At 43.0% G+C, this 144,179-nt stretch overlaps 1 protein-coding gene and 1 pseudogene across 1 annotated transcript; one reads left to right on the forward strand and one right to left on the reverse strand.

Moving 5' to 3' along the window:
* Positions 1 to 14,299: 14,299 nt before the first annotated feature.
* VHA-A (vacuolar ATP synthase subunit A) lies at positions 14,300 to 64,149 on the forward strand. Its single transcript, XM_086507210.1, has 21 exons — positions 14,300 to 14,446; positions 14,529 to 14,625; positions 15,237 to 15,363; positions 15,448 to 15,503; positions 15,583 to 15,639; positions 15,745 to 15,856; positions 15,933 to 15,970; positions 16,051 to 16,152; positions 16,269 to 16,325; positions 54,036 to 54,107; positions 54,199 to 54,300; positions 54,394 to 54,456; positions 54,655 to 54,787; positions 54,997 to 55,103; positions 56,511 to 56,705; positions 57,094 to 57,180; positions 57,263 to 57,367; positions 57,939 to 58,036; positions 58,121 to 58,199; positions 58,285 to 58,373; positions 63,759 to 64,149. The coding sequence occupies exons 2-21, from the start codon at positions 14,548 to 14,550 to the stop codon at positions 63,871 to 63,873; spliced, it is 1,872 nt and encodes a 623-aa protein (XP_086363336.1). The 5' UTR covers positions 14,300 to 14,446; positions 14,529 to 14,547; the 3' UTR covers positions 63,874 to 64,149.
* Positions 64,150 to 119,841: 55,692 nt separating this feature from the next.
* LOC147418137 (uncharacterized) lies at positions 119,842 to 121,349 on the reverse strand (annotated as a pseudogene).
* Between the last annotated feature and the right edge of the window lie 22,830 nt (positions 121,350 to 144,179).

Consider the following 144,179-nt stretch of genomic DNA (forward strand, 5'->3'; position numbering starts at 1 on the left):
TAAATCAGAGAGTTACAATGTAGTAGATATGATATCCAGTCCGATCTAGGCTAGTGTTTAGACCAAGCCAGAGATAGGATGTGGTAGATCAAATCCCGTTGATACCAAGTATATATATATATATATATATATATATAGAGAGAGAGAGAGAGAGAGAGATTCTTTTTTTAAAGCATTGATTGTTTTATCTTTTCCTAGAGAGGACACACACACCTTACTTTCTTCGTCCTTGGGCTTGCATCAAGTGCAAGAGACTTGAACCTTTCAATCTTGAGGACACTATTCAAGCTTACACACACACACACACACACACACAAAGAGAGAGAGAGAGAGAGAGAGAGAGAGAGAGAGAGAGAGAGACTCTTACTCATCATCATGAGACAATGGGACTATGAAATAATTAACTTTGGTGTGATTCCTGATTTCATATAGGCAAGTGAGTATGCTCCAACCCTCATGTGACTCAGTGGTATGCCAACGAGTACCCTGCGCTAGAGTAAGTACATAATCACTTACACAAATAACAACAACACGCAAAAGCCCTAATCATTTCTTCTCTTCCATGCTTGAAGGAGGGTTGCATCCAAAGAGATAATCAATCTTGGATTTGTGTAATCAATAATTTCCATTTCAATTAAGGCATGCAACTATTGGTATCGTGACTATATAAACAACTCATAAGACTCCAAAATTGTAGAGATTTTGAACTTAAAAGAGTGTTGACTTGTGCCAATGATATTGCCTTTTGTGGAGGCTCGTGAATGAATGTGAAGAAGTGCAACAACAACAACAACAATGACATTTGAAGATGACGCCATTAAATAGATTTGCAATGTATGATAAGTAATCCTTGTATAAACTTAGCTATGAGCACCTTAATGCTTTGATACCATGTAAAAAATAGTAATTACAACCAGGATCTTGCAATAAAAAAGAGTAGAGAGACAATGCAAATTGAAAAAAAAAAAGTAAAAATTACAATAAAGTAAAATATGATGACATTGTCCGTCCCTCTGCTATCAAGATAGAGCTTAGATGGTAATATAAACAAGTCATGCTGATAGGGCAATACAAGGAGCTAGGGCTCGATCTCCACAAATTTGGATGCTAGCCTAGGCTCATGTCAACGGCATGTACGTGTAGTGCTACATATGGGCATATGCATAGGCTTGCAATACGTAGGTGTATGCACGTGCGTAGTTTACGACGAATTGATTGCTGAGCATACACCGCATTTTGAAGCCATGGCCTATTGACAACCACCCATATTAGTAAAGGGCATGCTCATGTGGCCAATACCTAAGGGAATATTCCAAGGATCTTTGAAAAATTTCCTCGATTTCCCCTTAGAATCTTCAACCACAGCCGAGCTTGTGGTCTTGAATTAGCTCCTGATCATCCTCGTCACAACAAATGACCTCATTGATATTCAAGCTAGATTACCACCAAAGACATGTGCAGAAATATTTTCTCCTCATATTGGGTCTTTAGAAATCTGCAAAATATGACAAAGACGGGCACCATTGAGAAATGTATACTACCACTGTGATTATACAATGAAGGTGGTGTACAAGTGTCGTCATCGAACTTTACAAATTGCAAGATTTGTTATTAATGATTGAATATGGTTCATAGTTAGTTAGATTGATCGGTTCCTTGAACACTTACTGAGAGACGTTAAAATAAAATCCCTAGATACTCTCAAGATTCCCTCTCCCTCTTTTCTTTTTTGCCTTTGCCTACGTGCTGCCTTTCCCTCCTGCAATAAAACATAAAAAATGATCCCCCCCAAAAACCCCCCCCCCCCCCCCCCCCCCTCCCCCACCCCACCCCAAAATGTCTCTAACAATAAAAGCCTTAGGTGCTATACCAACAACATTATGAATTATCCCAAGAAAAGAAAAAAAACATATAAAGAGGATTGGATATATTTGGTGACAACGGACTACTAATCATAATTTTACTAAAGACATAAAATATTTGAGAGAGAGAGAGAGAGAGAGAGAGAGAGAGATTTCAAAATTTAGGGAACGACCGACAAGTGGGATATGCATGAGAGTGGTTTACAAGAAATGTTTGTACATTTGATGACAAAACCTAATGCATTGAACCAAAACCTAATAAGAGAAGAGGGGGGGGGGGTTTTGTTTGTTTATCACACAAAAGATGAGATATATGGTACTCCAAACAATCGAGATTTTGGAACATGGATGTAAAAGTGAGATAAGTGGCACTATATGCCATAAATTAGTGGAGAAAAAGAAAAAAATGGATGGGGAGAGAGAGAGAGATTTTTTTAAAAAAGGCATTGATTGCTTTATCTTAGCCTATAGAGGACACACACCCACACTCACACACACTTCCTCCTCAGGCTTGCATCAATTGCGAGAGACTCAACGATGCTTGAACACTATCCAAGCTTGTACACACACAACACAAAGAAACACATATAGACACACACACAGAGAGCGTTGGCTTTTAGTTATGACTTCGGACCTTGGTAATTTTGCAAGTGATACAAAGCGTTCAAACCTCTGTGTGTGTGTGTGTGAGTGAGTGAGAGAGAGAGAGAGAAGAAGAAGAGAAGAGAGGAGAATTTTTAACGTCGTGGGAAACTATCCCAAGAGATCTCAAAGATCTATCCGACGAGAGTTTGAACTCAAGACTTGTTATTCGTGTGTGTGTGTGTGTGTGTGTGTGAGAGAGAGAGAGAGAGAGAGAGAGAGAGAGTCTTATCATCTTGGAGACTTGGGACTATGCAATCATCTATACTAATAGATAATGGGGGAGGGGATTCCCCCCCCCCCCCCGGCGACATGTGGCAACGTTTCCTTCAACCGGTGAGCTTTGATGGCGTGTGCCCTGCAATTTGGCCGTTGAGAGTGTGTGTGTGTGTGAGAGAGAGAGAGAGACTGCGTCAAGAGGCGGCCTAACACATGTCAGCACCTCAACCTGCTGCGACTGTGCCCTGCAACTCCCGTACCTCAGAGAGAGAGACAGAGAGCGTGCCTTACGGCCCCGGTTGAAGTGCGTCTTGAGAGAGAGAGAGAGAGAGAGAGAGAGAGAGAGAGAGAGCCTTTATGCCTAATTATTGGGTGAGAGAACCGGCTTCTTTACTTCGCACGAGGGTCGCTTCAAGGCGTGAGTCCTGTGTGTTACGTGTGTGTGTGTGTGTGTGTGTGTGAGAGAGAGAGAGAGAGAGAGAGAGAGAGAGAAAACTCCTGAGAGTCGAACCACGTCCCTTCAAGACTTCTTAGTTCAAGGAGAGAGAGAGAGAGAGAGAGAGAGAGAGAGGGTGAGGGCGGCGAAAATAGTGCAGTGTCTCCACACACACACACGCGCGCAGAGGTCCGCAACAGCTCGCTAATGTGCTACAGAAGCTCTCTCTCTCTCTCTCTCTCTCTCTCCCCGGGTCTGCCAACGCTGCAGAATACCCAAAATACCCCTCTAATTTCAATTGCAAACATTCCAGAAATGCCCTATAAATTTTCCATAATTCCCTCTCTCTTCTCTCTCACTCTCCCGCTGCTGATTGTTAGCAATACAAGATGCTAAAAGTAGAATTTGAGTTGATTATGTAGGCTTTTGGAGATGAATTGCTTCATTATTTTAGACTTAATTTCCTTTTTAGACCCTGTTGGACAAGGCAACGAATGTGACGCGCACGCGTGTACACACACACATCGAAGGCGGTTGACCAAAGGAGCGAAGCAGCAGTGAAGCTTTGCCGGCGTCGTTTGGGTTAATGAAGCAACATCGAAGCCATGCTTTTGCCAATAATTACAGTGGGACTCCCGTCGCCGCCTCCCTTGGACACGTGGCAGAAGCAGCTCGATCTGACAAGTATGCAATGTCGCCCGATAGCGGATAGAGACTGCACAGTTATCGAAGAGACTTAAGAGAGAGAAAGAGAATGGCTATATAATGGGGGAAGGGATTCTGGCTCCCTCCCCCGGACATGTGGCGATAACTGCTTGCTCAGCCCCCCTCCCGGTAGTGTGTTCCTTGGACTGGTCACGCTGTGTGTGTGTGTGTGTGTGTGTGTGTGTGTGTGTGTGTGTGTGTGTGAGAGAGAGAGAGAGAGAGAGAGAGAGAGAGAGAGAGAGGAGACCGCGCAAGAGAGAGGCGGGTTGTTATACCGGAAGGAGAAAAGGTAAACAATTTCCAAGGTGGGTGTGATTCCGTGTGAAGATGGCTATGGCGCCGTACAATCCTCACATGCAGGGCTGTCATCCACTCACTCTCCATTTTCGTAAAGTTCAATGTAGCAACCTTTTACTGCAGGAAGTGGGAGAGAATTTACCAACAAATTGGCATGAAACATGGCTGACGGGTCTGACCGACATGGGACCTACCAATGGCAACTGCCTCGCAACTCGCAACTTGCATGTAATACGGAGAGAAGAGTGATCATAGTAGACCTCCCGCCTTGATATTTGCGCACGTAGTGACATTGCTACTGCTTGGCGCTGGTGCTGTGTTGTTGATGTATGCATGGAGTCTAGAGGTCTACGTTCAAATTTGAAGGTATGGGTGGACCAGACTCGCAGTTATGTATTTTTTCCATTTTTGCGGAACTACGTTTCGATTTTGACCAACCAGTGCCACTGTTGTTGGCATCAACCACCATTGACAACGGGGAAAAACCATTTTTCCAAACATACAGATTCCCTTTCTTTGAATATGCCAAGAGATATTTTTTAAGAATTAGGGTATTTTTTCAAGATTTTATGCTATTTTTCTCTATTTCACTCAGGCCCCCTCCCGGAAGTGTGTTCCCTGGACTGTTCACACTGTGTGTGTGTGTGTGTGTGTGTGTGTGTGTGTGTGTGTGTGAGAGAGAGAGAGAGAGAGAGAGAGAGAGAGAGGGGACTACGCAAGAGAGACGGGCTGTTACCCGAAGGAGAAAAGGTAAACGATTTCCAAGGTGGGTGTGATTCCGTGTGAAGATGGCTATGGTGCCGTACAATCCTCGCATGCAGGGCTGTCATCCACTCACTCTCCCTTTTCGTAAAGTTCAGTGTAGCAACCTTTTACTGCAGGAAGTGGGAGAGAATTTACCAACAAATTGGCATGAAACATGGCTGACGGGTCTGACTGACATGGGACCTACCAATGGCAACTGCCTCACAACTTGCAACTTGCATGTAATACGGAGAGAAGAGTGATCATAGTAGACCTCCCGCCTTGATATTTGCGCACGTAGTGACATTGCTACTGCTTGGCGCTGGTGCTGTGTTGTTGATGTATGCATGGAGTCTAGAGGTCTACATTCAAATTGGAAGGTATGGGTGGAGTCTCTTGCCGATAATTACAGTGGGACTCCCACCACCTCCTCCCCCGGACACGTGGCGAAAGCAGCTCGATCTGGCAAGTGTGCCCTGGCGCCACCGAAGGCGGTTGACCAGAGGAGAGAAGCAGCAGTGAAGCTTTGCTGGCGCAGTTTGGGTTAATGTAGCAGAATCGAAGCCATGCTTTTGCCAATTGGTCAGGATAGATGGGTTTTGACACACACTAGCAAAGAGTAGGCGAACAAGAGAGAAAGGCATCAAGCACCTCTCTCTCTCTCTCTCTAAATGTAGGGCTTATGTAGATAGTGTTGGCATGCCTAAGCAGCACCAGAGGTGGTGCCGATGTCGAAAGCCTTACCATTGCACTATAGCAAAGATGATGCACATAGCATCGCTATAGCCCCAATGACACGAGCGGTTGCATGCACAAAAAAAGAGAGAAAGAGACGTGTCGCGGGAGAGGGAGGGAGAGAGAGAGAGAGAGAGAGAGAGAGAGAGAGAGAGGTCACCAAAGGCAATAAATTTTTTAAAAAGGTGCAAAGATGGGTGAGCCAAATGCAAAGAACCATGGCGTGTCGGATATGTTCTAAAAGAAAACTATACAAGTGTTTGTGGAAGCATGGGTCTCCTAGAAAAATGGAGGTGATAAATATTAGTGCACTAATAAGCAACAAAGGAAGAGTTGATTGTGTTGTATGTGTATGTGTGTGTGTTCTTGGAGAGAGAGAGAGAGAGAGAGAGAGAGAGAGGGGTCATTGGAAGACTTGAAGTCCTTTTGGGCATCTCTCTTGACGTCTTTTTTGAGCAAGAGCATTTGATTGTTCATAGACGCTATTCTTAAAGTACACTTACTATTAAAAAATTTCTATTGTTGAGAAGCATCACCTCTGCTGTGAGCTCACAATCCTAGCGAGGTAGGCTTCGCTTTGGATCTTTTCTACCACTCATGAGTATTACCACTAGAGGCGGTTCCACCATCGAAGGCGACGCCGTTGTACACGTGGTGGGTCCCCCTCCTCCCTCCTCCCTTTACACGTGGTGCGTTCTCTTTGATCCGGCCTATGTACACTATAGCTTAGGCTACACAGAGACACACCGTGCGAATTGAGAAAATGTGTGTGTGTGTGTGTGTGTGTGTGTGAGAGAGAGAGAGAGAGAGAGAGAGAGAGAGAGAGAGAGAGACGTTGACTGTACAACCGAGAGCTCAGACCCAGCTGAGTTAGAGGGAGAAAGAGACAGAGCCCTTGACGACCTCAGACGGAGCCCTTGGCAACCTAGCACAGGCCCGAGAGAGAGAGAGGGAGCAAGACTCCTCTCTTTGTGCCAACAACAAATAGCCAGTGCCTACGAATGCTAAGAGAGAGAGAGAGAGAGAGAGAGAGAGAGAGAGAGAGAGAGAGAGAGTGGGTCGAGCTCGATCGAATAATTTCTGGCATGCTCCTGCCCATGCACATCACACCCAATAAAGTCAGCTAAGCAGCATTACAGTAGTATAAACTTTGGCTAATGTCTGTATACCGGCCTTCTGTGTGCTGAAAGAGCCTGTCGGACGGAGCTGGAGAAGACCTGCCGACGGAGAGAGAGAGAGAGAGAGAGAGAGAGAGAGAGAGAGAGAGAGAGAGAGAGAGAGAGAGAGAGAGAGAGAGAGAGAGAGAGAGAGCCTTAATTTTTGCCAGTGACCAGTGGTCAGGAAAAATGTGTCTAGGCTTAATGTGTCTAATTTTTAAAAATTTCCTCCTGGTAAATTCAAGAATTGAACTTTGTATGTTTTAAAAAAAAAGATTTTTTTCCCAACACTGCCAACGACTGTCTAGCACAAATGGTGTGTGTGTGTGATGGAGACGATTAGGCGTAGGGGGTGGGACAATCGCACCGAAGGTGTGGCCGTTGCAAAGAGGAAGTGCGACAGAGAGTGAGCAATTCTGTTAATGCTTCAAATTGGAGAGAAATGAAATGATATATAGGGGCATTTTGCACTTGTATACTCTACTCAAACCCCATGTGCCGCTTGTAAAAGGTAACCTGCCCGCCCTCACACACACACACACACAAAGAGAGAGAGAGAGAGCCTTTTCGCCGACGACCAGAGTTGAGAAAAATGTGTCTCGGCTTAATATTGTGTCGTTTTCAATATAAAAAATGCCGTTTGAGAGCAAGGAGAAAAGGAGAAATTCCGCTCCAAAATAGAGAAAATTAATGCAAAATCCCACAAAAATAACCTAATTTTTGAAATTTTCCTCTTGGTAAATTCAAGGAAATTTTGTATGTTTTAAAAAATGATTTTTTTCGAACAGTGCCGGCGACTTTCCAGGCACAAATGTTGTGTGTTTGTGTGATGGAGACGGGTAGGCGTAGGGGGCAGGACAATCGCGTCGAAGGTGTGGCCGCCGCAAAGAGGAAGCGCGACAGAGAGCGAGCGATTCTGTAGGGGGTAGGCGTAGGGGGCAGGACAATCGCGCCGAAGGTGTGGCCGCCACAAAGAGGAAGCGCGACAGAGAGCAAGCGATTCTGTTAATGCTTCAAATTGCAGAGAAATGAAATGATATATTAGGGGCATTTCACACGTTTATAATGTACTGAAACCCCATGCGCTGCTTGCAGTAGGTCACCTAGCGACGGGAGAGAGAGAGAGAGAGAGAGAGAGAGAGAGAGAGAGAGAGAGAGAGAGAGAGAGAGAGAGAGAGAGAGAGAGAGAGAGAGCCTTTTCGCCGACGACCAGTGTTCAAGAAAAATGTGTCTCGGCTTAACATCGTGTAGTTTTCAATATCAAAAATGCCGTTTGAGAGCAAGGAGGAAAGGAGAAATTCCACTCCAAAATAGAGAAAATAATGCAAAATCCCAAAAAGTAACCTAATTTTTAAAATTTTCCTCTTGGAAAATTCAAGTAAAGGAATATTGTATGTTTTAAAAAATGATTTTTTTCGAACGTTACCGACGACTGTGAGGTGACCTTTTGATGTGTGTGTGTGATGGAGATGGTTAAGCGTAGGGGTCGGGAAAATTGTGTTGAAGGTGTGGCCGCAGCAGAGAGGAAGCGAGACAGAGAGCCTATCAGAGCTGCTGGAGAAGACGATGAGGCCCACATTGGCATCGCACATAACCGAGAGTTCACGTACCTTTTTCACCAGCCCCACATGAGAGAGAGAGAGAGAGAGAGAGAGAGAGAGAGAGAGAGAGAGAGAGAGAGAGAGAGAGAGAGAGAGAGAGAGAGAGAGAGAGAGAGAGAGAGATGAAACAAAATGAAGTAAAATGTTATATTCGTGCCTCCAAAAGGCCATTATGATCCGCAGAGAGAGAGAGAGAGAGAGAGAGAGAGAGAGAGAGAGAGAGAGAGAGAGAGAGAGAGAGAGAGAGAGAGAGAGAAATGAAATGAAATGTTATATTAACGTCTTCAAAAGGCCATAATGACCTATGAGACCCGAAAGTTACAAAGTGGTGGATCTGATACAAAGTCAGAGTAACAAAATAACCTAACAACAATACAAAACAAAGATATATACTATGGGGTCCTAAGTTGATCGATGTGAACCAAGCAAAAGACTAAGCAAAAAATGGGCGGCTTGTTGGGATAGCTGAATCACAAGAGATCTAGCATCGGTCGTTGGCGAATCTCATCAATTTCCTCCATGGTTAGTAGTTTGACCGGGCGTCGTGCATGCCTGGCCAGCATGCTCCGAATTTTCTGTCGTAGCCTTCGTCGATGCTGTGTAGTTCTTCGCAGGTGGGCGCCTGGATTTCCCCAGTTCAATCGCTCGGTCAATCAGTGTGCCTCTGGTGTGAGACGAGGGGGAGCTCTGCTGTGGGAGTGGCTCTTGCGGCTGTCTCGTGTCTGCTCTGAAGAAGTCTGTGATCCGTCTTTGAGACTGGTTAGCCTCGCCATTCATCAGGCTATCTCTGTGTCTGCGCAGCTCGAGCAAGAACAAACCGAGACATCTCTGATCTTCGTATCCCATGACTCTTGAGAGTGGTCCAAAACCTTCTCTGAACAAGCAATGGAAGCGGCCTCGTATCTCGTAGTAGACAGGGCAACGACATGTATAGTGTAGCTATGTCTCAGGCTCCATGTTACACAAGGGGCATGTCCTGTCCTCTGCTGGTACTCCGCTGTATCTCCCAGTCTCAATCCGCAACTGGTGAGAAGATGTGCGTAACTGGCCAATAGCACATCGTATCCCATGAGACAAGTGGGTATCCATGTATCTGGGTCTCGCCACAAAACCATCTTCCCTAAGCTGGAGAAGGTGGTCTTTGTAAAAAGCCATCTTCGTGACCAATTCCTGTGCTGGCTGTATCCATGTCCTTCTAGTGTCTAGCTGGGTCAGGTCTTGGCGTATGAGCTTGGTGATCTTTGACTGTGTAAGGGTGAGAGATGGTGCATCCAATGAGGAATGGAATGGTGGCAGCCGCTCTATGCTGAAACCATGATGTCATCTCCCCATACCATCATGTTGTATCTCCTTGTATGGCTAACTGTCAAGAGGATTAAAGTGCTATGCGAGCATATCTGTCTCTAGGAAGTGCCCATGTGCGGTTTATGAAGGAGACTGATCTGGTGAGCGCCTCCACCACAAGTGGGGGGGCCGCTAGCTCTGCTCGGATAATGGCCCGTGGTACTGATGCCTTGGCTCTAATGAGCCGCGAGATCATACAGACGAGAGGTTTCTCCATGTTCCCCCATCCGTCTAAGCGACCCGTCCTCCCGTGGTGATCCAGTGAAGGTCCCCATATCTCGGTTCCATAGAGCAATGCTGAAGACCCCAAGGTGTCAAAGAGCCAGAGCTTTGTCCGGGGCTCCTGAAACTGAACCTGCGAACACATCCTCTCCAATCTACCCAATGTTGCGCGGGCTCTAGTAAGTCTGGTTTCTGCTGCTCTTCTGAGTGAGAATGTAGGTCCGCTAAAAACCACTCCAAGGTAAGTGTAAGCGTCTGTGTACTCCACAGTCTCCTGGCCGTATGTGAGTGTAGGTGATGACCTCCTGATCCACTGTGGGGTGGTATTAAACACCATAACCTTGGTTTTACCCAGGTTGACAGACAAACCACTTTCGTGGGCAAACGTATGCAGAGCATCCAATTGACGTTGCATTCCCTCTGGGGATTCGGAGATCACATACATACCGAAAAGAGTGGGAGAGAGCGGGCAGCCCTGCTTCACCCCAATAGTGGAGTGAACCGGTGTAGAAAGTCCCTCCGGGGTGCGTACATGCCCTACTACTGATCTGTACAATGCCATGATCCCCCAAATGAGTTCTATGGGTACTCCCATTTCCTGTAATCTGCGCATCAGTCTAGCTCTGGGTACCGTGTCGAACGCTTTGCGGAAGTCCACAAAGCTACAATAGATCCGTCTCCCATGAGATCTGCCTTCCTCGATGATGGCCCTGAGTGTTAGGATATGGTCAAGAGTAGAGAAGCCTCTCCTGAATCCTGCCTGCCCAGTTGCATGTATTCCTTCCCTCTCTGCCCATCTACTCAGCTGTTGCTCAAGAATGGATGCATACAATCGTGCCAGTGTGTGCCCAATCATAATAGTGCGATAATTCTCAGGCTCCATGGGGTCTCCTGATTTGAAGATAGGTACGATTGTAGATAGGTTCCAAGTGGCCGGTAGGCCCTCACACATGGCACGGTTAAACATAAATGCTAGAAGCTCTGCTAGTAGGTCTTTGGCATGCATGAAATGCTCAGCTACTAGGCCCTCATGATCATATGCTCTCCCAGTCTTCATCCTGTCAATGGCTTTCTTCACCATCTCAATAGTGAAAAAGACACATGTATGTGGGCATGGGTCGGGGGGGTTGGGGAGGGGCGGCTGTCCAGGTACTGTGTACAAAGATGATGCGTACTGACCCCAGGTCTCTGTGGAGGAAATAACAGGGGGGGGGGGGGGACTGCTCATGAAAGAGCCGCCACGCCTCACGCGAGTCTTGACTCAAGAATAGCTGATATAGATCCGGCTCGAGTCTAGCCAAAAAAGCCCTCTTCTTTTGCCGCACCAGGCGTCGGAAGTCCATCTGTGACTGTCTGTGAGTGACGTCCCCCAACAACACCTCCCTCTGAAGTCTGGCTCTAGTCTGGCGGCACTCCTCATCGTACCAGCTGTTCTGAGGCATGCTCCCAAATCGGCGGCTCTGCTCAGGCTGGGTGTGTGGGTATGCTTCACCTGCTACCTCATGTAATGTCTGTGTCAGTATAGTAGCTAGCTCCTCCAGAGGTCGCCCCGTGTCCTCAGTGCATAGGCGTCTGTAGATTCCGTCCATTTATACAGAGTCCGTCTCCCTTGTGAATGTGTAGCGAGTAGGGGCTGCTACTCGTGGCCTGTGTGTTGCACTGAAATGGAAGGAGATGGTCATTGACACTAGAGCATGATCCACCGCCACCCCGACCGGTCTGGGCCCAACAGTGAGATCCTCGATACTAGAGATGAGATTCGGTTGTGCCATGACATAGTCCACCGTGCTAGCTCCATGTCTGTGTAGGAAGCATGTAAAGCCTCCCGCAGAGCAGGAAATCTCTGTAGGCCGTTCAAGATGGCCAATCCATGTGCAGTGCCCATGTCTATCAGGTGTCACCCATACTCAGTATATTCCATATCGTGTGATAGTCTGGAAAGGCCCGTCTCTGCCACCTCTATCTCTCTTAGCATCTCCTCTGAAGTATCATAAAACACTGCCTGGTGATGGACAGTCCTAGCATTGAAGTCCCCGAGGATGATAATGTCACCGCCCCTAGAGAACTCCCATATGTCATCATTCAAAATAGAGAAAGGGGACTGTCCTCTGGGTGGTGCATAAACTGATGTACTCGGGGGAAAGTAACAAATAACTAGATAGAGGTATCTGCCTGTCTCTGCTTTCAGTCTCACCCACATGTACCTAGCTGCTCGTCCCTGCGGGCTATATGTATCAGTGGCTGCAGATCCTCTCTAAATAACACGGCCACTCCTCCCGAGCCTCGCCCTCTGTGCTCTGAGCGTGTCTCCTGTCTGTAGGCTGTCTCCCACCTATATCCACTGATGTGAGGCATGGATTGCTCAGGGGCCTGGTGTGTCTCAGAGTAAAAGATGATGTCTCTTCCAGTAAAGCTATCCTCAAAAGCACCCACATCAAGACGCATAGATCCATTGCAGTTCCAGGCAGCTACTTTGAGTGTGGTCCCATAAGTCTCGCACCGTCATGTGGAGCGTCGCTCAAGTATTACCACTTTTCCGTCTCGGTAAAAAGCGATCTTGCCTTTTCCCCTTGCTGCTCTAATCTCCGGCATTACTTCCTGCATATGAGCGATCTGCGAGAGGGTGAGATCGTCCCCAAGAAAGATGCCAATCTCTTTAAGAGTTGGTCTTTTCTTCAAGAATGACTTCTTTGCTTCCATGGAGGGAAAACGGAGGATGAGTGCTCTTTCTTTTGAGGTTTCTCCATTGCCTCCATTTTTCTTTATGTTGCCCACTCTCCATGCCCTTGTGTGTGTCGGCTCATGAATCCCCATCAAGGTTGTGAGTTCTTTTACTTCTTTGTCCACATTGCCTTTGTCTTTAAGACTGCAAATTCTCACATGTAAAGCACGCACCCTTCTCCTCTGCTCCTCCTCTAGTGTCTGGTTAATGATGTTGTTGGGTGTGGACGTGGGCGTTATCTCCTTGTCTTTTCCTTTCTTGGCCACCTTGATCCATTTCTCGGCTTCGTCCGCCTTCTGTTGGGTTTTGGTAAGAACATCCACCCAAGAAGTCGTCATTTCTTTGTGATGTTCTTCTCCCTCTTTGATGGCCCGTACTTGTTCCTTGATCGTGTTGATTTCTTCAATTGCTGAGGGTTGCAGTTCGCCCTCTTCCAGCGTGTTTCTTGATCGGGCTTCGGCGAGTTCTTTTTTGAGTGACGTGATCTCTTCCTCTTGGGTCGTTACTCGGTCTTCCAACGTGCTTATCTTGCTCTCTTGGATCAGCACACGTCCGTCGAGAATGTTTATTGTGCCCCAGAGATTGCGGTTCATCTTGGTGATGGTCTTCGTCATTTCCTCTTTGCATTTTCGAATGGCATCCTCTAGGGGGTCGGCTTTTTCGTTCGTCTTTCTCATGTTTGATCGCCGTCCGCAAGGGGGTTAGATGCGCGTGTGCACCCACCCTAGCAGCGGGCGCGGCACTGGATGTACATGTGCACCCACACTGGCGGCGATCGCGACGAGTGGTGGAGCGCGAGGCGGTGTGGTCAGGTGCTCTCAATATGTTCAGAGAGAGAGAGAGAGAGAGAGAGAGAGAGAGAGAGAGAGAGAGAGAGAGAGAGAGAGAGAGAGAGAGAGAGAGAGAGAGAGAGAGAGAGAGAGAGAGAGAGAGAGAGAGAGAGAGAGGGGGGGGGGGGGGGGGAGGGGGGGCGAAAGTTTGAAAAATTTAAAAAAAAGGGGGGGGGGGGGAGTGGGCGATAGACTATAGACAATAAATAAAAACTTAAAAGGCTGAAAGTTAACCCACGATAGACAAAGGGGGGGGGGGGGGGGGGTGCGCGCGATAGACAGGGGGATTAACCCGCGATAGACAAAAAGGGGGGGGGGGGGGGGGAGGGGGGGGTGGGTGGGCGCGCGATAGACAGGAGGGGGGGGGGTGTGTGGGGGGGGAGAGGGGGGCGATAGACAAAAAGGGGGGGGTGGGCGCGCGATAGGCAGCAGGGGAGCGTGCGAGAGAGAGAGAGAGAGAGAGAGAGAGAGAGAGAGAGAGAGAGAGAGAGAGAGAGAGAGAGAGAGAGAGAGAGAGAGGGTGCGGGGGCAGCAGGGAGCGAGAGAGAGAGAAGGGGGGGGGGACGGGAGCGGCAGGGGCGGAGAGAGAGAGAGAGAGAGAGAGAGAGAGAGAGAGAGAGAGAGAGAGAGAGAGAGAGAGAATACTTTTCTTGATTTGCTGTATGAAATTTGCGACGAGCAAGGGGCTTGAGGTTAAGAGGGGCCATGCCGCCGCCGAAGGCGGCGCCGTTTTACTAGTGTGAATTGACGCTTACAACCAGTTCAAGCCTCAAGCAATTGTGGAAAGGAGGGACACGTGGCCCATGGATATTCATATCATAATGCCAGGAAAATTTGCATCCTGGCAACTAATAATATTAATAAGAGCAGTTCACTGCAACTCTCTCTAAACGAGAGCTGCGCGTCTCTGTTACAAGCTCTGCGGGCTTGGTGGGTCTTCTTCTTCAGGTTTTATTGATTTGGGTTTAACCCTAATTTGCAGATCTTGATCCCGCCTATTTGAACTCATCAGATCATCCTCACTTGTCACCATGCCTGGTATTTCTGGCGATGGCTTAACTACGTTTGAAGACTTCGAACACGAAAGCGAATATGGCTATGTCCGCAAGGTACTCACAGCTACCACACACTTATGCGACTTATCTTGTTTTGCAATTAGGTCAAATCTTATTCGTTTCGGCAGGTGCGATCTTTTCTGCAAAGATCGGAAGCTAGATCAAATGTATCGTTGCAATGTGTTTTACCTCACTGTGCTAAAAAATTGACAACAATCATGCTGGGCTTCTTCTCCTACTCATTCGATGTAGATGAAAATTAAACATCGTCTTCAACTATTCTTTGCGATCATCGATACATGGCTACTACATTAGCACGAGTGAGGTCTCCATCAACAGAGAAACAAAGAAAGGAAGGCAAAGAGAGTCAATCTTCTATATGCTTTAGCTGGAGACACTGCCCCAAAGTCAAACAAATTGACACATTTGGCTTGAGCATCGTTTCAAGCTAATGCATCTAGAAGATTGACTCTCCTTTCTTTGTTTCTTTGTTTTCATTTGTAAGACTTGGGTATAGTAGTTTCTCCAACCTGGATTATCCAGAATTGGGGGCTTGTCTTTCTTGACTGCAGAGGAATGGAAAATTGTGGAAGTTCTTTTTTTAGAGGCATGCAAGTATCGCGTCTAAGTGTTTGTAAAACATATATCTTGTGAAACTGTTGTAGGTTTCAGGACCTGTTGTGGTTGCTGATTGTATGGGAGGTGCAGCCATGTACGAACTTGTAAGAGTAGGACATGATAAGTTGATCGGAGAAATCATCAGGCTTGAAGGAGATTCTGCTACTATACAAGGTAGATTGATAAGTTCTTCATTAAGAAAAGCCCAGCCGTTGAAAGGGGTTGTAGTCATTTTAATCTCCATAATCTTTCTGCCAGTTTATGAAGAGACAGCTGGTTTGATGGTCAATGATCCTGTGCTGCGCACACACAAGGTGCAATTTCCTGTTAGTGGTTTTTTCTACTCTCATTTCCTATGTCACTGGTTGTCTTATATGGTGGATTTGATTGCAGCCACTCTCAGTGGAGCTTGGACCTGGAATCCTTGGAAATATTTTTGATGGAATTCAGGTTTCAGCTTCAAAGCTCTTTCTCTTGTTTAGTATTGAGAGAGGGCAAGCACATAATAATCTCATCATATGCATCATGAGATGTAACTTTCTAACGTTGTTTCAGCGTCCTTTAAAAGCAATAGCTATAAAATCAGGTGGTGTCTACATACCTCGTGGAGTGGCAGTTCCTGCCCTTGACAAGGATGCTTTATGGGAGTTTGAACCTAAACGAATAAGTATGTTTCTAGAAACTCTAATCTGAGGACATGCTTTATAGTATTGTGTAATAGCTTTCATGTTCTTATATATTAGGTATTGGGGATGCTGTTACCGGAGGAGACATGTATGCAGTAAGTTCATGAAATTTTCTTAGTTTGTGTCCCGTGCTCTGTGGAGTTTGTGCTTATGTAAACCCTTTGTTTTGTTACAGACCGTTTTTGAGAATAGTCTTATGACTCATCACATTTCTGTACCACCTGGGGCAATGGGAAAGGTCACCTATGTTGCGCCAGCAGGCCAATACTCAATCCAGGTGCTCATGCATGATTAAGCTTTGAAGTTTTTCCTCCTGCATTCAAATATTTCAACTCTATGCTTATGTTTTCCAATCTTCAGTATGCTGAGACTGATCTCTGATTTCTTCTGCAGGACACGGTTCTTGAGCTGGAGTTTCAAGGCATTAAGAAGTCAATTACAATGCTTCAGGTGCCTTGTACAATCTTACTGCAATATGATCAAAGAGGCCCAGTTTTTTTGTTTATCTTTATTTGTTGGCTGATGCTCAAGACCTGTGGTTAAAGTTTTTTAGCTCAGTTTTGGTTTAACCGGAAATCAGTTTGCGACTTTGATTTATAAAAGTGCAAGAATTGGTCAATTTCTTCCTCAGTGCAGTCTATTGACACCATGTGATGAATGAAGATTGTTTCTTCAAATAACAAATGGCATCGAATGCCCATGTTGTGGGTGGGCGAACGGGTAGGGTGTAATCGCTTCCGGCGAGGAACCGGACGGAAACATAGAGATAACTACAAACTTCACACTTTTAACACTTCAAGTACTTAAATATCTGAGAGCAAGACGACACGACTCGGTGGAGTTCTAAACCTAGACGCATTGGCCCCAAAGACTTGCGCTTTTTTCGATATTTCTTTATTATTGCTTCAAGATGGTACAACTCGTGATGGGTTCAGCTCTTCAAGGTCTGCATCCTGATGCCGCAAAGAGTGGCCCATGGGGCACTTATATAGAGTACAATGGATGCTAAAAGCAGAGCCCCAAAAGCATCAGGTCTAAAAGCATCTTTTCTCAAAAGCATCTACTCCCTAAAAGCCGGCGTCAAATCTGTCTTGAAACAATGCCGAATAATGCAGAAATCCGTATAGCTGCCATGTGGCACTTGTCAGTGCAAAACGTAGAAAATTCATGTAGTTCTGCCACGTGACACTGCCAGTGCAAATCTCCGGTGTTTGTACATCCAGCAACGCCAACAGAATTTATGCAAGGCTTTATTTTTTTAGGCCCCTTTGGTAGAACTTAGTGAGTTGGGTTTGCTTTTGTTTCTCCTTCTAGAGTCTAGGCTCTTCGGCCGGAATATGCTGAAACCGGCATGTTCAATCCAAAAAGGGCGGTAGACTTTACTTCAAACCTTGATTTAGCTTTCACCCATTATTAGTCGTCTATTTTACCTGTACTTTCAAGACACAACAAAGGGGAGAGGGATACAGGCTGCTAGATTGCACCTGTATGAGTAGACGGACACCAGATTGGCCCCTAACTTAGGCGCCCCTTTCGGTATTTCTTTATTCTTTAAAAGAGGGAATAAATGCTGTGGATCCCTACAAGCTGCCCCGCACAAACTTGGGCTGAATTTCAACTGTTCCGGCCTGATTTCGGCAGCATAACTGTACTAGGACCCTTCACAGTCAGTATTCCCACGCATTGACTGACTTTCCCGACGCATACGGGCACTTTGCAAAACCTGGCGAGAATCTGCAGCACGCTGAATTCTCTGTTTTCAGCCCTGAAAATGCGCCAGATCACCTGTACAGCGGTCCCCTTGCGTCCCCGAACCTCCTGGGGGTATTAGGGTCCGTTTAGGGCCAAAACCCTAAACCTGCAAAAATACACAGTAGGCTGTAATTCACTGTTTCGGGCTCCGTTTCGCGTGCCGGTCGCATCCTTAGCAAGTCCTCGAGCTCCCGCACCTGTAGGGCTACTTGCCCTTTGAACCGAACGAGATTTCTGGCGTGAAACCTCTCCGAATTCACCTGTGCCTGCGGGGGGGATTAGCCGCTAGCTAATCAAGTATCTGTGCAAGAGGCTCTTGCCTCGGCAATCGCGCATGAACCCACACAACTGTACATTGGTCAAATGAAAAGCCCACTAGAGGGGCATAACATACTGCCAAAGGGGAGAGAGAGGGTAGTGCATAGCGTGCAGGGCATCACTCCTGGCACCGCACTGTGCATAAGAGGGAAAGCAAGCACTCCATAGCTCTTAACCTGTGACAAAAGCTGCAAGTGAGCCTCTCCCAGCTTAAAATTCAGCGCCACTTCTTGTTGCATGAGGCAAGTGCACCAGAAGGTGCCACTTGGCACATTTATAAGCATTTTCCCGTTTCGGGGTTGCCGTCTAAAAATATCCCAACCGGTTGCCCAGTTGACTTCACGGCAGAGTAAGAAAATGTTCCCCTTGTCATTTCGGAGGTAATGACGCCAACACATTTTCAAGTCCCAAAATAGCAGTTCCCTAAATTTTAGGAGATGCTGCCATTGTATCTTTCTAGGTCATCCGACCCTCTTTGTACACTGCGGCCACATCCCGAACTGAAATGTAGCCTTTGTAGCAAAGGATTCCACTTTGGCTAGTCAATGACTCCACTTGGCTAACCATAGTCTTTGTCCAACCTTAGTGCTCTCTTGCCCTCAGGCCTGGACTCCCTCTGAACAGTTCCACACTAGCTATGCAATGCAGGGCAGTTAGATTTCCCGAGGGGTGTTTCCAAAAAGTGAAAGTAAATAGATAATAAGAAAGAAATCAACAAAAAGGATAGATAGTAGTCACACGCTGGTGACATACCCCCCTCTTGAAATCTCAAACGTCCTCGTTTGCATCTATGTCGTTCATGCTCCTAGTCAACACTGATGTATTTAACACCTGTCGACACATGTACGACACATACATGCTCATTGTCAACCCTGGTGTATTCAACACCTCGTCGACTCATGTATTGCTTGCGTGTGAACCCTGTCCCAATGACATAGTGGTAGCTTCTCACTCTGCCATTGCTTTGAGTCACTAACTTTCCAATGACAAAATGGTAGCTGCACATTTTGCCACTGTCTTATAGTACACGTTGGATCCCGTAACACTTTCGAGCATACCCAAACCGACAGTTTAAGAATGCAGTTACACATGTACTCTTTAATAGAAGCAATCACTGTATCCTTGACAAACTGACAAGAAATACTCACTTCTATAGCACTAACCAAACTTTTGGACATTCCATAAGAGCAATTGCCAAACTGACAATCTGTACAGCTCTAACATTCATGTAACAGGTATTTGATTTGAGCTCACTTTAAATACCATGTACATCATTTGTTTCAGAAGCCATTGTCACACTGACAATCCATGTAGCTTTGAAACTTAAGGGGTCAAGGTAGGTTGCAAATCGAAGGCTTCCAGGTAAAGTGATAACACAGTTGGTGACTCTGCAAGTTCACCTTCTTCCATCCACTTAGCATCCATTGGTGGATAGTTTCTGAACTTTACCAAGTAACGCTTAGCAACCTTGCCTTTCACTTTTCTTTCTTTGTGTGCCAAAATCTGTTCCGGGACCAAGCTCTCGTCAAGTTCCTCGACTTCCGGCTGATCTTCAGCTGGCATATCTTCTGGCACATCACCCACATAGGGTCTGAGAAGACTCACATGAAACGCATTGTGAATCTTCCAACTGTCAGGCAATTTCACCCTATATGCAACATCACTGATTATGTCGCACACTTGAAAAGGCCCATAGTAACGCATGCTGAGCTTTGGAAACAGTCTTTCCTTGCCCTTCATCTTCTTTAACCTTGCCTTTTCAAAGAGTAAAAGCACCCAATCACCAAGTGAATATACCACTTCACGACGGTGACGATCAGCTGCTTTCTTTTGCTTTGCCTGAGTCCTTTCAAAGGCCACTTTGACCTTCTTGTACATTTCATCCATGTCCTGAACATACTTATCTGCTTCAAATATCTTGTCCTTTGTATGCAGTATGGGAGGAACTTTCTTGCCACCTTCAACTATCTCAAAAGGTGCCTTGCCAGTTGATGAATGCACTGTATTATTGTATGCATACTCCACCAATGGCAAATACTGCTCCCACTTTCCTTTATGCTCTGACACATAGCACTTCAACAGATCTAGGACAGTAGAATTTGCCTCTTCTGACTGCCCATCTGTTTGAGGATGAAATGACGAAGAGAATTTGAGCGTGGTGCCCATATTCTCAAACAAGCCTCTCCAGAACAAACTTGTCATGCGTGGATCACGGTCGCTAACAATCGACTGTGGCATGCCATGATACTTGAAAATATTGCTCATAAACAAGCGTGCCATCTGATCTGGCTTTATCTTCTTCCTGACAGGAATAAAATGGGCCTGTTTGCTGAATCTGCAAATAATGGTCCACATACCATCGTTTCCTGTCTGCGTTCTCGGAAGATCAAAGATAAAATCCATAGCAATACTTTCCCATGGTTTATCTGGAATAGGTAGTGGTTGCAATAACCCTGGTGCCTTTTGCCTGACAAACTTGATCTTTTGGCATATTAGGCATTCTCGCACAAAGGCATCCACATCCCTTCTCAATGTAGGCCAATAGAAGAATGTCTCAACCGCTTTAACTGTAGCATCGATACCACGATGCCCTGCATACGGTGGGACATGACTCTCTTCCATGACTTTGCGTCGCAATGGCTTTGTGACACACAATCTGCCATGCATCATCATGAACCCATCTTTGAGAAGATAGTGTTCATGACGTTGTCCATCCATTAGTTGCTCGAAGACCCTTGCAAAATCTTCATCATTTGCATACTGTTCTCTCATATCATCAAGTTCATGATGATAAGGAATTGACACAGCTGAAATTTGTGGCTTCCTTGACAAGGCATTAGCCACAACGTTCTTCTTGCCTTCCACATGCACAATCTGAAAATGAAACATGGACAAAATATTTGCCCATCGCATATGCTTCTCAGATAACTTTGTCTGTGTCAAGAAGTATCGCAAGGTCTGATGGTCCGTTTGGACAACAAAGTCTGCACCTAGCAGGTAGTGTTTCCAACTTAAGAGCGCATGAATCACAGCCAGTAACTCTTTCTCATAGACCTGCATGGTCATCTCTGGCCCTTGCAAAATTCTGCTCTCATAGGCTACTACCCTGCCATCTTGCATTAGCACTGCACCAATGCTACTACCGCAGGCGTCACACTGGACCACAAATGACTTCCTAAGATCTGGCAACACAATGACTGGATCCGAAGTCATCTTTTCCTTTAAGAGATTAAAAGCTGAAATCTCTTTCTGTGTCCATCTAAAGGTGACTGCTTTCTTTTGAAGAGCATGTAAAGGTGAAGCAATCTCAGCGAAATTTCGGATAAACCTTCTGTAATAGGAGCATAGTCCCAAAAAGCTTCGGACATCATGCACCGTCTTCAAATTTGGCCATGACTTGATCGCTTCAACTTTTGCAGGATCCATTCTGACACCATCCTTTGAGACAATGTGTCCCAGAAAGTGATTCTCTTCCAGAAAAAACTCACTTTTCTTTGCATTGATGAGCAACCTATGACTGCGTAGCTCTTTGAACACAATGGCCAAGTGATGCCTATGCTCCTCTTCATTCTTTGAGTAGACTATCATGTCATCAAAGAATGTACCAACAAACTGCTGGTGTGGACGGAAAATTCTGTCCATCATCCTATTGAACGTAGCAGGAGCATTTGTGAGACCAAAGGGCATCACTAAAAATTCGTAAAGGCCAAACGTCGTTCTAAAAGCAGTCTTGTGCACATCCTCTGATCTAATGCGGATCTGATGGTACCCACTCTTTAGATCTATCCTGCTAAACATAGCTGCTCCTTCTAATTTGTCCATAATATCATCAATTCTAGGTATAGGGAACCTATTCTTGATGGCATTCTTGTTGAGTGCACGGTAGTCGATGCACATACGCCATGAGCCATCCTTTTTCTGCACCAACAACACTGGAGAACAGAATGGAGATGAACTCGGCTGAATCAGCCCCTTTTCTAACAGCTCCTGTACTTGGCCCATTATCTCTTTCTGCTGAGCCGCACTAACCCTGTACGGAGGCTTATTTGGTGGGCTACTGCCTGGCACCAAATCTATCGCATGGTCCTCGGGTCTCTCTGGCGGTAATTGAGACGGTAATGAATCGGAAAAACAGTCACTATACTGTTGTAAAAACATTGACCTTTCTTTATCTAGCACAGATAAATTTGATTCATCACAATCTGACACTTCACGCGGAAAAACCAAGTACGCAGAAAGATGCTTTTTCATTACAGAAGTAATAGCAGAAGCTGATACAATAGGAATAGACTCCCCTTTAAGCTTTACATTCAGAATGTGAGTCTTTCCCCTGCTCTGTACAGTGATCTTTTTGTTGTAGGCATCCATGATTCCCTGTACACGAAACAACCAAGGAATACCTAACAACACATCACATCCGTCCAGTGGCATGATGTAAAATTCTTCAGCATCTACATAGGACTGGATATGTAGACGCAACTTTCCAATGATGGGTGTCACAGCCTCTGTATGGCCAGGATATGCCAAACCTGCCTCTGCTGTATACCCCATCTCTTCAGGCCTGATTCCCAACTTTGAAGCCAATTCTGGGGAAATGAAGTTGGCTTTGGCACCTGGATCAAAGAAGATAAGCACTGTTTGATCCCTGACCTTTCCCCATGCTCTGCAAAGCTCACTTGCATCTGAATTTGGCTTATCGCCCACCATATCTGGCACTAGACCAGCCATGGGCTTCTTTCCTTTCCTGTCCTCCTTGTCTTCAGAATGAGCTGGCCTTTTCTTTGTAGGACAGTTGTAAGCAATGTGGCCAGGCTGCTCACATATAAAGCATTTGTTTTCTGTCCTCAGGACCTTCTTTTGCTCTTCTGACTTGCGAGGAGAACGTCTTTTCCATTTCTTTGCTAGTCCTTTTTCTGATTCAGCCGTAGCTTTGTCTTTCCCTGCGTTGGCCGACTCCTGAGTCCCTTTAGGAGCCTCATTGGGAACGTGCTTCTTGGCTGAATTTTTCTTGCCTGATTCTGCCTTGACGCCAGTGTTAAATTCACAATCTTCTCCCTTTAGCAAACCATTACCAGTGTTTGCTACCTCGATGAGCTGCGTCAAAGTAGTGACTTTTGTCTTCGTGCAGTACTTTCTCAATCCTTTAGGTAGGCCACAACAATATTTTTCAATCTGTTCTGTCAATGGCACAAACCTATAGGAAGTCACTGGAAGTAGAGCTTTCCAAAACTTCCGATTGTAATCATCCAGATTTCTGCAAGTAGCAGCATTAAGCTGGTGCCATTCTGTCATGACATCTGCTTCAAAGTCATCAGATAACCATGCTGCTGCAAAAATCTGCTTGAAGTAAATCCATGTGGACGGAGCTTGCCCTTGAAGCAATAAAGTTGTCCACCATTGTCCCGCATTCCCTGTCAAGATAGTGGCTGCCTTGCGGACCTTTGAAGCCTTTGTAAAGTTTCCCCCTGCATAGGCCTTGTCAAACTGCTGGAGGAATGAGAGAGCCTTCTTCCTGTCATCAAATCCTGTAAAGGTCGTGAAAGACACACCTTTGCCACCTTCTTTGTACGGAGTTGGCCTCTCCAGCGGCGTTAAATTGTCATATGGAAGTGACTGAAACATGGGAACACTATTAGGGTTCATCTGTGTTCCTTGGCCGCTATTAACTTGACCTGAAAATGCCATATTTGGCTACTGATTTGTAATTCCAGCCATACCAAAATTTGCTTGTGGCATCCCAAATTGGCCCTGTGTGCTCTGAAACCCTGGTTGCATATCCATGACACTGTACATGGGGTTAGGCATCATCGTTTGAGCACCCCTGAACACTGTTGCTGGCGTGTAAAACTGATTTCCATGTGCATGACCAGCCATGCTCTGGAATACGGATCCACCTCCAAAATAGCCAGGGTGTACTGAAGGTGGTGGGAAGACTTGTTGCATAGCCTGTAGGTTGCTTCCCTGCCCATTAGAACCAGCTATAGGCTGCTGAAAGGTGGCGGGCTGAACTGGTACAGCTTGAAATACTGACATCTCAGCCACCTGTTCTTGCACCTTAGGCATAGGTTGTGGAGACTGCATGTTCTCCGTCAAGTGTACAGGTGTTTCCATTGACTGTGCGGTATGAATCACCTGTGCTCGAGCCTTAACAGGCTTTTGAATATGATCCAGTGACCCAACTTGCTGAGACGGAACAGGAGGTTGCAGAAAGGCTAAAAACCTCGGATTCTGCATTAGTTGTGTGGACATAGCCACAGCAGTAGCCAACTGGGTCTTGAATATATCATCATCTGTCTGTGGTGGTCTTGAGGACTCACCCACTTCATGTGTCTGCTGACCCTGTGAAGAGGAAACCTCTTCAGTCACATCATCTGGTCTGTCAGCCATAATTGCAATTCCCTGTGTCTGGTCTATGATCCCCTGTGTCTTCAAGCCCAAAACTGACCAAGGCTCACTTTTTTCCAGGCTCACTTTTATGGAAAAAAGTGATTTAATCCCGTCGATGGAACCATGAAACCGGCCTGTTCAATCCAAAAAGGGCGGTAGACTTTACTTCAAACCTTGATTTAGCTTTCACCCATTATTAGTCGTCTATTTTACCTGTACTTTCAAGACACAACAAAGGGGAGAGGGATACAGGCTGCTAGATTGCACCTGTATGAGTAGACGGACACCAGATTGGCCCCTAACTTAGGCGCCCCTTTCGGTATTTCTTTATTCTTTAAAAGAGGGAATAAATGCTGTGGATCCCTACAAGCTGCCCCGCACAAACTTGGCTGAATTTCAACTGTTCCGGCCTGATTTCGGCAGCATAACTGTACTAGGACCCTTCACAGTCAGTATTCCCACGCATTGACTGACTTTCCCGACGCATACGGGCACTTTGCAAAACCTGGCGAGAATCTGCAGCACGCTGAATTCTCTGTTTTCAGCCCTGAAAATGCGCCAGATCACCTGTACAGCGGTCCCCTTGCGTCCCCGAACCTCCTGGGGGTATTAGGGTCCGTTTCGGGCCAAAACCCTAAACCTGCAAAAATACACAGTAGGCTGTAATTCACTGTTTCGGGCTCCGTTTCGCATGCCGGTCGCATCCTTAGCAAGTCCTCGAGCTCCCGCACCTGTAGGGCTACTTGCCCTTTGAATCGGACGAGATTTCTGGTGTGAAACCTCTCCGAATTCACCTGTACCTGCGGGGGGGATTAGCCGCTAGCTAATCCAGTACCTGTGCAAGAGGCTCTTGCCTCGGCAATCGCGCATGAACCCACACAACTGTACATTGGTCAAATGAAAAGCCCACTAGAGGGGCATAACATACTGCCAAAGGGGAGAGAGAGGGCAGTGCGTAGCGTGCAGGGCATCACTCCTGGCACCGCACTGTGCATAAGAGGGAAAGCAAGCACTCCATAGCTCTTAACCTGTGACAAAAGCTGCAAATGAGCCTCTCCCAGCTTAAAATTCAGCGCCACTTCTTGTTGCATGAGGCAAGTGCACCAGAAGGTGCCACTTGGCACATTTATAAGCATTTTCCCGTTTCGGGGTTGCCGTCTAAAAATATCCCAACCGGTTGCCCAGTTGACTTCACGGCAGAGTAAGAAAATGTTCCCCTTGTCATTTCGGAGGTAATGACGCCAACACATTTTCAAGTCCCAAAATAGCAGTTCCCTAAATTTTAGGAGATGCTGCCATTGTATCTTTCTAGGTCATCCGACCCTCTTTGTACACTGCGGCCACATCCCGAACTGAAATGTAGCCTTTGTAGCAAAGGATTCCACTTTGGCTAGTCAATGACTCCACTTGGCTAACCATAGTCTTTGTCCAACCTTAGTGCTCTCTTGCCCTCAGGCCTGGACTCCCTCTGAACAGTTCCACACTAGCTATGCAATGCAGGGCAGTTAGATTTCCCGAGGGGTGTTTCCAAAAAGTGAAAGTAAATAGATAATAAGAAAGAAATCAACAAAAAGGATAGATAGTAGTCACACGCTGGTGACATATGCAGAACACAATCAAGTTAGCCCAAGACCCGGAAGTCACACAGTTGTCCTAGCACCATGCAGATAACTTCAGATGCAAATACCACATTGAGAATTCTGCCTTTGACCAAGAGAATTGCATGGACCACCTTCCTAGGGAGAGTGAATATGGATGGTCCAAACAAATGCATTAGACCGATGCGTCTATGACCTTGACGTAGAAATCCTAACCCTAAAACTTGTCATATACCGCCTTCTAAAAATCAAAGCAATTGTCCTCGATTGCACGGAACACTAAAGAGAGAACTTTTTAATTTATTAGACAATTATGCGCACTAGTGTAATGAATCATGATGACTTGTATGCATGAAAAATAATCTTTGAACTTGACAAGAACATCATACTTTCAAAAATATGGACGGTATGTCGTGGGTGTATTGTCACAAGACGTGCACCACGTGCCAATAGAAAAGAACAGATTGAACAGACTTTTAGCACTTCAATAACAATTGAATTGAAAGAGAGAGAGATGACACGCGACACAGAGTGGCGGAATTCCACCCCAGAGAGTATTGGCCCCAAACCTTGGTGTCCCTTTCGGTATTTCTTTATATTGCATCCACACAGTACAAGCCGGTACTCTAGACTCTGCACCTTCTCTAAGAAGCATGCCAAAGAATGAGCCCATAGCCTCATATTGAAAGGCCCCAGGCCCCAAAAGCAGTTTCACATGAAAAGCCTTCAAACTCAAAAGCTTATGGTCCAAATGTAAGGTGCAGCGGAAGTGAATGTAGAACTTTGCTCAAGATGAGTGCTCCGAATTGTGCTCAAGGTTCCTTTTACTTATGGAAGGGAGAGCCTTCCGTTCCTTTAGTGAGAGAGTGCAATGGACACAAACAAAGTGGTAAACACTGTGAATGAAGGTGCTTAGACTGAGAGAGAGAGAGAGAAAAGAGAATACGACACTAGAGATGTCAAATCCTCCTCCGAAGGCCCCACTCTCTATGGTGAGAGCGGTCTACTTATGATTGCACAAATCTCTACAATGCTTGGACTTGCCGACGATGTCGTCGACGACGAGATGGGCTGAAATCTGAACATGCTAATGGTTGAAATTTGCAAATCTTTATCTGCTGAATTCTGACTCTATGTTGGTGACGATGTCGATGACGATGCGACGACGACGCGCTGAATTCTGAAATCTTCGTTTTCCGGGCTGAATCTGCAAACTCGGCGATATCTGACCGTGCGGCGAGTATCTGCTGCGGAAAGGTGAGATCTGCGAGGTACGGGGGTTCTGCTGCGGAAACTGACTGCTGAAAACTGAAAACGCTGAGTCTAGGGCTGATTCCGTCGCGAAGATTTGCAAAAACGTTGAGGTTGATCTGCAAACCAAAAACGCTAGGGCTATTCTGCTGTTGCTGGGGAATCTGCTATCGCTAGGGCTGATCTGCTATGTCTTGTGGTCGCCGAGACTGATTTGCCATGGAGAATCGCAAAGGTTGAATTAGGATGCAAAAACACCAAGGCTGAATTGGGTTTCCCTTGCAAAAAACGCTAGGTCAACTGCTTGGGGGGTCTTGCTGAGAAGGTGCCTGTTGAACCGAAGCTCCTACTGCCTCTTCTACCAGAAAGTGCTAGCGCTAGGTTTCTATATATACAAACTTAGCAAAATTGCCCTATCTAGTTTCCAACAAAAGTCACTTAAAAATAATAAGTGAAAAATGTCAAAAAGAGGGAAAATACGTCTATGCACTTTAAAAATGCTCTTGATGTGTTCTGATGGAAATCTGATGATCATGTTGTGTGCAACCAGAGGATATGCATCTACTTTAAGTGTCATGGAGGCTTGAGAGTCGGTCTTCTTGAGTTTCCTATAGGAAATCACTAAGGAGATTTTGGAAAGTCTTGGAAGATCTTGGAAGAAAGTTTTGGAAGACTCTAGAACACGGCATCATCGCTTACATCATCATTGATGTCATCGCTTGTGTTATTGTCTGCATCATCGTTGATGTCATTGTCTATGTCATCATCTACATCATCGCCTGTGTCATTGCCTACATCATCACTAGAAAAATCTAGAAGAATCTAGAAGGATCTAGAAGATTCTAGAAGGTTCTAAAAGTATCAAGGAGATTCTAGAAGTTTCTAGAAGCATGTAGAAGATTTCGGAAGAATCTAGAAGTTTCTGGAAAGCTCTAGAAAGTTGAAGAAGGATCTAGAGGAACTAGAAGGATCAAGAAGTTTCTAGAAGCTTGGAGAAGATTCCGGAAGAATCTAGAAGTTTTTGGAAAGCTCTAGGAAGTTGAAGAAGGATCCAGAAGGTTCTAGAAGAACTAGAAGGATCAAGAAGGTTCTAGAAGATTCTAACCTCCTCAAGAAGAACCTAGAAAGTCCTAATCTCCTCAAATAACCTCCTCAAGCACTAGGATAAATAGGGGTCTTGGGCCACAAGCCCCTCAGTCTTGCCAACACCAGTTGTGAGGCTCCTATGGGGAAATCCCTCTTCTAGTTCTTATGTTCAAGTCTAGTCCTTGCAATCAAGCCTTGTGTTGTACTCAAGTCATGTATCTAGCTCTCTCAATAAAGTATCAAGTCTTATAATCAATATTAAGCTTATCATCAAGTCCACGTTCTTGTACATTGTGAGCGCCTCCTCTTGCTCTCTTCTAGCTCTATACGCGCTCATAACACTAAGTGTGGACATGCACAGTATGCGAACAGACTCACAAAAGTGCCAGATCACTTCCTAATCTAGACTGACTTGACTGAACTGAATCCTGGTCATGCTGTAGCTTGTCCATGGACACATAGGGTTGGATGTGTCACGTGACATCCCCTCCTTTTCAAAGTGAGGTACTGGTATCGAACTGTATGGCATGGAGGGAGATCCCCAATACATTCGGAATCCTAGAAAGGACTCTTCGCTTGCCCACTCTGATGTGGGTCGTGCGATACTTGAACTTCATAAAGGTCTGCAAAGCTTGCTTCTTTGGGCTGCGCCGAAAGCGACACCAAGTCATCGGTGGCTCCTTCAATGCTTCAACTTCGTCTTTAGTCCTGCGTCTACCTTCTTCAAGAATCTCCATGGCTGAAAATTCTTGAAACCACTTCCAACACAAAAACATGAATATACCCATTCCATGTAAAGTGACTGGAAAAAATATGGTCTTCTCTAAAGACTGTGCATGCAATGTAGATGAACAAATAGACGGAGTGCCAACCCGTTCACCACACACACGCAAACAATGAGATCGAATCTTGTGTCTCTGATCTAAATCAATCAACTGTGGTAAATCACAATGGACATGCCCATGCTTGATGCTCAATCTTTCTTGTGCTCTTTCGGAAACTGTGTCATACCAAGGAAGAGACATGGAATGTGACTTCCTTGAATGCATACTTTTCAGCTTTTCATGAGAAATCCGCATACATCCGTGCTCATTGATCAGTGAATCATGCTCAACGTACAATATGGCATGCCTAGGAAAAGGGATCACATAAGGACGTTGACTAACATACAGGAAACGATCACTAATGATGTCACGTGACACATCCCAACCCTATGTGTCCGTGGACAAGCTACACCATAGCAGGGTTTCCGTCAAGTCCAGTCAAGTTAGATTAGAAGTGATCTGGCACTTTTGTGAGTCTATTCGTAGACCGTGCATGCCCAGTCACTGAGTGTAGATGCATATCCTCTGGTTGCACACTGCATAAGCATAAGCATTTCCATCAGATTCCATCAGAGTCAGTTTGGGGATTTTTCAGATGACTTTATCCCATTTTTCCCTATTTTTAACATTTTTCGCTTATTTATTAAGTGACTTTTGTTGGGTACTCTGTAGGGCAAATTGGGTAAGTTAATATATAAGCAAACCCAAGTTAGCACAAATTGGCAGATGAGCAAAGACACAACAGGCTTCCCCAAGCAATAGGCGTTAACCCTCTCTCAGCAAGACCCTCTCCAACCCTTGGCGAGGCCACTCCCTCCCATCAGCCATCGCCATAGTACTCCCCTTCCATTGGCGTTTTCTAGCCCAGCCATCGCCACCCCATGTCCCTCATGCCTGGCGTTTTCACCATTCATTGGCAGCAGCAGTAGGATCTCACCAACGCTAGCATTCAGTTGCAGATCTGCAGCGATTTCAGCATTTACAAACGCAAGGAAACCCTCAGTAAGATCAGCGTTTTCATCATCAGTTGCAGCAGACTATCCGCAGCCGGTAAGGGTTAATTAACACTTGCAAAAACAGTCATTTTCAGCAAGAAGGTCTCTGCTGTCCCAACGTTTTTCAGCAAGAAACTTCTATCCAAAAATGCAGCCAAAGAGCAGAATTCAGCAGCGTTTTTGATCCTCATATCAGCCCAGCAAAGACTGTAAATTTCAGCCATGGAACCAGCTCGAAACAGTCATTTCCAGCCACCAAGAAGATCCCAGATTTCAGCCTAAGTCGCCGCCGTCATCATCGTCGTCGTCATCGGCATAGTCCCATTGCATCAGTCCATTGCATTCGCATTGCACACCTTTGTGCAATCAAAGTAGACCACTCTCGCCGACGAGTGTCGTATCTCTTCTCTCTCCTTCTCTCAGTCTCATTTACTTGCACGCACAAGATCCACTCACTTTGTTCGTGATCACAGCACTCTCTATAAGACGGAAAGCTCTCTCTTTCCCTAAGAGCTAAAAGGAACCTTGAGCAGTAAAGATCACTAATCTTGAGAAAATACAACATTCATTCTGCTGCACCTTACATTGGTATCAGAGCTTTGGAAGTGTTCTGCATTACTCAAGGAAAGAACCACAAGAATTTTTTTGCTTGTTGCGATCGCACGAACCCAAGTTTACTTGGGCGTGGCGATTCCTAATCATGTTTTGTTGAAGAGTGACAGGAATCCCAAGAAAGAAGGGCTTGTCAAGCCTCCCCTTGTGTCTCTTTTCACTCATTGAGAGCGGACCGTGCACTTAGTGGCCGGCCAATTGACGTGAGGTGGAAAAAAGCAACCTTGGTGTGAGCGCAAGGCCGCCAAGGGGTGCGCCTGCAGAAAAGGGTAGAACTCGGGTGAAGAGAAGATCCTTCTCCAACGCGATTTGCAAGCAAAAGAAAACCTCAAGAACCTCAAGAACCAAGTTCCTCGTGAACTTAAGAACCAAAGATCCTAGTGCATGGTCGTCACCCGAAGCAGCATGGATACTTCGCATTCAGGTGATGAGCATGAGAGAGGCGACGAAGGATTCTCCCCACCAGGAGATTTTTCCAACCCTCCCCCTTCGCCATCTACGCCACGAGTTGTCCTCACTCCTATGGAGATGATGGTCAAGTCGATGTTGGACATAATGGCACAACAACAAGAAACGAATCGAGTTGCATTGGCACAACTCGCAAGCAAAGCAGAAGCACAAGAAGCCAAGGACCGCGAGCGCGATGAAAGAAACGCTTCACTTGCCGCAAAACAAGAAGAAAATCGCCTTGCTTAGGAACGTGAGCGCATTGCTCTTGCCGCAAAACAAGAAGAAAATCGCCTTGCTTAGGAACGTGAGCGCATTGCTCGTGCCGCAAAACAAGAAGAAAATCGGCTTGCTTTCGAACGCGAGCGCGATGAACGAGAAGCTCAAAGGGAGATTCGCCATCAAGAATTTCTTTCCCACATGCTAGCCTCAAAGACCGAACCACCCAAAGATCGTGGGAGTTCCTCTAGTGGTGCAAGCCACGATGCGGATTCTAACAACCTCGTCACCGAAAAGTTGACTTTCAGTAAGTATGATGGTAAGATGGATGCTATGGTGATTCATTCTTGGTTGCATCAATTTAATGCTTATTTTGCCACAACTAAGAAAACAGGAAATAGCAAAGTTTTGACGGCAGCTATGTACCTTGTCGGTGATGCCATAAATTGGTACTATGCATGGCAAGAGGCACAGCTAGCCGCGCACCTAAAGGCAGCTGACAATTTCACGCCCCTCTCTTTTAGTTGGGTTGATTTCCAAGACAAGCTCAAGGCGCGGTTTATGCAACCTCAGTACTCGCATGATTGAAAGAGGATTGGCGTAATCTCAAGCAACATGGTATGCTAGTCATGTCTTTTTCTAACCGTGTTTTGCAGCTAGGCACTCAATTACGCAAGTCGGATGATGAGCGCAAAGAGGCTTTTCTCTTTGGGTTAGACGAATACATCAAGTTTGATGTTGAAGTCTTTGACCTCGCAGATCTCAACAAGGCGGTAGCAATTGCTCTCGCCCAAGAGATGAAGCACAACAAGGGAAAGCCTAAGGAGAACAAGTCTTCTCAAGGGGCATCTCAAAATTCTCAGACCACATAGAATGGTAAGAATGGTAATTCTTATAGCCCTTCTTCCTCTAATTCCTTGGAAAAGAACTCTAACAATGAATCTAAGGGTAAAGCTAAAACACTTGCAAAACCTAAGCTAACCCCTTATGAAAACGCTTCTCAAGGAATTATAGGAGGATACATCACGGTAGAAGAACAAGTGATTTATGCTAAAGAAGGTAGATGTTTTAAATGTCATGTCAAGGGTCACATTAAGAAGGCTTGTCCTAAGACAGTCCCACCTAAAGAACCAAAGGCACCCACAACTACCACAAACTCTGTCACAACGCAACCTGCATCTTCTCATGACTCTGACACACACATTGATGAATCTCTCATGAAGTGTTATGGTAATGTTAAAGAACAACGTTTTATCATATTGTTTGATCTAGGCAGTATGCATGATGTGATTAGTCCCCCTCTTGTTGAGAGAGCCCGCCTAGAGGTTAGTCAGAAATCTCCTATCGAGGTTTCTGGCTTCGCTTCTGGGATGGACCCTCTCATCACGAAGGAGTGCCTTGATGTGATGTTTACCGTTCAACAAGCTTCTTTTCGTAGAAATTTCTTGTGTCTCCTCTCTCAGGATGTGATATGATTTTAGGCATGAAATGGTTTCGTGAATTGAACCCTCTCGTTGATTGGGAGGCTTTCACTCTCACTTTGTATGCCAAAACAGATTCCCCCTTCATCATTCGTGCTGAGGAGGGCTTGCATTCTTTGCCTCTCATCTCGCATGTGCAGGTAAAGCGTGAACTACGACGAGGTGCACAAGTGGCATTTATCTATGCTGCCCCAGTTTCCCAGAGCATTCAAGCTCCAAGCCTCCAGGTAAGTATTCGGAGTTGTTTACGAAATGTAAACATCTCTTTTTGCAGGATGATCTTCCACCTCGTCTTCCACCAGAGTGGTCGGAGGACCAGCGCATCGAGCTTATGGAGGGAGCGCAGCCGGTCAGTAAGGCTCCCTACCGTTTGAACAAGTCACAGGAGGAAGAGTTAGAGCGACAACTCACGGAGTTGGTGGCTAGAGGATTCATACGTCTCAGTGTAAGTCCTTTTGCTGTCCCTATTTTGTTCGTTCGCAAGAAGGATGGTTCGTCTTGTTTGTGTGTTGATTATAGGGCATTAAACAAGATGACCGTCAAGAACAAGTTTCTGATGCCTCGCATTGAGTATATCCTGGATAGGCTCAATGGGGTAAAGGTTTTCAGCAAAGTCGATCTCAAAAGTGGATACCATCAGGTACGAGTATTCAAAGGCGACATTTTCAAGACTGCCTTTCGCACCGAGCGAGGGCAATGGGAGTATATTGTTATGCTGTGGGAACGTTCAATCGTCTCATGGTAGGTTGTTTCGGTGATATGGTAGGTGTATGTGTGTTCATCTTTTAGATGTGAGTTCATCTTTTTAGATGATATTCTCATTTTTTTTGCATTGTGGGAACAACATGAAAGAGATGTTGAAAGGGTACTAACTCGTTTGGATGAGTGTCAGTTGTACATAGCGGCTAAGAAGTCTGAATTTTTTCTTACGGAAGTCACTTATTTGGGTTATATCATTTCTGCAGAAGGCGTCAAGCTAGACCCCGCGAAGGTGGAACATGTTCGTAATTGGGATTTGCCCAAAACTGCATATGATGTGCGCTCTTTTCTTGGTTTATGTCAAGCATATAGTTCGCACATAGAGAATTTTGCACGCATTGTTGCACCTATGACTGATGTTTTGAAAGGAGTAAAGACTCGCCGTCAGCGCGTAGACTTGCTTGAGGCAGCTATTATTGAGGCTTTCGCAGCTCTCAAGGTTGCGGTGACAGAAGCACCGTGTCTTATCCTTGCCTCTTGGGATGATCCCTTTGACATATGGACGGATGCGAGCAATGTCGCCATAGGCGCTGTGCTCCAGCAGCATGGTCGCCCAGCAGCTTTCCTTAGCCGGAAGCTCAATAGTGCGGAAAAGAATTATTCAGTTTATGATAAAGAACTTTTGTCTGTCATTCACTCTCTTAAGCATTGGAAGCATTTTTTGTATGGTAGAGAGTTTACAGTGCGCACAGATCATCAAGCCCTCAAGTGACTCTAGTCTATGCCTAGTGCACATTGGAGTGATCGCCAAGCGCGGTGGTTACAATTTTTTGAGCAATTTGGAGGTTTGATTGAGTATGTGCCTGGAAAAGCTAACCCTGTTGCAGATGCGTTGAGTCGCAAAGGACAGATTTTGGCTCTCGAGTCAAGAACCACATTTTTTATACAGGGTGAGTCTTTTGACAGCATGAAGAATCAGTATGCAGATTCGGAGTTTGGTAAGTATTGGTTGCAGGCTCTTGCTTTCCAAGGGCCCAACAACTATCTCATTTGTGATGGATTGTTATTTTTTCGTCATCGTCTATGTGTGTTGTCCTCTCTCAGGCCAGCCATATTGCATGATGTACATGACTCTCTCATGGGTGGGCACAAGGGTATGAATACCACATTGAAAAAGATTGAACGATTTTTCTATTGGCTTAAAATGCGAAAAGATGTGTTTAGTTATGTCACACATTGCACTATATGTCAAAAAGTAAAAGCTTCTCGGGGTAAACAGCAAGGTCTTTTGCTTCCGCTGCCCATTCGCGAGGGACCTCTTCATGATATCTCTATGGATTTTGTGACTAACTTACCACCAAGTAAGCATTCAAGGAACACTCAATGTTTAACTATTGTTGATCGTTTCAACAAATTCTGCATGTTGATTCCTTGTAAGGCCACAGTTACTGCACAGGATGTTGCACGATTGTTCATAAAGCATTGGTACCCGCTCTGTGGTTTGCCAAAGTCCATTGTTTCAGATAGGGATGTTATGTTTACGTCCAACTTTTGGCGTGCACTCTTTGAAAATTTTGGCACAAAGTTGAATTTTTCATCCGCTTTTCATCCACAATCATACGGTCAAACGGAAATTTATAATCAGTTGGCTTTTGATGTGTTGAAGTCTTATGTTCATGATCAACAGTCTCAATGGGAGCTCTATCTCCCATTGGTACATGCTATTCTCAATGATTCCTTCTCTTCTGCTATTGCTCGAACTCCGTATGAGGCAGCTTTTGGCCGCCGATTCTAGTCATTGTTGACTCTATCGGTCAGTCAATGTCTGATGCCAATGCTGAGAGTCAGTCATTGGATGAGATTTCTGAGAGTGTGAAGCTTCGGCTAAGCAAGGCTCAACAATCTTATTCTCGACAGGCTAACAAGCATCATTAGGAGGTCTTGATCAAGGAAGGAGATTGGGTGTATCTACGAATTATGAAACAGCGTCTTAAGCAAGTTGGAAAGAAATGTCATAAATTATCTTTTCGTATGTATGGTCTATTTCCAGTTATCAAAAAGATTAATGAGGTTTCAATGAAATTGAAGTTGCCTAACTCATGGTCAATGCACAACGTTTTCCATGTTTCTTGATTGAAAGTCTTCAGGGAACACTTCCAAAGGACGTTTCGGAAGAAGAAGAACCGGAGATCATCGATGAAGCAGAAGTTATGGAGCCGGAGCAAGTCTTGTTGCATTGGTTTCGCCATGGTTTGAAGAAACAAGTACGACAGTATTTTTTGAAGTTCAAAGATCGAGGAACCCATGAAGCGGTGTGGGTAGACGAAGAGTTCTTCAAGGATTATCCAGAGTTGTTGGCAGACTACAAGGAAGCCATGCAGCTCGGTACCAGTACCTCACTTTAAAAAGGAGGGGATGTCACGTGACACATCCCAACCCTATATGTCCGTGGACAAGCTACACCATAGCAGGGTTTCCGTCAAGTCCAGTCAAGTTAGATTAGAAGTAATCTGGCACTTTTGTGAGTCTATTCGTAGACCATGTATGCCCAGTCACTCAGTGTAGATGCATATCCTCTGGTTGCACACTGCATAAGCATAAGCATTTCCATCAGATTCCATCAGAGTCAGTTTGGGGATTTTTCAGATGACTTTATCCCATTTTTCCCTATTTTTAACATTTTTCGCTTATTTATTAAGTGACTTTTGTTGGGTACTCTGTAGGGCAAATTGGGTAAGTTAATATATAAGTAAACCCAAGTTAGCACAAATTGGCAGATGAGCAAAGACACAGCAGGCTTCCCCAAGCAACAGGTGTCAACCCTCTCTCAGCAAGACCCTCTCCAACCCTTGGCGAGGCCACTCCCTCCCATCAGCCATCGCCATAGTACTCCCCTTCCATTGGCGTTTTCTAGCCCAGCCATCGCCACCCCATGTCCCTCTTGCCTTGCGTTTTCACCATTCATTGGCAGCAGCAGTAGGATCTCACTAACGCTAGCATTCAGTTGCAGATCTGCAGCGATTTCAGCATTTACAAACGCAAGGAAACCCTCAGTAAGATCAGCGTTTTCATCATCAGTTGTAGCAGACGATCCGCAGCCGGTAAGGGTTAATTAACACTTGCAAAAACAGTCATTTTCAGCAAGAAGGTCTCTGCTGTCCCAACGTTTTTCAGCAAGAAACTTCTATCCAAAAACGCAGCCAAAGAGCAGAATTCAGCAGCGTTTTTGATCCTCATATCAGCCCAGCAAAGACTGTAAATTTCAGCCATGGAACCAGCCCGAAACAGTCATTTCCAGCCACCAAGAAGATCCCAGATTTCAGCTTAAGCCGCTGCCGTCATCATCGTCGTCGTCATCGGCATAGTCCCATTGCATCAGTCCATTGCATTCGCATTGTACACCTTTGTGCAATCAAAGTAGACCACTCTTGCCGACAAGAGTGGGGCCTTCGGAGGAGGGTTTTACAACCGCTTGGTGTCGTATCTCTTCTCTCTCCTTCTCTCAGTCTCATTCACTTGCATGCACAAGATCCACTCACTTTGTTCGTGATCACAGCACTCTCTATAAGACGGAAAGCTCTTTCTTTCCCTAAGAACTAAAAGGAACCTTGAGCAGTAAAGATCACTAATCTTGAGAAAATACAACATTCTTTCCGCTGCACCTTACAAATGATATCACAAGACAGGCACCACGTGCCAATAGAAAAGAACAGACTTTTAACTCTTCAATAACAACTGAATTGAGAGAGAGAGAGAGAGAGAGAGAGAGAGAGAGAGAGAGAGAGAGAGACGTGACACGGAGTGGCGGAATTGCACCCCTGAGAGTGAGAGAGAGAGAGAGAGAGAGACGATACGTGACACGGAGTGGCGGAATTGCACCCCTGAGAGTATTGGCCCCAAACCTTGGCGCCCCTTTCGGTTTTTCTTTTTTATTGCATTAACACAGTACAAGCCAGTACTCCAGACTCTGCACCTTCTCCAGGAAGCATGCTAAAGAGAATACGACACCAGAGATGTTGTCAAACCCTCCTCCGAAGGCCCCACTCTCTATGGCGAGAGCGGTCTACTTTTCATCGCACTCTACAATACTTGGACTTGCCGACGATGTCGACGATAATGAGGACGACGACGAGACAGGCTGAAATCTGAAAATGCTAATGGCTGAAATCTGCAAATCTTTATCTGTTGAATTCTGACTCTATGTCGGTGACGATGTCGATGACGACGATGCGACGACGACGCGTTGAAAACGCAGATGCTGAAATCTGCTTTTTCCGGGCTGAATCTGCAAACTCCGTGATATCTCACCGTGCGGTGAGGATTTGCTGCGGGAAGGTGAGATCTGCGAGGTTTGGGGGTTCTACTGCGCAAACTGACTGCTGAAAACTGAAAATGCTGAGTCTAGGTGTCACAAGACGGGCACCACGTGCCAATAGAAAAGAACAGACTGAACAAATTTAAGCACTTCAAATAACAACTGAACTGAAATAGAGAGAGACGACACGCGACACGGAGTGGCGGAATTCCACCCCAGAGAGTATTGGCCCCAAACCTTGGCGCCCCTTTCGGTATTTCTTTATATTACTTCTGATTCGCAAAGTACAATAGTCGGGGAGTGCCTCCTCTGCAATCTGCGCACTGAAGAGTGCCAGAGAGGGCCCCCAAGGTTCATATTTAAAGGCCCAAAGCCTAAAAGCATCAAATATAAAAAGCTGAACCCAAAAAATCACTTTCCTAAAATTTCGGGATTTCCCTAAAAATCCGCCGCGAATTTCGGAACGTCCGTACAAGTGCCACATTGTCACAAGACGGACACCACGTGCCAATAGAAAAAAACAGATTGAACAGACCTTTAGCACTTCATTGACAACTGAACTGAAGAGAGAGAGACGACACGCGACACGGAGTGGCGGAATTCCACCCCAGAGAGTATTGGCCCCAAACCTTGGCGTCCCTTTCGGTATTTCTTTATATTGCATCAACACAGTACAAGCCGGTACTCCAGACTCTGCACCTTCTCCAGGAAGCATGCCAGAGAATGAGCCCTAGCCTCATATTTAAAGGCCCTTGGCCTAAAAAGCAGTTACAGTAAAAAGCTTTTAAAACTCAAAAGCTTCTCGTCCAAAAGAAAAGCCAAAAGCTGCCAGCGTAAATCACGGAAATCCGTACTGCCTGCCACGTCATCAGCCAGCGCAAAACGCAGAAATCTGTCCTTAGGGTTAAGGTTAGGGTTTTTGCAGTTTTAGGGTTTTTGGCATCAAAATTAGGTTTTATAGGTTTTGGGGTTAGGTTTCCAGAATTAGGGTTTTAGTAGTTAGGGTTTTTGGAAAAAATTAGGGTTTGCAAGTTTTAGGGTTAGGGTTTTCAGAATTAGGGTTTGCAGGTTTTAGGGTTAGGGTCTTTAGAATTAGGGTTTGCAAGTTTTAGGGTTAGGGTTTTCAGAATTAGGGTTTCAGCAGTTAGGGTTTTTGGCAGAAATTAGGGTTTAGGCCCCTCAGCTGGTAGCTCCGTTCTTCAATAGGTCGACACATCAGCAGTTTGTTACATCTCCCCTTCTTGAAAGAGAGTAATCGTCCGCGATTACAACATATCTGCAAAACAACTCAAGTTAGTTCAAAAATTTCCGAGGGACATTCCGAGGGACAATCAATTTGCTCTTTTTATTAGGGAGTTAGCTTCTCCTTTCTGCTCTTTTGATCAAGGAGTTAGCTTCTCCTTTCGGCTGTTTTGATGAAGGAGTTAGCTTCTCCTTTCGTCCATATCGGAACTCTTGATATTCTGGTGTAGTAAAATTAGCCATCACACCCAGACCGTACTGATCTTCCACGGGTGTCTTGATGCACTAAAATTACATACCTAGGCAATCTCATCCAATTAGGAATATTCAGTGGTTGGCACATCACAATGCAACACAAATGCTTACATATGCATGTTACAAGACATAGAAAAATAAAGCCGCCGATGAACACTTCTCCCGCGTAACCTAACGAGGTTCGGGCCGGGAGATATTCAACGACTCCCTCATCACTCCTCCCGCATAACCTAAAAAGGTCCGGGCCGGGAGATATAGAGGCCTTTTACAACCAAACGCCCCCCAGACCGCAGCCTGCGTCGTTTGGAGGTGCTGAGAGTAATCACTGCTCAGACTTCTTAATCCTCCTCCCGTATAACCATCCAGGTCCGGGCCGGGGAGTCACAACAACAATTATTTTACTAGCATACAACCAAACGCTCCCCAGGCATCGACCTGCGTCGTTCGGAGGTTTTCAAACATACAACGAAACGCTTCCCAGGCATCGGCCTTCCTCGTTCCGAGGTTCAAACAATACCAAAACAGTATTTCTCACTTCTCCACCCGGGAGTAAAATCACCAATCATTTCAGAGTTAAACAATTCAAATCGGCACCAAAACAGGTTGAAAACAGATACCATCCATTTCAAACAAATTTCAAACAGGATCACCAAACAAGATCAAACAGAACTCAAACTTAAAAAGACAATCTCGACATCAGTCAAGCTCGAAAAGTCGACTTACTTTCCATCCTTAAACCTGCACGAAAATTAGGGTTAGGTTCATTCCATAAGGTCGTAGCCGAGCACAGCATGGTCCATCAGCTCTTGGACAGACAGTGTTTCTTTGGCGGCGATGGTAGTCCCAAGAGATAGCAATCACATCGAACCTCCAAGGTTATCAACTTGAGAAGAGACAACTACTGAGAGATGTCGAGAAATTTCAAGATATAATCTGCTAGGGCTTCCATGGCAAGCATTTCAGGATACCCCACTCTGCCAGAAGTTGCATTGCGAAGGAAGATGTGAGAAACTATATAACTTCGAGCAAAAATTTTATTGAAAGGTTGCCAAGTACTTGGAGTATGCTGCCTGGTAGCTGTAGACATCAACATCTGCATGACACTGCTTCTGAAAAAAAAACAGTGACTTGAAACAAATCTGGATCCTTCTCTTGCAAGTGATCTTAATTGGCTTATGCCCTATAAGACATTGCGGTGAAGACGGGAGCGCACCCGATGCGCAATGAAGTAAGGGTGGGAGTTGCTAATAAGCCTGGGTTGGAGGGCGAAGATACCTCGAATAAAATCCCAATAGCTCTGTCTGCTCTTTTGTAGGACCGGTATGCTTTCAGAAAAGCACACGCCTGATGCTCTGATACCTGTGTCACAAGAAGGGCACCACGTGCAAATAGAAAAGAACATACTGAACAAATTTAAGCACTTCAAATAACAACTGAACTGAAATAGAGAGAGACGACACGCGACAGGGAGTGGCGGAATTCCACCCCAGAGAGTATTGGCCCCAAACCTTGGCGTCCCTTTCGGTATTTCTTTATATTACTTCTGATTCGCAAAGTACAATAGTCGGGGAGCGCCTCCTCTGCAATCTGCGCGCTGAAGAGTGCCAGAGAGGGCCCCCAAGGCTCATATTTAAAGGCCCAAAGCCTAAAAGCATCAAATATGAAAAGCGGAACCCAAAAAATCACTTTCCTAAAATTTCGGGATTTTCCTAAAAATCCGCCGCGAATTTCGGAACGTCCGTACAGGTGCCACATTGTCACAAGACGGGCACCACGTGCCAATAGAACAAAACAAATTGAACAGACCGTTAGCACTTCATTGACAACTCAACTGAAAGAGAGAGAGAGAGACGACACGCGACACGGAGTGGCGGAATTCCACCCCAGAGAGTATTGGCCCCAAACCTTGGCGTCCCTTTCGGTATTTCTTTATATTGCATCAACACAGTACAAGCTGGTACTCCAGACTCTGCACCTTCTCCAGGAAGCATGCCAGAGAATGAGCCCTAGCCTCATATTTAAAGGCCCTTGGCCTAAAAAGCAGTTACAGTAAAAAGCTTTTAAAACTCAAAAGCTTCTGGTCCAAAAGAAAAGCCAAAAGCTGCCAGCGTAAATCACGGAAATCCGTACTGCCTGCCACGTCATCAGCCAGCGCAAAACGCAAAAATCTGTCCTTAGGGTTAAGGTTAGGGTTTCTGCAGTTTTAGGGTTTTTGGTAGCAAAATTAGGTTTTACAGGTTTTGGGGTTAGGTTTCCAGAATTAGGGTTTTAGTAGTTAGGGTTTTTGGCAAAAATTAGGGTTTGCAAGTTTTAGGGTTAGGGTTTTCAGAATTAGGGTTTCAGCAGTTAGGGTTTTTGGCAGAAATTAGGGTTTAGGCCCCTCAGTTGGTAGCTCTGTTCTTCAATAGGTCGACACATCAGCAGTTTGTTACATCTCCCCTTCTTGAAAGAGAGTAATCGTCCGCGATTACAACATATCTGCAAAACAACTCAAGTTAGTTCAAAAATTTCCGAGGGACATTCCGAGGGACAATCAATTTGCTCTTTTTATTAAGGAGTTAGCTTCTCCTTTCTGCTCTTTTGATCAAGGAGTTAGCTTCTCCTTTCGACTGTTTTGATGAAGGAGTTAGCTTCTCCTTTCGTCCATATCGGAACTCATGATATTCTGGTGTAGTAAAATTAGCCATCACACCCAGACCGTACTGATCTTCCACGGGTGTCTTGATGCACTAAAATTACATACCTAGGCAATCTCATCCAATTAGGAATATTCAGTGGTTGGCACATCACAATGCAACACAAATGCTCACATATGCATGTTACAAGACATAGAAACATAAAGCCGCCAATGAACACTCCTCCCGCATATCCTAACAAGGTCCGGGCTGGGAGATATTCAACGACTCCCTCATCACTCCTCCCGCATAACCTAAAAAGGTCCGGGCCGGGAGATATAGAGGCCTTTTACAACCAAACGCCCCCCCAGACCGCAGCCTGCGTCGTTTGGAGGTGCTGAGAGTAATCACTGCTCAGACTTCTTAATCCTCCTCCCGTATAACCATCCAGGTCTGGGCCGGGGAGTCACAGCAACAATTATTTTACAAGCATACAACCAAACGCTCCCCAGGCATCGGCCTGCGTCCTTCGGAGGTTTTCAAACATACAACGAAACGCTCCCCAAGCATCGGCCTGCCTCGTTCCGAGGTTCAAACAATACCAAAACAGTATTTCTCACTTCTCCACCCGGGAGTAAAATCACCAATCATTTCAGAGTCAAACAATTCAAATCGGCACCAAAACAGGTTGAAAACAGATACCATCCATTTCAAACAAATTCAAAAAGGATCACCAATCAAGATCAAACAGAACTCAAACTTAAAAAAACAATCTCGACATCAGTCAAGCTCGAAAAGTCGACTTACTTTCCATCCTTAAACCTGCACGAAAATTAGGGTTAGGTTCATTCCATAAGGTCGTAGCCGAGCACAGCATGGTCCATCAGCTCTTGGACAGACAGTGTTTCTTTGGCGGCGATGGTAGTCCCAAGAGATAGCAATCACATCGAACCTCCAAGGTTATCAACTTGAGAAGAGACAACTACTGAGAGATGTCGAGAAATTTCAAGATATAATCTGCTAGGGTTTCCATGGCAAGCGTTTCAGGATACCCCACTCTGCCAGAAGTTGCACTGCGAAGGAAGATGTCACAAACCATATAACTTCGAGCAAAAATTTTATTGAAAGCTTGCCAAGTACTTGGAGTATGCTGCCTGGTAGCTGTAGACATCAACATCTGCATGGCACTGCTTCTGAAAAAAAAACAGTGACTTGAAACAAATCTGGATCCTTCTCTTGCAAGTGATCTTAATTGGCTTATGCCCTATAAGACACTGCGGTGAAGACGGGAGCGCACCCGATGCGCAATGAAGTAAGGGTGGGAGTCGCTAATAAGCCCGGGTTGGAGGGCGAAGATACCTCGAATAAAATTCCAATAGCTCTGTCTCCTCTTTTGTAGGACCGGTATGCTTTCAGAAAAGCACACGCTTGATGCTCTGATACCACTGTCACAAGATGGGCACCACGTGCCAATAGAAAAGAACAGACTGAACAGACCTTTAGCACTTCATTGACAACTGAACTGAAAGAGAGAGAGAGAGAGACGACATTTGACACGGAGTGGCGAAATTCCACCCCAGAGAGTATTGGCCCCAAACCTTGGCGCCCCTCTCGGTATTTCTTTATATTGCATCAACACAGTACAAGCCGGTACTCCAGACTCTGCACCTTCTCTAGGAAGCATGCCAGAGAATGAGCCCTAGCCTCATATTTAAAGGCCCTTGGCCTAAAAAGCAGTTATAGTAAAAAGCTTTTAAAACTCAAAATCTTCTGGTCCAAAAGAAAAGCCAAAAGCTGCTAGCGTAAATCTCGGAAATCCGTACAGCCTGCCACGTCATCAACCAGTGCAAAACGGAAAAATCCCACCTTAGGGTTAGAGTTAGGGTTTCTACAGTTTTAGGGTTTCTGGCAACAGAATTAGGGTTTGCACGTTTTAGGGTTAGGTTTCTAGAATTAGGGTTTCAATAGTTAGGGTTTTTGGCAAAAATTAGGGTTTGCAAGTTTTAGGGTTAGGGTTTCTAGAATTAGGGTTTGCAGGTTTTAGGGTTAGGGTCTTTAGAATTAGGGTTTGCAGGTTTTAGGCTTAGGGTTTTTAGAATTAGGGTTTCAGCAGTTAGGGTTTCTGGCAGAAATTAGGGTTTAGGCCCCTCAACCGGTAGCTCTGTTTTTCAATAGGTCGACACATCAGCAGTTTGTTACACACATCATCATATTTTGATGTGCAAAGTCTTTTGAGCGTGTTCTGCTTTATTTTTATTGCCCTTATGTCACCTGGGGCCCCATCGGATGGGGTCCCCATAAGTTGGTAGGACTTCTTCTTTTGTTACTTGTTCTTCTTAGGGTTTGCAGGTTTTAGGGTTACGGTTTCCAGAATTAGGGTTTCAGTAGTTAGGGTTTTTGACAGAAATTAGGGTTAGGGTTTTTGCTCTCGGGCAGCCACGTCATCTGTAAGTTGGCTCCATTCTTTAGGCTTTGACACGTTAGCAGTGTGTTACATCTCCCCTTGTTGAAAGAGAGTAATCGTCCGCGATTACAGCATATCTGCAAAACAACTCACGTTAGCTCAAAAATTTCCGAGGGACATTCCGAGGGACAATCACTTTGCTCTTTATATTAAGGAGTTAGCTTCTCCTTTTTGCTCTTTTGATCAAGGAGTTAGCTTCTCCTTTCTGTTGTTTTGATCAAGGAGTTAGCTTCTTCTTTCGTCCAGATCGGAACTCTTGATATTCCGGTGTAGTAAAATTAGCCATCACACCCAGACCATACTGATCTTCCTCGGGTGTCTTGATGCACTAAAATTACATACCTAGGCAATCTCATCCAATGAGGAATATTCAGTGGTTGGCACATCACAATGCAACACAAATGCTCACATATGCATGTTACAAGACATAGAAACATAAAGCCGCCGATGAACACTCTTCCTGCATAACCTAACAAGGTCCGGGTCGGGAGATATTCAACGACTCCCTCATCACTCCTTCTGCATAACCTAAAAAGGTCCGGGCCGGGAGATATAGAGGCCTTTTACAACCAAACGCCCCCCAGACCGTAGCTTGCGTCGTTTGGAGGTGCTGAGAGTAACCACTGCTCAGACTTCTTAATCCTCCTCCCGCATAACCATCCAGGTCCGGGCCGGGGAGTCACAACAACAATTATTTTACAAGCATACAACCAAACGCTCCCCAGGCATCGGCTTGTGTCGTTCGGAGGTTTTCAAACATACAACGAAACGCTCCCCAGGCATCGGTCTGCCTCGTTCCGAGGTTCAAACAATACCAAAACAGTATTTCTCACTTCTCCACCCGGGAGTAAAATCACCAATCATTGAAACTAGTATCATATCAGAGTCAAACAATTCAAATCGGCACCAAAACAGGTTCAAAATAGATACTATCCATTGCAAACAAATTCCAAACAGGATCACCAAACAAGATCAAATAGAACTTAAACTTAAAAAGCAATCTCGACATCAGTCGAGCTCGAAAAGTCGACTGACTTTCCATCTTGAAACCTGCACCAAAAATTAGGGTTATGTTCCTTCCATGAGGTCGTAGCCGAGTACAGCATGGTCCGTCAGCTCTTGGACAGACAATGTTTCTTTGGCGGCGATGGTAGTCCGAAGAGATAGGAATCACACCGAACCTCCAAGGTCATCTACTCGTGAAGAGACATCTACTGAGAGATGTCGAGAAATTTCAAGTTATAATCTGCTAGGGTTTCCATCACAAGCATTTCAGGATACCCCACTCTGCCAGAAGTTGCACTCCGAAGGAGGATGTCAGAAACCATATAACTTCAGGCAATTTTTTTTTTTCTTGAAAGCTTGCCAAGTACTTGGGAGTATGCTGCTTGGTAGTTGTTGACATCAACATTTGCATGACACTGCTTCTGAGAAAAACAGTGACTGGAAACAAATCTGGATCCTTCTCTTGCAAGTGATCTTAATTGGCTTATGCCCTGTAAGACATGAGCGGTGAAGACAGGAGCGTGCCAGATGCGCGATGAACTGGAGGGCGAAGATGCCTCAAATAAAATTCCAATAGCTCTGTCTCCTCTTTTGTAGGACCGGTATGCTTTCAGAAAAGCACACACCTGATGCTTTGGTATCATTGTTACAAGACGGGCACCACGTGCCAATAGAAAAGAACAGACTGAACAAATTTAAGCACTTCAAATAACAACTGAACTGAAATAGAGAGAGACGACACACGACACGGAGTGGCGGAATTCCACCCCAGAGAGTATTGGCTGTCACAAGGCGGGCACCACGTGCCAATAGAAAAGAACAGACTGAACAACTTTAAGCACCTTAAATAACAACTGAACTGAAATGAAGAGAGAGACGACACGCGACACGGAGTGGCGGAATTCCACCCCAGAGAGTATTGGCCCCAAACCTTGGCGCCCCTTTCGGTATTTCTTTATATTGCATCAACACAGTACAAGCCGGTACTCCAGACTCTGCACCTTCGTACTGAAGCATGCCAGAGAATGAGCCCTAGCCTCATATTTAAAGGCCCTTGGCCTAAAAAGCAGTTATAGTAAAAAGCCTTTAAAACTCAAAAGCTTTTGGTTCAAAAGCAAAGCCAAAAAGCTGCCAGCGCAATTTACGGAAATCCGTACAGCCTGCCACGTCATCATGTCAGCGCAATTTTCGGAATTTGTCTGTTGCCTTAGGGTTAGGGTTAGGGTTTTTGGCAGAAATTAGGGTTGCAGGTTTTAGGGTTAGGGTTTTCAGAATTAGGGTTTGCAGCAATTAGGATTTCTGGCAGACATTAGGGTTTGCAGGTTTTAGGGTTAGGGTTAGGGTTTCCAGAATTAGGGTTTCAGAAATTAGGGTTTCTGGCAGAAATTAGGGTTAGGGTTTCCAGAATTAGGGTTTCAGCAATTAGGGTTTCTGCAATTAGGGTTTTCAGAATTAGGGTTTCTGGCAGAAATTAGGGTTAGGGTTTTCTGCACTCGGACAACCACGTCCTCACTGTGTGACACTTCTTCTACTGCTTGTTCTTCTTAGGGTTTAGGCCCCTCGGCCGGTAGCTCCGTTCTTTAGTAGGTCGACACGTCAGCAGTTTGTTACATCTCCCCTTCTTGAAAGAGAGTAATCGTCCGCGATTACAGCATATCTGCAAAACAACTCAAGTTAGCTCAAAAATTTCCGAGGGACATTCCGAGGGACAATCAGTTTGCTCTTTTTATTAAGGAGTTAGCTTCTCCTTTCTGCTCTTTTGATCAAGGAGTTAGCTGCTCCTATCGGCTGTTTTGATCAAGGAGTTAGCTTCTCCTTTCGTCCAGATCGGAACTCTTGATATTCCGGCGTAGTAAAATTAGCCATCACACCCAGACCGTACTGATCTTCCTCGGGTGTCTTGATGCACTAAAATTACATACCCAGGCATTCTCATCCAATTAGGAATATTCAGTGGTTGGCACATCACAATGCAACACAAATGCTCACATATGCATGTTACAAGACATAGAAACATAAAGCCGCCGATGAACACTCTTCCCGCATAACCTAACAAGGTCCGGGCCGGGAGATATTCAACGACTCCCTCATCACTCCTCCTACATAACCTAAAAAGGTCCGGGCCGGGAGATATAGAGGCCTTTTACAACCAAACGCCCCCCAGACCGCAGCCTGCGTCGTTTGGAGGTGCTGAGAGTAACCACTGCTCAGACTTCTTAATACTCCTCCCGCATAACCATCCAGGTCCGGGCCGGGAGTCACACCAACAATTATTTTACAAGCATACAACCAAACGCTCCCCAGGCATCGGCCTGCGTCGTTCGGAGGTTTAAACAATACCAAAACAGTATTTCTCACTTCTCCACCTGGGAGTAAAATCACCAATCATTGAAACCAGTATCAAACCAGAGTCAAATAATTCAAATCGGCACCAAAACAGGTTCAAAACAGATACCATCCATTCCAAACAAATTCCAAACATGATCACCAAACAAGCTCAAACAGAACTCAAACTTAAAAAGCAATCTCGATATCAGTCGAGCTCAAAAAGTCGACCGACTTTCCATCCTGAAACCTGCACCAAAAATTAGGGTTAGGTTTCTTTCATAAGGTCGTAGCCGAGCACAGCATGGTCCATCAGCTCTTGGACAAACAGTGTTTCTTTGGCGGCGATGGTAGTCCCAAGATAGCAATCGCACTCGGTCTCCAAGTTCATCTGCTCGTGAAGAGACATCTACTGGGAGATGTCGAGAAACTTCAACTTATAATCTGCTAGGGTTTCCATGGCAAGCACTTCAGGATATCCCACTTTGCCAGAAGTTGCACTCCGAAGGAAGATGTCAGAAATCATACAACTTCGGGCAAAAATTTTCTTGAAAGCTTGCCAAGTACTTGGAGTATGCTGCTTGGTAGCTGTAGAAATCAACATCTGCATAGCACTGCTTCTGAGAAAAACAGTGACTTGAAACAAATCTAGATCCTTCTCTTGCAAGTGATCTTAATTGGCTTATGCCCTGTAAGACACTGCGGTGAAGATGAGAGCGCGCCCGATGCGCGATGAAGTAAGGGTGGGAGTGGCTAATAAGTCCGGGTTGGAGGAGTGGCTAATAAGTCCTGGTTGGAGGAGTGGCTAATAAGTCCGGGTTGGAGGGCGAAGATATCCTCGAATAAAGCTCTGTCTACTCTTTTGTAGGACCGGTATGCTTTCAGAGAAGCACACGCCTGATGCTCTGATACCACTGTCACAAGGCGGGCACCACGTGCCAATAGAAAAGAACAGACTGAACAACTTTAAGCACTTCAAATAACAACTGAACTGAAATGAAGAGAGAGACGACATGCGACACGGAGTGGCGGAATTCCACCCCAGAGAGTATTGGCCCCAAACCTTGGCGCCCCTTTCGGTATTTCTTTATATTGCATCAACACAGTACAAGCCAGTACTCCAGACTCTGCACCTTCGTACTGAAGCATGCCAGAGAATGAGCCCTAGCCTCATATTTAAAGGCCCTTGGCCTAAAAAGCAATTATAGTAAAAAGCCTCTAAAACTCAAAAGCTTTTGGTTCAAAAGCAAAGCCAAAAAGCTGCCAGCGCAATTTACGGAAATCCGTACAGCCCGCCACGTCATCATGTCAGCGCAATTTTCGGAATTTGTCTGTTGCCTTAGGGTTAGGGTTAGGGTTAGGGTTTTTGGCAGAAATTAGGGTTGCAGGTTTTAGGGTTAGGGTTTTCAGAATTAGGGTTTGCAGCAATTAGGGTTTCTGGCAAAAATTAGGGTTTGCAGGTTTTAGGGTTAGGGTTAGGGTTTCCAGAATTAGGGTTTCAGCAATTAGGGTTTCTGGCAGAAATTAGGGTTTGCAGGTTTTAGGGTTAGGGTTTCCAGAATTAGGGTTTCTGCAATTAGGGTTTTCAGAATTAGGGTTTCTGGCAGAAATTAGGGTTAGGGTTTTCTGCACTCGGACAACCACGTCCTCACTGTGTGACACTTCTTCTACTGCTTGTTCTTCTTAGGGTTTAGGCCCCTCGGCCGGTAGCTCCGTTCTTTAGTAGGTCGACACGTCAGCAGTTTGTTACATTGGCCCCAAACCTTGGTGCCCCTCTCGGTATTTCTTTATATTTCAGTTGATTTGCAAAGTACAACAGCCGGGGAGCGCCTCCTCTGCAATCTGCGCGTTGAAGAGTGCCAGAGAGGGCCCCCAAGGCTCATATTTAAAGGCCCAAAGCCTAAAAGCATCAAATATGAAAAGTTGACCCCCAAAAAATCACTTTTCTTAAGTTTCGGGATTTTCCTAAAAATCCGCTGCAAATCATATTTTGATGTGCAAAGTCTTTTGAGCGCGTTTTGCTTTATTTTTAATGCCTTTATGTCACTTGGGGCCCCATCGGACGGGGTCCCCATAAGTTGGTAGGACTTTTTCTTTTGTTACTTGTTCTTCTTAGGGTTTCTAGAATTAGGGTTTGCAGGATTTAGGGTTAGGGTTTCCAGAATTAGGGTTTCAGCAGTTAGGGTTTCTGGCAGAAATTAGGGTTAGGGTTTCTGCTCTCGAGCAGCCACGTCATCTGTAAGTTGGCTCCATTCTTTAGGCTTTGACACGTAGCAGTTTGTTACACTAGGGCTGATTCCGTCGCGAAGATCTGCAAAAACGTGAGGTTGATCTGCAAACCAAAAACGCTAGGGCTGATCTGCTGCCGCTGGGGAATCTGCTATCGCTAGGGCTGATCTGCTGTGTCTTGTGGTCGCCGAGGCTGATCTGCCACTGCCATGCAAAATCGCCAAGGTTGAATTGGGATCTCCTTGCAGAAAACGCTAGGCCAATTGCTTAGGGGGTCTTGCTGAGAAGGTGTCTGTTAACCGAAGCTCCTGTTGCCTCTTTTGCCAGAAAGTGCTAGCGCTAGGTTTCTATATTTACAAACTTAGCAAACTTGCCCTACTTAGTTTCCAACAAAAGTCACTTAAAAATAATAAGTGAAAAATGTCAAAAAATAGGGAAAATAGGTCTATGCACTGTTAAAATGCTCTCGAGGGGTTCTGATGGAAATCTGATGATCATGCTGTGCAACCAGAGGATATGCATCTACTCTAAGTGTCTGGACATGCACGGTCTGCGAACACTCACAAATCACTTCCTAATCTAGACTGACTTGACTGATCTGAACCCTGGTCATGCTGTAGCTTGTCCACGGACACATAGGGTTGGATGTGTCACGTGACATCAAAAGCAATGCCAAAAAGCTACCAACGCAAATCACGGAATTCCGTACAACTGCCACATCAGCACTGTCAGCGCGTTTTGCAAAAATCTGCCACGTCAGCATTGTTAGCGCAAAATCCGGAAACTGTCCGTATGTCACAAGACGGGCACCACGTGCCAATATAATAGAATAGACTGACAACAACTGAACTGAAAGAGAGAGACGACACGCGACACGGAGTGGCGGAATTCCACCCCAGAAAGTATTGGCCCCAAACCTTGGCGCCCCTTTCGGTATTTCTTTATATTGCATCAACACAGTACAAGCCGGTACTCCAGACTTTGCACCTTCTCCAGAAAGCATGCCAGAGAATGAGCCCTAGCCTCATATTTAAAGGCCTTGGCCTAAAAAGCAATTACAGTGAAAAGCCTTCAAACTTAAAAGCATCTGGTCCAAAAGCAAAGCCAAAAAGCTGCCAGCGTAAATCACGGAAATCCGTACAGCTTGCCACGTCATCAGCCAACGCAAAACGTGGAAATTCGTACAGCCTGCCACGTCATCATGTCAGTGCAAATTTCGGAAATCTGCCACGCCATCAGTTTTGTGTGTGTGTGCAGGTCTTGCTTTATTTTAATCCCTTTATGTCACTGGGGCCCCATCGGACGGGGTCCCCATAAGTTGGTAGGACTTCTTCCGTTACTTGTTCTTCTTAGGGTTTGGGCCCCTCGGCCACATCTGTAAGTTGGCTCCATTCTTTAGGCTTTGACACGTCAACAGTTTGTTACATCTCCCCTTTTTGAAAGAGAGTAATCGTCCGCGATTACAGCATATCTGCAAAACAACTCAAGTTAGCTCAAAAATTTCCGAGGGTCATTCCGAGGGACAATTAGTTTCCTCTTTTTTTATTAAGGAGTTAGCTTCTCCTTTCTGGTCTTTTGATCAAGGAGTTAGCTTCTCCTTTTGGCTGTTTTGATCAAGGAGTTAGCTTCTCCTTTCTTCCCGATCGGAACTCTTGATATTCCGGCGTAGTAAAAGTAGCCATCACACCCAGACCGTACTGATCTTCCACGAGTGTCTTGATGCACTAAAATTACATACCTAGGCAATCTCATCCAATTAGGAATTTTCAGTAGTTGGCACATCACAATGCAACACAAATGCTTACATATGTATGTTACAAGACACAGAAACATAAAGCCACCGATGAACACTCCTCCCGCATAACCTAACAAGGTCCGGGCCGAGAGATATTCAACGACTTCCTCATCACTCCTCCCGCATAACCTAAAAAGGTCTGGGCCGGGAGATATAGAAGCCTTTTACAACCAAACGCCCCCCAGACCGCAGCCTGCGTCGTTTGGAGGTGCTGAGAGTAACCACCACTCAGACTTCTTAATACTCCTCCCGCATAACCATCCAGGTCCGGGCCGGGAGTCACAACAACAATACTCCCCCCGTAAATAACCACAAGGGTCCGGGCCATGAGTAAAAAAAAACAGCACTTTTCAATCATTCAATACTCCCCCCCCCCCCCCCCCCCCCCCCCCCCCCCCCCCCCCCCCCGCAAATAACCACAAGGGTCCGGGCCATGAGTATGAACAAGCATTCTCAAACATAATTTCTAACTTCTCCACTCCAGCGTAAAATCACCAATCATTGAAACCAGTATTAAAACCAGAGTCAAACAATTCAAATCGGCGCTTCAAAACAGATAGCATCCATTTCAAACAAATTCCAAACAGGATCACTAAACAAGTTCTCAAACTGATTTCAAACTTAAGAAGCAATCTCGACATCAGTCGAGCTCGAAAAGTCGACCGACTTTCCATCTTGAAACTTGCACCAAAAATTATGGTTAGGTTCATTCCATAAGGTCGTAGACAACCACAGCATGGTCCATCATCTCTGGGACAAACAATGTTTCTTTGGCGGCGATGGTAGTTACTTGTTCTTCTTAGGGTTTAGGCCCCTCGGCCACATCTATAAGTTGGCTCCATTCTTTAGGCTTTGACAAGTCAGCAGTTTGTTACACCGTACAACTGCCACGTTATCAGTTTTTGGCGCAAGTCTTTCTTTGTGTGTGTGTGGGTCCTGCTTTATTCTAATCCTTTATGTCACTTGGGGCCCCATCGGACGGGGTCCCCATATGTTGGTAGAACTTCTTCTTCTGTTACTCGTTCTTCTTAGGGTTTAGGCCCCTTGGCCGGCATTTGTAAGTTGGCTCCATTCTTCAGGGCGTTGACACGTCAGCAGTTACCACTTTAATGCATATAGAATGACATTGGATCAGGTACCTATTAATGTCTCTTTGGATGCGGTCGTTCATCCAAAGTCTGTGGAGAGTCAGCGAAGTGAACATCTTCCTCATGATATGGCGGAAGCATGCAATTGGTCAAAGAGATCATCTTGTTATTATTCCTTATCACATTAGCCCAAAGACTTCTTTTATACAACTGTATTAAATTATCATAATCTGTCAATTCTTTTGAATTTATCCACTGAGCATCCATAGGAGAGTAGTTTGCTGTGTCGTGGTAGAATCTTGCCTTGGGGTGTCCAAGTTTGTTACATTGGCCATCCGCTTGTGGGTGCAAGGAAGAGGAGAACTTGAGTGTGGTGTTAATGTTGTTGACGAATGCACGCCAGAGAAGGCTGGTCATACGGGAGTCTCGATTGCTCACTACGGACTCTGACATCTTGTGAAGGCGAAAAATATGGTATAAGAAAAGGTTTGTCATCCGATCTGCTTTGATAGTTTTTCTAACAGGGATGAAGTGTGCTTGTTTGCTGAACCTGTCAATAACGGTCTAGAATCCTCTAGATGCTGGTACAACCTGATGATATAGTTGGCAAGTCAAAAATAAAGTCCATTGCAATACTTTCCCATGGTCAAGTCAGAACAGGAAGGGGCTGCAACAATCCAGTGGTTGTACTTGACCTTCGGGCATCCAGAAACATACTTCTACCAGAGCTTGGTGCGAGGCTCCTGGAATTGAACCCATCCTCTCCAAACTCCCAAAGCTGCGTATGCTCTAGTTAGTGTCTAGTCTCTGCTGCTCAAATATGAAAGATAGGATATATTCTTCCTGCTTGTCTTCCTGCTCTATGCAGACTCAAATATGACGGCCTGAAAATTTCAGCACGGTTAGCTCATGATTCATCAAACAAGTAGTTCCCTGCATTGCATGCAATGGTGCATACAAGTTTTGGAGAAACTTACCAGTTTCTGTGTTATTCAAAAAGCTTACCAATGGGCCACCTGGCTATCTTCACTTATAGTGTGCATGTTGTCTTCTGATGAAGAATATTCAGCTTGTCTTTCTTCCACTTGAGTGGCACCCTTGTCTTTCAGAATTTTCTAACTAAGGTTTACTGAATCAAATTAGTGTTTGTTTGTGTAGACTTGGCCTGTGCGAACTCCAAGGCCAGTTGCATCTAAGCTTTCAGCCGATACACCACTGTTGACCGGGCAGGTGCATATCATGAAGTACTTGATCGTGGCTGTCTTGATGCCAGTAGGTTCTATATTGGTTTTTAATGTTGTGGATTGATGAATTGAAACAGAGGGTTCTTGATGCACTTTTTCCCTCAGTATTGGGAGGCACATGTGCAATTCCTGGTGCTTTTGGCTGTGGCAAGACTGTCATCAGCCAAGCTCTTTCAAAGGTAAGAGCTCATTGTACCCGAATAATCAGTCTGAAAATACCCTCGTTGAGTGAAAGCATGTAAATATATGAGAGGTTTTTGTGATGCTTTCAGTACTCCAATTCTGAGACAGTTGTTTATGTTGGCTGTGGGGAACGAGGAAATGAGATGGCTGAGGTACATAAAGAAGTTCAACCAGTTCTCTTCATGTTTTTATGCTACCTGTCAAGGATTGTTTTGCCAGCTATGCACGCTGACACCCAGATTTTAGATTTCTGTCTTTGGAATCACTGTGTGCAACATCCTGTTTGATTGCTCTCTGCATGGCTACTTTTGGGAAGTTACATCTGATGGTCACATATTATTGTTCTTTAGGTGTTGATGGATTTTCCGCAATTGACAATGACGCTACCGGATGGTCGAGAAGAGTCTGTGATGAAACGAACTACCTTGGTTGCCAACACCTCTAACATGCCTGTCGCTGCAAGGGAGGCCTCCATCTATACAGGTTAGATATTCCTATGACAAAAATTGATCAAAGGCTTGTGAGGTGTAATGCTGACTTTGGGGCACAAATAGCCCTTGCAGGCAGAACGTACATCATGTTTTATCAACATTTAACATAGTACAGAAGGCAGACTTTTTAGTCAAGGCTATTGATAATCTGCATTTATTCACAATTGCGAGGCAAGTCTCTTAATTTGTTTTCAATTGCAGGTATCACTCTTGCGGAGTATTTCCGGGATATGGGCTACAATGTGAGTATGATGGCAGACTCCACCTCTAGGTGGGCGGAGGCTCTTCGTGAAATTTCTGGACGTTTGGTAAGTCTTTTCAATCTCATTTGCCCATGACTTGTATAATGACATGTTGGTTGTTAGTATTGATGACTGCTTGCAATTTCATTGTGGCTTTGCTCTCCAATATCTGTGACAGCACACTCATGACCCTATGTACTGCAATAATCATCTGTATAAGAAGAAGAAAATCCTCCTTCCCTTTGCATTTCATTGGGCTCGGCGTGATGCTTTTATAGTCCGGCTTTTGGATGCAGTATGTTCTACAGTTCTTGGCTCTACCTGGCAGCTTACTCAAGATGGCTTTCTAATGGAGACAGGTTGATAGTTGTGCGTTTCGTAGTAGGGAGGAATTATGGGCAGACTGGTACTACTATTGGTGAGGCAAATGGCTAGCATTGTTTAGGGTAAAAGCTACCTTTATTCGGTCTAGCATGGCAGGGGCAGGTGCTATATAGGTACTGAGCAGTTTGGGTTCTTGCAGACTTTCCAATGGGACTAGTTGCTATCATTATTAGACTGTAGTTTCCTATTTGAAATGACCTTTAATATTGTTCTGAATTGTACTATTTGCTTCAATTATTGTTGTGTGTTCATAGACAACTCACAGTTTATCCTAATCTCATGTGAGAAGGGCTGTAGCCTGTAGGAATTTCATCGTCTTGTTTAGTAACATAGTGAAGCTGCTGCTCCTTCATGCTGGACAGCCCTTTTCTGCAAGTTTTTCTTTGCCGTGAGGCTCATAAAAGCCGATTGATTGAATATGTTTATCTGGTCTACCTTGGACATCTGTCATTTTCCTGGATTCATCATAAATTATGAGAAAATTACCGAAATTTCCTCAAATTTCAATAACTCCCAAAATACCTCTCATATTTTGCCAAAAATTCCCAAAATGCCCTTAAATTTTTCCAAAATTCCAAAAATACTCCTTGTTATTCTCGCAAACATCTCCAAACACTTTCCTTTATGGAACTCCTTATAGGAAAATTAGTTCTCCCTCAACCGAACATAAGAACTTGGATTTTGGATGGTAGACCAAAATGTCTCTATTTGTGATCTCATTGGTGAAAATTTTTATATATACGACACTTAAAGATAGAAAAGACTGAAGTGTACAAAATCTGGAGCAATCCATCTAAAATTGACACAAGGGGTATTTGGGAGTTCTGCCAAATTTTCGGGGTATTTTGGTAAATTTCCCTAAATTCTTTTATGTATCTTTGTGCGTTTATCTCCACTATTTTGATGTAGATGTCTTGATTAGAATTAGTTGAGGTTATAGCAGTAATCATGCTGTAAATGAGAAGTTGGACTCTTAGGTTACTGAGTTTGCTTGTCTTTACTTTTGGTTACTCTACGAGTTAAGCACTTTCTTCTGGTCATATCACTAATGCTTCAAAGTGTTTAAACTGCTGTTTGTCTTTACTATAGGCGGAAATGCCAGCAGATAGTGGTTACCCAGCATATCTTGCGGCCAAATTGGCATCCTTCTATGAACGTGCAGGCAAAGTCAAGTGTCTTGGAAGTCCAGATCGTACAGGCAGTGTTACAATCGTTGGTGCAGTCTCTCCTCCAGGTGGAGACTTCTCAGATCCAGTGACAGCAGCAACGCTCAGTATTGTGCAGGTCTCTCTCTCTCTCTCTCTCTCTCTCTCTCTCTCTCTCTCTCTCTCTCTCTCTCTCTCTCTCTCTCTCTGTGTGTGTGTGTGTGTGTGTGTGTGTATCAGGTCTTTGGTTCAAGACTCGTCAGATAGATCTTTGAAGCTCTTGGGATTGTTCCTACGACGTTAAAATTTCTCCTCTTCTTCCTCTCTCTCTCTCTCTCTCTCTCTGAGAGTTGTCACTTGAAAGAGAATTGTAACCTTTTGGTCAACAAGATGTTTATGATGCTCTCTCTCATATTATCTTGCAAAAGATTTTTTGCATTTGACATCACAATTTTTTAACTGAGAATTTCCAAGTTTTTTGTCCTTCAACGAGATGGTAATCACAGTAATCATCATTTCATTAACAGGTCTTTTGGGGGCTAGATAAAAAGCTTGCACAACGAAAGCATTTCCCCTCTGTTAATTGGCTGATATCGTACTCGAAATATTCAAAGGTTCTTATCCAAGCTCGTTGACAAATTTACGTGTTACTGCTTATGTGGATATGGGTTTTAATTGTTTTGCCGCTGTCGGCAGGCTCTTGAATCTTTCTACGAGCGCTTCGATCCTGACTTCATATCTATCAGGACCAAAGCCAGAGAAGTTCTACAGAGGGAAGACGATTTGAATGAGATTGTACAGGTACAATATTAAGTCTGCTTGCATTCATAGTTCTCAACTTTAGGCAAGGCTTCTAGCCTCGGTTCCTTTTTTGTGGTTTTAGGAATAACCAAGCATTATCCTAATGGCTAAGCGTATCTTTGTTTGGCTACTAACTACCAAGCATTCCATATCTGCCAAGCCTTTTCACTTACTTGAGTGGATTCGTTATCGTTTGCTAACACAGTTTACATTTGATGCTAATTTGTTTTTTTGCATGGCATAATCGGGTCTAATTAATTCATTGTACGGTGGCGTCAGACTATTACGTTGCTGCTTTTCACAGAAGTATTACTGTAAAAAGTTTTTTTTCGTTGTTTTTAAGCAATACAGCCACTCTACACATATCCTTGGCTCATTAAAAAATCATTCTAGGTTAGGCGACACAAAAAACAAGTTGCTACTTTTTGGCAAGTGCCAAAAAGCTCGAAAAACAAAAAAGGGTGTGAAAAGCAGTTGCTTGTCTGAATGTTTCTTTTTACCAGGAAATGACATGGCAATGGTTGTTTGCTTATGACTTTGAGTGCATGCGATGGATTTTTTGTGAATGCAGCTGGTGGGAAAAGATGCTCTAGCTGAAACTGATAAGATTACACTCGAAGTTGCCAAACTTCTGCGTGAAGACTATCTGGCGCAAAATGCATTTACACCGTATGCTTCTTGTTTTCCTCTCTTACTTTCTGTAGCAGGTGTCTATGAAAGATTTCCGAAGTAATGTTCTGTTTTTTTTAATAGGTATGACAGGTTCTGTCCTTTCTATAAGTCGGTGTGGATGATGCGAAACATCATCCACTTCAGCACACTTGCAAATCAGGTTAAGCTGGGCAACAAATGCAAGCAAGATAGTTTAAACTGATTCGATTTTGTGGCTTATTGGTGATGTCTGCTTGGATGTATAGGCTGTTGAAAGAGGAGCTGGAGCAGATGGTCAGAAAATAACATACAACATCATCAAACAGCGCTTGGGGGATCTAATCTATAGATTGGTGTACGCTCTCTCTCTCTCTCTCTCTCTCTCTCTCTCTCTCTCTCTCTCTCTCTCTCTCTCTGTGCTCCTCTCAAGGCCGAGAGTCTGAGCATCATATTGTACTCCAGTGCTCAGCGTTCGATGGCATTCAAGCTTGCTTCCTGTTACAGGCTTGGACACTCCAAACGAGAAATCAATAGCAACACATGAACAGAAACTGCAAAATCACTGAACTTAGAGAGAGAGAGAGAGAGAGAGAGAGAGAGAGAGAGAGAGAGAGAGAGAGAGAGAGAGAGAGAGAGAGAGAGAGAGAGAGAGAGAGAGACGGCACGGTTATTCCGCGCCTAAAAGCACTGGCCCTAAAGATTGGTGTCACGGGAGATGGGCACCACACGTGCCAACGGAAAAGAACAGACTGAACAACTTTAAGCACTTCATATAACAATTGAACTGAAAGAGATGCACGACACGAGACGGGGAGTGGTGGAGTTCCACCCCAAGAGAGCACTGGCCCCAAACCTTGGCGCCCCTTTCGGTATTTCTTTATATTACTTGAACTTCGTACAACGCCGGTACTCCATCCTCTGCACCTCACATGGAGCATAACACAGAATGAGCCTTGGCTCATATTTAAAGGCCCTTGGCCATGAAAAGCAGTTACATGAAAAGCATCAAACTCAAAAGCATCTGGCCTCAAAAGCTGCCGCCCAAAGCTGCTTAATGTAAATCACGGAAATTCGTACACCTTCCACGTCATCATGTCAGCACGAATTCCGGGAATCCGTACAACTGCTACCTCATCAGTTCTCTGCGTGTGTGTGTGGGCTTGCTTTAATTTAATGCCTTTTATGTCACTTGGGCCCATCGAACGGGGTCCCATAAGTTGGTGGGAACTCTTCTTTAAGAATAGGCCACTCGGCAAGACTTTGTAAGTCGGTAAAATTTCTTTTGCAGCTTCGGCTTCTTTTGCTTCTTCTTCTTAGGGTTTAGGCCCCTCGACCGAAATCTCTAGGTTGGCTTCATTCTTCAGTGGATTGACACGTCAGCAATATGTGATTTGTGACAACTGGCGCCCCTTTTTGTATTCTTTATTATTATACTCGCAAGCAATACAACTCCCGAGGGTCCTTTGCTCTCAGACTCTGCATCCAGATACTCTGCAGAGTGAGGTCTTGGGTTCCTTATAAACATTAAAAGTAGAGCCCAAAAGCACTTCTCTCAAAAGCAGTAACCCCCAAAAGCATCTGTTCCCAAAAGCTAGCGTTGAAATCAGCCAACGTAATATGTGGAAATCCATAAAGCTTGCCACGTGGCATCAGCAACCCAAAACACGAAAATTCTGTATAGCAGCTTCCACGTTAGTATGTCAGCGCGTTTTACAGATATCATCCTCATAGTTTAACCTTCAAGATTTTTTTAGGGTTAGGCCCCTCTATCGGTGCTCAGAAGTTCTTTAAGTTGGTTGGTTCGGCTTCTCTTGTCCACTCGACCATTTCTCTTCCAGTCAGGCATGCCACGCCATCACTTTGTGACACTTGCCTTACATTTTCAACCACCTATATACCTTTTTCTCTCAGCCACTTTGTGTGGACTCTCAATTGCCTCCTTTCATATCCATAGTCCTGAAGTATCAAGAGTTGTTGATCAGCTTAGCATAGAGCATGCTACTTCTTTCATTTGGTCCCATAGGTCATATTTGACTTTAGAGGACGATCTCTCTCTCTCTCTCTCTCTCTCTCTCTCTCTCTCTCTCTCTCTCTCTCTCTCTCTCTCTCTCTCTCTCTCTCTCCACACACACACACACACACACACACACACATCACTATGTGCTATGATTTGCTTTTTTCAGATTTGACCGTGTTTACACACATACTGCACTATCTCTTGGTAGCCTATTTGAACCTTGAACCCTTAGCCTAATTCATTCTTGGGCTACTGCTATTCCTGTGGTGGAAACTACCTCTCGGCTCTTTACCCCATTTATTGAATGGGAGAAAACCCCTATGGATTGGGTATTGAATTACTCTTAGTTCTCTCACTGGGTTGAGAAAAAACCTGGCCTTTGTTGTCAATAAGACCCCCCTCTTAACCTCTCGTGGGAACTTAACCCTTACTGGTCTCTCGTGGTATGATGGGTGTTATTACCCGGGTACATTATTAATGTCACAAACTGTTGACGTGTCAAGTCACTGAAGAACAGAGGCAACCTTCAGATTCCGGCCGAGGGGCCTAAACCCTAACGGTCCCTAAGTGAAGAAGCAATAGCAGCATAAGGAGTTTTGCCAACTTTCAAAGTTTTGCCAAGAGGCCTATTTTTAAAAAGAAGTTCCCGCCAACTTATGGGACACAGTCCGATGGGGCCCAGTAACCTAAAGACATTAAAATAAAGCGAGACCAACACTCACACCCACAGATTTGCATAGCAATTGATGACGTGGCAGCAATACGGACACTCCGCAAATTGCGTTCACATGTTGACGTGGTAGCGTGTACAGATCTCCGCGATTTACATTGCTGACGTGGCAATTGTACGGATTTCCGCAAAACGCGTTGCCTATTTTTGGGCGCCAACTTTTGAGCTAGTCGCTTTTGAGTTTCAAGCCTTTCATGTAAACTGCTTTTCAAGGCCAAGGGCCTTTAAATAAGTGCAGAGGGCTCAGTCTCTCGCACTCTTCTGGGTGAAGGTGTAGAGCGCAAGTACCGGCATTGTATCGAGTTCAAGTAATATAAAGAAATACGGAAAGGGGTGCCAAGGTTTGGGGCCAATACTCTATGGGGTGGAATTTCGCCACTCTGTGTCGCGTGTTCTCTCTCTCTCTTTCAGTTTCAGTTGTTATTGAAGTGCTAAAAGTCTGTTCAATTTGTTCTTTTCTATTGGCATGTGGTGCGTGTCGTGACAATTAAACGTGGCCTTTTATGAATACGCTTCTCCCAAACGTGATGATCATCAACCTTTTCCTATCCCCGATGCTCTGCGGCATTATCTGTTGCCCTCACGCTCTCATGCACTCTCTCACCTGCACCCTTCCACCATCACTATACACCGGCTTATGAGTTCTGCAGGTGCTCACCTTGGCTTGCCCTCTTGGGTGCTGTGCGGATCTCGTTAGCATATTCAGCGGTGGTCTCTGTTCGACTATCGGTGGTGGCTTCCCTATTGAAAGGTGAGGGAAGCTTTTGCCCCTCACTTAGCCTTGATTGCGTAGTGTGTATGTGAAAGAGAGGATTGAGGGCATTTTTGTTACTGTGGGTTGTATCCATGGAGATGGTTGAGCATGGCAATGCTTCTCAGATTGTTGTGCGCGCGCGCGCACACACACACATGCACATGCTCAAGCCACATTTATACCCTGATGCCTCTATCTTAAATGACATGCTTGGGGACTTGACGTTCCTAATTGCTGGCAGTCAGTGAACTAGGGGCGAAGTGTATCTAGAGGAGAAGCTTGGCATCAGCTTTTGTGGCCTGGAAAGATTGTGCCTCCGCATGAAAGTACCCGACATTTGGGATATCCTATTGGCTGGCAGGTTACTGGCACGCAGCAGATTGATTGGGTTATGCATCGTCTCAATATCAAACTCCAATATTGGAAATTGTCTACTTGGCCACTACATGTCAGGCTCTGCATTGTACAGAGCATCATGATGGCATATGTTCAGTTCTATTTGCCCTTGTTGCCTTGGCCGCAACACCGACTTACCTCTCTTCAGTCGGCTATATTGTCGCATTTATGGCATACAAAGGCTAACAAACGTGGTTTGTGCTTGATGTCCATGGGCAAGGTTTGCAGTCTAAAGCGCTTTGGTGGCCTTAACATCTTGGATTTGCGTAGACATGCTCTTGCTCGGAAAGCATCGCTTTTGCCACGCTTGTTGAGCAGGGACAACCATGGACAGTGATGGTTGCTTTCTTATGTGAGCATGTGGTTACCTCGGCATTTGGCCATTGGCATTCATCTCCTTGGGAGTTTGTGTTTGGGAAACTTGATGGACATATTCCTGGCTGTCCTCTCATCTCTGCTTTGATATCGGATTGGAAAAAGGTCACCTTGCATTTGACCTGGGCTGGTCGCACCGACCATGAAGGTAACTCTCCGAGGTTGGAAAGCATTCATTGGAGCAGGGCTTTCCCGTTGACTTTGGTGGACAGCTTCGCACGCCAGGCTTACTTTCTTTCTCGTTGTAGGCTGCGTTTGGTTGCTGATGTCGTGAATTCAGAAGGGAATGTGCTTCGCTTTGACGAGATGGCACGCACTTTTGGTTTAGGCATGCATTATCGACCTCTCTGGCGGCAATTGCACCTCATGCTGGCTGACCTACTCCCCATTCCACCTCTGGCTGATGGAGGCCGTATCATGGATCGGCTATTGCTCATCAGATTTACAACATTTTGTTACCCGATCCGTGGCTTGCGGACCACTGCAATGCCCTATGGTCACTACAGCGTTCCACCCGGTGGTGGCAGAAACCCCTTATTGCCATTTGGAAGAGCCATTTGCCTCTTAAGGAACGTCTATTTCTGTGGCATTGTTTGATGGGTGTGCTGCCGGTTGGTTCTTTTCTGCAAAAGCGTCGGATCAGCCCCTCATGTTGTGTTCGTTTCTCTGCTTCCGAAGAATCTGTTCAGCACTTGCTATGGGATTGTCGTTGTACTCGAGTCTTTATTGCTTGGGTTTCTACACTCATGCGTCTCGGTTTCCCCGCAGCGGTCTGTAGGAAGAAATTCTGCCTTTTTGGATTCGTGCCGTTGGCGTTAAAGCCTTTCTCTATTTTCTTCGTATGGGTCACATATTGGGCCTCCTGGAGTATTTGGCGCCGCCAACGCAACTCCCGCATGTTTGACCACATTTATATGTACCCTTTCCCCTACTTTAAGATGTCTCTTCGGCAATCCTTGCGCCTTGCCCTCACTGCCAGGGACATATCTCCTGACCTTTATCAGCTTTCTTATGTTTGTTTCTAGAACCTTTTCATACTTGAACACATTGGTGTTCACCCTGATGTATCGACTTCTTGTTGTGGGTTTTCCGTCTTTGAAGGTTTCCCACTTGTAAATTAATCAAATGCACTTACTAAAAAAAAGTAACTAGAGGAGAACTTAGGCCCACGCCAGTTCACCCACGTGGGCTACATGACGGCTTATCTCAACATAGCTGCCCAGAGGATGATTTCTGTGCGAAGTAGTGATGGGCCCTATTGCAGCACTTTATGATGGGCTGCCTTTTGAGAGTAAGGTAGTGACTGCTGACTATGCTGAGCTTTTTAGAGCCCATGTACAAAGGACATCAAAATAGCGAGTCTCTCTCTCTCTCTCTCTCTCTCTCTCTCTCTCTCTAAAAGGCAGTGCCATTGTCTGCCAGCTTGTTAATTTGCTGATGTTTGCATTGTGGTTTGCGGCTTTTGCAGTTCACAGAAGTTCGAAGATCCTGCAGAAGGAGAGGCCGCGCTAGTTGAGAAATACAAGAAACTCTATGATGATTTAACGAATGGGTTTAGAAACCTGGAAGATGACTATCGCTAAGACTCTTCCACTGCTGACTTGCAAGAGAGGTGTAGTCCGAGTTTTGCTCAACTACTCGAGTGCCTGTATTTCTTGGCAGAGTTCTCCAACCATTGAAGAGTGAGAGTCCAAAGCATTCTTTGATTTTTTTTGGGCTCGCGGATCTTATGTATTTTAGAATTGTGAAAATAAAATGATAGGTTCTGTAGTCATTGTATGAAGATTTTTGCCACCATTGGGCAGATTTTGAATGATTGCTTGAGTTTGGATGTACTAATCTAGCTTTTCTTTGTTCCATTGTGGGCATCTTAGATAGCAAGTAAGAACGAACCCCCTTCCCCCCCCCCCCCCCCCCCCCCCCCCCCACGCCCACGCCCGGTGGGGTCCTTCGTGTAGAGAGAGCTTCCTTCCCTTTACTTGGCTTATTGATATTCTCGGTTGATGAGAAAAAGAATTTATAGAAAAGTTTATAGTTATGTGGCACAAACATGTTAATTGGAAACAATAGTTTGGTGCCGAAAAGAACACTTTTGAGTGTCATCTTTTTCAATTTTAAATAAAATGTTACGTAATATTTAGAAAATATTCCATGAAATCCTTTTGTAAGCTTACATTATGCTATTGAGAGCATTTTTAAAGATTATAAACATTTACTTTTGAGCACAAACTGATATGGAATTGGAATCATGGAGAGTGTACACATAATAGCAATTGGGTTTTCTAAAGTGCTTCCCTTAGTCTTAAAAAAATTTGAACAAGTTGCATGTAATAATCTATGTTAGCTACTTATGTATACACTTCACATTTTTTTATGTTTTTCATGTGAAATAAAGCTCTTTCTTGATTACAATTACATATATGAAATCATGTGGTTTTATTATGCAACTTTTCTTTGTTTGCGTTAATGGCGGAGCTTTACCTTTTTTTTATGTTATATGTACTCATTCTATCAACTTAGTATTTAAGGTAATAGGATTTGATGTTTATGCGAAATTTATTTCGTAAATTTGTGTCAAATTCTCAAAACCGTAATTGTTGAAATTCTTCTTTTATTGTAGAGGTTAGCCTTAGAATGTAAATAAATAGTAGAGGTTAGCCTTAGTACTTTGGATCTTTTATGTGAATGCAGAATATGTAATTTTAATTTTATAAGTTTTTAAAATACGAATGTTGGTTTTGAAGTAAATCGTACAACACTAGTTTCTAAAGTGAGTTTGAAACTTTTGAAAAATGTCTAATTGTTGTTTTTGGTCTATAATCAAATTTGGATCTTAAAAAAGGGGATTTCAAAAGGGCAATTTTTTTTCTTTCTTTATTCATATTCGGATCTTTTTGTTTATGGCTTAATGTTTAATTGTAAAACGTATGTTTTTATCCACAAAATCTTAAAACAGTGCAAAGTGTTATTTTTTAAAATGTTAAAGAAGTTTGTCAAAGCAACACTAACTTTTTACAACATTTAAAAATTAAAACTTATCACCAAAATCTTAAAATAACATTTGATCTCCTCTATGTTTAGGGTCACCTTAATTGCGTGGTAGTATTGCACAATGTTGCGCACACTTTTTCTAAGCATCAAAGCAAACAACAACCAAGTGTGATAATTGAGAGCACATTGGTACATCTTCATCGCTCCTACCTTTGTAGCTATACATCACCCTCATAACTTAGCACCATCACCTTTTAAACAATCTTCCATCAAGATGTAGAAAATTAAGCTATTGGCAACATGGATATTAGATACTAATTGGTATGCGTCGACACTACTCAGCTCCCGTTATCCTTTGAAATTGGTTCTCTTTCTTAAGGTCATTAATTGGTCTCCTTGCACATTGTTGTAATCAATGGTCCTTGGGATAACCATCATGAAGGAGAATGTTTCCATTTCATCATGCTTCACTCAAAACCATGTCCATCCTTTATTTGGCTTTGGTGTAGCTAAACATGGAAGGACACCATTATGACATTGTTCTTAGTTGGAGTAGAGAAAATGGTCTATTTTGTTCATATCTGGGAAAGTCTTTCCCAAAACTACCATGGTTTCCAACTTTGCAAGATTTTTGAAACATTTCCCCACTTGCACATATAGCTATGCCTATCTATCTCAAACTTTTGACACAAATTGAGCTTGGATGTAGGGAGGAAAGCATGCTAGAATGATCAATATTGTGATTGTCAAAAGGATGTCCAGTGAGAGGTCTAACTGCAGTGAGGAAAAGTGAATATAAAACTCCATTTAAGGAACATATGTTTTCATGGAGATGAAGCTGGAGGACTCTCAAAATTTCTTCGATCTAGTTGAAGGAGACTCTCCTCATGTATTCCCTCTAGAGTCAAGCTTGCAAGCGGTGATCGTTATGCCTCAACATATTTCTTTTTAAATTTGTCAATTTATGAATCCTTGTTGCTCACAAAGTTCCTATCTTAAATTTTCCTATGTTCTCTCTCTCTCTCTCTCTCTCTCTCTCTCTCTCTCTCTCTCTCTCGTGTTCTCCCTTTCAATGCTTTGCAGATGTTCACAAAGAAGGACATGTAGCAACACACATGCATTCACACATTTAGTGTAGGTTGCTTATCATGCACATTGATAGAGAGACATTGCTCATGAAATAGTTGAAATCACCATTTCTACCGAGCTCTTTGAATGATTATTGCTACCTAATAGGGCACCAAGTGCCAACGAAAAAGAACAGACGGGAAACTTTAAACACTACAATAACAAATGAATTGAAAGAGATGCATGGCATACGAGACACGTAGTGGTGGAGTTCCACCCCAAGATAGCACTCGCCTCAAACGATGGCGCCCCTTTCAGTATTTCTTTATATTGCTTCAACTCAATATCGGCTCTGCTCTGCATCTTCTCCCGCAAGGATGCCAAAGAAGAGCGCCCACCCTCGTATTTAAAGGCCCTAGGCCCAAAAATAGTTTACATGAAAAGCATTTAACTCAAAATGCAATCACATTTGTACAGACCTATCATGTCATCAATTTTATACGCAAAGGTTTTCATGTGTGTGTCTAGGTCTTGCTTTATTTTATACGCAAGGTCTTTTATGTGTGTGTGGATCCTACTTTATTTCATTATAGGTCCCATCGGGGTCTTGTAAGTTCGTAACTCTTTAATTAATTACCCCACTCAACGAGGATCTATAAGTTGGTGAGAACTTTTGCTTCTTCTAATGCTTTTATGATTTAGGCCCCTTGATCGCGTTCTGCAAGTTGGCTAGGATCTTTAGTGGCTTGATATGTTAGCAGTTTGTGACGTCTCCCCTTTTTGAAAGAAGAGTAGTCATCCGCGATTACAGTATATGTGCAAAACAACTCAGGTGAGCTCAAAAATATCCAAGGGTCATTCCGAGGGACATTCAATTTTTTCATTCCATATCACACCCAGACCGTGTTGATCTGTAATGGGTGTCTCGATGCACCCAATCTGCGTCATTCAAAGGTTTTCGAGTAGACAACAAAACGCTCCCTAGACACCTGGTCTGCATCGTTCTGAGGTTCAGACAATATCAAACATCAATGCTTCTCTTCAGTACTCCACCCGGGAGTAAATCATCAATGAGTGAAATCAATATTTAAAACCAAAGTCAAAGAATTCTCAAATCGGTATCAAGACAGGTTTAAAACAGATACCATCCATTTCAAACAAATTTCAAACAGTACTTTCTCCGACAAAGTTCAAAAAGTATCTAAGAACAAAGCAATAAGAAAATTCATTTGGATTTTGGATTGAACAACCAAACTTGACGACTGGCTTGTCCTTTTGCATCAAGGTAATAGTATACTTCTAGATCTAGAGCGTGTGTGCGGATGCGTGCGTGCACGGTGCAATGCGGTGCGTGCATGGAAGGGGAGAAGCACGAGAGTGTGTCGGTGGAGCAACCTCTGGAAGTAGTGAGTGAGGAGATCCTTATTGATATGTATATTATGAATAAGGAAGTGTACACACGGGCGGCCGGACACCGGACGTCCGTCGGGCCCGGGCAATACCTTTACCCCAACAAACTCTACTTAAAGATGATGTGCCGATAAGTGAGACCTACTAGCTAAGCTACTAGTATGTTCACTCTCTCAACCTATGCCCACTGGCTCACTCTGTCGATCTACACATAGCCGTATTGGCTCTAGTGGTAGGCGAGTGTGCATACTAGAACCTGCATGTAAAACCGCAAACAACTTTGTATGGTCTGCAAAGCTCAAGGAAGCATCAATCACTGTACGATTGATAATCCTTGCGGCTACTGCGGATGCTCCCACTACAACTATTAGATCGAGCCTCGACACTAACAAGTCGAACATGAGACGATTGAACGCGACAAAATCTGCGTAAATATGGTCGTACTCGCCTCCCTTGCACTATTTACATGTACTGCATCATCATGACTACTCATCGCATATGGATGTGTTAACACCGACACTGGGATGGATACGTCCCTCTCACCCATACGCAGAACTGTGTGCCTTGGTATCCATTCATCAGTCTCCAACATGAGCATATCAAAGAACTCCATGTCTTTCATCTCTGTCTATGTCTTTAGGGAGCAGACCTGCTCTACCTCTGCCTGCACAAACTCTGACAACACCTGCTGTGTCTCACTAAAGTGTTGCTGCTCTACCTTTGTTTCTACAGAGTCTACTGGCACGTCCTGTGCAACTAAATGCTTTGTCTCATGAGCATGATGGAGCTCACCTGCGAAGGAGACACATCTCGTCTCTCGCTCAAAGCATGCCAACAACAAAATCGTGACTATGCCGTCTTGAACCTCAGACACATGTATAGGATATACCAAGCCACTACGGGCTCCTCTGGCAATCACTAATAAACCACAATACATCTGGAAAGACTCCTCTCTAAGAAGTGTTTGACAACCAAAATTTGCTAATTGTCTCACTGAGATCAAACTTTGTCTCAGCGGATGAACATAGTGCACATGTCGTATCGTGTATGACACATCACTGGGCAAAGACAAACAAACATCTCCTGCACCCTCTATGTCACATGCTGAACCATCAACTAAGTGCACACAACCAAGTCTCCCACTAGAAAATGTGGTGAACCACTCACGACATGGTGTGACGTGGAAAGAAACATCGCTATCTAATAATCACTGTGGAGAAAGTGTGCTATCCATAGACATATCTGCAAGAGGTACACTCGAGGTAAGCGTGACATCATCGTCTTGGCATAGACTGCCACTGTAACTGGCTCTCTAACATGTGTCAAAGTCGTATGTGCATCACGCATACATCTTCGCTTCTGTTTCATACTCTAATGTGTCCTGTGTGACCACAATGCCAACATCGTACGTATCGGCAAGAATGAGATCGCCGTCTCTCACTGTCACACATGTGTCGCTGCCATAAGTGAATGTCAAGAAACTATGGCAAGAAAACTTGGGAGAAATCCGACAGAGTCTCCCCTGTAAACTTATTAAAACCTCAAGTACAATCCCTACCATATACCATGCCAAAATGACAACAAAGTTGGAGATAACTTGACCGCTACACAATCATGAAAAACCATGACCAATCGCATCAAAACCGATGCTTGCATATGTATAAAACAGCTCCACAATCTGCTATCTGCAAGCATAAACTGGGACAAACAAGTAGAGAGCAAACTAGCTCAAAACACCTACAAAAATCTACAAAAACCTGTGAAACGTGTGACTGACTATCTGTAGCCACACAAGCATACACAGTCCTCACTCCTACGAGAGTGGGTACAAGAACACCAAATTGTGTCCAACCTGACAAAACCTGTCAAAATGAGAGTAAACACTCGATCACTGTCAAAGTGAGAATATATCGACTATTGTACAAGATGGCATAACACTGCAAACTTTTATGGCGAGAAGACGGGGAAAAACGAACAGAGTTCCTTTGCAAAATGAACCAAAAAACTTCAGATAACTGCCAGAGTGGGAGTAAACTCGACCACTAAACCATCAGAGAGTAAACTATGGATACATGCAAAACATGGTGTGAATTTGGAAAATATCCGGTTGAGTTTTCTCTGGAAACTGAGCAAAAACTCAAAAAAATATCACCAAATTACATAAAGACAGACACTCAATGTCTCAGTTAACAGATCCACAAAATGGTCTACATACGCTACCAAAAGCCTGGCAAAACAACTCACTCATGACCGAGTGGCTCTATGGACGTATATCTATCCAAAAAACACTGTAAACTTGCAAACCTGCTACTTGCAAGCTATGCCGAGCTCAAGCTGTATCCACAAATACATACATAACATGAATTTGCACAAGACCGTACCAAAAGCTCTCTAGAATGCTTCACACAATCGTACATGAGCACTACATGTGCCGCAGTAGCTATGCTGGAAAGACTGTGCAACGTGTGAGCATAACTGCTGGGAAACTGGCACACACTACCTCATCGGTCGGTAAACTCGTTGATCGGAAACACCGTCCAAGAGCTGAGCGCGCTCGAGGGAAACTACTCCGGAAAGGTTCGTCGGAGTCGTATGTATCGTATATGTGCCGTCAAAGTCGTAAATTGGAGAATCATCAAAGGTCCAAACATCGTGGAGACTACGTCAGAGCCGGGCCTCTCTGAATAGGGGTAGGGGAGAGCCGATGCCGCTCTCGCTCGTCAAGTCTCCTGCAATGTCGAGATCAGGAAGCCGGGATGTCGGGGATGTCCGTAGGAGCCAAAACTTCTCGGAATGGGCATGGGAAGGGAGCCGGCGGCGAAGCTACATTGGAGGAGAGCCGTGTTGCTCTCTCTCGCTCTCGCTATGTCAAAGCCGAGGAGAAGATCGTTGATGCCGCCTTTCAATGTCGGAAAGAAGCAAGCTAGCCGAATAGCCGCATGATCGGTGTCAAAACTGATACCGACCCGTCAATGCAAATTGCTAATGCCTGAAGCCGATGTCGTATGCATGCCGTAGAGGAGCCAACTCAATGTCGGGGAAAAAACCTGGGCTTACTCGTCCATACCTGCGCCTATCTGTATGTGTGTGCGCCGCATCGAGAGCATACGCGTTCGCTCTCTTTTATGCGTGTGTCTGGATGTGAGCGTGCCCTTACACACACACACTTTTTTAAAAAAATTGCTTTTAATTTTTTTGTTAAAACTAAGACACTGCTGGCTCTGTCGACTTCCTTCTCCGAGGCTTCTTATGTGTGTGTGTGTGTGTGTGTACCACCACCACATACTCCCAATCTCCCAGTGCTTGTCCTTTGTCGACTCTAGCCCACTTGAGTGGTTGTAGAGGAGGGACAACGTGTGCGCGTGTGGGTGGAGGCACCACACCTAATGCTACATCCAACAACGCTGCAAGCTCGATTTCTCTGCAAGCCTCACTTCCAATTGATTCCTTTGCTCGATTCTCTGAGATGCTACTCGAGGCTCGATTCCAAGCTTTTAATAGCATTTTGAGCCAGCGCTTCCTTGCAAAGTCCTCTACTCCCCCTGCTGTTTGACTCTTTGCAACATTGTTGCTCCCTTGGGCTCACAGTGTGTGTGTATGTGATAAAATATAATATCTAACTTTACCAAATGATTTTCTTATGTGGGAGAATAAACGGGAACAAGAGTTAGAATAGAGACATGTGCTTCTAGACCTATCTCAGCACGGGACCAAAAGGAGAGATGGTTGCATGTCAATAGGGGTCCAAAAGAAGATGGTCTACCAAAGAGCAATGTGCAATAAGTGCTTCTACACTTACCTCAACAGGGGACCAAGAGGAGAGATGGTTACATCTCAATAGGGGTCCAAAAGGAGGTAGTCTATCAAAGAGCAACGTGCATCTAATAGAGCTTAAAAGACCTTAAGGTTAGCTTCATTAAAGACCTCCAAAGGTTAAGTGCTAAAAGTCCTTAGACCTTAGGCAAGCTAGGGTTGTGCTTAAGGTGGGAACCCGAACTAAGCTTGAGGTGCTTGTGGTGCTTGTTGACTAAGGTGCTTGTCATGCTTGATGACTAAGGTGCTTGAGGTGCTTGTCGTGCTTGGTGAATAAGGTGCTTGAGGTTCTTGTCATGCTTGATGAGGAAGGTGATTGAAAAGCTTCCCATGCTTGGGTGGTAAGGTGCTTGAGTAAAAAAGAGACCCTACAAAGGAGGGAAAAGCCCCAAAGTTAGGGGAATCTTTGACTTAACCTCCCACTCCCCCAAAGGGCACCCCCTTTTCTCAAGGGGCACATGTTACACATGTCAGACTCTTCCTATGCTTAGCCACATGGTGTGCTTGAATGCTATTGGCTGGGCTAAAGAGGGGTCCAATGAGCTTCTAGTTTCATTCAACAAATATCTAGATATTTCAAGCTCTCTCTCTCAAAGGGATACGGAGGACACTTGTCCCAAAGACTACCCATGTTCTTAAAATGCATGTTGCATGTGATTGGCTAGGGGGAGAGGGGTCCAATGAGCTTGAGGCATGATCACAAAGTAGAACTCGCCCAAAGCAAGCAAGGGGTCTACTGGGGGGGTATACACCTCTCACACACTCATTTTTTTCAGGCAATTCTCACTGGTGAAAGTAGAGGAACTTCACCTCCTTCTCCAAGATTGTTGAGAAGTGAGAGCCTACACCAACACTCTTGACTATGGAATTCAAATCCAACCAAGAGCCATGCTTCAATGCTTAAGCTTGCCCTCTTCTCCATCTTCATTACTATGCTGTTATGTATGCTAGCAAGAAGAGTGAGGATAAGTGAGGCACTCTTTCTTTCTCCTATGGAAAGTTTCTTCTTTCTCTTCCCTACCCTCATTCCCCGCTAGCTTGGGACTGAGGCTTGGGATAGTTAATGCTTTCTAAAATTTTATGTTATGCTGTGATGCATGAAGCTTTCTATCTTCATTGCATCACCTAGGTCACAACTTGAACACAAAGATTGTATTGTACCAAGTCTCTCTTGATGTGAGAAACTATAATACAAATGCCTATTGGAGGGGGGACCGCCGTATGAATCTGGTCCTCAAGTGTTGTCATGTTCTCTAAACTCTGTCTCTTGCAAAAGGATTGTTCATGCCAAGTTAACTAAGTACCATGTTTATGTTGCTACCATCAATTAAGCTCACCCGCTATGCTCACAAAGTAATCTGACAAAAGTGCTTTATTTAATTCCCTAATTCCGCTACTCTCAAAGTTCATAGGACATTTCCATTACATTGGTATCATAGCATTTGGTTTCTCTTTTCTTTCTTAAGAAGAGAGGTTCTTAAGTAGCCTAATAAAGGTTGATTTTGTTAATTATATTAGAGTAAGTGGGACTGGGAGTTATGATCCGTTTTGTTGAGCCTACTATGTGGGATATGGTGCACACCTCGGAGCTTTGGTCTTAATAATGGGGTCTTTTTAGATGCCTACAACTTTACCATTATTGAGCCATAAGAAGTCCGAATGAAGCTATCCCTCGACAATTCTACTATGTTAGACCCACTCCATTACTCTCTATAATTAACCAATTCAAACCGTGGGTGTAGATACTTAAGTGCCTATTTTCAAAGGTTAAGAGGAGTAGCAAGTAAGGTTTTGAATTGCCAAAGCATACACTAAGTAAACACATAAGTAAAAGTGAAATGACTGACAATAACCAAGAGAGTAGAATGAATATTTAAAACTTTGATTTTGCACATGAAGGTGCTAATGATGATGCCCCCATGTTTGTTATTTGTCTTCTTACTAGGTTGCAACAAGCTATGGGCAACCCTGCTTTGCAAGCCGAAGTTACTCAACAACTTCGTGCTTATGGGATTTCCTTTCCTCTCCAAGAGGAGAGAGAGCTTAGGAGACCTCTTGATGAGACCCCAAAAGAAGACTCTCTCCCATACGAAAAGAGGAATCCAAAGAACGCGAAAGTAATGAATCCCTAAGTTCCTCTGACGATGTAGCTCCACGAAGACGGTGGATTAAACGATCGCCAACTCCTCCCAAGAGGAAACAATTAACCCATAGTCTTTTTTCTCGTCACTCTGAAAGGGAAGAGAGGAAAAAAAGGAAGAAAAGGGCAATAAAGAGGTCACCCTCTTCTCATTCTTCTTCACCTTCCTCCTCTTCCGATGAAAGTTATGGTTATTCTCCTAGAGAATACAAGAGGGGAGGAAATCGCAAATCTTATCCTGCATGGCGAAGGTCCCAAAAGCTCAAAAAGTTCAAAGAGGGAGGAAAGAGTATCTCTTTTCTCACCTATGATGGCACCTTTGGTGCTACTGACAAAGTATTGGTCTTCATCCAGCAATTTGATGCGGCCTTTGGAGACAAGGGCTTCATAGAGTCTTCCAAGCTACGCCATGTAGCTATGCACTTTCAAAAATCTGCTCGTCAATGGTGGGCTAGCCTTCGTGGGAATGGTGAAGCCCCAAAAACATGGAAAAATCTATGAGTTTTCATCATGAAACAATTCCTTGCAAGTGATGCAAAGGACAAAGTGCATACCAAATGGCGGAGTTTGAAGCTTCTCCCCCATGAGTCTATCCACAAATATGTGGAAAAATTTTGGGATTTACATCTCAAGGCTACTGTCTTTAAAAAAATAGACTTCGCCGAGCAAAAGCAACAATTATGTGCGGGAGTACTTGAAGAAATGGCCGAGTATGTCAACTCCGAATGGCCTAGTTCTATCACCGAAGTAATCCACCACACTATGGTTGCTTCGCGCATCAATTTCCAACAAGGGCCTAAAAGGAATACCAAGCCCATGGAAAACAACGATCGAAATGAAGCAAAGAGGAAGAACAATGCTCAAAATTCTTCCCAAGGCAACTCTATCAACAACAAAAAAGCTAAGGAGCAAGGAGTCTACAAAGGCAAAAATCAACTTTCTCTCGAGGAGCTAGAGAGTTATCGCAAAGGTAATCGATGAAGCAAAGGGGAAGAACAATGCTCAAAATTCTTCCCAGGGAAACTCTATCAACAACAAAAATGCTAAGGAGAAAGGGGTCTACAAAGACAAGAATCAACTTTCTCTCGAGGAGCTAGAGAGTTATCGCAAAGGTAACCGGTGCTTCAAGTGCTAGGAGCAAGGACATGCCTATCGTGGTTGCCCCCAAAGAAATATACGCAATGAGCCGCCTAGAGCCTCTAGAGGCTCCAAAAAGAGGATGCTCATTGCCAAGGAGTTCTCCTTTTTCCTATGTTTGAGGAAAGATGCAAGAGCATGATGCTTTTATTTTGTTTGACCTTGGTTCAACTCAAAACTTCATATCCACGGAGTTGACCACCAAGCTAGGCATACAATCCCACGAGATGGGAGAGCATTGAAAGCCGATGGAGCTATCAAGGGACAAGACGTCTCAAATACTTCCTTAATTGGAAAATTGAGGCTCATGTCCAAAGCTATGTGGACAAAGAGGATTTCTTCATCTCCCCTCTCAAACATGAGGATGTTATCGTTGGGGCACCATGGTTTAACCGCATGGCTTCCAACATGAAGTTCCCTGAAAGGAGAATCTACTTCACCTACAGGGAAAAGAGCATGTACTTAGATGCTAATGAGTCGGGAAACACCATATCCTTGGTAAATACTCTTGCTTTTGATAAGACAATGAAAAGCTCTATTTTTGAAAGGGAATCAAAAGGAATTAGGGTTGTCTAATGTCCTAAATCGATTCCGAGATGTTTTCATTGATGACATCCCTAGTGAGCTACCTCCAAAATGAGGGATAATGACCATGCAATTGAGCTCCTACCAGCTCACCCCCTAACAAGCCTCCTTATCGAGTTTCCCAAGCTCAACAAGAGGAGATCATGAGGCAAGTGCATGAATTGGTGGAAAAAGGATGGTGAGGCCTAGCTCCTCTCCATTCTATTCACCATTACTTTTAGTGCAAAAGAAAGACGACACATATCACATGTGTGTCGACTATAGAGTACTAAATAAGATCACTATCAAAAACAAATTTCATGTGCCACGAGCCACTCAAATTCTCTTGAAGAGTACAAGCAACACCTCCAGGTAATCTTCCAAGTTGTGAGAAAGAATAATCTTTTCATTAATCAAAAGAAAAGTGCATTTTTCCTACAAGAGATTCAATATTTAGGTCACATTATCTCTAAAGATGGCACCCATATAGATCCAACAAAGTTAGAGGTAATAAAAGGATGGCCTAATCCAAGGAATCTACAGGAGCTACGAAGCTTTATAGGTATGTGTGCATCCTATAGATGCTTCATCAAAAAATTCTCGCTAATAGTAGCAGGCTTATTACATGACTTAACAAAAAATAATGTTATGTATTCATGGACTACAAAAGTGCAAGAAGCTTATCTCTCAACGTGTGCTCACAGTACTAGATCTCTCAAAGCCATTTGAGGTCCAATGTGATGCTTGTGGTTATTGCCTTGGAGCTATTTTTCTTCAAGAAGGACATGCCATAGCATATGTGAGTCAAAGAATCAACTTTGATAAGCGAGTATTGGGAAAATACGAAAAAGAGCTACTATCTGTTCTATATTCCCTAGACATGTGGAAACGCTATCTCTTGGGGACTCCATTCATCCTACGAAAGGATCACAAAGCCTCAAGAACTTCATGATGCAAACCACGCTCTCCGACAAACAAATGAGGTGGAAAAAATTTCTTTCGCAATTTAAATTTCATATTGCTCACGTTGCTGGCAAGCACAATCAAGTGGCCGATGCACTTTCATGATGACCAAGGGTAAATGTGGTGTCTATAGCAACTCACAATGATCTATCTTTTATTATAGATGAGTGTGCTACTGACCAAGACTTTTAGTATGTAATTTCATCCTTCGCATTAAGGAAGAAAGAAGAACTATTCACCTTGGAGGATGGTTATCTTCTAGACGGCAATAAGCTATGTGTTTCTCACCCATACAGTAAGAAAGTCATGTATGCATCCCATGCTTCTCATTATGCGGGGCAAAGAAGGATTCCATAATCTCCTCTTCGAGGAGCATAAATGTATTTATGTTGGCCTACCATGAAAAGTAAACATACCATGAAGAGTATGTTTCAAAATGTGTAGTATGCCAAAAGTCAAGATTTGAATGAGAGAAGCAACTTATGATTGTTTTAGTCGATAGGCTTAATAACAAAACAGACTCTATACCTATCAAAAATACTATTAAGTCACATCAAACAAAAACCCCAAACGACAACCCTCTTCATATCTCAAATTTTCAAGTATCATGGCTTGCCAACATCCATAGTGTCGGACATAGATCCTAGAATAACCAATAATTTTTGGAAGGGTCTCTTTGAGAATCTAGAAAGTAGATTAAATTTCTCTTTTGGCCCATCATCCACAAACAGATAACTAATTTAACGATTCTTGAATCTACTAAAAGCCTATGTCATGGAAGTGGATCAACGTTCTCAATGAGAGAAGTACCTACCTCTTAAAGAGTATGCGTACAATGCCATTGTACATACGTCTATGGGAAAAGCACCTTTCGAGGTTAAAGAGGGAAGATCCAAAAGTCCCTTACTACTTGAAATACATGGGAAGTCTTTGTTGCTGATGAATATAGCTAAGACTCACAAGAATATTTTCCAAAGATAAAGAGGTTATATCCGTCTCAAAGCAAAGGCAAAAAGGGTTGCTGCTAATAACCACAAAAGAGCCTTAGCCTTTAAGAAAAATGATTAGGTCTTGCTAAAGTTTCTCAAGGTTCATCTAAGGCATACTACGAGCAAGAATCCTACAGGCCACCAAGAGTATTATGCTAAACTAGCAAAAAGATACTATGGTCCTTTTTAAATTTTTAAGCCAATCAATGAGATGGATTATTAGTTAAAGTTTCCCAACCATTGGCTCATGCACAATGTTTTCCATGACAGCTTACTTAAGCCAAAGGAGCGCCACCAAAAGAAGCAATAGTTGCAGACCCTCCAAAAGTCAAAAATCAAGAAGAAGTACTTCAATCTGAGTCCATCCTATGACATGAAGACAAGGTATTGCAAAATGGTAAGATTATCCGATGATATCTTATTAAGTTTAAGAATTATCCTTTTAAAGATGCTAGATGGATGCAATGAACCTAGCTTAAGGATAATATGAACCTTGTCAATGCTTACAATGCTACACTAGAGTAAGCAAATGAAAATGCATTTTAAATGAACAGTGTTTTATCTTATAAGACTAGTTATCTTTTTGTTGTGCACAAATTTAAATAGTATGCATGCTTAGGATCATGTTTGTGGTGCGACGTCTCCCAAACAACAAGTAGAACTTGTCACTCTATTTTGGAAGTACGATATGGACTAAAGAGCAAACATGCTTGCGTTAGTTAAGTCTCTCGAGCACCAAATGGATTAGTCATCCATTTTGGAATGGTGTCGTAGGGTAAAAAGGGATCTTCTACCCGCTAAGAAACATGGACTAATGACTAGGCTTTATCTTCTCTTGTTAGGAAATAAGACGTAGCTAAATAGATAATTGAGTAGATTACTTAATGGAGAGAGACAGATTTATATACACGAGATTATAGAGTAGAGAGAGAGAGAGAGAGAGAGAGAGAGAGAGAGAGAGAGAGAGAGAGAGAGAGAGAGTACACACGATTTACGTGGTTCACCCAATGTGGGCTACGTCCACGGGAAAGCAGCCACTCAATGGCTTTAGTACTTTAAAACAAGAAGTAGTTTACAAAGGGATTATACCCTTAATGGAGCTCCCGCCTTGCTTCACTCTCACCACCTCACACTCACCTTGTTGCATCAACTTCACACTATAAAATGTGTGTAGAAATGGCCTCCTTTTATAGGCCAAAAGGGCTGCCCTCTCTTATGAGAGACAGCCATGTGTAGCCGCCCTTGTGCGAATAAGTCCAAATCGGACCCTCCAATCCGCCCATGTGTGGCCGCCCTTGAGAAGACAAGTTCGCTTTTGAATTCGGCCACCGGCCATTGAATTCGGACCACCGGCCGTCGGCCATTGACTTTCGACCACCGGCCATCGGCCATTGACTACCGGCCACCGACCAACTGACCGGTTGTTTTCCGACCACTTTTTGGCCGCCGTCCGGCCATAATACCTCGGGCGAAAAAGAATATTCTGGCAAAAAAAAAAAGTCTCGGGGGCCTCCGTCCCCGAGGCCTTTAAAGTTGCCCCTGATTCTTGTCCGTGAAAATTTTGGTTTCCGGTGAGTGATTTTCCTTAACGCACGATGGCTTCTCCTCATAATGGGGGCCTTACAAATGTGCGCTTTTACCACAGAAAATTACAAGGGTAAATCAGGCTCCATACTTAACAATCTCCCACTTGGAGACTGATCTCCAAACCAAACCTGTGACTGCTTTCCATTCTGGCTTCTTATCCTTGAATGCCGATTGAAGATGAGCAAAAGCTCAACTTCTCCTTGTTGACCACCTTTGTAAACATGTCTGCAGGATTTTCACTTGTATGCACCTTTCCTAGCTTTAGTTGTCCCTCTTCCAAAAGAGTGCGTATGAAGTGATATCTCACCTCAATGTGCTTTGTCCTTGAATGAAAGGCTGAGTTCTTCGCAAGATGGATAGCGCTTTGGCTATCACTGTATAAGGCACAATTGTCTTGTTTGAATCCAAGCTCTTCTAAGAATCTGTGAAGCCACAGAATTTCTTTGCTTGCCTCCGTCATTGCTACATACTCTGCTTCCGTGGTAGAAAGTGAAACCACTTTCTGCAGATTTGAAGCCCAGCTTACTGCTGTGCCTCCAACCGTGAACACATAGCCAGTAGTGCTCCTTCGAGTATCTTTGTCACCTGCCATATCTGCATCAGCATACCCTTCTAGAAAAATATCAGTTCCTCCAAAATACAAAGCATTTGTTGTTGTCCCTTTTAGATACCTAAGTATCCACTTCACAGCTTGCCAATGCTCTTTACCTGGGTTGTCCATAAACCTACTCACAACTCCCACTGCATGTGCAATGTCCGGCCTTGTCCAGACCATAGCATACATTAGAGAACCTACTGCTGCAGCATATGGAACTTTAGACATATAGGCTATCTCCTCTTGTGTCTTTGGACACATATCCTTCGTTAGTTTAAAATGACCAGCCAAAGGTGTAGAAACTGGTTTTGCATTTTGCATTGCAAACCTTTCTAGTACCTTCTTGATGTAATCTTCTTGAGATAGCTTTATTGTCTTCTTCGTCCTGTCCCTTGATATTTTCATACCAAGTATCCTCTTTGCAGCACCTAAATCTTTCATTGAAAAAGATTTGGACAGCTCCTCTTTTAGGTCTTTGATGTCCTGCATGTTAGCACTTGCAATCAACATGTCATCAACATACAACATTAGGATGATGAATTTCCCATCTCCCAAATTCTCCGTGTAGACGTAGTGATCCGAGTTGCATCTTGTGAATCCATGATCCAACATCCATCGATCAAACTTCAAGTACCATTTTCTTGATGCTTGCTTTAAACCATACAAGCTCTTCTTTAATCTGCAAACCATTTTCTCCTTACCTTTTACTTCATACCCCTTTGGTTGAAGCATGTAGATTTCCTCCTCTAAGTCACCGTGAGGGAATGCCGTATTTACATCCATTTGCTTGAGATTTAGATCATGAGCAGCCACAAGGCTTAAGACAAGCCTAATTGAGTTCATTTTTACAACAGGAGAAAATATTTCATTGAAGTCAATACATTTCTTTTGAGAAAAACCTTTTACCACAAGCCTAAACTTGTACCTTTTCTTCCCACCTTCTTCTTCCTTTAGCTTGTACACCCATTTGTTTTGAAGTGCCCGCTTACCTTTAGGCAACTCAACCAACTCCCATGTTTGGTTGCGATGTAGTGAGTCCATCTCCACTTGCATGCTCTTCGTCCATTCTTCTTTGGATTCATGTTGCATAGCTTCTTCATATGATTCCGAATCTCCAGAATCTGAGATCAAGAGATGGTTGAAGGAAGGAACAAACCTTTCTGGAGGTCTACTTGCTCTTGTGGATCTTCGGGGAATAGGTTGAGGCTCCTCATTTGGTTGACGTTGCACATTGTCACCGTTTACAGTCCTTGAGTCTTCACCGTCCTCAAGCTCCATGTACTCATCACCTGTTTCTTTTGTTTGTTTTCTTTCCAAGTAATCTTTGTACATATTTTGTTCGTTAAAAATTACATCCCTATTCCTAAAGATTTTACCATCTTCAGGATTCCATAGGCGATACCCAAAGTCTCCTTCTCCATAGCCAATGAAGAAACACTTTTTGGACTTTGCATCTAACTTTGATCTTAGGCTTCTATCTATGTGCATGAAAGCCTCACACCCAAACACTTTGAGAAATGCATAATTCACCGGTTTACCTGTCCATGCCTCTTCTGGAACTCCCCCATCCAATGCCGTTGAGGGTGACCGATTGATTAAGTACACAGACGTACTTACAGCTTCCGCCCAAAGCTCAAGCGGAAGGCCTGCATGTTGCCGCATGCTTCGTGCTCGTTCCATGATTGTCCTGTTCATCCTTTCCGAAATCCCATTTTGTTGAGGTGTCCTTGGGGTTGTCCTTTGCCTCCGAATGCCATTGCTAGCACAAAAGCTTTCAAAATCTTGGCTGCAATATTCGCCTCCATTGTCGGATCTGAGGCATTTAACCTTGGTACCTGTTTCATTCTCCACAAAGGCTTTCCACTTTTGAAATATGGAAAATACATCGGATTTATTCTTCATGACATAAACCCATGTTTTTCTAGTCGCATCATCTATGAATGTTACATAGTACAATGAGCCACCAAGTGATGGTGTACTTGCAGGACCCCAAACATCAGAATGAACCAACTCAAGTTTTTTATTTTTTCTTTCATTTCCTGATTTTTGAAATTTTACCCTCTTTTGTTTACCATAAACACAATCTTCACAGAACTCTAAGTCCACTTCTTTCAAACCTGGTAGAAGCTTCTTTGTTTGAAGGATTTGCATTCCTTTGGCACTCATATGCCCAAGTCGGTAGTGCCACACCGCACTGTCAACTTCTGTAGTTGCTGCACAAGCTGAAGGTTGCGTGCTAACAGTACACAAGTAAAGTGTACCGACTTTTTCACCCTTGGCAACCACCAAAGATCCCTTTGAGATCTTCCACCGTTTGTTTCCGAATGCAATGTTGTGACCTTCATCGTCCAATTGTCCTGTAGAGATCAAATTTTTGCGAAGAGAAGGAACATGCCTAACATCTTTAAGCTTCCATTCATTTCCGTTAGCAGTTTTGACAGAAACTGTACCTTTGCCGACAATCTCACAAGCTTCATCATCTCCCAAGTATACATACCCAAAATTTCCTTTGGTGTAGTCTTGGAAATGTTGCTTGTGTGGTGTCGCATGGAATGAAGCCCCGGAATCTACTATCCAGGAATTAGACACATTGTCTAATGAGAGAATTAGAGCATCTTGCTCTACTTTACCTGCCACATTGGCCTCCGATGTTGGCTTGTTGTCTTGAGACTCTGTCTCCTTCTTCTTCTTGGACCAGCAATCCTTCTTGACGTGGCCCTTCTTGCCGCAGTTCCAACATTCAAGAACTGACTTTGTGCGTGACTTGCTCCGCCTTGAGCGATCACGAACCTTTTGGTTTTTGAACCTCTCCTTAAGCCTTCCTCTTGTTTCCACTGATAGTGCAGCACTTGATGATTCTCCTGTGCTTCTCCTTCGCATTTCCTCGCTTAGGAGAACACCCACAACATCATCAAACTTAAGAGTATTTGTGCCAGAGATAGAATTACTTGCAGCCATCACAAGGCTGTCCCAACTATCCGGTAGAGATGATAGTGTAAGGAGAGCTCGCACTTCGTCATCGAAATTGATTTTCACTGATCGAAGTTGACTTATGTTTGTGTTAAAGTCATTTAGGTGTTCTGCAACTGAACCATTCTCTGCCATCTTTAGATTGAACAAGCGCTTCATAAGAAATACCTTATTGGATGCCGATGGTTTCTCGTAGAAGTCGTCAAGTAACTTCATCAAGTCCTCTGTGGTCTTCATCTCCGAAACATTGAAGGCCACCGTTGACGCCAAGCTTAACCGGATTGTTCCGAGTGCCTTTCGATCAAGGATAATCCATGCTTCATCTGCCATTGTTGCGGGCTTCTTCGCAAGACCGCCTAGTGGCAAATAGAGGTCCTTCTGGTAGAGATAGTCTTCAATCTGCATCTTCCAATGTTGGTAGTTTTTGCCGTTGAACTTCTCAATCTTGAGCTTCCCTTCCTCCGCCATAACTCCCACTCAATTCAAGGAATCCTTTCCTTGAGATAATTTAGCTACGAGCAAACCTTGCTCTGATACCAGTTGTTAGGAAATAAGACGTAGCTAAATAGATAATTGAGTAGATTACTTAATGAAGAGAGACAGATTTATATACACGAGATTATAGAGTAGAGAGAGAGAGAGAGAGTACACACGATATACGTGGTTCACCCAATGTGGGCTACGTCCACGGGAAAGCAGCCACTCAATGGCTTTAGTACTTCAAAACAAGAAGTAGTTTACAAAGGGATTATACCCTTAATGGAGGTCCCGCCTTGCTTCACTCTCACCACCTCACACTCACCTTGTTGCTTCAACTTCACACTATGAAATGTGTGTAGAAATGGCCTCCTTTTATAGGCCAAAAGGGCTGCCCTCTCTTATGAGAGACAGCCATGTGTAGCCGCCCTTGTGCGAATAAGTCCAAATCGGACCCTCCAATCCGTCCATGTGTGGCCGCCCTTGAGAAGACAAGTCCGCTTTTGAATTCGGCCACCGGCCATTGAATTTGGACCACCGACCACCGGCCATTGACTTCCGACCAACCGACCGCTTGTTTTCCGACCACTTTTCGGCCGCCGTCCGGCCATAATATTCCGACGAAAAAGAATATTCTGGCAAAAAAAAAAGTCTAGGGGGCCTCCGGCCCCGAGGCCTTTAAAGTTGCCCTTGATTCTTGTCCGTGAAAATTTTGGTTTCCGGTGAGTGATTTTCCTTCACGCACGATGGCTTCTCCTCATAATGGGGGCCTTACAAATGTGCGCTTTTACCACAGAAAATTACAAGGGTAAATCAGGCTCCATACTTAACATCTCTACTTCATAGTCGAGGACGACTATGATTTCAAGAGAGAGGTAATGTCATAAAATATAATATCTAACTTTACCAAATGATTTTCTCATATTAAACTGATCATTTAATGTGGTGACTCAGGTACTTGATGACTAAGGTGCTTGAGGTGCTTATCATGCTTGGTGATTAAGGTGCTTGAGGTGCTTCTCATGCTTGATGACTAAGGTGCTTGTCATGCTTGATGAGGAAGGTGCTTGAGAAGCTTCCCATGCTTGGGGGATAAGGTGCTTGAGTAAAAAAGAGACCCTACAAAGGAGGGGGAAAGCCCCAAAGTTAGGGGAATCTTTGACTTAACCTCCCACTCACCCAAAGGGCACCCCCTTTTCTCCAGGGGCACATGGACACATGTCAGACTCTCCCTATGCTTAGCCACATGGTGTGATTGAATGCTATTGGCTGGGCTAAAGAGGGGTCCAATGAGCTTCTATTTCCATTCAACAAATATCTAGATATTTTCAAGCTCTCTCTCTCAAAGGGATACGGAGGACACTTGTCCAAAGACTACCCATGTGCTTGAAATGCATGTTGCATGTGATTGGCTAGGGAGAGAGGGGTCCAATGAGCTTGAGGCATGAGCAAAAAGTAGAACTCGCCCAAAGCAAGCAAGGGGTCTACTGGTGGGGTATACACCTCTCACACACACTTTTTCCAGGCATTCTCACTTGGTGAGTAGAGAAACTCCACCTCCTTCTCCAAGCTTGTTGAGATGTGAGAGCCTACACCAACACTCTTGGCTATGGAATGCAAATCCAACCAAGAGCCATGCTTCAATGCTTAAGCTTGTCATCTTCTCCATCTTCATTACTATGCTATTATGTATGCTAGCAAGAAGAGTGATGATAAGTGAGGAACTATTTCTTTCTTCTATGGAATGTTTTTTCTTTCTCTTCCCTACCCTCATTCCCCCTAGCTCTCTCCACCTTTGAAGGTGTTTGAGGCCTTGGGACTGAGGCTTGGGATAGTTAATTCTTTCTACAAATTTTATGTTATGCTTGTGATGCATGAAGCTTTCCATCTTCATTGCATCACCTAGGTCACAATGAACACAAAGATTGTATTGTACCAAGTCTCTCTTGATGGGAGAAACTATAATACAAATGCCGATTAGAGGGGGGACCGGCTCCATATGAATTCGATCCTCAACTGTTGTCATGTTCTCTAAACTCTCTCTCTTGCAAAATTATTGTTCATGCCAAGTTAACTAAGTACCATGTTTATGTTGCTACCATCAATTAAGTTCACCCGCTATGCTCACAAAGTAATCTCACAAAAGTGCTTTATCTAATTCCCTAATTCCGCTACTCTCAAAGTTCATAGGCTATTTCCATTATAGTGTGTGTATGTGTGTGTAACACACAATTGAGAAAACATAAAACGACCCTGCTCGTTCAATTCAATCTGTAGATGGTCCACCCTGGCTGCCTCATGTTGGCTCGAAAGCTCTCGATTGAATTGCTTCCCAGTGCTACCCAATTTGCAAAGTTTAACTCCCCCTTCAAACTTGCTCACTCTGTGTAAACCTGCAGATCTCTTTGCTCAATTCCTTCCACACGCTCAATGGAGCTCCCCGAAGCCTTGTGCTCAACCGAATTTATCCCTTCTCAAGCTCTTCAATGCAGATGCTGCTGAACCAGGATGCCTTGCAGATCTTGACTTCTAAAGAGCTTCAATCCTTGCTTAAAGCTTCCAAAAATTTTCCCCAAGAGGGGTTGCACGCGTTGGGTTCTGAGATCATATCGATCTCCTCCATGGCTCTGCAGCTAAATCTCTCTAGATCCGTGCCGATCCAATGCCGCCAAGCGCGAGCTCCGTCATCACTGAGGGACCAACACCGCCACCAAGCCATAGCTCTGATACCACTTGTGAGTGCACGGGTGCGCAGATGCATGCGTGTGCGATGCTGTGTGGTGCGTGCGGGGAAGGGGAGAAGCACGAGAGTGTGTGGGTGGAGCAACCTTCGGAAGTAGTGAGTGGGAGCTCCTTATTCATATATAAAAGATGAATAAGAAAGTGTACACACAATGGGTGGGTGGCCGAACACTAGACGTCTGGTCCCGAGCAAAGGTGCAACACCTTTACCCCAACAGAGTGTTGCGTCATTCTTGTTGTGACAAGGCATGCCCAAGAGAACCTCCAATCATGATATGAAAATCTGGTTTTCCATGGTCTCCTTGGTGGATGGTTACTGGAAGAGCACCAATGAGAGGTACCACTTTCTAAGTTTACCTAGTGGCTAACTCAACTTCAATTTCTTGTCCTTGGGAATCATAATCAAGATCTTTCTACTTGAGAAAGTCGGGATGGATGAAATTATTTGTAGCTCTTGAGTCAAAGAAGATCAGGGCTTTCAAGTTGTTGATTTTTCCATAAGCTCTGCACAATTCATTTGAACTTTCAAGATTAATACCATAAATACAAGTCAAATGGATAGTCTAGCCCTAGGGATGTATCCGCTCTCAGAGCTAGAGATGGATCTGTAAAAGATGTTGAGGCTCTTTGAGGACATGAAGTGAAAGTATGCCCTATACGAAAACATTTAAAGCATCGGCCTTCTTGTAAGAGGGTGTCTCATTGACACTGTGTCAAACGAGGCCTTTGAGGTTGATTTTCATAAGATTCCTGGGGATTTGTTCATTGTTGCTAGGAGTTTGGATTGTTTGCCGGAGTTTCTTTGGCTGTAAAGTCTAGCTTCCCTTTCACAAGCTTGTAGCCGGCCGTGGCATGCTCTATAAGTTCTTGCATTGTTGAGACTTGTTTAGACAAACAGTATTCCTATAAAGGTGATGGCAGTCCAATGGTATATCACTCACATTGGTCCTCCAAGGGAATCATATGGAAGAAAGACATAAGAAGATAGACGTTGAAAGAGTCCTTGTTTGTAGTCTTGCATGTTGAGAATCCTTGTTTGTAGTCTTCCATGGTCTCCGTGACAAGCATTTTCAAGTTGCCCCATTCTGACAAAATCTTGACTTTAAACAAAGAGGCCATATAAGTGTGCAAATTTTTTCTTGAAAGCTTTTCCCATTTTGACAAAATCTAGGCTTCAAACAAAGAGGTCATATAACTTCATGCATAAATTGTCTTGAAAGCTTGCCATGTCCTTGGAGCATGTGGTTGTTTCACGATTGTACTCCACCAATGCACATCATTATTCTTTAGAAATCCCGCGGCTTGAGAAATCTTTGATTCTTCTGTATGTTCGTTAAAGCAACATAGATGTTGTCGAATTGTTTTAGGAACTGCAAAGCTTTCTTCCGATCTTTCAATCCAAAAAAAGTGAAATTTTTTACTATCGTGCTGCCATCCTTTAAATCCTTTGGCTGGTTAGACCCCGGATATGGATAATAAGGATATCCATATGGGCTCCAACCATTGTACTCAGGTGGCGGGGGAGGTGGTGGCAACGACGGTTGCACTAGATCCGGGTCAGATGGTTGCATAATGTTTCTAAAGACTCCCCCGATCGAAACAGATAATTGAGAGGGTTGCCAATTAGAGGCTCTTGCACTTTCCTGTGCCAAAGGAGGGGGTACCACCTGGGGCATTAGATGGGGTAACATGTAGTTCAAATTTTTTTGGAAACTTAGCAGCATCGGGAGATTTTGTTGAGGATGCCACAAAAGTATGTTGCAAAGCTTGTCGAGAAGAAACTACAAGTACTTCGCCAAATCCATAAACGCCATCGTGCTCTGTCTATTCTTGGTAGAACTGGTATGATTTCAAAAAAGCACAGGACTCGAGCTTTGATGGAAAAGAATAGACAAAACAAACTTTAAACACCTTAATAACAACTGAACTAAAAGAGATGCATGACACACGAGACATAGAGTGGTGGAGTTCCATCTTACGAGAGCACTAGCTCTAAAAGATGGCGCATTCTTTATATTGCTTCAACTCAATACACAGGAGGTGGCTCTACTCTACACCTTCTCCCACAAGGATGCCAGAAAAGAGAGCCTACCCTTGCATTTAAAGGCCCTAGGCCCAAAAGTAGTTTACATAAAAAGCATTTAGCTCAAAAGCATCTGATTAAAAAGCATCTGACTCAAAAGCAATTTACATGAAAAGCATTTAACTCAAAAGCATCTGGTCCAAAAGTTGCAAGTGAAAATCTGTACAGTCTGCCACATGAGCAACCTCCTATAGCGCAAAACGCGGAACTATCGTTCACCTACCACGTCATCGTGTCATTGCATTTTGCAAAATGTCCGTACTACAGTCTTTCCATGTCATCAATTTTATATGCAAGGTCTCTATATGTGTGTGGATCTTGCTTTATTTTATGATAGGCCCCATTGGACGGGGTCCTATAAGTTGGTAACTCTTTAATTATAAATGATATGTCTATGAAATTGCAGTTACTTGATTTGTGGTCAATGCACAACCTTTTTCATGTTTCTTGATTGAAGTTGTTTCAAAAGAATCCCCCAAAGAAGATTCTCGAAGAGGATAAACCCAAATCTAAATTCATGGAGCTGGAGCAGATTTTTGCATCGCTTTCAAGTACGACCTTACTTTTTGAAGTTAAAGGATCGCAAAACCCACAAGGTAGTGTGGTCAAAGATTTCTTCTTAGATTACCCAAAGTTGTTAGCGGACTACAAGGAAGCCATGCAGCTGAGTACTACCAATACCTCACCTTGGAAAGGGGGAGATGTCACTTGCACATCTAGCCCAAAATGCGTGTGCACAAGCAGGGTTTAGGTCCCTCGGCGGGGATCTGCAATTTGGCTAGGATCTTCAGTGGCTTGACATTTGAGGAGTTTGTGAAAATGTCCCTAATCAAAATTATGACATTTTCCCCCTAGCGGCTCAACGATTCTAGCCACATTAACAAAATAAAAACACAATGAAAAAAATTAATCTCATGTGCAAAGCTTTCCATTGATGAAACACACTTCCATTGATGAAACATACTACTACTACTCCTACCGGGTCTTTTTGCACACCATTAATTAATTTCCGTCGATGATTCCTTTGGAATCATCAATTGAAAGGCAAAAGTGAGTTTCCACGTTACACAGCCTTTCCCTCGTCCCTCTGCGCTTGCTCATCGGCATCCATAGTCGCCTGCATTGCGATGCTACACTCGACGTTCCTTGGCTTCTTCCATATGCCTGCGAGCATCTTGGCTCTGCAGACACACCTGCCTGTGGTCGCGAGCATACCTCCGCAGCTCGTCGCCTACATTCATCATGCTGCACGGACACACCAAATTGCGCTGGTCCTTTTGGCTCTGCTTTGTAGCCCCGAACCTCCCTGGGCTTTCCTCCCTCGCGCCAGCTCTGCCTCCCACTCCACGCTCTCCTACTGCACTCTCCTACGCATAGCTCTCTGCCAGTCGCGTGTTCGCCAACCCCTCTCTCTCTCTCTCTCTCTCTCTCTCTCTCTCTCTCTCTCTCTCTCTCTCTCTCTCTCTCTCTCTCTCTCTCTCTCTCTCTCTCTCTCAGACATGCTGCCTTGGATGCCTGAACCGTCTCAGGAGCAAACAACCGCGTATGTGCTCAGAGCTACAACTTTGCATGTACCTTGAGCGTTGTCTCGAGTCCTCCTATGTACCTGGCACGTCGTCTTCAGCAAAAATCTATCCCTCTCTCAACGGACTCTTGGCGCCCCCCCGCCCCCCCCCCCCTCTCTCTTCCACGAGGCAACTGTGCCTTTTTTCCCTCCAACTTACTTGAGCATCTCCCAAAATACCCGTTAATTCGACGTGCTTCAAAGATTACGGTCACATACTTCCATTTTTGGAACCACTTCAACAACAATATTGACATTTCCATATCCTTTCAAGAGGCCAATCATAGTGAATGAAGTTGATTTTTTACAGATCATAAAAGTCACGGTTGAATGTTCCTATATTCCTATTGTCTCTTGTCATCCCTTAAGTAGCAGTAGCCTTTGAAGTTAACTCATCTTTCTAGCCTTAGAGCTTGTCCAATGCTTGACTCTTGAGTTGCCATTTAGCCTATCGATTATTGCATTACAATTTAGTGCTTATGCAGGAAGATTTTTTCTCAAATTATGAAGTAAGATTTTTTCTCCAATCAAAATAGACGCAGCTCCTTTTTTTTTTTTTTTTTTTTTTTTGGGGCAAACTCACAATTTTGAGTGGGTGTATGTATTAGAATCTTGACGAAAAACCGAGCCTTGAGGTATCTATCGACCATTCCAATCAAAATAGCCGGTGCTCCTTTGAAAGAAAATTGGTTCCAACCTTTTTCAACCAATTGACAAAGAAAAAAAAATCAAATTGGTTTATTTATTTGCAAAGGAGAGTCACATACTGGGTCTTTCTCAACACACATTAATTAATTAACCATCCAGATTCCGCACGAATCTTGCAAATGAAAAAGAAAAACGCCCAGCTGCACCCTTGGACGCATGGTTGCTTCACCACCAACGCAGCCTGCGTCTGCCCCAGGTCCACCCTTGGATGCATGCTTGCTTCGCCACCAACCTAGCCTGGCTCTAGCCCATTGCAGGTTTGCGTCGGCTTGAGCCTCGCGCTGTTGCAACCTAAGCTCAGGTCGGATTTGCTCGCGAGAGGTGTATCTGCAGACCCGGAGGACTGTGATCGCCATCGATCACATCATGCAGTAGAGGACACACAGAGAGAGGCAGAGCTCTGTCTCAACTCCACAAACCTGCAGGCGAAGTTCCATCTTCATCGCCCTCCGAGTCTGGGTGGTGCGCACTGACCTGCTTGCGACAAACACCCTCTCCTGCTATGACCTGCATCCCTACACCTGCTACATCCTCTCTCCCCTTGTCGACCTGTGTCTCTCCTCGACATCCGTCTCCTATTCGCCCTCCCACCTGTAGTCATAAGCGTTGCCAACTCCTTCTCGACCACAAAAAATCTTCTCTCTCCACAAACATCCTCCCAGGCTCCCTCTCTCTCTCTCTCTCTCTACACCTGCCATACGCACCGCATACCAACAACTGTCGGCTCCTTGGATTTTCCCCCACTAACCACAGCAGCATCCCTGAAGATACCGCTTAAAACAAATGAAAAAAAAGATTGAGGGGACATACAGGATAAAAGATCCCTCGAAATCAATATTTGATCTTTCTTCTTCATAACTATACACAATGTGGCCAACTCATAGCCTAGTGGTTTATGGGGGCTTAAAGATCCAAATTCAACTCTTAGTGATGCATTCAAAAAAAAAATCCATATGTAAAGAAAAATAATCTTACTAATCACATCTCTATCTCTCTTTCACCAATATTAATGCACTTACATCAATTTTATTTTGGTATCCTATGCTTCCCACTCTGGTTGCTTTCATCAATTTTACTATCTCCGCACTCTCCTACTCTTTATATGCGCAAGAACCACAATCAATTTCCTCTGTTAAACATAGATCTACATCCCACAATAGCCATCTCCATAAGCAAAAGAGAAAACCCTTCCTTGACATAGAAATCTTGCTCTTGGGAAGGGGGAAACTAGATGAGATTCGAGACTAAACCGGCCATGTCAACAAAGACTTTAAAGTTTAGCTGAGAAAGAGGCATGTGTGAGGCCTCCATGAGGGCAAGACTGATGGAGTGGCAAAAGGGAGGGCCAAATGACATAGAAATGAAGTGAGGATGGGTCAAGAAAATTGGTAGGGAGGAATATCTTAAGTATTGGGTTGTTTTTTTATGTAGGTCATAATGAGAATAGGTTGGACTATTTCTAGTCTATTGGCCATTCGTGTTAGTACCATGATACTATGTTTTAAAGGAAAAATCAACGGGTTGAGGTACCAACCTTGGCTTATCAACCCACAAATAGACATCCTTGTGGAAAATTGACACTTGAAATGATTCTTGAATGAGTGTTAGATCCTAAAGGTTATATGTTGTTATGGCCTCTAGAGCCAAAATCCATAGTTTGTAGAACCCTTTGACAAAGTCCCAACATACACTTCCAAACATGCTAGCAAAGTCTAACTAAATCAAGACCACGTTGCTGGCTTCTGTTTGCATGGTCAATGCTTAATTTCATCAAGGGAAAATTACCAAAATACCCCTCTAATTTGTGAAAATTCCCAAAATAGACAATGATGAAGTGCTAAATACAGCAAACATGGCAAAATTGGGTCAGCATTATGACCTCTAGAATCCATAGAAACTACTCAATATCTAGCCAGATTTGTAGTTTATGATTAGATATGGTTACTACCTACAAAATACACACAATTGGCCTAAGAAACTAGCAATATTGAGAAAGCTATACTTGCTACACTAGAATGTCTTGTATTCTTCAGCAATCAAAAAACTTAACCATCATCATATACTATGCTATATAGCATATTAGGTCCCCCAAAACTCAAGAAAGATTAGCTTTATGTTATACATGCCATTTACACAATCAAAATTTCATTTGGATATCAAGAAAGCCACCGAAAAAATCATAAAATTTCTAATTTTGGCCAAAAAAATAGGATTATGCAATTCTTGTAAGTTGGTCATAACTTTCACTTTTAACACTTAGTTCTCCCTAGAAGCATCAAAACATGTTGAGAACTATGAGGTCTTATCCTCTAGCAATCTAAACCTCACAAACACAAAGTTTAGAGTGATATAAAAATTTCAAAAAAAGCCAAAAACAGGACCCGTTTTTCCACACAGTTTAGGTTCAAAAATGTTATGCAAGAGTAAGGTTAATGGCGAGGTTGATATTCCAAAAAAATGTCAGCAGCTCATAAGGCAACTTTGTGGATATATAGCACCTAGAAACTCATTTTCATACTCTTCAAATAATTCGAGAAAAATGGTCACTTAATAGGACACAAAAGTGTCAAAGGACATAAAAGTGTCATGTTACCATTCTCGTGTTAAACAAAAACGCATAGAGTACATTGGACAAGAACACCATCATCTTCATTAGTGTAAGACAATCCTTGCTCTTCCTCTACGTCACATTCAGGTTACACATTTGTGTAGACCGCAACTTGACTTATATCATTTTTCCCATACATGCCGTTTACAAATAGTAGCATCATTTTAGATCATACCGCTTTGTTAAACTAAGGTTCTTGCGGCCTAACATTTGGTATGCACGAAGGACCTGATCCCACAACATTACAACAACAAGGAAATGCCTTATCCATTAGCAGGTGGCGGCGGGTGCGGGTTAACGTAAGGTTGTAATTCGGCAAAATGTAAATAATTATTGTAATAGCACCTGAGAAGGACTGCAACATCATGTCCACTTGCCACTGTTCTGCCATCACATATCTATATTCTAACCCTTGTTCTCGTTTATTCTCCCACATTAAATGATCAGTTTAATATGAGAAAATCATTTGGGTTGGTTAGATATTAGATTTTATGACATTACCTCTCTCTTGAAATCATAGTCGTTCTGGACTATGAGGTAGAAGAGATAAAGCCTTAGTCATTAGTCAATTTTTCTTAGCGGGTAGAGGATCCCTTTTTACACTATGATATCATTCCAAGATGGATGACTAATCCATTTGGTGCTTGGGAGACATAACTGCCGCAAGCATGTCTACTCTTTAGTCCATTTCATTCTCCCAAAGTAGAGTGACAAATTCTACTTGGTGTTTGAGAGACGTAGTCATCACAAACATGATTCTAAGTATGCATACTACTTAAATTTGTGCACAATAAAAAGAGAGAACTAGTCTTATAAGACAAAAACATTGGTCATTTAAAAGAAATTTGTACATTTGTTTACTCTAATGTAGCATTGTAAGCATTGACAAGGTTCATACTAATGTACATTTGTTTACTCTAATGTAGCATTGTAAGCATTGACAAGGTTCATACTATCCTTAAGCTATATTCCTTGCATCTATCTAGCATCTTCAAAAGGATAATTTTTGAACTTAATTAGATATCGTCGGATAATCTTACCATCTTGTAGTACCTTGTCTTCATGCCGAAGAATAGCTTCGGGTTGTAGCACCTCTTCTTGGTCTTCGATTTTGGAAGGGTCTTCAATAATTGGTTCACTTGGTAGTTTTCATTGGTTCACTTGGTGACTCTCCTTCTTGTAGGGCTTAAGTAGGCTTACATGAAAAGAATTGTGTATGAACCAATGGTTGGGCAACTTGAGTTGATAAGCCATCTCATTGATTGGCTTCAAGATTTGAAAAGCACCATAGTATCTTTTTACTAGTTTAGCATAATACTTTTGATGGCCCGTAGGATTTTTGCCTGTCGTTTGCCTCAATCGAGCCTTGGGAAAGTTAAGTAAGACCCAATCATTTTCTTTGAACGTTAAGGCCCTTTTATCCTTGTCAGCAACAACTTTTTGCCTTTGTTCAGAGATGGATATAGCCTCCTTAATATTTTGGAAAGATTCGTGGCTATACTTATCTTCAACGAAGATCTTCCCATGTACTTTAAGTAGCAAGGGAATTTTAGGTCTTTCCTCAATAATTTCAAAAGGTGATTTTCTTGTAGAAGTATGGACAGTGTTATTGTAGGCATACTCTACAAGAGGTAAGCACTTCTCCCATTGTGAGTGCTGATCTACTTTTGTAACATAAGTCTTTAGTAGATCGAGTATCGTAAAATTGGCTATCTCACTTTGGCCATCCGTTTGTGGGTGATAGGCCGAGGAGAAATTCAATCTTGTACCTAGATTTTCAAAGAGACCTTTCCAAAAATTACTGGTCATTCTAGGATCTCTATCTGACACGATGGATGTTGGCAATCCATGGTGTTTGAAAATCTGAGATATGAAGAGAGTTGCCATTTGGTGTGCCTTACTAGTCTTTTTGACAGGAATGAAGTGTGCTTGCTTGCTAAACCTGTCGACTATTGTCCATATTCCCGTATTCCCATGGATAGACTTGGGTAATCCAATATGAAATCCATGGATATACTCTCCCATGGTGAATTTGGGATAGGCAATGGCTGGAGAACTCCAGGTTGCTTTCCTCTATCATACTTAGCCTTTTGGCATACCACACATTTTGAAACATACTCTTGTATGTCCACTTTCATGGTAGGCCAATAGAAATACGTCTCTACTCCTCGGAGAGTGGCTCGAATGCCTCTATGCCCCACATAGGGAGGAGCATGAGATTCATACATGAATTTCTCACAAAGGCAGTGGGTAACACATAGCCTATTGCCATGGAGAAGGTAACCATCCTGCAAGGTGAATGGTTCCTCTTTCTTCCCCAAAACAAGGGTTGACATTACATGTTTAAAGTCAGGGTCAGTAGCATACTCATCTATCATAGAAGATAGATCATTGTGAGTTGCTGTAGACACCATATTAACTTTTGGTCATCGTGAAAGTGCATTGGCCACTTGATTGTGCTTACCAAAAATGTGAGCAATATGAAAATTAAATTACAAAAGAAAATTTGCCCACCTCATTTGTTTGTCGGAAAGCTTGGTTTGTGTCATGAAGTACTTGAGACTTTGATGGTCGGTTCGTAGAATAAATGGAGTCCCCAATAAAATAGTGCTTCCATGTGTCTAGGGCATGTAGAACAACTAAAACATCTTTCTCATTATGCCTAAGACCCGTTCATCCATATTGAGCCTTCGGCTCTCATATGCTATGGCATGCCCTTCTTGAAGCAAGACTGCTCCAAGGTAATGGCCACAAGCATCACATTGGATCTCAAATGGCTTTGAGAAATCCGAAAGCATGAGGGCTGGTTGCGAGATAAGCTTCTCTTTGAGCTTGTCAAAAGAATTTTTCTCCTTAGCAGTCCATGAATACTTAACGTTCTTCTTTGTTAAGTCATGTGATGGTCCTCTTATTTGAGAGAATTTTGCTATGAAGCGTCCATAGTATGCACACATACCAATAAAGCTTCTAGCTCATGTAGATTCCTTGGATTAGGTCATGCTTTTAATTTTGATAAATCCATTCGGATACCATCTTGGAAGATAATCTGACCTAAGTGTTGAATCTCTTGAAAGAAAAATTCACTTTTCTTTTGATTGAGAAAAAGCTTATTCTCCCTCAATGGTTGAAAAATCACTTGGAGATATTGCTTAAGTTCCTCCAAGGACTTGAAGTAGATGATGATACCGGTGAATTGCAGTAGGGTCTAAATATTTTCTTCATCAGACGATTGAACGTGGCTGGTGCATTGGTCAAGCCAAAAGGCATGACTAGATATTCATAAAGACCAAACGTTGTACGAAACGCGGTCTTTAGGATATCTTCATCCAGTATCCTTATTTGATGATAGCCACTTTTAAGGTCAATCCTAATGAAGTAGGTAGAGCCTTGTAGCTTATCAAACAGACCTTCTACCCGAGGCATGGGAAATCTTCTTTTGATAGTGATATGGTTTAGTGCTTGATAGTCTACACACATACGGTATGTGCCATCTTTCTTATGCACTAAAAGGACCGGAGAACAAAAGGGAGAGGAGCTAGGCCTCACCATCCCTTTGTCAACCAATTCTTGAACTTTCCTCATGATCTCCTCTAGTTGAGCTTCAGAAACTCAATAAGAAGGTTTGTTAGGCGGTGAGATTTCTGGAAGGAGCTTAATGCGACGGTCATCATGCCCTCGTTTTGGAGATAAGTCCATAGGGATATCATCTATGAACACACCTTGGAATCTTTTTAGAAAATTAGACAAGTGTAACTCTTCTTGATTCCTACCATTTACATTTGATAAAACATTAGGACCTTTTAGGAACTCTTTGACAAAAATCATGTATGCAAAAACCGACGACCAGACTCACTTGCATCTATATACATGCTCTTTTTGATGTAGGTAAAGTAGATTATCCTTTCAAGGAGCTTCGTAGCCATGTGGTTGAACCATGGTGCTCCTAGGATATCATCCTCATGTTGGAGAGGAGAGATAAAAAAGTCTTCTGTGTTGACATAGCTTTGGACATGAAGCCTCAACTTCCCAATCAAGGGAGTAACGGAGGCTTGTTGTCCCTTGAAAGCTGTATCGGTAGTAACAGTATCTCCCATCTCAAAAGATTGAATGCCCAACTTGGTGGCCAACTCCATTGATATGAAGTTGTGAGTAGAGCGTCAAACAAGATGAAGGCATCATGTTCCCTTACCTTTCCCCAAGCATAGGAGAGAGGTGATCCTTTGCAATGAGCATCCTCTTTTGGAGCTTCGATGGTGGAAGCTCTAGGAGTCTCATTGCGGGAATTTCTCTTGGGGCAAGAACTTAGCCATGTCCTTGCTGCCCACATTTAAAAAGCTTATGGTCCTTGTGAAAAGCTTCAAGCTCTTCAGGAGATAGTTTATTTTCACCTTTGTAGACTCCCTTCTCCTTGGACCGATTGTTGTTCTTGTTATTGTTGGAATTGCCTTGGGAAGAATTTTGGGCATTGGTTTTTCCCTTTGCATCAATTTTGTCTTTGTTTTCCATGGGCTTGAAATTCCGTCTAGCCCCTTGTTGGAAATTGATGCGCGAAGAAACCATGGTGTGGTGGATTACTTCAGTGATAGAACCAGGCCGTCGAGAGTTGATGTACTCGGCCATCTCTTCAGGTAATCCCGCACAAAACTGTTGCTTTCGCTCTACAAAGTGTATCTTTTGGAAGATAGTAGCCTTGGGATGTAAATCCCAAAATTTGCCTACATATTTGTGGATAGACTCATAGAGAGAAGCTTCAAACTGCACCATTTGGTAAGCACTTTGTCCTTTGCATCGCTTGCAAGGAATTGCTTCATGATGGAAACTCGTAGAGTTTTCCATGTCTTTGGGACTTTGCTGTTGCCACGAAGGCTAGCCCACCATTGACGAACCGGTTTTTGGAAGTACATAGCTACATGGTATAGCTTGGAGGACTTTGTGAAGCCCTAGTCTCCAAAGGCCGCATCAAATTGGTGGATAAAGTCCAATACTTTGTCATCGCTTGGTAGCACCAAAGGTGCCATCATAGGTGAGAAAAGAGATACTCTTTCCTCCCTCTTTAAACTTCTTGAGCTTTTGTGAGCTTTGCCATGCAGGATATGATTTGTGATGTCCTCCCCTCTTGTGTTCTCTACGAGAATAGCCATAGCTTTTGTCGTAAGAGGAGGAAGGTGAAGAAGAAGGAGAAGAGGGTGACCTCTTTCTCGCCCTTTTCTTCCTTTGTTTCCTCTCTTCCCTTTCGAAGTGAACAGAAGAAGGATTGTGGGTTGCTCATTTCCTCTTGGGAGGAGCTGGTGATCGTCTAGGCCGCCGTCTTTGTGGAGCCACATCTTCAGAGGAACTTAAAGATGCATTACTTTCTTGCTCTTTGGATTCCTCCTCTTGTATGGGAGAGAGTCTTCTTTTGGGGGTCTCTTTAAGAGGCCTCCTAAGCTCTCTCTCATCTTGTAGAGGAAGGGAAATTTCATAAGCACAAAGTTGTGAGTAACTTTAGCTTGCAAAGCAGGGTTGCCCATAGCTTGCTGTAACCTAGTAACAAGATAACTGACAAACATGGGGGCATCATCATTAGCACCTTCATGTGCAAAATCAAAGTTATCAATGTTCATTCTACTCTCTTGGTTATTGTTAGCCATGTTAACAAAATTTGAGTGTTTGCTTAGTGTATTCTTTGGCAATTCAAAACCTTAGTTGCTACTCCTCTTAGCCTTTTGCAAATCAGCACTTAAGTACCTACACCCACGTCTCAAATTGCTTTATAGAGAGTGGTGGAGTGGGTCTAATATTGCAGAATTGTTGAGGGCTAGCTCTTTTTGGACTTCTTATGGCTCAATAATGGTAAATCCATAGGAAAGTCTAAAAAGACCCCATTATTAAGACCAAAGCTCCCGAGGTGTGCACCATATCCCATATAGTGGGCTCAACAAAATCGATAATAGATCCCAATCCCACTTAACCTAATATAATTAAAAAAATCAACCATTAATAGGCTACTTAAGGACCTCTCTTCTTAACCAAGAAAAGAGAAACCAAATGCTCTGATACCAATGTAATGGAAATGGCCGATGAACTTTGAGAGTAGCGAAATTAGGAAAATTCGAGAAAGCACTTTTGTGAGATTACTTTGAGAGCATAGAGGGTGAACTTAATTGATGGTAGCAACATAAACATAGTACTTAGTTAACTTGGCATGAAAAATACTTTTGCAAGAGAGAGAGTTTAGAGAACATGACAACAGTTGAGGAGCAGATTTATGTGGAGCGGTTCCCTCTCCAATAGACACTTTTATTATAGATTCTCCCATCAAGAGAGACTTGGTACAATACAATCTTTGTGTTCCTTGTGACCTATGTGATGCAATGAATATGGAAAGCTGCATGCATCACGAGCATAACATAAACTTTGCAAAAAGCATTAACTGTTGAGAACATTGCAGGTTCTAGTGGCAGGTCTGTTGCTGCTAGAGTTGCTTTACATACAACTGAGCAGTCTCATTGGGATGTTATAGATGCACAGGCTCATGCATTGATAACATTATCTATGAAACACACTATTACTCCTCACCTTCGCTTAGCTAAGTAAAAAAAATAGGCTTGGGATATTTTGGTTGGTCTTTATGCAAGTCACAATGAGGCTAAAATTACATTGTTGTGTAAAGAGCTGGAGTCAAAGATTATGTATGAGGAACCAAGGGGGGATCATTGTTGCCAGATTTACATGCTTTTTCAGACTTGGATTGGGCTGGTTTTTATGACATGCAAGTGTCCAAGTGGTTTATGTTTCATGCTTGGCAATTCATGCATATCATGGTTCAACAAGAAGCAACCTACTGTGGCCACTTCTAGTTGTGAAGCTGAGTACAGGACAGTCTCAAAACTACGATTGAGTGCGTATGGCTCATACGCCTTATGGTTGATTTGGGTCTTGGATAGGACACTACCAACATCATATATAATGACAGTAAGAGCGCATTGGCAGTTGCGAGGAACCCAGTTTTTCATGCTCTCACAAAGCACATTAAGGTGCATTATCACTATGTCAGAGAGAGACTCTTAGCAGGAGAGATCAACTTGGCTTATGCGCCAACACATGACAACCTTGCATATCTTTTAATAAAGGCATTGCCTTGTGAGAAGTTTGAATCCTTTTTCAAAGCTTTTGGCTTGCTTCCCTTTGTGGATTGATCATGTGCTCATGGCATGGCACTTTTGTATACACTATGTGTTAGCTCTCATTCACCGCATGACTCCTAGGTTGAATTTGTTAACATATATGTGGTAGTGATATGTGTGAACACACTTAGGGCCACTAGGGCATTTTTTCCCTCACTAGGAGGTTTTTTCCCCCTGCATTTTATATATGCCCATCATTCCAGGGCTAGATTATCTTTGTGTTGTGCACCACTAAGTAATACACTCTCTGTTGTGTGACTTGAGCTTCTTCATCTTCTCCAAATTGTGTGTATTTACCTACAACCCTAATTCCAACAAAAATCCCATCTTGAAATGGAAAAGGGCAATGATTCCTTTGTGTAGCTGCATTGAGTGGCTTGTAGTTGGCACACATCCTTCACTTACCATTGTTTTAAGGATTGATAACAACAAGTGACCCACTCTAACTCGTGCACGGGATAAATGAAACTTGCTTCAAGTAACTCATTTACTTCTTTCCATAAATCTTCCTATCAAATCTCTCCCAACCTATGTTTCTATGCCCTCAGCTTAAACCCTTCTTTGAGTAATATTCTATGCTCCATTCCCTTAGCTCCTCACAAATCTATGTACTCCATTGCAAATAGTTGCCCGCTAAGCTTTATAAAGACTAATCTAAAGGCATGTCCAACATTTGTTCTATTGGTTGTATCTCAACTTTTTGTTGAGGGGGCCCATGTTTCAAGCCACTCAATGGGTTTGGGTGCTACTTTTCGGCCAAGGGTCAGGGGTTGGACTGAATTGTTATGAGACAAATGGCTCCACATCCCCCCATGCCCATAAGCATAATATTTAGCCAGGCAGTGTGTTCTGAAAAGGGCCTTCCTTCTTTAACTTGCCCAACAAGAGAAGAAGACATTGTAGAATCAAGCAAGCAACTTTCAATTTGGGCGTGTTAGGATCGTGCTATTCTACCCTTTTTAAGCTCAATTTGCCCTTAATTTAGATAAGATGTCATGATTTTAACACCCAAATTTGATTTTTCTATATTTTCTTTTATAAGAAAACTTTTGCTATAGATTTTTGCAAAAGGATTTGTATCAAAGAAATGCTTTAAAACATTAGTCAAAGCTCATAAATATGGATTGTAGAAAAGATAATATGTCAAAACACACCAAATGGTGTGGCTCCTAAGCAACATATATATTGATTGTGCCAACCAAAAATATAATATCTAGACACAAAAAGCACCAACAACTTTTATCATAAAATTGGTCAAGCTCATCTCAAGTATGAGAAAATAGCTAGTCCCAATTTTAAATCACGGTCAAGTTTCAACTACACTATAGTATATACAATACCCATGTTAACAATTTGATAATAGAAAAACCTAAAGAATATTTGGAGTAGCCTACTGACCTAAGACCATAACTAATTATGTATGGAAAAGTGTTGAAGAATATATGTTTGTGCCAAAGAATCTATATTAACATGCCACATTTTCATCAATACATGCTTTTAAACTTCAATAAACCTTCTAGACATGTCTCTCAAAACTTCCCTACATGCTTTAAACTTCAATAAAGATTCTAGAGGTGGTGTATCAAAAAAGGAGGTGTTTAAAAACACCACTGATATGATTTATTAGTAGCATATGAATTGATTACACCAAATCTGTATGGGTTGTACACAAAGATTGCCAACAAGTCATTTTATAAAATTTATGGTCTTTATCGTCTTTATATCATAAACAACAAAGTACTAAGTGTCTTCAAGATAGAGGGTGTTCAACAAACACCATTTTTGTAGCACTATCAATTGTCAACATCATTTTGGTAGTTTTTATCACCTCAAAATAGACAAGTATTAAGAAAAAATGATAGGAGCATCAAACACTCATATTAGCAATGTTAAGTGAGAGCTGTCTCCTCACATAGGATGCACTTCATAAATCCAAAATTTAACGATTTTTTGAAGCTATTTTGTGAATGAGAATTTTTATTTTTCCTGAAAGAAGTTGGTAGCTAATCAAATCATTGCTCCACTTTAAATGAGATACTTGATGTAACTCGAGAAGAAACTCTTTAAATAATGACGTTATAATATCAAACCATTTTTTCAATATACGCCCTTGAATGACAACAAAAAATCAATTCAATAGTTTCAGCCCAACACACAACAAATCAAAGTGTGTTTAACAAACAATAGAGCACAATGTACATATAAAACTTAGTGTCTTTGAGGTCATAGGATACCTTCTATAGTGAGTTCAAATTAGAGCACCTTTTTGTCTTGTGGCCACATACTTGTAGCGTTATGATACCATATGGTATGGATATAATGGCTTTTTGTGGACCTAGGATCATAGGGTCCTTGGATTCCAAATGGCATAAATGCTCTGTAACATTCTCAAATATTTTTCTTTTTTTTTGAAAGACGAAGGTCCTTCTTTATAGATGTCAATAAATGGAGACTAAGTGTGACCTAAGAGAGTTAGACTTTTCTTTGTAGTTTGTAATTAAGAGGCTTGTTCCTTATGTTATGTAGCCTAGAGCTAGGCTCCCAAGATATTAAGGCTAAAGAGTTCTAATTCCAAGCCACACATGGTAAGTTCTTTTTTGAATAACATATGTAACCTTATGGCCTTGTGGTCATAGGGTGTTGATTACATAGGTGCAAATTACATCGTTAATAAATAAAAGTCTTGTAGAAGATGAGATACTAGTCTTTGGCCTTAGGGACATAGAGTTTCTCATGGAGAAACTAGTGTGGCCCATGTGTAGGATCATACTTGCCAATAATTTGGCTTCATATGGCCACACTTGGTTAAAGTGTGGCCAGAGTTCAAATGGATCCCTATGGCCCAAAGGCCATAAGGTGCCGTTTGTAAATAACATAACACACTTTAAGAATGTAAAAAAGAATGTTATTTTCCATGAAAGGCCCATGCTTATTGAAGCTATGTATATAGCAACATTTGAATCTTTTGATAAACTAAAATTAAGCAAAGTGCACATCAAAGTCAAAAGCTACATATAGAATTAAAAGACAAATTTGTATAAGCACTCTAAAAAATACATAAAGAGATTTTGTAGATTCCATAATATTACAAAACTCTACTTCATCATCAATGTCAATGGAGATCTATTTGAGATTATACTGAATCTTTACCTATTTTATATAATTCTTGATCTCATGTACTTTGATAGCAGGCTCCTTATATCCCAATGTCTAGGCAAGCATAATTGCTTCAATACCTTTTAAGGCTGATAAAGGTTTCATACTCTTTAGAAGCCACACTTTTTCTTGACCAATTGTTAGGAGTTTCTTATCCTGACTTTGAGTGGACACTCCACTATTTCTAGATGTTGCACCTGTTTCATCGTCGTGAGGATGGGAAGCTTCTGGTAGTCTGCGTGTGGAGTAGGTTTTCCCAAGACAAACCAAATTTCTCTCCTCCCACTCTGCAACAACCATGTGACATGATTATAAAGTTCATGTCCTTGCACTATGGGTGCTTTTCCATACAAATAAGAGCTTGTAATTGTGCGAATGTTGTTGACATGATGAAGAGCTTGATTATATGGCAACAAATCCCCAAGGAGGATATTATCCTACTCATCAACTTTGAATGATGGTGGAAAAATACAATTCAATGCAAGATTAACACATCTCTTTAATTGTGCATTATCTACTAGAAGCCTTTACTTTGCATCAATCCCAAATTTTGTTGATGCAATAGCCAATGGTTTGAAAAGTGCTTCTACTCCTGGATTATCTCGGCCAGTGATTCTTGATTCTTCACATGATTGACATTGGCTTTGTCCCCAAATGATAAAGAATGGAAGATTTTCTCTAGCGTGCTTCTCCAAAAACCTTGATGATGTCCATAACATGTGTATCATCAGCAATTGACCATATCCCAACATTGAAATTATTAAGTAGAGTCTTAAGAAACTCAATGCATCCTAGCCGTAGAACAATATGCTCATGCTGAATCTTTAAGCTCTTCATTTTTTTGGACTTGTGCCAACATTGTTTCACTGAAGCAATCCTTGCAAGATCACTATTATAGATAGCATTGATCTGTCAGTGGATGAAAGGTCCAGATCACCATGCACCCCAATTCTGAGATCTTGAGTTATCAAGATATTCCGGATGGATTCTTCTTTTGATCTTATATATGTATTCAAACTTGCATCATCTTCTACTTCCATAGCATCACTCTTCAAGTTATTCTCCAATGGTTGCAATGGTTGACCTTCGAGAACTTGTAGATTTTTTAAGCTTCTTCAAAGCGCTCTGGTTGTGATGGAGATCCATTGACTCTTTCTCAAAAGGTTCAATAGATTGAAAATCCTTTGTACCAACAATCTCAGGTGAAACTTCATCAACCGTAATCTCAAAAGGTTCAATAGCTTGAAAATCCTTTTCCAACAATCTCAGGTGAAACTTTGTCAACCGCAATATCGTGTTGAAGGACTGTAAGTTTTAAGAACACCTATTTTTAGCTTTGTCACACTCTTAAAAGAAAATTAGAGAGTATCAAAATGACAAATTTGATATCTGACAAAATATTAAATAGATATCCGAGAATATATTTAATAAGACCAAGGATACCATTTCAATATAGCTTGTGGAAATTTAAGGACCACCGTAAAAGGCCTTGTGGTCGCATGGTATACTTTGACTACAAGGTGTTGATAATATTGGCATTCTATGGCCCTAGGGCTGTAGGGGTTCTCATTATGGTTTCTAGGACACATGATGTTGATCATAGGTAGGTTATAGGTTTCCCTCTATTCTAATGAGAGACCCTATTACCTTAAGACCATAGGGTGCCAATGTACAAGCTCAAGGGTCATAGGTTCCCCTCTATTCCAATGAGAGATTCTATGGTCCTAGGGACATAGGGCTACCAAGGTGCCCATGTAAGTGCCTTTGAATGGCATACATGCTATTTGAAAGCTTCTACATTGACACCTAGGCCACCCTCTAGCCTTAGGACCATAGGTTTACCTCTATTCTAATGAGAGATCATATGGCCCTAGGGTCATAGGGTGCCAATGCATAAGCTCAACTCCCATAGGTTGCCTCATATTGTAATGAGAGATCATATGGCCCTAGGACTACCATGGTGCCCATGTAGGTTCTCGTGAATTTCCTAAATTCTCATTGAGAGCTTTTACATTGACACATTTGGCCCTATGGCCATAGGTTTCCCTTTATTTTAATTAGAGATCCTATGGACCTAGGATCATAGTGAAAGACCTTGGGAATTGCCATGTCCAAATTGTCCGCCCAACCTCCCTTTTATAGCCTCCTCGCCCTAGGATCCCTTCTCCATTGGGCAGTCGGCCCTTGGCCAGCAGGTCCTTGACTTCCAGGGCGTCCCTTGGCCTGACATTACTCCCCCGTTGGAGAAGCGTTTTCATCCTCAAAAACACAAGTGGTAGTATCTTCGTAAGAACACTGATGTTTTCCTTATTGGCATCCCATACGCGAGCCAATTGTGCATATGATACTTGGTGCAGTGAGGAAGTTCAATGAAACCAAGAGCAACATCTTGATTTTCAACATTGTTGTCCTTTTGCAACCACGTGTATCTAAATGGTAACTCAATTGGTGCAACTTTCCATGAAGTTGTGAGCCAGATTTCCAACTCGTGTGAGTATCTTGAAAATCTCATAGCTACTAAGGGTCAGAATAGGGAGTTTCCTCATGTGAGACTGCTGAACATTTTGGAACACACAAAACTACATGTTCACCCCTAATGAAGGTTACATGCCAACATACTTTGTCAGCACACCTATTCTTGACTTATGAAACTATTGAAATGGCATCCAACCCCACCACAACAGGTGTTCAAAGTTGAAAACCTTACTTAAGCAAATTCTAGAATAGGGAGAGAATCGCCCATTCAGAATGCGTTGTGCTAACGTATGCTCTTAGCAGATCCTTTAGCAAAAAATACTTGTAAGCTGCCCATCCAACACGGGACGAATAGCAGCAGTAAGAGTGAGGTGCTTTCCCCCAACCACTTACAACAGTCTTCCACGGCGGACTATAAACTATGACTCAACCATTGAGTATCCAACCATATATTTGATATGGAGTGGAGACAACCAACTAGGTTGAATGTGGATTGGAGTTTAGACCAGCCAATCACAAGCACCCAAACTGAACCATTACCTTGTATGGCAGGGTGTAAACTCATACTAAATCTACAAGAGAGATTGCATTGGCAGTGAAAAAGGTTGTAAAAAAAATAAAGTCCATGAATTTGCATGCCGCTCCGAACAAATTTGTGTGAAACACTAGGGCCCATAGCACCTAGTGTGCATGCATTTAACACAAACATATCCGAACCGCAATTCCATGATGAGACTTTCCACGATACATACGTGAAAGTCTTGCAACAAAGTGGGACCATAACAGAATGTGACAACCCAGGCACACCGAGGTACTAACCATGAGACATTCTCATGAAGGTAGCATACTTTGCAATACGTAGAAACGACCCTCCGTTAAGGTGGTTTCATAGCACTTGTAATCGCAACAAGTCTGTACTTAGTACCTGACAATTTCTGGCCACTGAAATTGTGCCTGATACTGTGTGCCTCAAATGGTCTAATGAACGGATGAGGGACTTTGTCGTGACACATCATTAGGAACTGGGCACCAGTGTCAGTCCCAGGGGCTCATATTCGCCTCATGTGGAATATGTCTCAAATAAGTATGTCAAGAAAAGTGACATCCATCAAGTACGAGCTATACTTGTGTGTGGAGGTAACTGCAAACACTCTACAATGGGAGTGAGAGGGATCCTCATTATCATGCTCCACACTGGCTAAATTGAACTCCTTGAGTTCCAAGACCATGTTGTATCCCATGTGACAACCTGTGCCAAATCGAACCCGACAACTGGGGTCATAACAACATAATATATATTGGATACTACGGCCCAAAATACTTTGTTCCAACATGCCCTTGGCTTGGAAACATTCAAGCGTACTTATACGACGTGAAAAAACCAAGCAAAGCATACTAAAAAATGGAATAACACCAAATCAATAGATGGGTACCTGGAGATTTGAACTTAATTGTCATGTACTCGTATTCAAATGCAGAGGAGCACGTTGCCCACTTGAGAAAAAGCCAAGTAACATTGCATTGGAAACGCTGGGTGTTGCCTCCACCATCCAAACCCGTTGGTTAGAATCTATGTAGTCAAACCCCTTGGTAAGACCCTTTGTAGAAACTGCTCAACTAGCAGTTAACGGTAACCAACATAGTCAACCATGTACAGAATGATTGGAACCAACTTAAAAAGTTGAATTTATCCACAATTGTGTGGTAAATTGCATAATTCTTTCCTTGAAAGTATACTGTGATCCTCAATGCCAATGGGATGATTTAGTAAACATCCGCTGGGTCCTACCCCAAAATTATACTTCCATAGACATTCATAGTGCTATAAAGAGAGCAGGATGTCAAGACAAGTGAAATGCCTAGCTCTTATGGACAGCCATGCTGTCGCAACGGTTTGCTGTAGCTAGACTCCGTGATAGAGATCAGCTGTTGTGAGTTTAAGGCTATCAAAAACTCAACTCGAGCATCGCACTAAAAACACGTAGTGCAAAAATGACACTCTAAACATCCATAATGACAAAACTCTTGCTTGTCCATTAACGTCGATGTGTATTGCACTGGGTAGATTTGTTTGATCATGAAAACAATCACCCAAGGAATGCCAACAATTGGGTCTTACCCAAGATCTGACAATGACTCTTAGTCAGCGTGTGTGGCTCATAGCCCTCGGGGCAATTAGTGTTCAATCGTCGAACCGATGAAGACTAATTTGGATGGCATCTTGCCCAAATTCTAGCGGAGAGTTAGAGCACCTTGGCTCAGGCTGACTCGTGAATAGAACATGTATCAAAAGATTCTTAGAAATTTTTCATTATTCTTCGAGAGAAATAATAGAGAGAAGAAGAGCATGCTGGGCTGAGGAACTTTCCTTAAATTTCTAGAGTGTGTACCCAATGTGTGTGCTCTTACGCATCTTATGCCTGACTTGCAGCTTATCCTATAAGCATGCAACAATCTACCTATATAACGCTCTCATCCAGAGAGGTAACAAAAAACACAAGCCACAGCTTGACCCACCTACCATGTATGGGGCCGTGACTGTACAAAAATGACTTAAATATAGCACTTTGCCTGTGAAATAAGTCCGAGCTTTAGTTTTCTTTAAGTGTTGTTGTGTGTGGACAGCAACCCAAAAAAATCATGCAAAACAATTCATCACTTATCTTGTGTCCTTGACAGAGTTGCTAGTGTGATAGCGGAAGCGTAATCCATGAAGCGGTGGAGTTCATGCCACCTTGTTAGCATGCCGTGCATGCAGAATTGTAAGCCCTTGCCGAGAATGATGGCCTCAAATGTGAGAACCAAAACCATAAGTGCCTTGCACAGTATCATGTACTGTTAAGGATACATCCTAACTTGACGTTGCCACAACTAAAATAGGAACAAATTTTTGATTGTATCAATTCCCCAAACTTGTGTGCCAATGCCCTTGAGTTGAAGTCAATGGCTGTATCGTGGCACACGATAGAAGCCTTTCTTCTCTTGAAACTATCAACGCACTTTGCTGTGCACAACAGACAATAGTTTCCAAAGTAAACATGAAAACATGAAAACATAAAAAAGCAAGAAAAATTGAAAATTGTCTAAGCTGGTCATCCTGCTGTAACCATTTGTCCCAAGATTCCATAAAAGAAAACTCTCTCCAAACTGGCTCATAGGCATATATGCTTTGCGAGAGAGAATTGTCGTGTATATCATATACACATGTCTTGTACGTTCTGAAATAACGGTCAATTATATTGCCAATTCCTTCCCAAGTTTGTATGCTCATAGCATATGCCAAATGTGAGCATGCGCAATGCCAGATGCCCAAATTGAAGTGCTTCACACAAATACTTTTGTGCTTGTAGCTAATAGATGCTACTATCGACATACGGAGATCGACCTTGTCAAACACTTTCGGTTGATATGGGCTACGAGTGTTGTATATGAAGTATCTTCACCGACTTTTAGAAGCGATAAGAAGTAGTTGGTGATGCCAAGCACGTAGCACCCTGCATCAAGCCATTCAACAGGCGGTGCTAATCTCCTTGAGATACTAAAACATTGCCAAGTTGCTATGTTGTTGCATCAAATTGGAACCACTGAGGAGCCGTGCTCCGGCTCAATATGGTTGAGAATCAAGCTGTGCTTGATTCGAGGTTGTAAGGCAAGCTTTGGGCTGTTACGGACAATGTATGCAACAAAATATCAATGGATCAAACTGACACAAGCCGTACTTGTAGGTAAAGTGCATCATGCGAGTCTCAAACATGACTTTATGTAGAGATATGGAAATAAGGATAGATCAAGTTATGCACATAACAACGAAGCCAGAGCATCTGGAGGTGCCGACAAAGCGTACCTAAAATTGTTTTCCATTTCAAAAAAATGTAGTGCAAACCCTCATTGACCGAACACATCCGGTCTAACTTCCAAGGCATGCCGTACATGCCGGATCGTGCTGATGATCGACAAACCTTCACACTTGTCATGCTTGTGCGTTTTGGGATGTCTACAAATGTGGCTGGGCCTTGGACATTCTGCAATTGTAATTGCTGCTCCATGCAATCGCCATCGCCCCTCCACGCTTGCTCATGATTATCGACATGCAGGCCATGCAAGCCTTCGATGGGAGGGGCAGCTGTGGGACGGCCCCCTAGGGGGTTCCCCTTGGGAACCCCATGGGCGCCCACTTGGCAGCCATGAGCCTTTGGTGTAAAAGAAAAACCACAAAAAAAAAAAAAAAACCAGACCTGCGATGGCGGATTCTGCAATAGTCAAAAATTGCTTGCCATGGGAGCTGTGGGCCAAATCAAAGGGCACTACAGTGTCAAAAAGCTCTTGGCTTTGTGCTGTGAATCCAATGAGCCTGACCTTGTTCAATTTTACTCCTGTCAAAACTCGCCCCTTTCCCCGACTTAGGGTGGCTACCCGCGGCCTGTGGGCTTCATTCTTCCTCCCCGACCTAGGATAGCAGCATACGCTTTGTCTTCCATGTAAGAACCATGCATGCTTGCATGCAATACTCCTCGCCTGCTTTCTTGCACCCTCTTGGGTTGTGTTGCCAAAAAAAACAAAAAACGCCCTCCTCCTTGGGGGGGGAGAGAGAGAGAGAGAGAGAGAGAGAGAGAGAGAGAGAGAGAGAGAGAGAGAGAGAGAGAGAGAGAGAGAAATCCATGCTTAGAGGGAGAGAAATCCATGTTTTCTCCTCCCCCATGGCTCCACCTTCCCCCTTCCTCTCCACCTTGCTTTGATACCACTAAAAGACCCTGGGAATTGCCGTGTCCGAATCCTCCACCCAACCTCCCTTTTATAGCCTCATGGACCTAGGATCCCTTCTCCACTAAGCATCCGGAACTTGGCCAAGGTCCTTGACCTCCAGGGTGGCCCTTGGCCTGTTGACACATAGGGTGTCAATGTATAAGCTCAAGGGACATAAGTTTTCCTCTATTTCAGTGAGAGATCCTAGGGTCCTAGGGCCATAGGGCTGTCATGGTGCATATGTAGGTTGCCTTGAATGGCCTAAATGTTGTTAGACAACTTTTGCATTGACACCTAGGTCACCCTCTAGCCCTAGTGTCGGTTGCCCTCTATTCTCATGAGAGATCCAATGGCCCTAGGGCCATAGGGTGCCAATGTAGAAGCTTAAGGGCCATAGGTTGCGCTCTATTGTAATGAGAGACCTATGGTCCTACAGCCATACGGCTGCTATGGTGTCCATATAGGTACCCTTGAATGGCTTAAATGCTCTTTAAGATCTTTTACATTGACACCTAGGCCATTTACTATCCCTAGGTCCATAGGCTTCTCTCATAATTTGTAATGAGAGATCCTATGGCCTTAGAGCCATATGGTGAAACTGTATAGGCTCAAGGTCCATATGTTGCCCTCTATTTAAAGCATAAGTACTATGGCCCTAGGGACATAGGACTACCATGGTACCCATGTAGGTGCCCTTGAATGGCCTAAATGGTCTTTGAGAGCTTTTGCATTAACACTTAGGCCACCCTCTGCACCTAGGGCGATAGGTTGTCCTTTATTTAGATGAGAGATTCTATGGCCCTAGGGCCATATGGTGCCAATGTATAATCTCAAGGGCCTTAAGTTTCCACCCATTGTAATGAGAGACCCTATGGCCCTAGGACCATAGGGCTGCCATGCTGTCAATGTAGGTGCCCTTGAATGGCCTAGATGATCTTTAAGACCTTTTTCATTGACACTAGGACAACCAATGTATAAGCTCATGTGACATAGGTTTCCCTCTCTTCCAATGAAAGATCCTATGGCCCAAGGGAGGTGCCATGGTGCCCATGTAGGTGCCCTTGAATGGCTTAAATACTCTTTGAGAGATTTTACATTGACTCCTAGGCCACCCTTTGCCCCTAGGGCCATAGGGTTCCTTCTATTCTAATGAGAGATCATATGGCCCATAGGGCCATAGTGTGCCAATGTATAAAGTAGAGGCCATAGGTTACCCTCTATTGTAATGAGAGATTCTATGGCCTTAGGGTGATAGGGCTCAAGGGCCATATATTTTCCTCTATTTTAATGAGAGATCATATGGCCCTAGGGCCTTATGGTTCCAATGTATAAGCTCAATGGCCATAAGGTTCCCTCTATATAATGAGATCCTATGGCCCTAGGGCCATAGGGTGCCAATGTATAAGCTCAACGGCCATAGGTTGCTGTCTATTGTAAATGAGAGATCATATGACCCTAGAGCCATAGGGCTCAAGTGCTTTAGGTTTCCCTCGTTTCAAAAGAGAGATCATATGGCCCTAGGGCCATAGGGTAACAATGCATAAGCTCAAGGGCCATAGGCTTCCCTTTGTTTCAATGAGAGCTCGAGGGCCATAGGGCTACCATGGTGCCCATGTAGGTGCCTTTGAATGGCCTAAATGCTCTTGGAGAGTTGTTAGATTGATACCCTATGTTTTTTGGGACACATGATGTTAATCATGGGTTTCTCTAAGAGTTTGCAAGAACCTATAATACACCTTTTCATGGCCTTATGGATATTTGGATATGATTTTTATAGGTATAAAATGGAGATAACTTTATATCCGTAGTTCTATAGGATGCACCTCTAAATTTGCACCGTGTGGCCCAGGGGCTAGATGATTTTCCCTAGAGCAAAGGGTGTGATAATAAGTTTCTTCATGAAAACCATATTTCATCCTATGGATCTTTTTAGGTATTTTTAAGAATCTATGAGAGCCTAAATTGTTGCTATCTTTGGCTTTAGGACCATAGAGATAGGGTTTTTTTTGTAGGTATACTATAGAGAGAACTCTATAACCTTAGGACTCTAGTAGTGTACTTTTTGCATGTTTCACCCTATGGAACTAAGACCAAAGGATATGTACGGAGTAGTCCACAACCTCAAAATTATAGAGTACTTTTTGTAGGTATAGAATAGAGAGAATTCTATAACCTCAGCATTGTAGGATACTTTTTCTTCGTAGCACCCTATGGCCCTAGGGACATAGGGCATGTATCATTGTATGGCGCTGGGTCCATATGGAATTTATGAAGTAATTTACACATAAAGAGAAATAATATATAGCCTTTGGGCCAAATTATATACTTCAATGAAACAACTCCTTTGTCCATTTACTTAGCATTATGTAGATCCTAAAGACAAAGGGTTCCTTCTATGTTCGTTAGAGCCTTATTTCCCTAAGGCCATAGGGTAGCCAAGGTGCCCATTAAGAGAATAATGTAATATACTTGAAGAGTATCTAATGGCCCCAAGGGTAATGGGTATACTAGATGTCCTTCTAGAGCATCTATATGGACATCCTTTGGCCGTGGAGCCATAGGGCACCCTCTATATGATTTTTATGACCATAACATGCTTTGTTTTGAGCCTAAGGGATTGTGGACATTTTTTTATGTATCGGTATATTGGAACCCTAAGGACTGAGGGCCATAAGTCTTACTCTAGGTAGGTATTTTTAAGACTTCGTGAAAGCTCAAAATATGCCTTTCTATGGAATTAGGACCATACAAAAAGGATTCTTATAGGTATCAAAGGAGAGGAAATTATAGTCCTAATATTTTAGAATGATTTATATATGCACCACCCTATAGCCATAGGGCTATAGGTCCTATTTGGAGTACCTTATAGAGAAACTACCAAAAATTTATAGCCTTTGGGCATAAGATACATTTTGGTCATCTCACCACAACCCCTTGATCCTTTTACTCAACATAACATAGATCATAGTGACAAAGGGTTCCCTCTATTTTAGCTAGACAAACCTATGGACTTATGGCCATAGGGTGGAAAATGTGCCCTTTAACATTTCAATGTACTACAAACAAAAAGTACCCAATGGCCCCAAGGCCATTGGTGACCTAACTATATCTATAGGGGCTCTATATTTGGACCCCACGGCCCAAGGGAAATATGGTGCCTATTGTATGGTTTTATGACCATAGCATGGTATGCTTTGATACAAGATTGTTGATAATATGTTCTAGAAGAAACCCAGATTTTATCCTATGGTGGAAGGGCCATATTATGCTCTTTGTGATATTTTTAAGACTCTGTGAACGCCAAAGATATGTCTTTATATGGAATTAGGACCTTAAAAAAAGGATTTATTATAGGAAAAGAGAGGGAATTAAATTCCTAATATTGTTATATATATATATATATATATATATATATATATATATATATATATATATATATATATATATATATATACCACCCTATAGCCCTATGGCTACAGCGACTATATGGAGTACCTTACAGAGAAAATGGAATCTGTTGGGTATTCAAGCCCGGGTTCAACTCGTGTGTCATGCCCATGGGAATATGACTTTGTGGCATGCAGATAGCATTAGTGCAAAGTAGAGTATTCTTGGTAAGTATCTACATATATATGTAAGGTGTTATGGTAATATAACATAGCGTGGCTTTTTGCTTTTTTCTTGTTGGTGTTGATCTCTCTCTCTCTCTCTCTTGCTATCTTTCTCTGCAATTCTGCTCGCCATGAGTCTTGCACCCAACCATTGGCATCCCCCATAGCTGCATCAACTTGTATCAGAGCCTTAAAGATTTGTGCTCGTGGCGGCCTCATCTCGAGTAGATACACTACAGGACCTGCCGCTTGTTGAAAGGATAGGGAGCTCGTTGACCTCGACCTGCACGGATCTAATCACAGGCACCATCATCAGCTTTGCCCTAGCCTAAAACACGACACCAAAAAATCACCCCGTTCGGCCTCTACTGGCTGTGCAGAAACGAATCGCCTTCGGTGCTGTCATCTGCAACGAATTTGCCATCATCTATCAACCACAAAGTTTGTTTTTCATTTTTAGGCTTTGTCCGCCCACTATAGTGTTGGCCCTCTTTCCATTCAAGAGGAGGTTCTCACTCATATGGTGTGCTGCAGTAGAAAGAGAGTGGCCATCGGCATTCGATTGTTCAAAATTTTTGATTGCAGTTGGAAATCTCGAGAGCTTTTTTGTGCATATTCAGGAAGCGGACCTCTGTGTCACATTAAGACACGTTCCCTCCGTGGCATTTATATCGGGCCATAGTAATTTTTTGGGTTCCTGAACCACCTTCAGAGAAGCAACAGTCTATAAACGAAGCTCAACCAACTCATGATACAAAGTGAGATCTTTTAGAAGAGGCCTTTGGATACATGGGACTCAATTGGAAAGACCATATGGTGACTGATTCGAAGTATTTTCGACCAATTGAAGGTGATAATTTGAAGGACCAAGATATTTTAAATTACATGGGCATTTTGCATCTTAATTTACATGCAACACCAATGTGTATGCCAAATATGTCAGTTTAGTGGTTCAGATACAACTAGCAATGAGACAAAGTGATGAAGAACACGAAGGTTTTCTTCAAAAACGAGGTAAAATACTTCAGAATTGTTGTTCCCTCTCCATATGTCATCAAGTCAAAATTTGTACGGGTTATAGACACTGCCACATAAAAAGTGGTAAGAACACCCCTTTGTTTTTTGATCGAGTTGTGGTATGTCTCACACTGATGGTTGTTTGAGGAACGTACACACACACACACACACACACACACACACACACACCCATGCTATAGTCAAGGGGGGGGGCTTCTACTCATGGTTTCAGGTGAATGAACTCTGCCATGGTCTGTCTGTCTTGAGTCCATTGTCAGTGGTTTGGGCTTGAGGGGGGGGGGGGGGGGGGGGGGGGGGGGGGGATTCAAGCCCGGGTTCAGCTCGTGTGTCATGCCCATGGGAATATGGCTTTGTGGCATGCAGATAACATTAGTGTAAAGTGGAGTTTGCATGGTAAGTCTCTACATATATATGTAAGGTCTTATGGTAATATAACATAGCGTATGTTTTTGCTTTTCCCTTGCTATCTCTCTCTCTCTCTCTCACTCACTATCTTTCTCTGCAAGTCTGCTTGCCATGAGTCCTGCACCCAACCGCTGGCATCCCCTATAGCTGCATCAGAATCAATCTATAGCCTTTGGACATAGGATACATTTTGGTGATCTTGTCACAATCCCTTGATCTTTTTACTCAACATAACATAGATCATAGTGCAAAAGGGTTCCCTCTATGTTAGCTAGACAACCCTATGGACTTATGGCCATAGGGTGGCAGAGGTGCCCTATTCTTTAACATCTTAATGTACTACAAACAAGGAGTAACTCAATGGCCCCAAGGCCATTGGTGACCTAATTGTACCTATAGAGGCTCTATATTGGGACCTATGAATGAAACTTGGTCTCTAGACTTATTTTGTGATGGAAAACACTTCTGTGAGCTCAGATGTAACTTTTGACCTCTAATTTGACACTTGAGACATGAGACATCATACACGTATGATGTCTTTTGTGGAAAAATGAAGTGACTTTTGTCCCACTGACTCCTTATGACTCAAGCAAATCTCACCAACTTTCAAAATTCAATTTGAACACTTTTTGTGCAAGTTATGGTCAATACAAGCATGAACCTTGCCTAATTCTATCTTTTGGCAGTTTTTAGCCCAAATGTGCTCCAAATGTAATGAAATTTTGGCTAGGGACTTCTTTTATGCTCTAGGACACTATGGTATACTCAAATGCCTAACTTGACCCAGATCTGGCCCCTAAGACATCACATGCGTATGATGTCTTTTTGCTCAAATTTCACTTCTGCTTCTAACCAAGGTGCCCCTTGATGCATACAACAAGATTATGTGATCACAACAAATTTTGGATGTCAAAATTGCTCAAAATCACCATTTTTTCACCTTTACCTTCTTGGATGTGCAAAAATCTCCTTAAATGCAAAAATATGTGTCCAAATGAGTTGAAATTTTGCAAGCAAGCTTAACACATTTTGATTTCCCAATCCCCTATGTGGTCAAAAGTGAAATTGGACTGTCAGATCTGGCGTTGAGACATCATACACGTATGATGTCTATGTGCTCAAAATTGGCCCAAACTTGGTCTGTAAGCTTGTTTTGTTGTGCTTAATACCTTGGTTAGCTCAAATTTCAATTCTGGTCCCTAAAAGTGCCCTTTATACCTGCTCGACAAGCTCTTATGCTCGCCTGCTCACAGCCTGCTTACCATCCTTTGCTTGCCTTTGACATATGCCTCAAAAGCTTTCCCTAGTCAAATTTCTCAGTGCTGCCTGCTCATTCGATTTGCATCCAAAGCCTTGCATGATTTTGCAACTCGCTATGCTTCCCCCCAAGCTACTCTCACTGTGTGTGTGTGTGTGTGTGTGTGTGTGTGTGTGTGTGTGTGTGTTTAACACCACCAGAAGCCCCTTCCTTCAAGCTCCCTTGCCCACAGGCTCTCAAGCCTTCAAAGGTTGCTTTCACCCCTTGCTCAAACCCTGGTAAGGAGAATAATTGGCCCTCCTTGCTCGACTCACTGCTGCAATGTTTGAACATGAGTTTGGATTCTGCTCGCTTTCTGTAGCTCTTCTCCTTTCTTGTTGTCAATCTTGGCAATGCTTTGCTTGAATTACACACACAAGTTCAGCATGCACCTTGCACTCAAATTTTCCTTGTTCAAGCTTTTGATTTTTCCACGAACCTTGCTGATTTGCTATCTAACCGGCACTCAAATGCCCTGTCGAGCTATATCTTGCTCAATGCCGACTTGCTTGCCTGGAAAGCTTCTAAAAGGTCCAAAATCCCCAAGTTCCAAGCCTTTTCAAGCTCTATCTCTCTGTTTTTGACCTTTGCAATTCTCCAATTCCTGCAAGGTTTCTCAAGAATCTCCAAGATTTCCCTCCAAGTCAAGAGGGTTTGCACGCGTCGGGTAGCTGAGAACTGTCGATCTCTCTGATCCGTGCCGGATCCGCCCCGAATCAGCCCAATCCGGTGCCGTGAAGCACCGAGCTCCAATCAAGCTCCATCGCCATCGAGAGATCACTGCCATCGCCGAACCATAGCTTTGATACCAATTGTGGAGTGCACGTGCGTGTGGATGTGTGTGTGTGTAGGTGCGTAGGTGCCCTAGCAAGGGAGAGTGTGTAAGGGGAAATTGGGGAAGAAGGAGAAGCCGCATGACACAGTGGGTTAGTGGAGTGGAAAGTGAGAGAGTAGTCAACTCTCTCACTTTCTCTCCCTATATTGATTAGGAAAAGAAAAGGTAAGGGTGGTTTCCCACGACCACCTGGCCTACATCCCAATAGGCTAACAAAATGACACAATGTAGGTGTGGGTTGGGAAGGTTTAAGAAATGGTCCCAAAAATAAAGAGAAGATGTAGGCTCCCCACAAATAAATATGCCTATTGTGTTGTTTGTAGAGGAGCATGATCAGATGTTGGAGATGCATGGGGCCACATTGGTGAGTCAATGGGAGAATGTAGCTTCTTTGTAGGTCAAGCTTGCATAAAAGGAAGCACAAATAGTAGAGCTTGAGGCTATTGTGGCCAGATACAAGGCCAAATATGAGCCTCTTTCCCAAAAACTGCATCAGAGAATGATTTCTTTTGCATCGATGAGCTTTTGGGGCTAATAAAGAGTATGAGCACCAAGGCATATAACCAACCATCCCTTGTAATGTTTGCAAGTTACTTTAGTTGTTTTTATTTAGCCACCATGCTCACCATTGAGCCCCATTTTCATAATCACAAGGGCCACACATGGTACCCATGTGAGCCTAGGGTACTTCTCTTGAATAGCCAAGCATGCGCCCTTGTAGTTGGAGGACTTGTTGATCACAATTGCTTTGACATTTTGGGGGGTCCCTATGTGGTGGAGTCCTACTGTGCGACGAGCAAGTTTTTTTGAGCGAACTAAAATCTAAGTGAATGAATTAAGATAGAAGATTGTAGTCATGAATGGCAAGGGTGTTATGGCAGTAAAGTGAGCAGTTAGACTGATGTGAGTCTAATCGCTCACATCAATTAGATTGATGTGAGTCTATTGTGAGATGCCTAAGGTTTAGGCATGATACTTATAGTTCGATATACATAAATAATGTTAGTGCCATTGTGTGAGTAGATTACTCAAACTTTTCATATATCACTTGCTAAATTCTTAGCTAGCCAAAACACAAATAAATACTTTTTGCTTAAGAGCAACATCTCTTTTGCAAAATGTCCAAAGCTACATAAGTGATAAGTTGTTTCAATATTTTGAAGACAAGCTCTCAATAAACAAAGATTCTTGACGTGACACCATAGAGTCCATGACTATGAGGAATCACACTCATCGTCAATGAAAACATTGCGCCTGTGATGCTTCTCTTCAATGCCATAATTGTATCTTGTGTCAACAGCCATGGTTCTGGCCGTCTCCTCCGTATACATTGGCAAAACACTTTCATAAAAAAGAGAACATATCAATACCAGTCTATAAATATTAGACACAAAATATTTCACAATGCAAACCACAAAAAGAGAATATATTTTCAATATCAACCCTCTACAAAAATTAGACACAAAATATTACACAATGCAAACCACATCTTTAAAAAAATAAAAATTATACCAATACATGAATGCAAAATAAAAAATGAAGCATGTGATGCTAACTTTAGTCAAATAAAAGTGCTCACTAGTCATCAACTGGGTAGACAGTACATGGAATGTCAAATTCATCCTCCAAATCAAACAAAAAAAATGTGATGCTAACTCTAGTGAAATAGAAGTGCTCACTAGTCATCAAATGGGTAGACACTAGATAGAATGTCTTCTTCATCCTCCAAATCAACGGTGGTAGATATCTCCTCTCGACTCCACTTTTTAGAGTGAAGTAAAGGCTGCACATATCTTGCTATGATGGCACCATCACTATCCACTCAAGCACAAACACAACCTGTAGCCAAACAAGCTGCCAAAACAGGAGCAGTGCCACAACCAAGCTCTATACATAAACCTCTAGGTTGACACAAAATCTCTACAAATCAAGTAATGAATGCATGACTCCGTTGCATGGAGCCACGCTAAGTCTCCCCCACTGAAGATCTAGCCTGTGATGTCTCAGGGAGATAGTGCAACATGTAGGAGTCAAGAGGCTGCAATACCAAACGATGGAAAAGTGGAGTACTCTCTGCAACATAGCAAGGGGGTTTGGAACCACTTGTCAATGAATCATGAACAATTCTGAGCAATGACACTACAATAAGAAAGATGAATAAAAACATAACCACGACTATGTCAATTGAAAAATCATTCTTTTGGTGAACTAAAAGCCCATAAATACCTCAGAGCAACCACCAACACTTTCAACAAATCTATAAGCAAAGTGATGTAGTTTTATGATGCGGCGATTCACTATCAACTGTGAAGCCTGACACACTCTCTCAAGCCATCCAATACTACCTCCTACGTTTAATTTGGAAAATTTTAAAAACTCTAAGAACTTGTAATGTTATGCAAAGCATTGAATACATTCACAAACTGCAGATGCCATAACAAGCAACCAACCGGATTCCTCCATAGTAGAATGTGCTAGGTGAACACCCGATTGAACATGCTCTTTTGTGCAAATATCCCAAAGCGGCACAATGCTTGAGGTGATGTGTGATCCACCAAATGGCAATTCGAAGAAGGTGGAGTCTGCAGCCCATGAGACAGGCCTCCCACCATGAGTATAGCAAGGCCCCTCAGAGCGAGATCGTGTAAGCTGCTCATGGCCAGGTATCCAAGCCAGCAAGCAAATGCCTTCTCTAAAACCTGATGCCACAACTATGTAGTAAAGAGTTGAAGCATAGCTCCAGACCTCTGAACTGATGCTAGAGTGATCCATCGAAACCTCTGCTGCATATGTAAAGCAAAATGATCTCCTAAGAGTCTGACCACCCAACCCTATAAAAGTTTAAGTCAATGAATTTGGAGCTCACCCTTAGAGAAATGACTTGCACATAGCAACCTAAACCAAATAAATCATATGCATAGATGTCACACCAAAGGTTGGAGCAATATCGTCCATAATTTCTACAAAGCTAGAGTCATGTCTAGCAACATCTATTGAGCCATCTACAAAAAGATAGATGCAATTACAAAAGGTAAAAAATACAACACATTGCAGTCACCACTCTTAATCTCACCATGTGAAGCCAAAGGATTTACCGCTATATAGCCTGCTCCACTTGGTAAAATAGATATGTCGACATTAACAACGGGTCGCTTCCTCGTAGCAATAGAGCGTCGCTCTACCACAATATTATTGAATTCAAAAACTTGGTAAGTATAATTGACATTGTTTTAAATTCCATGTTTAATGCCAAAAAATACTTACTTTGCATCAAAGCCTCCTGCGAACATTGCCAGTCGATGGTGGAGGTGGAGGATCACAACCCTGGCTCCATGCATTGCTTTGTGCAACTCTCTCTCACGCTCCAACACATGGCCGGGTGACATGTCTATCCACAATGGACAATGCTCATACTCCCATCCAGTAATATGTTGTTTATTGTCAGTATACATACAGCCATCTCCTCTAAAATCATTAACCCACTACTTTGAAAGAACTAGAATGGAAACAATACGGTGCGTGGACAAAAGATGTAGAAAGTACCTGTAGGACACAAAGATTATATACAAGAACAAAAAAGAAAATAAAATACAAGCTTATTTTGCAAGAGTTATATTAAACCTATATAGAATTCTCTCTCCTGTCTGTAATAAGAAATCGTGCTTCTTTAAAGCTTGCATGTCTACATCCTTTGTTCTAGACTCTATTGTAGTCTCTAGGGGAAAGAGATAGACACGAGCTTCAATCTTGAATTCTTCATAATAGTGCGATAATTTGCAGTCCTCTGGCTCCACAATGCCATTTGGAGCCTTTTAAAAATCCAATAAAAGTGTAGAAGCTTTGTCTGACAACTTTACCAAAATATTCTCCCTACGCAATCAGCTGAAAGAACACCATCCATACTATCCATATCACCAATGTCATAAAAAAACAAAGCGCTGAAAACCAAAGTGAAAGATAGAGAAGTAAAGTCTAAATGCGTGATCTCCTTTTTGCAATCCATGAGCAGCCCTAGTCATCTTGTTTGCTTCAAGCAATGAAACCCAAAACAACTTCTTTGTATCCACACTAACCTCATTCTAAGCTATCATGTTAAGCTTCTCAATGGATGCATAAGAATCTGGACCCCATTTCAAGGCATCCCCAAGGTTAGGATCAACAATGTTCAAAATCTAAAAACAAATATAAAGCTAACTTCCACATACCCTAAACGCAAATATGCTATTCAAAAAGGGTAGAGCATGCATTAAACCTAGCCAAATCTATCAGCATACTTGTTAGAGAGGTCATTTATGACCTTCTCCTCTTCCTTTTTGAGCTCTTCTTCAGAAAGTGATAGCTTAATTGGATGCATCTTTGAATGGAACTCTTTTGTTATTTGCACCCGGTTCATGGCAAAGCCCCAAGAATATCTTGCAAATTAAAAAATATGTATAAAATCTATTAAACCATAGCACATTAGCAAGAGCAACTCTCCCAAATATCATCTAGTCAATGGCCACCATGGCTTAGTCCCTTTAGCTAACTTCCTTCTAATCATGCAATGATTCCTTGGTATTTATCTGGCAATCCCTCTAAGTATGTTTTGTGGTCAGCTTTACACATATTAGAGCAATTCACCAACTCGTTCCTAAAATGTGTTGTAACAAGTGCATGAGTATTCATACTACAAAGAAATTGAGAAAAAAAGCATTATCAGCACTCATCTCATGATCCAAGCATACAAACTTAAAACCATGCCAATCTTACAAATTCATCCGTTGCAATCCCAAAAGAAGTGCAATCTCTGATACCTTTGAAGGATCAATAATTGTGCATACAACTCTGCAATGCTTCTCTTGATTGTTGGGAAGCGCTCTCTAATGGCAACAATCCAAGCAACAGTTCGATGGTTGCCATCCCATACATATAGCATCTTATTTGACATGGATTTCAAATCTGCATATGGAATGAGCCTACGAAGAGGTATCAAAGGACAAGAGAAACAACTCTGTATTCTAGTATTTTGAAGAATATATTGTCATGTTTCCATATAAAGTCTATTTTTTGCACCAACATCAATTGTCTGCTCGACCTCGGGCCTTGCAACATATGGAACAATCTCCGTGGAAATATTAGCTTCATTTGGAACTAGATCACCCTCATGCAAGGACTCAAGTGTCACATTTTCTTGGCTCTCCATTTCATCTTGTTCAGGGGTAACATCTTGCTCTATGCTAGCAATATTGGATGCAGAGACAGAGCTCACAATATCTTTTGACTCCCCTCCATGGATGTCTAGCTTTTCTTTACCTCTACTGCCAGCTGATCGTCCTCTAATAAAAGAAAACTCTTAAATTCTTAGATTTATACATTCCACTAACACAATTGAAAGAATTTATGTCAATAGTTGTTCAAAATTAACTACTTGAAAATGTTCGTGTTGGCACGACAGTTATAGAGAGGATATCTTATTCACAAAACAAAAAAAAAGAGAACCTTTTTTAACATTGGAGAGAAGTATTTGCTAAATTAAATTTATTTCAATAGTTGTTCAAAATTAACTACTTGAAAATGTCCCTGTTGACACGGGCAGTACAGAGAGGATATCTTATTCACAAAACAAAAAAAGAGAACCTTTTTTAGCATTGGAGAGAAGTATATTGCTAAATTAAACTTATTCAGACCTAATTTATTGTTTACAATGCAAACAATTTTGCATAGAAGTTGTAAAGCCTTGAAAAACAATATCAAAGCATGAAGGAATGAAACTACACGTATCGACACGGGCAGTTTTGAGCTGCTAGGAACATGACCTTACAATCACGTCAATAGCATTTTATATTACTGAGTAAAGCATGCTGCGTCAATGCAAGCAGTTTTGCCGAGCTTCAAGAATTGTTACAATTTGCTATTGTTACTGAGTGCAGTGCCACTTTTGAGAACTTCAATTTGCTTCAATAGAATTTTCTAAAGATCTTGAAGCTCATTGAAGTTGCCCGCGACAACACACTGTGCTTAACATAATGATTTCCTGAGCTCTATAAGCTAACCAAAGATGCATGTGTCGATAGAGGGTGTTTTAATGCTACTAATTTGAAGCCTATATTGACTGGTTTGAGCATTAATTGTTGTGCTGCAAGCCTTTGTTTGCTTATACCACAAGCCTAAAGGTAAAAAAGTTATAGGTGATTTATTCTCTGTAAGAGACCACGCGACGCGGCTCTGGTTTGCAAATTGAGAAAGCTAATAGGATTATTGTGCATTAAATAAATCAGCATGCCAGTATTTAATTCTTTTAAGCGAACTGGTTATCTAAAAGTCATCTCAAAAAAAGACCGCGTCGACGCGGCTCTCTACTTGGGGCAAAGTAATCGCGTCCACACAGGAAGCTACGAGCAAGAAATGGAGCTATTGTTCACCCGCCTGGCTCGTGCTCGTTGAGCAACAACAAATGAAGCAGCTAATCTTTCTAAATAGTGAGCAGTTAAATTCTCATTTGTGCAGATTTAAAGGCACTCAAGTTTGTGCTGATTGACTTCACCAGCTAGAAACCGTGAGCATTGTCCTCACTCTCTCTGTGGTGCACATGGAAAAACGGTTCACCCAGATGTGGGCATTAATTTTGCTCCTGCACTCTTCAGTAGGTGGGTGAAAAGGGTTGGGTGGTTCACACCTACCTAGTGTTTGAGAAAAATCAAATTCTTGAACATGAAAATTTCTTTTTGTAAGGTGATAAAAAGGGATATTTTTATGAATAACAACATTTTGGACATTTCTACTCTTTTCTAAAGAATCTTTGGATCGGATTTTCTCTAGATCCCCGATCACTTCATCGGCTAGAGCATCATTACAAAGGCTTTTGTGTGTACTAAACTAAAAGCTTCTAGAACTTTCATAGAGGCTTATGTGTAAAAAGACTTTATGCCGCACTGAGCTCAAGGCTTATATGTGAACACACTTTAAATCAACATAGATTTCACATCACATTTGAAAGGAGTGTTTACCTGAAAGGTGCAATAGTCATTTACGTGAAAAGTTTCATAAAAAATCAGAGTGCATATAAGTCAGCATGTAACCATTTTTGGGCCTTCCCATGGTTCTGCTCTTTGATAACTCCTGACAAGAGATAAAAGTTCAAATAGTTCGACAACATTTTGAGTTGGCTGACAAGGAATGCCATTTTATTGTGTGGTGCCCAGACTGTAAGGTCTCTGACCCCGATCAAAAAGAGCACCCTTGTACCATGAGCTGAATATAATGGAATAAGTTACTATTTTTAGCAGTTTTCCAGATTCTGTCAGTGCCATGATGTTTAGAATGTTTTAGAGCTCCGAAATGTGAATTAAAATAATTTTTGTAAAAAAATTCCAAAAATAGTAAGTTTTTGGTCACCCGACCTGTCCAGTTTTGATCGTCTCGAAAAACTGCACCCGTACCCCGAATTTCAAAAAAATGCATTTTCGGACCCCGAGGGCTGCTAAATATGGCAGGTACTTGGGCCAGTACGCTTTAGTTAGAGCTTGCTATAGCAATTTTCGGCATCAAAATCCGACTCGTATGACCCGTTTTAGCCTAGAACCAAATTTCTTAAAAATTGTCCGGGGAGGTACCGGGGGCCCGGGACTGTGTGGGAACAGGTTCCAGCCCACTCCAGATCAGCTTTAGCAGCTAGGGGGTGCACTCTTGCTTTGTGGGAGTCCTGGGAGAGTTTCCAAGCTAGTAACTAAGTCTTAGAGTTAGTTAAACTAGCCAACCTGACACTTGGGGAGTAGGTAACTAGACTTGCCAATGCAGTGAACTGAGTGCTCCTCCAGATGCTAATAGCAGGGTTGGTCGATTTTCAGCCTGTAGGAGCCTATTTAAAGGCCTGCACACACACACACACACACACACACACACACACACACACACACACACACATATGCTCACACACACACAGTGCACACACACACACCTACACACACTCTGGGAAGGTGCTGCCGGAACACACACCTTTTGAAGGAGAAGCAAGGAGGGAGGTGCTGTTGAATTGTCACCTCAAAAAGCTCGATTAGATCAGAGAATCGAGAGGATTATCAGTCCTTAATCACGGTAACCACGGTCTAATTAATGCTTCTGCAAATCCTTTTCATTACCATCTAAATTTCTCGTCTATTATGCTTATTCCTAGTCGTAATTCTCTATAATCACTCTCTAAATTCTCCTTAACCATATTCTATTATGTAATCATCATCCCATAGCTGAATTATCAGCCATTCATCATTCTTAATTAATGATTAGTGCACGATTATTAGAATTTCTCTCTCTAGGTAGCATAGAAATTAATCGGTAAGCTGGTAATTGTGTAGATTGATGAGAATCACTCTTTCTATCATGCATTAATATTGTAGCTGATTTAGATCCATCTCTATTATGCATTAAGATATAATTAAGGTAAGATTAATCTTTCATTAAGTCTCTAAGAGGTGGTTTTTCTCACACCTATGCATGCAGTGATTCTGCACCCTCTAATTGCTAGGAAAGAGATTAATCGTGCTTAATTCATCTCTCTGGTAATTCCATTAGTGAAATCCTATTATTCTTAATCATGTAAGCCGAGTAATAATATTTAGATCCGGTTCCCATAAGATTATGTGTCATCCATAATGATTGCTATATGGAAAAATCTAAACCTCTCATGTAGCAGGCATTGTTTGATGTTGCTAATCTATCATTTGGCTTGTTATGACGCTTACGCACATTAGCTCTTTTCCCCAAGTTAATTACTTAAAGTAGTGAGTTTAAAAATGGCCCCGGTTAAGAGGACTCGCTTTGGTGGAGCCCACGACCACGAGGCAGGAACGAGCAAGGTGAACGGAAAGGGAAAAGCTCCCATGGAGAAACAAATACCGGCCATCTCACGGGCCATCGACGAAGAAATGGAAGAGGTAGATCATAATTTCATTCAAGTTGTTTAATTTAACATTGCACACGTTTATTTAGGAATGAAAATATCCCCAAACATGTTGGAGAAATCCGACGGAAGCCTCGGCATTGAATTCATTGTACATTAAGTTCTAAAGTAGGAAGGAAATGATTGATGGGTATGCTGGTTGCAATTAGGAAAGAATGTCTGCTAGGGAAAATTTAGCTCGACATGTTCATTTTATTTCCAATGTTGAATCAGTCCTGACCCCCCTACTGATCACAGGGGGCAGAGTTCCTCGTTAAGGGCTCTTGAATCCACGACTTGCTTTCTATGCGGTGGATACCCACGACTTGCTTTCTATGCGGTGGGAACCCACGTCTTGCTTTCTATGCGGTGGGAGTGTCCATGACATGCTTTCTATGCGGTGGACATACCTAGTTGTATGGGCAGCTAGGCGACAACGGGAGGAGTGAACTCTCGCTGGAAGGGGGATGTTGTACCTCCAGAACATTGGAACTTTTATGAATAAGTTTGAGTAGAATTTTTACTAGAATTCTGTCTTGGTGTTGTTTGCAATACTGGTTGAAGGGCTGTATTAACGAACAATGTGATTCGGAATTAAACAGGGAATCTTTATGTTGAACAGCCTTTGTGGTAGTAATTAGGTCACACAAGGAAGTGTGAGTGTGGGGGTGGAAAGTGGGGGCTTGTCTCAGGTTGCCAATGCCTACGAGATGGGTGGTCCCGATTGGTCGGGAACTCTGTGTCCACATAGTGCTTATTCGATATTAGTAATGCTCATTGCCCCTAGAGAGGGGAATTTTCGAGAGTACGTGCCTCTGAAACATGGGGAAAAAGGCACTCGAGGTTTCTCTCCTCTTGGAAGGTGGGTCTTAGGATCGCTAGATAGTTCAAGTACGCTTCCCCTGCGAGGTGGAGCTAGGTCTCCCTGCTAGCAGGCTCGAACTCGATTCACTTTGTGATGAGAGATCGTCCGCTAGTCGAACCCTGAACCATTTTGTTTGCTTCCGCAATAGATCTAGTGGCCACCGGGTTCACCATCAGATCCGCCATTGGAAACGGCGGGGTGGGTAGCTCACACCGACAAAGCTTGAACTATTGCAGAATGAAGAAGGCAAATATGTATATGTTTTTCACCATGTTGTCAGTGAGTTCTATAAGGTTTTTTTGGGTGAATCCATTGAGCAATCTAAAAACTTGGGCTCTCAATCAACATCAATAGATCTTGATGTGGGGGAAATAGCTAAAAATAAATGTCATCAAAAAGTATTCTAGACTTGATTAGGGCACTACCCCTGCAAAGCAACCTGCAAGCTGCCCTTTCACAGGTGGAGGAAATTGCTTTTGTCCAAGAACTTCCTAAGTACTATAATGGGTTTATTGCATATGAGTTTCCATCTTCAACAAATAAATCTTCCATGACTAGTATGGAGTAAAAATATGTTAGTCATCCATGGATAGAGTATGTGACAAGCAACAGTGACAACTTCTCTGGAACAGTGAGGTTTAGTAGATGTTCTGGTCATCTTTGTTGTGCCAATCTTGATTGTCCTTACTATCGTAGGGCATCCATGTTTAATGAATCTCACTGGCGTGGAAGGCTATCAAGATTGGTTCTAAAGGGTTTGATAACCAAAGAGTCAGGCTCACTCATGTGTGTTCACTGCAAGAAAATGCCAAAGTGTATTGGAATATGCCTTGTTGTCATCTGTTTTTGCATTTCTCAAGACAAATTTGGAGTGACACAATGTGTTCTTCACTTGGGGCACCCAGTTGCAGAAGGACAAAGTAGAGTTGTCTCTGAGTAGGTTCAAGAGATTCTACATACTTGTGCGCCAATAAATCTTCTTACCGCAGCTAAACAATAAGAAAGAAAAGCTATTGAGGATATAATTATGGATAGACTTGTCTCTAGTGATATAGGTCCTGCTAGTGTTATGGGTGATAAAGAGTTTGCAAAATTTCTTGATACACTTACTCCATTGTCCAACAAGTGATGGATTGAGCATTCTTTGCAAGATGCTAAAAGAACAAAAGGGATCACTGCTAAAGGTCTAAAGGCTGTACTTGACCTGAAGGTAAGAAGTCGTTATGTATTTATCCATATTGTTTCATACCCAGGACGATTAGAAAGAGAAAGCCAACCACACATCTTTAAAATGTCCACTCAGGGCCCTGGCAGTGGTGTTGATCTTGTCAATAGAATGTGGCCTGGGGGGAACTTGCAACAAATGTGGGTTCATTTTGATCATGTCCACTGCGTGCCTGGATGGTTTACCATGTCAACTCATGTGCACGACCCATATGTGCGTGAGCTTCTCACACTTGCCACATGTGAGTTCATTGTTGAGAATAAGCATGCACAATTTGAATTTTGGAACATGCTAAATACCCATATTTAGGGGTTTCATGGTGGCTAATGAAGCCAGTGCAAATTTGATTGCAGTGCATACTGTGTACTTTGGTGGGTTGGAGAATCAAGTTCCTGAAAAAGAAAGGTCATGTGGTTTTCATTGGGAACAGAGCATGGTGCACCATACCACTAAGTGCATATTGCCTCCATTTCAAGAACAACATAAGATTTTGTGTCGCAAATGGAGAGATTCTCTTTTTGAACATGCTGCAGATGTTTGTAAGTGTGAGTTGATAAATTTTTGGAAAGCTGGCTATGCTATTGACAGTGAGCTCCCATCCTTGGAAACATGGTTGTCGTGGTGGGATGTCCAGGTGGTGCATTGGGGATGCAGGTTTGTTTCAAAAGATGCTTCGGGTTTGTTTATCCCAACAACAAATCTTTTTGAGACTAAGCATGCGTGCATCTGTGGGGTACAAGGCAAGCCTTGGTTTATATGAGGCAACATGTGCAGACATGGCTCTTGCAGCCCTTTAGAGTGTGAAATACAATGCATACTTGAAAGGTATCCATAGCTCCACAAGGCCAGGAATGCAGGACCATGCCGATCGACTCATGATACAATCATCAAGAATTGGTCCAAAAAAGAAGCTAGTTCACATGTCACACTCCTTGATGTACAAAATGGGTATAAATAGTCCTGAAATGAATCGATCCATGGTAAGAAAACAAAGTGTACAAAAGAAAAGGCCTATCTTTGTAGATGCTGATGATATCTTGGATGATGATAGCCATTGCCCAGAGTATGTTACAGTCACAAAATCCACCAGTGCAAGAGGGACAAGTGTAGGACCATCATCTGGCAATAGCCTTTGGGATGAGCAAGAAGTGGCAAAGACTATGTGGGCAATTCAAAAAACAGAACCAGGCAAGAAAGTAACATGCTTTGGGAGGATTACATGAAACAATGAAAGTTGTTCTCGCTTGATTATTGGTTCATCAACAAATATGCAAACTAGTGTTCTTGCACCATGTTTTTGGGGACGTCGCAAATATCCCTCGGTTGGCTATAAGCCAGGTAGTGTTGTGGGAGGCTTCATTTGGTTTTGCAATACAAGCAACACACACACATGGCAGGTTGATGACATGATAGTAGGTCCAACGCCAGGAGTGTGACCTGTGGAAATCGATGTTTGTTTGACTGCAACTGAGGTGGCAACCCTACAATCCAATGGCTTTGGTTTGAGTAGACAAGGCAGCAATCCACATGCGCACGGGGGTGTGACAAATAGTAGAGTACTAAGTGGATTTTGTCCTCATTATTGAGATGGGAAGATAGTAAAGTGGAGGAGTAAACTCACAATGGACTTCCAAGAAAGAATTCAAACAGGCAGAACAATGAATGCTAAACTAGTCAAGGAAGCAATTGTAGTTTTGTATGAGAGCCATGTTTTTTATGTCAGCACAAATGAGTCTGTTGCAAAGGGCGTGACTTACTCTGTTACCCTTGCTGGCCTCTCACGATGCACATATGAAGATTTCCAGCGGCATAAGAGCAAGAGGCTCACTTATGTGCCATGCAAGCATATGTACCTAGTTTTTTTTGCAAATCTTGGGTATGGATCCTATGGCGTATGAGTTTATGCATGAAGCCGCTATCACCAAGGTCGAGTTGTTCTAGGCCCTAGGGGGGTAAGAGAACTCAGCACTTGGATAGTATTTCTTTTGAGAAGTACATATACTCAATGCATATAATAATATTGTTTTGGTGTGCGTTTAGTTTGATTGAATATGTTTTGGTGGTCAGGTGTGGCATGCCATCACATCTATAGATACTATGCAATCACTACATATTCTGAAAGGAATACTTTTTAATTGTCTCTTTGGATGATAAATGAATGGGTCCAAGAACTTTATCTCCACTTTTTTTATCCAACTAAATCCTATTCCCTTGCAGTGTTTGGTATGCATTTAGTTAGATTGACTATGATTTTGTCATCATGTGCACATGCCATGCCATCACATTTATAGAAACTTGGAGAAGTGTTTAAAGCTTGTGTAAATGCCTCCTATTTTTTATATTGACAATATGCGATCACTACATTTTTTGAAAGGACTGCTTTTTAACTGTCTCTTTGTCTGACACATAGATAGATTCAAGAAATTCATCCCTATTTTTTTATTTGAGTCCATTCTCTTCTCTTATAGGGTTTATTTGCAAAAACTTGCTCGGTTTTTGTTCGCTCAAAAATCTTTGCTCAAAGGGCGTGATTCCTCATGAGGTGAATGCCACTCATATACATCTTTGTTAAAAAGTTAACTGTTTTTTCTTTTAGAGAGGTATCAATTTCCTCCAGAAACATTCATTACCACAAAATCAAGCATTGTTTGCTTGAGTATCTCCTTCGTGGCACCCTTATTTTTAGCAACATATTCCTAATGCATTTTTTTATAGTCGGGCAACATCTTTTTTTGCAATAAACATCAAGGCATCCCTAAAAAGTGGATTTCTAATGACGTTGAATGAATTTCCACATGCCATGAAAGCTCTTGTCCATTTTAGGTGCAATGTGTACATGTCCTGCTTTTGGACAATTGTTTGCATCGTTTGCAGTGTGATGGGGCCCACTTCTTCCACTGTAGAATGAATTAGTCACTCTGACAACTATTCCGAGTTAGAAATTTCAGAGTCAAATGTCAAATCAAATCAGATAGGACAAACATATTCAAAGAACATATTAAAACCAAAAAAAGAATTGAACTAAACTGAAAGAGCGGAGTCAGATGTTAACAAAGATTGATTACAAGTATAGCAACAACTCAATCACTACAAAGGACCAGAAAAAATGAGCAAGTAGACTAACAAAAATGAAGTCCTATTTATGAATGATTGTATAGGGTTTTGACCGATTGTGCATTGTTATAGTTACTAGCCATAATTATTGTTGATAATTGATAGGCCGATTATGTACTTAAAAGGAAATTGGATTATGGCAAAAATGACAATGAACCATTCATGGTGTAATTAGTGAGTTAATCACACGAGATGTGTGTGTGTGTGTGTGTGTGTGTGTGTGTGTGTGTGTGTGTGTGTGTGAGAGAGAGAGAGAGAGAGAGAGAGAGAGAGAGAGAGAGAGAGATTGACACTGATAAAAATGTAAAACATGGATTTGATTAATGTTGATAACTAGATGCAAATGATGAGTACAAAGCAGGGTAGAATGATGGGTATTTAGTGGGATACAAAGTATGTAGATTAGGCTTCTTTTATGGAGTCGAGGGAGAGCATCTAATGATGTACGCAATTGTAGAAGGAGGGAACTACCTCTAGCAGGATTGGTGGATGTATGAAGATTCCATAAGCAATAACCAGTGAGTTACCACAATAATTGATAGTGCACAATCAGTCAGAGACCAATCGATAGCCTATAAATAAGCCCCATTACTCATTTTGTAGGACTTTTGACTCCCTAGAATCCTTAGCCGCCTAGATTTCGACCATTTGTTGCACTCTCTCTCTCTCCCTCTCCCTCTCTCTCTCTCTCTCTCTCTCTCTCTCTCTCTCTCTCTCTCTCTCTCTCTCTCTCTCTCTCTCTCTCTCTCTTTGTAATTCCAAAGCTAACTAATGGCATACCTTATGCTCACCAGTTGTAATCTAAATATTTGAATGCAATTCATGTTCCAGTCTAAGTTACAGTCTCTTGTCTTTTCAATTTCAGTGTTTATTTTCTTCAGTAGTCTAGAGTGCACTCTGAATATTCTGAATCTGACATCTCTAGTTCTAAGTACCAACCTAAAATAGCTATCTGAATACATCTAGCTCATTCCATTTTGGCAATCACGGTGGCTTGAGCTAAGTTTCTCTAGGACAAACGAACTACCTCCCAGCTGGTATAAAGCTAGTGTATGTCCACGACAATGCCACCTAGATCAAGCAACTCGCTTCATGGAAAACCAAGAAAGAGTCCGCCCAATTCTAAAGGAGATTGAAGTAGGCTCTGAAACTGATCCACACCATAGGAATGAAATTGAGGTCTCTCCAAGATGGGTAACTGCTAGGCAAATCAAGGCATTCATAGCATTCCAATCATTCTAGGTGTTGGCGGATAGCTTAAAGGACTACAAGAAGGAATAGGTCTCATGGATCTCAAAATCAAAAGCAACTTGATGAAAGTGAGAGGAGTCGGAAAACTATCGCTCGTCACCCAAGGAAACTAAGAAGATAGCATGAGACAGTTTCAAAGACAAAAACATAGAACTATGAGACTAATATTGATCACTATGACAAGAAAAAGTCACACGACAACAAGCAAAAGCAAGGAACATTCCACTGACCTGAAATTTTCCTTCCCAATATTCAAAGGAGGGAAAAAGGATGACCCTGATGTACACATAAAAGCTTTTGAGCAATATGCAGAAGAGAAAAATATTGATGAAGATGAATGGGGGGAGTATTTTCCTCAAACAGTGAAGGACGCAACTAGGAAATGGTATTGCCATTATCTAGCCTGCCGACTAAGATCATATCACAAACTCATTAAAGACTTTAAGTTGAAATACTAAGACAATACGGGGGATGAAGATATTCTCTGTGAGCTTGATAAGATCAAGTAGGGCAAATTATCGGTCAAAAGTTATGTGGAAAATATAAAAGAATTGACGAGAAAATTGCAAGAACCTTCCTCAGAGAAAAGGATGAGAGCTTGGTTCTTGAATGGCTTTAAGAGTAAAAAGTTGAGGGAGCAAGAGGTACCAACACCGACAAAGAAATTCAATGACCTACTACAAAGAGCACTAAAATTGGAGCAGCATGCAAAAAAGGAGGACCACAAGAGAAGACAATCCAGTGATGATGAATCCTCTATTAAAAAGAGTTATGGATCTAGTTCTTCTGAAAGTGAGCCAGATGACAAAGGTAAAGCTAAGAAAGGATCTTAGACCAAGAAGATTGAAGAAATGACTAGACAAATAGCCAAGATAGCCCAGACAAGACCCATAGTACGGAAATAAAAAAATTGGTGCTCTAAATGCAGATCAAAGGACCATATGTCAAATGAGTGTTTCCAGTGCACATATTGCAAGGCCTTTGGTCACGCTTCAAACAATTGCAGGATTAGGATACATCATTTTAAAAAGGGAAAAGACATGTCAATGATTGCACTTACCAATCCAAAGGCACCCAAGGCAGATGGAGCCAGTGGGACTAAAGAAAATGAATCCATTACAAGCACTGGAGTGGGTAGGGACGCTACCAGAATGGAGCTGGAGGGGTAGACGTAGAGGAGACTTCTCTAAGAGGAACATGATCTATTATGGTTGTGGCAAGTACGGCCACTTTGCAGCTCAATGTTCAGACCCGTTGAAGCGAGAGATAGCTGACCAAAAACTACCAGAGCCAATACCAATAAGAGTAGTTACCAAAAGCAAGGGAGTTGTGATTGAAGAGATTTCCAAAATGAAGAAGAAAATCAGAGTGTTGAAGCCCAAAAGTGGGAACAACAAAGGAAGGTTTGGTAGGCTAAGTGTAGGGAGAAGATTGCATATGAATGGCATGAACAAAGGGAGCTTGTAGAAAAAACCACTGAAAACTTTTCAAGGAAGATGCCAGAACAATCAAAAAGTTTAGAAGCTCAAACCATTCAAAAGATATCACCCCAGTCTGCAGAATCAAGAAAGGAGAAAGCGGGAGATAGACTGGAGGAGTCTATGATTGCTATAGTATAGAGCTTGGTTGATGAAACAAGGCAAGTGAGAGCATACGTGGCCGAAGTTGGAAACACTGACCTGGGAAAGAATCAAGAGAATTCATCACACAACCAGCCAGCCAGTAACCAGCCGCAAACCAAGGAAATGGAACTATAAAGATTCTTAGGAGGAGAATTCTTTTAGTTCACATTGCAGCTCGGGCAAAGAGCAAGATGAAATATATGTTAAGGTTTGTGAAAAAATTCAAAAATTAAATGTATAATTAGATGACATTCGATGATGCACATTGCCTGAGGCAGCCAATGTCATCAAACAAAAGAGAAAAGTCAAGGCAGAGGCCAAAATAATGGATTTAGCAGCCATCCAAGATGAATCCACATTGATTATAAGCTCAGAAAACAATGGGAACCGTTATCTGGTGTCGTTTTGGATGGAGGTGCTGGAGTGAACATTCTTGGCAAGAATCTCAGACAAAAATTGGGGATAATCGAGATGAAGCTGGCTCCATTTAGAATAAGAATGGAAAATCATAGAGTTGTCCAAGCCACTAATCTTATCAAAAACATGTAGATAAGGGTGGGGAAAGAGAAATTCAAAACTAGATTTTTGATGCTGGAATTTCAAGGAGCTTATGGTATGTTGTTAGGAATACCATGGCTCAGAACTGCTAGAGCTATACATGATTATGCAAACCAAACATTAACGATTCAAGGCTCTAGTAGAAGAATTCAGATAAAGACAGACAACACCAAAACATGGAGGAAAGCACTGAGACCAGAAGAGTTGTGTAAGAAATATAGAACGAAGAAGATTGAGAGGATTCTAGCCTCCATGATTATCTTCCCCTTAATAGAGATCAACCTCATTGCAATATTGATGGTGGACAAGGAACAGGCTGAACGGCAGAAGCACCCAAAACAATTTACTGAGTTGAACATTGGAGAAATCTCAGTCTAGATTGATGGTCAAGTATTAGATCAGTCTACACCAGAAAACCTTCACTTTAGACCAGAATTCAGTTCAATAAATGATTCAGCTTGCTGATGAAAAAATTCCAGTAGTACTGCAACCAGATGTTCAAAATGATCTGCTGGAAGTCAACAATCCATTTGATGACTATGTTGCTAGTATTTGGAAAGATAAGGAAGCAGAGTCATTGGCCAAGAGAAAGGGAGGTGGACCAAATTGGTTGCTTCTAGATGATAAAAAATTAGAAGAATGGAATCTTGGATCGGAGGAGAATCCTAGAATGATTCAAATCAACAAACATATGAAGTTGGAGATCAAGGAAAATGCCAAGGCACTATTTTAGAAATACAAAGATGTATTTGCCTAGGAACATATGGATCTGAAGGGAGAGATCCATAAGTGTGTCAGCATCGCACATCACTAAAACCTAATGCTAGACCAGTACAATTGCAAAGATACAGAATGAATCCTAATTATGCAGAGAAAGTCGGGGAGGAAATTGATAATTTGCTTAAAGTTGGGTTCATCACAAAGGTGGCAAGCAGCGACTCAATATTTTTTGGTTGTTCCAAAAAAGAATGGTAATCTCAGGGTATGCGTGGACTATAGGAAACTAAACGCACAGACCATCAAAGATCCCTTCCAAATACCATTCACGGATACGATGTTAAATGAGATTGCAGGCCACGGGATGTATAGCTTCATGGATGGCTACAGTGGCTACAATTAGTTGAAGATTTCACCAAAAGACAAAGCTAAAACAAGATTCATCTCACTGAATGGGGAGCATTTATGTATTGGTAGTAATTCCATTTGGACTTTGTAATGCTCTAGCAACCTTTCATCGGTGTATGATGGAAATCTTCGGTGAGTTTTTACACAAATTTTTGACCATCTTTGTAGACAACTTTACTGTCTTTTCCACTTAAGAAATGCATATATTGTTTTTGGAAATGTTCTTTGAAAGGTGCAAGGAGAAGAGGATCTATTTAAACCCATTCAAGTCTATTTTCATGGTTTGGAAGGGTCAACTACTAGGACATATTGTCTCAAGAAATGGTATTGAGATGAGATTCAGATGGCTGAAGATAAGATTAAGAGTATACAACAGGCTAGAGCACCAACCATGGTTTTGGAATTGAGTTCATTCTTGGGGTACATTAATTATTATTAAAGATTTTTTCATATATTTACAGCCAAAGCATTACCCCTATATGAGCTCACAAATAAAGGGAATAAATACATCTAGATTGAGAATGTGAACAAAGTTTCCAATGCTTGAAAGATGCGATCTTAGCAAGAAGCCAATTCTTCTCCAGCCTAGCTTGGATATTACATTTCATGTACATGTTGGCGCTTCACGAATGGCGATGGGGGCTCTACTGGCTTAGCCTGATGGGAAGAGCGACTACCCATTCTACTTTGCCACTCACAGATTCCGTTCAGTAGAACAAGGATATTCAACAACAAAGAGGGAGGCACTAGGAATGGTGTTCATCGCAACCAAATTCTACTAGGGAAGTTATTTTACTTTTATGTTTATCATCAAGCCTTATTATTTCTAATAAAGTGATCATACAAGGAAGGCTAATTAGGTGGATGGTGTTCCTGAAGGGATTTGAATTCAACATCTTCCACAAGCCGTGAAAATCACATTGCGGCGTTGATTTTCTTTCTAGAAGCACTAAAGGCTATTCAAAAACCTCTTTGCGAGATGAACCAGTAGTAGACGCTGAATTATTTTAGAGCACAGCTGAGGAAGAGCTAGATCCAAAATGGAAAGAAGTGTATGATTTCCTTCCGCTAGGGAAATTCCCAAAAGATTGCAAGAAAAAGGCACTAATTATTTGAAGTCTCAAGTTCACCGTTATTGTAGGATCGCTTTATAGATTGGGTATTGATGGTGTACTTCAGTGATGTGTGCCATGAAAAGGACAAATGTAAGTTATCACTGAGGCACATAATGGCAATGCAGGCTGTCATTTTTTAGTTGATATCACCTACAAGAAAATTCTTCAAGCAGGATTATGGTGGCAATCAATGATGGCTGATGTCAGAACTTTTTGCAAGACCTATGATATATGCCAAAGGATGGGTAGACCTACAATAGATGATATGGTGGCAATCGATGATGGTCGATGTCAGAACTTTTTGCAAGACCTGTGATATATGCCAAAGGATGGGTAGACCTACAGTAGCTAATATGACACCTCTGACTCCGGTTCTGCCACTTGGAGTTTTTATGAAATGGGGACTTGACTTCATGGGACAATTCAAGAAGGTAACTCCAAGAAAGAACAAGTACATCATTACGGCTACGTGTTCTGCCAGCAAATGGGTGGAGGCTAAGGCACTTCCAAATAACATTCATTGGGCTACTACCTTATTTATTTATGAGAATATCATTTGCTACTACAACTATCCTATTAAAATACTGTCAGACCAGGGAACTCATTTCATTAATGATACGATGGAAATGCTCATGGAAATGTTTTTAGTCAAACATAGGACATCAATGCCATATTATCCCAGATGCAATGGCTAGGCTGAAAGCAATGATAAAACTATTAATACCACCCTCACTAAGATTGTTTCGAAGGAATGTTAACCCTCACGGCTCACGGACACCCCATCACCTACGACGGACGTGTATTATGTATTTGGTAGAGTTAGGTATCGGGCTTGTCGGACCAATAGGAAAAGGGTAAGAGTGATCGCCGATGAGAGGCGCACTCTAACTGGGACATTCAAGGGATTAGTTGGCTAAGCCTGGGCGCCCAAGTGTGAATGGGGTGAGCTCATATAAAAGCCAACTAAACCTAAAATTCACTCATTCTCTCATTTGTGCAATAGAAGAGTGCTCTTGCTCCATCTCCATCTCCTTCTTCTTCTTCTTCACCTCCTTGTGTGTGTGTGTGTATGTGTGTGTGAGAGAGAGGGAGAGTGTGTGTGCGATCGAGCATAAAGAAGGCACGATGGCGGCGAAGCGGTTGAGCACCGCACGACTGCAGCTTCTTCTTCATCGCGGCGAGGAATCCACCACGAAGGCGAACGTAGAGCGGTGAGTGACACACCCTTTGATCTCTTGAGCTTGCTATAGTTTAGGCTTGTTGTGTGCTTGGAGCCATTTGTGGCTCGCACACGGTGTATCGGCAAGTCCCTTGCTTCGACAGTGCGGCAAGGAGCGCACATTTTTGGCGCCGCTGCCGGGGAAATGCCCTACACTAAGCTCGGTTAAGCACTTTACGCTTTCTTGTGATGCAATTTCAATTGAAGGATTTGTGAAGAAGGAAGGTGTGTGGTTGTGTGGAGAAGATTTTTGTTACACTGTACTGTCTTTTTTGTTTTCTGTAAAAAAGGAGTTACAATTTTTTTGCAATGTATTGTTAGAATTAAGGTATTAGCTATGGAATGTTAGTTCTGTAAGGTTCAATGTTAGTTCTGTAAGGTTAGTTTTGTAGATCTGTTAGCTACTGTAGTACTGTGTAAACAGTGTTAGAGTGTGTGTGGCAGTATCTCTATTAGATGTAGGTAGATAAGTTAGGTGTAGGTTAAGTGTGTGTGTGCGCGCGCGCACGCGGCGCGATCGCGACAACTTTTTTTTTTTTTTTTTAAATCTTTTTTTAAAAAAATATTTTAAAAAGAAGGATCGGGCTGGGGATCATTCCCCAAGCTCAAGCCCAAACCTAGACCTCAGTCCTCAGTTTTAAAATATAGTTTATACACCTTTTTATATTTAAAAACTATTTTTAGGATTTTGAGGACTATAAAGACTATTTTTAGGATTTCGAGGGCTTCACGTAGCCGAATAGGGAGCTGTAAAGCTCGGCACGTTTCTTTAACCAAAACGCTCGTCTTGAGCTATTACACGCCATATTTTGTGGCTTGGTTACAAAAAATAACCAAGAATAACGAAAAACTTGGGTTATAAACACATTAAAAAATAAATTAAAAAAAACTAAGTGAGCAGCCTTCATGGGCACTCACCAACGCGCTTAGAGTGTGGAAGTCATATGAACCTACTCTCTGGATGAGTGTTAGAGCACGAGCATATTGGTAGTGCCTCCATTTACGCGGGCACCCATTATTCCTCCACCCTAGGTTCTGGACCTTCGGCCGGGACTCAAGGTAGCGCGACCCAAGATCCTCATATCGCGTCTACTGATTCTTCCTCTGACTACGAAGTCATGAAGGGGTATCCTACACCAAACCCTGATAGTTCAAGTCAAGACATGCATGCCATGGGCCCACGGCTCGGGTCCAGCGTGTTTAGCCGCTTAAAAGAGACCCTTAGTAGAGCTACTCGCTCCGAACATGCGGTTAATGAAATAAATGAAGGGAGTGGGGAAGTAAATTTTTATTCATGCCTAAAATAGACTCTATGCTTCTTGAGAGTGTGCATGTGAATGTTCCATCCACTGCACCTCCTGATCCTTTAGGACTATCTCCCTCTGAGGTTTTACTACTCGATGATAGGAGTCTTGCCGAAGTGCAAGAGATCGAACGCTATATGCAAGCAACAAGGGAGAGGGAAATTGAGAACCTATGAGGGCTAGAACAAAGTCGAGCCCTGAAAGCAAAGGCTCCTATGACAACAATCATGCCAGCCGAGCAACCGAGTGCTCCCAAGGTAGCAGTCACGGAGGGGCAAGCTATGGGGAGCAATAATTCTTCCACTTCAAGGGAAACCTCCATCACGCCAAGCCTAGATGGGATATTCCTAAACGAAAATTGGGAGTATGACCTACAAGCAGAAGCTTTAACTGATCGGTACACGGGACACACCTATCATGTGGGTTGGTTAGATGTTCTACAATCCACATCGGGTGCTACTAGCATAGATGAGCAACAACAGAAAGTCTGTGATGTCCTCCATAGGATTGTCGAGTTAGAAAGACAGAACACAGGGATCAACATGCCTTCAACAGGCCTAATGAGATTCTTGGATACGGGAAAGGACAACCAACCAACCCTATCACAAATGGAGACTCCCTCAGTGAGCCCCATTGATCCTCCATATGTTGTTTCGCTAGGAGCCTCAGTACAATCTGAACCCACAAGTGGCAGCTTTACCTTCCCAGATCTAGCTCATCTTTCTCTTAATGACACTACGGCTACCATGCATATCCCAGTGGTGAGCATGACAAGAAGTACACCATGGAGTTCATTTGTTAACACTGCGCCGATGCCTAGTAGCACAGTGTCCCCAACTATACCTACATGTATGTATCAATCATGTGCACCTGGCGTACCTCAGCCTCATGTAGCTCCCACACCTCCGATTATTCCAAGAGCTTACAATCCACAATGGAATTATCCAAGCTCTTATACAAGTGGAGCCATGCCATTTAATAATAACATGCCATATCTGGCACCCCCTATGCCTAGGGCCACGCCTGTAAACTTTGGACCACCGTCTGGTACACCACCATACGAAATATGGGACCCAAGAGCCGCGCATATGCCAAGGCCAAGGCCAACTCCCATCTCACATGTGGTTCCAGGAGCACATACACCCATTATACCTGCTCAAATAGGAGATTTGGCAGCATTTTCTCAAACTATCGGTCGCTCTATTGCAGAAAACATGCGTAGTGCACCTGATAGAGAGCCTAGGAGCAAGGCAGCTCAAGTAGCTAAGCTGACACAGAAATTCAATGGAGACGGAGATGCTAGAAAGCATATGGAAGTCTTTGAACATGTGTGCGATTACTTGGAAGAGCACAATGAGCTACATAAGTGTAAGGCTTTGAGTTTGACCCTAAGCGGAAAGGCTGGAGATTGGTATAGAACCTTAAGAGTAGAAGAGAAAACGATCTACTCTACTCTTAGGAGACTGTTCTTAAAAGAATACATACGAGAGGGAGTACTTTGGGGTGTAGCCTCTCAGCTCCAGAAAGCCCAACGAGAAGAAGGTGAATCCGTGAGAGACTTCATTAGTCGCCTAAAGAATTTGAATTCTCGATGCAATCCAAACGAGCGATTCAACAACAACCAATTGCTCGATAGATTCATTAGGGGACTACGACATGAAAGTATCTATAATGGCCTAGTCATTAGAGGTATCACTACTTGGGAAGCAGTCACCATGAATGCAATCCAATTGGAGGATAATTTAATGATTGCAGGAGAAAGAGTGTCCGCCGAGCCGAAGTCTAGTAGCTCGCAAGCGTCAAGGCATGAGCCAATGAAGATAAAGCCAATCGTGAAAGAGCAAACGATATCTGAGATGACTTTGGCAAATCTCACCAAGGCCATCCAAGAAAGCCTTAGGGGTAATCGTGCTCCACAAAACACTCATATGTATCCAAGAAGGGAGCAACAATGGTGCTCAATTTGCTTGGGCCCACATACTACGAGTGAATGCCCTACTTTCAGAGTAAAGTTTAACGGGACTTGTAACGCGTGTGGTAGGTATGGCCATGAAGCGAAGGATTGCCTAATGCTTAAACGCATCATGGAAAATAGACCGCCTAAAGCTTGGGCAGACTCACCTCGAGTTCTTGCATTGATGCCTACCCCACCCATGGAGCAACAGTTGCCATTACAGCACATGGTCCCTAGAACCCAAAATGTGGTCCAAACCACACCGTTGCCACCTCCAGTGCTAGGACCGCAACCCCCTCATCCAAGAGTTACACCTATGAACCAAATAGGTTGCGAGTCATCTAGTACTTATGTAGATTGCGAAGAGGACATAGACTCTAGTATCACCTATGGAGTCGACATGCTTGAGGAGTGTCCCATGTACTATATGGAAGACCATTGGGGACAAATCAAACCGGTATATCAAGCTACTGCGCTAGCAGCAAGAGGCCAAAACATTAATAGTTTTGCCAGGAGACCACCTCTTCAGTGCTACGAATGTGGTGGACCACATCGAGTAGCTAAGTGCCCCATTAGAATGCAAAAGAATGCTGCACTAATGCAAACAAGTCAAGGGAGTTCATTGGCAATGCCAATACTCATTTGTAATCGTTGTGGCATAGATCATTTGATCGCACAGTGTCCTAACCATCCAAACGCACCGAAAATCACACCATTGAACTTAATAGAGATTGTTGATGGGACACCACCAACTATAAACATAGCACCAGTCAATGCACTCACACGGTCGATGCTCCAAAAGCAAAAGTACATCCTCGAAGAGAGAGATGCTGCATCCATTGGCTGAGCGAGAAAGAAGAAAACACGAAGAAAGAAATCCCTTAATGCTTCTAGCTCAAAACCTAGTTCAAAGACTAATATAGGGACAGGAGAGGATCCCGTGTATATGAATGACCCTGAGGATGACTCAGATTCGATAGAGACCACGGAGACCAAAACTATTACTACAAAGGAAAAAGCCAGTGAGGAGGATCACGAGAGGGAATTACGACAAACACCAAAAGAGTATTCAAAGTTAAACCACCCAGTTGCGAACCCCCAAGATAAGCCACGAGAGACAAAAAATGAGGATTGCAAGAGAAAGATTGGAACCTATCCAAACCCAACAGTGGAAATTGAACGAGTCCAACAACTAAGGGGTTTGGTGGAAGAAACTCAACGAACATTAGAACCTGAACCCAAACATATCCAGATGTCGGACACAGTGTTTCCCACACAAGTTCAACCTCACAAGAACTACAGGCCATTAGCTATACCCAGTATCATTTGGGAAGAGAGTGAGGGTAGGACATCTGAAAGTGGACACACACCTTTCCTACTAGAGAGAATGTTTGGTGAGGGAATGCCCGACTCCCTTGAGGAAGTGGAGATTCCATCTTCACCATTCTCTTGTCAGGGTCCTACGTCCCACAAGATGCCATTAAATGTTGCCAAATTGATGGATTTCATGTCTTCAGAAGTTAGAACCACCATCATGTCCAAACTATATAAAGACCCTGAGCTAGTCTTAGCTCTTCGAGCCTTCCTCAATGGAGAATTAAAGTCGGATTACCACAGTTTGCACATATGAACAAACCTCACTCGGTAATGAATGATGAGGAACATTTAGCACCACCATCTGACCTAGCGGGACATGAATCTGTAATTGAAGTACCCGTTAACAAGTTGGGGCAATACTTTGAAGGTGATGAATCTAATGCTACTCTACCAATCACTACTAAAGGATTAACTGTAAAGGGGGTCCTTGACGGTGGTGCGGGAGTCAGCATGGTGACAAAGAGTTGTTGGGAGTCTATGGGGCGACCTCACCTTGAAGCCACAAGCGTAGTGGTAAAAATGGCTAATGGATCTATTGTTACGCCTATTGGAATGCTAAAGGATCTCAGAATCAAGGTCTTGGGACACAAGGTAAGGCAGACTTTCATTGTTATGGATTCTTCCAAGCATCCTATGTCATTTGAGATGATCTTAGGGCGTCCATTCATGAGGGAAGCAAAAATGGTGCATGACTGGTCCAACTCTGTCATTCGAGAAGATCTTTTAAGTGGTCGAACGCATCCTCTAGGAAATAAATTCATCATTGATAATCGATCAGACACAACAATTCACTCAGCTCCATTACAGTATTGTTACACATGTAACGAAGACACGGATATTGGGGTGAACTCTCCTTGTATGGATATCCTACCTGGGATGACTGAGTCGGACAATGTGGATTGGGTCCACCTAGCAGCAACCATAGACACTTGGGGAAATAGGGGGATGACCTGGGTAACACCTGAGGGGGATGAAATGCCTGTACCCTTAAGTATGCTACAAGCAATGCATATCGCTTCTGACAAGACTCATCCTAATGTAACGAAGAAAACATACACTCATCCTAATGTAACGAAGAAAACATACAAGTGGGTCCCTAAAGCTTCTTTAG

Source organism: Adiantum capillus-veneris, chromosome 30, assembly GCF_014529385.1.
Source record: "Adiantum capillus-veneris isolate H3 chromosome 30, ASM1452938v2, whole genome shotgun sequence".
NCBI classification, from domain to species: Eukaryota; Viridiplantae; Streptophyta; class Polypodiopsida; order Polypodiales; family Pteridaceae; genus Adiantum; species Adiantum capillus-veneris.

Bases quoted from the DNA above. Each gene is read 5' to 3' on its own strand.
- VHA-A (XM_086507210.1), top strand. From the start codon at position 14,548: ATGCCTGGTATTTCTGGCGATGGCTTAACTACGTTTGAAGACTTCGAA. The intron at 15,504-15,582 runs GTGCAATTTCCT...ATTTGATTGCAG, and splicing joins CTGTGCTGCGCACACACAAG to CCACTCTCAGTGGAGCTTGG. The intron at 55,104-56,510 runs GTAAGTCTTTTC...TCTTTACTATAG, and splicing joins GTGAAATTTCTGGACGTTTG to GCGGAAATGCCAGCAGATAG.